Consider the following 144,179-nt stretch of genomic DNA (forward strand, 5'->3'; position numbering starts at 1 on the left):
CCAGTAATTGTACCACTGCTGTGAAACCATTTTCAACTAAATACTTAGTTGGAAACGTTACAAGTAATTTAGCTCGTTCCAAGAAGTGAGTATGCAAGTCCTGAGTCCCCAGCTTTTCATAATTAGATTAATTAAACTGTGTTTTGGCTTCAAAATCTTTCATTTATTTATTTACACTCAAGGAATTTTCCTGCAAATGTTGCCTAGTGGCCCACTGGTTTCCAATGTATTAATCAACCTTACCTTTAAATCTAGTCAACTAATTAAACATTTAAAAAGCAAATTTTAAAAACCAATCCTTTAAAGACAACTCTTCCTCTAGGGAGGAGAACGGAGAATTCTCTGAAGCAAGCGCCCAGGTTCCGACTTTTGACAGCCCCTCGAAGCTCCGCCTCTCGAAACCCCGCCCCTCACGCACTCCACGCCCCTCTTCCGTACAGACTGCCTCCAGAGCGGGCGTCGGACGTCGAGCGGAAGTGACGTACGGGGGCCGCCGGCGGTGTCGCTGGTGCGTTGCGCTACCGGGCCTGAGAGTGGAGTGGCCCTTGCGCCAGGGAAGATAGCGCTATGTCGATCGAAATCGAGTCCTCGGAGTGAGTCCCGTGGTGGTGGATGTTCGCGAGGTTGCGGGGGCCGGGAGGCGAAGGGTGGGGGCGTAGAAGCTGCTCGGGGAAGGCGTTGGTGAGGCTGGGGAGCGGAGGGGCATTTCCTTTCCCACAAAGAAGCTTCTTGTATCTGGCTACCTCGGAGGCGGGCCCACAAGAAAGTAGCGGACGGGAAGCCCAAAGCCCGGTGGGAGGCGGCGCGGGGTTGGCGGTAAGACATGCCTGGAAGATCCTCGCCGACTCCTGGTGCGCTCTGTGACTGAGCAAATTAGCCACCCAATCTGGACTCCGGTCTTATCTGCACAAGGGGGCCGGACTCGCAGCCTTCTTTCTCTTCCCGCCCCCAGTGAGCAGTGTGGTTTGTTTCCTCCCCTGTGCTTACAGGGCCCTCTGCTTTTTTCTGCCCAGCACTTAATCCAGTATTGTCACCGTTTGCCCACCCTACTAGCCTGTGTAGGCTTCTAGGGGCTCCTTTTCATTACAGTCCCAGTTCCTAGCACATCGTCGAGGCTCAATGATTGTCTTTGGAATGAATGAGTGATTGTCTTTGGAATGAATGAGCGACTGGCTATTTTATGAAGTTCCACGTGGCGCTGAATTTTGGTTAGTCTGTGAGCTCTGTGTGGCCCAAAGGAGGGACAGAATGTGGAAATTGGGCCAGGAGAATGATAGACTTGGGGGAGAGGGGCGCTAATGAGTGACTGAAGAAGGTCTTTAGTGAACTTTTCCAGGATTCCATCCTCTTCCTTGCTCTTGCCAACACTTATTAAATCAGCAGACGTATCATTTGTGTCCTGAGTGTAAGGGAGAGAGGACTTGTCCTCAAGATCTGCCATAGGAAGAAGGGAGGTTTATTCATTCAACAAATATTGAAGTCTACTGTGTACTTGTTTTAGACCCTGGGAATATAGTAGTGAACGAAGCAAACAAAAATCCGTGCCCTTATAGAAAGTACATTGTTATTGAGGAAGGCAAACAGCAGGCAAAAGCAGTAAGTAAAATAGGCTTAGCAAATGGTGGTAAGTGTTTTGGAGAAAAAGTAAAGCAAAGGAGGGTGATGGAGAGTGCTGGCGATGAAGACAGCTAAGTCAGGGCAGGAGTTGGAAAGGATTCCATGCTTTGAGCCTGAATCAAAGTGGGAACTGACCATTCTCCCAGCTGCATGTTTTCATTATCAATAATTGCTGCTTTTTACTAAGTATTTTCCATGCTAGTCACACTATAAGCACTGTAGTCAACCCTTTGACCAACCCCTACAGAGTAGGTATTTTTAACAGATGAGGAAACAGGCAAAGAGATGTTAACTGACTTGTCCAAAGTCACAGTAAGTGACAGAACTCTGATTTAAATTCCAGCCTATCTCCAAAGCTTTTAGCTCTTTATGTATTACACTGTGTTTGAAGGACGTGAATTTGATTTTGGCTATGTCAAATATGAGTTCTTTGCAAGCGTGGTGTTTCATTTGGGGAGTGTAAATGGAAATGTGCTATGGAAGACAGTGTGATACTGGAACAGCAGGTATCTCTTAAAGGGGCCATGAGAGAAAAGACTACTGTGAGTAGCAGTAATCAGTTCCCTTCTGCAGAAAGGGAACCCTTTTTAAGAAGAGGGTGTTTGCTTTTCTGTCCAGGGTGTATGTTCACGTGCCACGCTGCCAGTTTGAATCTTCATTTTTCCACTTATCTCTGTTACCTGGTCAAATTCTCATCTGTAAAATGGACATAAGAGTAATGCCATCCTCATAGGGTTGTTTTGAGGAGTAAATGAATCCAAAACGCTTAGAACAGTACCTGATATATAGTGAACACATAGTAAACATTGGTTATTATTTTTTGGTTATTATTTCTCTCCTGGGAAAGAGAATTGACTAAATTCCAGTCTGAAATCCCTTCCAACCAGGACAGTGTGACCCCCGATACTAGTGCTGTCCAGTAGAAATACCTTGTATGCCACATATTTACTTTTTTTTTTTTTTCAAATTAAGACATTACCTCCATTTTTTTTTTAAACGTCTCTTTTTAAATTTATTTATTTATTTATTTTTGGCTGTGTTGAGTCTTAGTTTCTGTGTGAGGGCCCTCTCCAGTTGCGGCGAGCGGGGGCCACTCTTCATCGCGGTGTGCGGGCCTCTCACTATCGCGGCCTCTCTTGTTGCGGGGCACAAGCTCCAGACGCGCAGGCTCAGTGGTTGTGGCTCACGGGCCTAGTTGCTCCGCGGCATGTGGGATCTTCCCGGACCAGGGCTCGAACCCGTGTCCCCTGCATTGGCAGGCAGATTCTCAACCACTGAGCCACCAGGGAAGCCCCACATATTTACTTTTAAGGCAAGAGAAGAACAGTGTAGTACAGCACTGTAAAGTGAACTTTTACTGTCTATATGAACAACATTCTTCACTAGACTCCTTAACACTAAGCCGAAGATCAAGAAGTTTTAATTATATATATTTAACTCGAAATGACTTGTCACATGCTGAAAACTGTTGCTTGTTCTCTGAGTATTTGGAGATTGTCTGGGTCCTCTTTTCCTTGGGAAACTGAATCCACATGTTTTTATTTCACTTGTCCTGAACATTTGGTAATAAAGGCAGTGGGTAGGTGTTATTTTTGCAAGTGAGGACACATAGCTTTGTTTTGCTTTTACATACAGTATTGCTCTACTTATTTGTGTTCAACAAATCCCTTTTAAGAAGGTCTCAATTCATATTTTCTGTTGTCATTTGAAAAATGGACCAAATCCTCCAATCATTTAGAGTATTTTGTGTCAGTGACTAGACTTGGTTTAAAGTATTTTACTATAGTGTGCAACAGTGTAATCATATGAATTAATAAGAAACTTGGCATAATAAGAAGATCTCTGACCTTGGAAGTAAGAGAGTCTTCTTGATACTAACTTGCTTCCTAGCTGACTGTGAGATATTGGGCAAATTATTTCCCTTCACTGAACCCCAGTTCTCCTATTTCTTTTTTTTTTAATTTAATTTGATTAATTAATTAATTTATTTATTGTTGGCTGTGTTGGGTCTTCGTTTCTGTGTGAGGGCTTTCTCTAGTTGCGGCAAGCGGGGGCCACTCTTCATCGCGGTGCACGGGCCTCTCACTATCGTGGCCTCTCTTGTTGCGGAGCACAGGCTCCAGACGCGCAGGCTCAGCAGTTGTGGCTCAGGGGCCCAGTTGCTCCGCGGCATGTGGAATCTTCCCAGACCAAGGCTCGAACCCGTGTCCCCTGCATTGGCAGGCAGATTCTCAACCACTGCAGCACCAGGGAAGCCCCCAGTTCTCCTATTTCTGAGTTGGAAGTAGGACTGGATGATATCTTGTAACTTAGGTTCTGTGATTTTTTTGGAAACTTTTACTCACATGATAAAGAAATGGAAAGTAGGTAGTGAAAGGAGGATGGTTGTGTAGAAAAATAAACTGAGGTGGGCTTTATTTTGTGGCCTCTTTGGTGAGTGAGGATCCATGAGCTGAATGACTTGCTTTCTTCTTTCAGTGTGATCCGTCTCATCATGCAGTACCTGAAGGAGAACAGTTTACATCGGGCATTAGCCACCTTGCAGGAAGAGACTACTGTGTCTCTGAATACTGTGGACAGCATTGAGAGTTTTGTGGCTGACATTAATAGCGGCCATTGGGACACTGTTTTACAGGCTATACAGTCTCTGAAATTGCCAGACAAAACCCTCATTGACCTCTATGAACAGGTAAGAGTGGGGGTGATGCTGATCCCCGTAGGTTGGTTTATTGTGGGCCCCCTGACTGGAAAGCATCCGTGAACATTTCTTCAAGCATTATGGGGCTGTAACAGCCCTAAAATTTACACTGTCAAAGCTTGAGTGCTACTCTGTATTTTTATCTCTCTTCTTGGAAAAGCCAAGACTTTCCCAAATTGAAATTCTTTCTTAAGTGACCATTAAATGATCTATTCTTACACCAACTGTTCTGACACCAAATAGTGTACTGCAGTTTAGTTCTGACACTAACCACCCAGAGTTAGTGCAGACCCCACTAGTTAAGGGCTCGGTCCTCTACAAGACTGTCTTTACTTCACACACCAGCCACACTTTTGGGTCTTGGGCCACCTATACTTCTGACCAACTGGCTACAAATTTGAGGGTCCCCACGACCCCCTCAGAATTGATAATTCACTAGAATGACACAGACCTCAGGAAAGTGACATACTGATGATTGCAGTTTTATTATCAGGGGGACAGATCAGTACCAGCTGAATGAAGAGACATATAGGGTGAGGTTTGGGAGGGTACTGAACCAGAGTTTCCAGTGCCTTCCCCCCATGGAGTTAGAGTTTGTCTCTTACCTGGCACATTAAAGTATTCACCAACCAGGAAGCTCCGTTGAGATTTTTCATTCAAATTCTAGTTCCTTGACCCTCTGCAGGGTTGGGCTGGCTCAGAGCATCAACCCTCTAATCATATGGTTGTTCCTTTTGATAACCAGCCCCTATCCTGAGCCATCGCCTTAGCACTAACTCAGGTGTGATGCAGAGGACTTATGAATAACAAAGATATTCCTATCACTGGGGAAGTGCCAAGGTTTTTAGAAGATGTGTGCCAGGAAACCAGGACATAGATCGTAAAATTATTATACACAGAACAGAGTGGATTTTCTGGAAATAAGAATGTCGTGTGGTTTGAAGTAAAAATAGGGAAATGGGTTTGCTTCTTTACAATCCACGTGAGTTTGGTTAATTCCCTAAAGAAAATTTTGGTAATTGGAGAAAGGTTTCTCTGGAGCCTATAGAGATATTTCCATCTTTAGTTTTCTTTAGCCTCTACATTCTGAGTAAGAGACCTAAGAGGAGAGGAGATTGGTAGATAAAAATGAAGGATGGAAGTTAAAGGATTGAAGTTATTACTTTATAATTACTGTTGTTGTCTGCCTGAAATTGCTTGTGAAAAGGAGAAGGGGCATTTCCTGATTTGTGATTTGGAAATCATTTTGGTAGGCCATTTCTATGTCAGAAATTGTACTGAAAAAGAAAAATTAATACACGAATGCATTGAAACAGCCATTTTCTTTCAATTAATACAGGTTGTTTTGGAATTAATAGAGCTCCGTGAATTGGGTGCTGCCAGATCTCTTCTGAGACAGACTGATCCCATGATTATGTTAAAACAAACACAGCCAGAACGGTATATTCATCTGGAAAACCTCTTGGCCAGGTCTTATTTCGATCCTCGAGAGGTATGACTGTGGTAATGAAAAGAAACTGTTGTTAACTTTGAGCAATAATGTGATCTTTTTAAAACCATTTTATTGGATACTTTTTGTATTTTTGATTTAATTTTTGAAAATGATACTTTTTTGTTTATTTACATTGGTTGAAATTTGCATATGTTAAAGAGAATAATCTAGTTTAGTATTTGAGGACCTTCCCTCCCTCACACACCTCATCATACAGGATTGTGTGTTGATTAGTAAAAAAGTAGACAGTTTATTCTGGTATCATTTCCCCATTAGCCCAAGTATTTAACTGGCCCAGAAGTGCTGCTCTACTGCTGGTATGTTCACTGTGCATTTGTGTCCCTTTGGAAGCGCAGAGTCTTAACCACTGGACCACCAGGGAAGTCCCGGTTCTTTTAGTTCTTAAAAGCTTGTGTTTTTGCTGCTCAGCTGATTATGCTTACTGGTAGAGCATGATGATTGATATTCTTTTATTCTTCCAAAACCATATATATATAGTTTCATTCTTTTTCACCCAGCCTTTTACTAGAAGCTTGTCTAAGTAGGAGGAAGAAGAATTTAATAGGCACTGCATAATGGGAAGTTGTTAGAGTAAACTCACAGAAACCGTGAGGATAAAGGAAGGAGTTTGGATTGCCAGGACAGGATTTAAGTTAGAGGTGGTGAAGAACTTCTGGGCTGGGAGTCATTTGACTGAACAAAATTATTAAAGAATAAAAGAATCCTTGGCTCTGCAGCTTTTTCAAAAATTGGAAAAACAACTCTGGCTTTGACATAGTTTACTTAGGCTCTTTTCAGAAATAATGGTGTGGATTGGCTGACCTCAGTTCTATCTCAGCTCATGCTTTTGAAATGCAAGTGGGTAGAATTGAGAAGTTGTTTTTAAAAACTAAATAGTTTGATTAATCCTCTGTTTAACTTTTTATGTTTTCCTTTTTGAATGTTTCTGCTTGATTACTGTTACTTTTTAAAAAATAAGCACATTTATGTCTTTTGCCATTTCTTGGAAGTGATGCTACTGCCGCTCCTTTTTCAGGCATACCCCGATGGAAGTAGCAAAGAGAAGAGAAGAGCAGCGATTGCCCAGGCCTTAGCTGGGGAAGTCAGCGTGGTGCCTCCATCTCGTCTCATGGCATTGCTGGGTCAGGTAATTAAAGCCTGTGGAACTGAAATGACTCTGAACTCCTGGTAGTGTTTCCTGTACCATATAAAGTCTATGTATGAGCTAAAGAAATCAGACATCCTAAGAACTGGGAGATACCTGTAGAGCTGCTTGTACCAACAGCTGTGCCATGCCACATTCATCTTTCCTGGGAGTGACAGTATAGATTAGTGGTTAAGGGCGTACACTCTAGAGACAGAATTAGGGTAACAATAGAACTTATCATCCACTCTTGAGGGCATTGTTGATCATCGTGCCAGAACACTGTCTGAAACAAATTGGAACAAATGTTCACCATAGTTAGAATCTGAGCTCTCTCACTTACCAGCTATGCGGTCTTGGGCATATTACCTAACTTTTTGATCCCAGTTACTCATCTAGGTGTTGTAGTAAGGATTAAATGAGATAAAAGGTACTTAAAACAATTGTATTTTGCCTGGCACCTTGTAAACACACAGTAACTGGTAGCTGCTGGTGGTGTTTGTTTTTTCTTTTTCTTTTCTTTTTTTTTTTTAGTAGTAGTAGTATTACTAGCATTGTTGTTATTATTTTTAATGCGACCTAGAGTACAGACTCCTTTCTGACCTCATCTTCCCCGTGCTCTTGGTTGCTCTCAACCATGATAACCACTCGTCTTCATGAAACTCCTCTCTTGGTTTTTCTAACCCTATTCTTCTTGGCTTCCCTTTTCATCTCTCCAGTTGTTCCTTTCTTGGTTGTTAGAGGAAGGAGATAGGGGTGATGTAGAGAGGGGTTTTCGTTTTTGTTTTTTCCTTTTAAAGTTGGGAGTGATTTGAAACTGCTGCAGACTAAGGGTAAAGAGCGTGTAGAGAGTACCCATTGATTGGAGACAGGTCAAGTTCTCCAGTCATTAAAGTAAAATATGAAAAATAAGCAACATATGAATTTTGGAAAGAAATAAAATTAGTAGTATTTATAAACATTAATATTTCAAATATAATCATAGTATTAATTTAAAAGTTTGGTAAAGTTGTGAGATATAAAATATACCAAAGTTGATTACATTTCTACATATCATCACTGGCCAGTTCGAATATTCAGTGAAAAAAAGAGCTTTTGTTTATAGCAACAGCATATAATATAAGAATTCTAGCATTAACTTTTGTGGGTAATACATGATTTATTTCCATTTTTAAAAAAGGCAAAAGCCTTTCAGAGCTTTCAAGAGAAATAGAAGATTTGAGTAGATGGTGAAACATTGATTTTCCTGGATAAGACTGACATTGATGCCAGTTCTTCTTAGATTTAAGGCAGTTTATAATAAAGATCACAATAGGATTAGAACTGTTTCACAGAAGAATTCTAGTGTTCACTTGAAAAAATAAACTTGGAAGTATATTCATCAAAGAAATTTTGGAAAGGAAGAATGTTGAGAGCATACTAGCCCTAGAAATAGTGAAGCTTTTAACAGGTTTATAGTTTGAATCATTTTGGTACTTGGCATCCAGTGCAACAGCAGTGCAAGAAATTGATCCTGTTATTTATAAGAATTCAATAGATGATAATGGGAATGTCACAGAACCTAGGAACAGGGAAGAATTATTAAGTGTATGGTGTTGGGGCACGTACTTTAGAATGGGGGAGAAATGTCAGATCAGAGCCTTCTCTCATATTTTATAAGCATAATTTCAGATAGAGTGAAAGTTATGTATTTTAAGAATATAGAAAAACTTAGGTGGTGGTATAATGTATCAAACCTCCTGTTAGGGAAGGACTTCCTGTGAGTAGGGAGTAAACACCAAGGTAGTAAAGGTCAACAAATTTCATTACTTGAGAGTTTAACTTAAGATGAAAAGAAACCTTTAAAGCTATAATAAAAAAAATGGGTAGATTGGGAAAAAAATTCTTTTTGGCAAACATAAACAAATACAATGTGTTGATCACATTAAAAGCTCACAAATTGATAAGAAAAATAGTAAGACCACAATAGATGAGTGAGCAAAGAACACGAATAAACAGCTAACAGAAGAAATATATGTAGTTAATAAACATGCAGAAAAGCTCAAACTCTAATCAGAGAATTGACTAAAGTAGGGCGTAACTTTCCACTCATTAGAGTTTTTAAATGACATCCAAAATTATTGTTTTCTTGATATAGTAAAGGGAAAAAGGAATCAACATTGATCATGTCCCTGTGTTATATAGACTTTACATATATTATTTTATTTTATCCTTTCATCAGCTCTAGGAATTAGGCTTTTCCCCTGAATTTAGTTGGTGAAATTGGGAGTCAGAATAGTTGACAAACTAGGACCATTTGTCTTCAAAGTCCATGGTTTTTCCACTCCCCGTAATGCAGTCGTGAATGCTATTGAAGTTGTGTCTTTGGGGGAAAACACTTTGGCAGTATATATAAAGAGCCTTAACCGTTTGTGTTCTTTTCTTGATTCAGTAAGTCCTCTTCTAGGAATCTATTCCAAGTGGGGAATATCCTCATAATAGAAAAAGCCTTATGTCCAAAGGTGTTCACTGCAGCATTATTTAGATGAGTGCAAAAATTAGAAGCAGTATAAATGTCCATTAATATATTAAATAAACTGTGAAACATCCACTGCATAGGATATATTGTACAGCCATCGAAATGTTAGTCATGTCATAGCATGATCTAATGATAGGTGAAAACAGAATATAAAATTTTACATATGGTATAATTACAGCTATATAAATTAAACATATATGTCAGGGGAAAAATACTACAAGGTAACATATGAAATGCTAGCAGTAGCTGTGTTTGGATGTTGGAACTATGGGAGATTTCTGTTTTTCAAATTTTATTTATAATAAGAGACACCTATAAGAAAATAGGTGTAAAAACATGGCCCTGTTGGCTCTCAGAGTCCCCTTCTACCCTGAGATCAGCCTGTGTTCCTAGGACACAGAGTAGCCGAGCTTATGTTGTGTTTGGATGGCCAAAGATGGTTGGGTCTGGATGGCTCACAGTTTCCTGTGAACCTCACCCTTTCAGGCTTTGAGCAATCAGGACCAGATCTTAAAAGCACCCAAGTGGATTTCTTTTCTCATAGGCACTGAAGTGGCAGCAGCACCAGGGATTGCTTCCTCCTGGTATGACCATAGATTTGTTCCGAGGCAAAGCAGCTGTCAAAGATGTGGAAGAAGAAAAGTTTCCTACACAGCTGAGCAGGCATATTAAGGTAGGATCCTTGGACACTCAGCCAGTCGGTAGTCATTTGTTGGGGACTCAATGTATGCTTGCTCAGCCAGGCCCTGTGCCAGGAGCTTGGGCTGGGGAGCAGAACTCATTCTCCAGCTCTGACAACATTCATGGTTGCTGCTGGTGACCCAGGCAGTGGCACACCTCAACTGTATTACCGAGTGGACATACATTGGACATCTGGCCCATCATCTGCCCTTGGACTTCCTCCAAGGAATCCTGCATTTGGAAGACTGCTTAGCTCTTTGGTTAAGCCTGGGACTAAGAACCATGAAATTTCTATATATTTGTCCTGTTCAACATTTGTGTTTTTGCTTGCTACGTGTTAGGCAAAGTACCAGGCATGGATTATAAACTGGGCTTGAGTGGTGTTTGAGGAAAATAATTTTATCACCTTGATGGCTGGTTCTTGGTGTTTTTTGTTTTTGTTTTTTGACTTTTCTAAGAAAAAGCATAATGAAACAATTGTTGCAGTCCTCAGAATTACAACCATATTTGCTACTTTAGCATCTCCTTTTTATTAGTTTCTTTCTGGGTTTGTGCTCTGAATTTATAGATTGAAAAATAATTCATATTCCTCAAATCTTTGACTTTGGCTTAGTGTTTTGAATTTGTCTTTTCTGGATTATATGTTTTGATTTGCATGTAAAGGTATTTTGGGGCAGCACTTTTATTTACCCTGGTTAAAACCTTGCGACAAATAGAAATCCATTATAATTATGCTGCCAGACTAAGATTTTCTGTTATAAACACTTCCTTTTTTGGCATTTAAAATGAAACTTATAATAGAACTTTTCTCTGTTCCCATCTGTCTAATGTTCTGTAGTTTTTATCTGTTAATGGAAGCATCTTTGCTGGTAAATGCTCAGGATACATTTCCCAGGCAGACAATCTGTCAGCTCTAATCAGTTCTCCTAGAGTTAGTCAGCCACACGTTATCACTTGATCAAATGAAGGTCATGAAAAGAAGCAGTGATGGAAAATTTGTTTAAAATATAGTGGAGGAAAATAGCCATTTATTTTGAAAAATGAATTTTTTCCCCCAGATGAAAAAAAAAAAGGAACATATGCCATATTAAGTTGAGTGTGAAAGTCATGCCAACAGTGGCTGATTCTGGTAAAAATTTATTGCTTGAGTTAACAGGATTATTTGTTCTAAGTCCCTTGTTAAAATATTATTTTGCTTTTCTTTGGAAATACCAACTTCATTTAAAAAAAAAACAACAAAAACAAGAACAAAAACTAGTTTCAGTGGAGAGCCTAGACGCTCAACTGGTTGGAGAAAATATATCTAGCATCTCTTGGTGTCTGGGTACAGAAACACCCCTCCCAAACTCCATGATACAGGAGCTTTATGGCTTTATGCTAGGGCAGAGCTCTCAAAAGTTTAAAATGGGAATTGTTTTAAGGCCACTACATAAAAGTGCATCTGTTTCATTGTTTCATTTGAAACAGTTTGGTCAGAAATCACATGTGGAGTGTGCTCGATTTTCTCCAGATGGTCAGTATCTGGTTACTGGGTCTGTTGATGGATTCATTGAAGTATGGAACTTTACGACTGGAAAAATCAGGAAGGTAAAGTATTTTAAATACATTAATATTTCTAGTGGGAGAATTATCTGTTACTGTTTTTAAATTATCTGTTATTTTTGCAATTTAAATTTACTTTTTGAATGGGTAATATGTACATCTGATAAAACATTTTATAAAGTAGAACGGTTATTCAGTAAAGAGTCTTGTTCCCCCCTCTTGTCCCTCAGCCAGTCAGTTCCCTTCCTTGGTCCACTCAGGGTTACCAGTTTCTTATGTAACTTTTCTGGAATATTCTATGTGTATATGTAAGCAGTTGCTTATTGTTTCCTATCTAACCTTATTGTAGGACTAATTGTGTTTCATTCTGAATGAAGTGGAATATCTTTTTATATGTGAAAAGCCACCAGTATTTCCTGTTCTGTGAAGTCTTTTCATATCCTTTGCCCGTTTCTCTTTTGGATTGCTTCTGATTCAATACTTGTGTATATTGCAAAATGATCACCACAGAAAGTCTAGTTAACATCCTTCATCACACATAGAAGCTTTTTTTTCTTGTGATGAGAACTTTTAAGATCTACTCTTTTAGCAACTTTCAAATATACATACAGTATTACTAACTGTAATCACCATACTGTATATTACATCCCCATGGCGCTTATTTTACAACTGGAAGTTTGTACCTTTGGACTTCCTTCATTATGTTTCTTTTTATGTTTAATTGTTGATCCATCTGGCATTTGTTTAGGGTGATAAAATTGGTGTAGATCCAACTTAACTTTTTCCCAAATAGCTACTTGTTGACTAACCCCTGATTTAAAACGTAATCTTGATCATAGAGTACTAAATTCCACTCCATGCTTAGTGGATTTATGAGTGACTTTCACTTTCTACATTGTCTATTTCTTTATAATTTACCTTTTTTTTTTTAACCATGAAGCAGTCTCTTTCTATACTTTAGAAAAAATATATTTCAATATGAACAGTAATGGATGATAAAAGAAAAGTAACAAATAAATAGATTAATCAATACATGGTTTTAGGAAAGGTAGCTGACAGTATGGACAAAACATTAATTTCTCATGTCATACCCTAAAAACAAATAAATTCAGATATATTAAAGATGTACAATATGTACTGTAGGGAAATTTTGCTTAGAAAGGATCATAAGCAAAAGATGTAGGCTAATATGTTTGCATTTTTTATAATAGTTATTTGAATTGTGTAAAAAAGTTATTCCCAGTATTATCAGTTGTTCATCAGGATAGTGTGCATGACACTATTTGCTTTGGAGATTTAGCGTCGGCATAGTCCATTATCCTGCTTTTAGTGAGTTTGCAGAGACCTGGGGTAACTGGTGTTTTTGTGTTATTTTGATAACTGCTTATCATTGTTTCCTTTAGGATCTTAAGTACCAGGCCCAGGATAACTTCATGATGATGGATGATGCTGTCCTCTGCATGTGCTTCAGCAGAGATACAGAAATGTTAGCAACTGGTGCCCAAGATGGAAAAATCAAGGTATGAATCAGTGGCATGAACTCTTGTATGTAGACATTTTGAGAGTTCTGTAATGAGTTAGTGTCCTGCATAGGTTTTTTGCTTAATAACAGCTACTCTTTATGGAGCATCAGCTTTATGCCAGTGACTTTAGTTTTTCTTCTTTAATCCTAATAATAACTCTGTCTAGGGAGGTCCAGTAATTTAAGGTCACACAGTTGGTAAGTGACAGATCTGGGACTTCAGTCCAGATCTGCTTGTGCCCTTTCTGGTGTGCCACTGTGGCTCACCTTATATGGTGTGTTGTGCTTAGGGGATGGGGTGGTCTGCAGGTGATTAGCAGTTGATTAGCTGTGGCTTGTATGTAATTGCTGTTAAAATCCCCTGGGCTAGATAAAATACAGAAATGGTCTCTGCTAAGTGAACTTAGAGTCTGAATTTTTGTTTTAATAATTTAAAAGGAAAGAGGCTTAAGTTTCAAAGGATTCAAGTTATCATTGTATTGTGTGAACCAGACATATCATATTCAGCTATTAGCATGCATTTTTAATGCTGTTTTTAGCATATTAGTGAGCACTGCATCTTGCTTGGCTCTGCAGAGTAGAGTGGGACAGTATTTACAGGTTTTTACTATTCTTTTTTTTTAATAAAGGTATGGAAGATTCAGAGTGGACAGTGTTTAAGGAGATTTGAAAGAGCACACAGTAAAGGTGTCACCTGTCTAAGCTTTTCTAAGGATAGCAGTCAGATCCTTAGTGCCTCTTTTGACCAGACAATTAGGTAAGTAAGAATCCCCAAACTGCCCTCACTTGGGTTTAATATGGTGAAGCCTTAGAGGGCGGTACTAGTGATTCCTTATGTTTTCACCAGGATGCTTTTATATGGAGAGTGAGGGTGTGTGAGACCTTATTTCCCCAAAGTACAGCTGACACAGTGCTATTGTGTTGTCCATTTGGGTCTTTACCTAGAAGAGAGATTAGAAAGGGATTATAGCAGTACTTCATATTTCTCAAAGTGTGGTCTGTGGACCCACCTGCATCAGAGTCACCTTAGAGGACATGTGACAAATACAGATTCCTGGGACCCGGCAGAGACCTAGAAGTCTGTTGCTGAACAGAAGCTTGTGGTATTATTGGCATATTTTCTTCCAGTCTCTGTGCAAAGCTTTTGTTGTGGTTTTGTTTGATTGTTTGACATAAGGAAAATAATACTGCATACATAATTGCATAGCCCTCATTCTTAATATTTTAACATGAGCTTCTATAATTCATCTAAAATGCTTTCAACAGTTGGTCCCAACCATAATATGTAGAATATTAATTGTTCTTTTCATTTGCTTTTATTTGTGATAGAATTCATGGTTTAAAATCTGGAAAAACCCTGAAGGAATTTCGTGGCCATTCCTCCTTCGTTAATGAAGCAACATTTACACAGGATGGGCATTATATTATTAGTGCATCCTCTGATGGCACTGTAAAGGTTAAGTATTTGCTACTGGTTTGTTTTGGGGTGTCTATTCCATTTTTGCCCTTTGAGGAGTTTTCAGTGGTGATAATGGTGATAATTGTGGTGGTTAAACCTCTTTACTAAGTATTTTAGCCATAATTGAGGTGAGTCTGTGACAATAGTAATATTCTGTGGTAATTCCTATTGGCCTAGGGACCTCAAATCTCAGCCCTACAGACGCTATCGTGTGTAGGAAACGAGGAAAGATGTGGAGTTCTAAACTTAAGTCCACCCCCGTTTACAGTGGTGAAATTCCATCTTGCCATAGGTATGGTCCACCGCAACAAGTTCACGAAGAGCTCAGTGGCTAAATAAATAGGTCTCATCCCACTCCGAGCCCCCACATTCGGGCCTTTCTAATAGCATTTCAAGAGGAGCAGGAGGGGCGTAGAGTAGAACCAAGTCCTCTCTCAGATACTTATTTATTGCCTTCAGCTCTCATCTGAAAGTAGTGGCTCTTCGGTACCTTAAGAGATTTAGTTATTTCAACAGAGGGCCTCATTTCCTAGAGAAGATGGGAAATCCGAATAGAAAATCGCTAGAGATCTTTGAGACACTCCATTTACATTCTAGATCTGCTTTTAAATTGCCTTATGTGAGTGTTACGTGGCAGAAGACCTAAACATTCTAACACAAATCCCTAACAGTCAGACCACCTTCTGCAGTGGCTTGTTCTGGCTTGGGAATTGAACCAGAAACCTGAAGGTAGGAGATGTACTCTTCCTCAGGATGGGTGCGGAAATACAGAGCTCTTAGTGCTTTAGTCATGCGGTTTGCCCTCTTTGTGCTATGTATCAATATATGGGCCTCACAACTTGTAAAAATACCATTGGGAGGTGGCTTGTGTAGGTCTCTTTGTTTTGTGGTCTTTTCCTTTAGTTCTGCAGTAAGTGGGGGAAAGCATCTCACTGACCTTTTGGACAGAAAACTCTAGAAGTCTTAGAACTCTTGATCCCTGAAATGTTCATTGCTTTTCTAGGCTGCTGGGCTTTGGAGAGGAGATTGGGGTAGATGATACAGTATTTATTAAGAAAATAAATACTGGGACAACTAGTGGGGCAACTATTTCCTCCTGTTTATAGGTATTCATTCAACATCTGTTTTGTGCTGGGTTCCATTGAAGGCACAGAAGAAACACAACATAGTCCATGCCTTTGAGGTTTTTATACCTCATGAAGTGAGTGCTGTCCAGACAATGCCAGGCAATAGTTGGTCCATCCCTTCTCTAAGCACATTTCAGATTTCAATAACTGTGATGTCTGATTTAACCACTTCAGTTCATAGTAGCTCAGAAGGGCCAGGTGAAAAGCATTAGGGTGGAGAACTATTAGCAGAAGAAATGTTGGACTGGGAGAGGTCACACAAGTGGCCAAGAGTAGCTTCCACGTCATGGATCCTCATGTGTGTCTGTTAACATTGTAACTTCTGTGCAGTGGTTCTCAGTACAAGCTGAGAATCATTTGTGGAGCTTTTAAAAAATGCACAGGAACTTCCCTGGTGGTGCAGTGGTTAAGAATCCGCCTGATGATGCAGGAGACATGGGTTCGATCCTTGGTCCGGGAAGATCCCACATGCTCGCTCTAGAGCCCACGAGCCACAACTACTGAGCTCTCCCACCACAACTACTGAAGCCCGCGCGCACTAGGGTCCGCCTGCCACAGCTCTACTGAAGCCTGCGTGCCTAGAGCCCGTGCTCTGCAACAAGAGAAGCCACCGCAATAAGCCCTCACACTGCGATGAAGAGCAGCCCCTGCTCACCACAACCAGAGAAAGCCCGCACAGCAACGAAGACCCAACACAGCCAAATAATTAACTAATTAATTAAAAAAAAAGATTAAAAAAAATGCAGAAACCTACATCCCACTCCAGACCTACCAAATCTGAATCTCAGGGTCCTGAGCATATAAATCTAAAAAACCCTCATTTCATTTTGGTGTCCAGAGAAGGGTAGCTTTCTGGTTGTTTATGACAGTAGCAGTGTTGACACATAGCTGATGTTAAAGGTAGGTAGCTTGTTAGCCAAGGAAAATTTTGTAGGAACAGATAATAAATTTTAAAAGGATTTTATTATTTCGCTTTCTGGTTTTTATTTTGTTTATACCAGTTAATCAGCAAATGGGGAGTTCTTATGTATATGGCAATGCTAGGTATTTGGACTGTAAGCAGCTTTTTTTTCTGAGTCAATTTTTTTCTTTTTTAGTAATATAATTTTCAACTGCAAAACATTAGAAATTGTTAACCTTCCTCCCCCGCCCCCCAAATGTTTATGCCTTATATTTTTGTGTTGTAGATCTGGAACATGAAGACCACAGAATGTTCAAATACCTTTAAATCCTTGGGCAGCACTGCAGGGACAGACATCACTGTCAACAGTGTGATCCTGCTTCCTAAAAACCCAGAGCACTTTGTGGTTTGCAACAGATCAAACACAGTGGTCATCATGAACATGCAGGGACAGGTGAGTGCTCAGAAAGTGCCTTTGCTCAAGCCCTGTGGGCCGTTCCCAAATCAGCGTGTCTTGGTCCTGGCACTTTCAGTAACCAAATGTGGGTTCACCACTTGGAAAACCATATACACTGTATTTGTTTTTCAGACACTTACTTAAAATTTTAAATTCTGTGTCTACAAAACATCTTTTTGGCATCTCAATAGTTAATCTACTTTCCCCAGGATGTTTGTATACTATTCTCTTTCTTTTGCATCCTTTGGATAAATGAGACCCTGATCTGTCTTTAAGCCTCCTGCAGAACCTCACTGAAAATTTTGATATAACAATCCCTGTGTGAGTGAGGGAGATAGTGTGTGTGGATTACCAGCTTGGGACATCTGCTAGCTACCATGTGATCTAAGGTGGAACTCCAATAGGAGAAGGGCAACAGTGTCTTTGTGATGTGTATTTGTAATCAGAACACCTGCTGGTTCCCAAGGAACCTCACTTTTATAGCACCAGGGACATTAGGAGTATCAAGGTTGAGGTCTCAAGCCCTGGGACTGTGTTGTGATGCTACTGAAATGTTGGGCTGGGCATTTGGGGATCCTGCTGAGCATGGGGAAGACCCAGGGGCTGGTGTATGGAACTCTCTCTCCATTGCTTGAGTCCCTATAAATGATAAATTGGTAGTGACGAACGTATGGTTGAGATGGCTGGTCTGCAGTACCTGTTGGGACACTGCATAATAGCCATAGTTGCCCACTTCCTAGTTTTCTGCTTGGCTTTTTAAAAACTTAAAAAAATTTTTTTTAGATTCACAAAGAAGTTACAAAAACAGGTCAGAGAGTTCTTATACACCCTTGACCTGCATCCCCCAATGATAACATCTTACATAAACATTGTACAGTTATCAAAACCAGGAAATTGACATCAGTACAACACTGTTAACTCACATACAAACCTTATGTAGATTTTACGCCTTTACATGCATTCATTTTGAGGTGGGACATGAATAGGTCTGTGAAATTTCATCTCGTGTTGATTTATGTAACCACCACGATTAAGATACAGAACTGTTTCATCACTCCCAAAGAAACTCCCTTGTGCTACACTTTTATAGTTAAATCCTTCCCCCACAGCTCTAGCCCCTGGCAGCCACTGATCTGTTTTCCATTATTACAGTTTTTCATTTTGAGAATAGTAATTAAATGGAATCATACAATATGTAGCCTTTTAACCTTTTGAGATTGGTTTCTCTCCATTGATTTATGGTGATCTTAATGGTATGTAAAATAGAGCAAGCAAGGTCTAGGAGACAGAGTTCCATCATGAATGGAGAGGGCATCTCATTCTGTTAGAAAGAGGAAACTGGGGAGCATGGGCCCACAGAGCATTGAGAACCAGTAGTATGTTGATTTAGGAAACTGTGTATGCTAACGAATTTGCTTCTGGGTAAGATGGCTCAGTAGGCTAAAGAGTAGGATTGGTGACTTGGGACAAGTGAATTGTAAATGTCTGTCTGCCACTGACTTAAGATAACTTATCCTTTGAGTATTTCAGGACATGGTGAATGGAACTGGTAACCTAATTATAAATGACAGTAAACCAAAGTACAAAATAACATAAAGATGTCAGTTTAAACTGCTGCAGTAGAACTGTTGCTAATCCAGGTGTTTTATTTTTACCTTGGGCTGTGTTAATGATCTAGATTGTCAGAAGCTTCAGTTCTGGTAAGAGAGAAGGTGGTGACTTTGTTTGCTGTGCCCTGTCTCCCCGTGGTGAATGGATATACTGTGTAGGGGAGGACTTTGTGCTCTACTGTTTCAGCACAGTCACTGGCAAACTGGAGAGAACTTTGACAGTAAGTATTACTGACTTACGGCCATCTACAGAAATTGTTAATGCTTATGTCTTTCTGAACTCTGACGTAAACCTTTTCCAGACTGCTATCTGTGTGAACCTTGGTATAAAAAAATGTAAAAATGTTATCACTAAATAAAAAAAAAGGCCCGTAAGTAATTGTATGGAATTACCTCCTGTATCAGGAAAAGTCATCCTTTCGTGAGCCTTCAGCTTCAGGTGGATAGGATGGGTGTACATAAAGCAGAGAAGAAGGAAGGGAACATGGCTGTCCAGCCAGCTAGATTGGTTAGACCTTCTCCAGGGCGATTGGAGAGTGGCAGATGTAGCTAGTCCTCTCCGTGTCCTTTCAAAGGCAAGTTCCTTGCATATTATCCTATCAAACTGATTATGATGTTTTTAAGCAGCTTTGTGTTGTAAGAGGGCTCAATCAGTAACAAGGAATAATTAATGCTAGCTGCTGTAACAAACAATCTTTAAATCTCAGTGGCCTAACACAATGAAAGTTTATTTCTTATTATGTCACAGTGTGATATAAATTGCATTGTCCTCCTCTTTTAGCTGTGCCATTTGGAATATGTGGCCCCTAAGATCTTAGAAGGAGAAAAGATAGTTGAAGGGGTATACTGGATGTTTTAAAGATCCACATCTGGAAGTGGTTTGTTTATATTACTTTGTTCGTCATTCTTTTTTGATTAGAATTGGTCCCATGCCACCCACAGCCCAAATGCAGAGGGGTGGTTGGGCAGGGAAAATGTAGTCGTCTGCAGTCCAGGAAAAAGAAATGGTCTGGTGAATGTATAAAAAATTATACACATACCTGTTAAGAGAATAATCTCATCTCAAACTGTTCTTGAGTGAACTGTTGGTACATCTGCCTTGTGAAGCCTCCAGTATAGATCCAAGATGTGAACAAAACAAGATGAGGTGGAAGGTGTCCTCTAGTTGAGGAAAATACTAAGTTCACTGAGTTGAAGGAATTGTTTGGTCTCAGCCACCGTCTTGGCTTAATATTTATAAAATGGTGATGATGACTAGGACCGGCTGTAGTGCAGGAGTGCTTTGGCCCAAAGTGTTATTTATACATTATGAAGAAAAGTACAGAAAATGTCATCAGTCCTGTGATAGCCTTGTTTGAGTTTTTGGTTTGTGTGTTTGGTTAGCACTCTTTGAGGCTGCCTTGGGCTTGATTCCTTTGGTGAGAAGTAGGAGCTTCACTCTTCTTCCCTCCCACTCAGCTCTGGAAGCGTCTTCAGAGTGATTTGTTAGAGACCTGTATACCCTAATCCTGTGCTTTACCTATTCCAGGTTCATGAGAAGGATGTGATTGGTATCGCACATCACCCTCATCAGAACCTGATTGCTACTTACAGTGAAGATGGACTCCTAAAACTCTGGAAACCCTAATTCAACTTTTCTTTTTAAACTAGCTTGAGAGCATGTACTTAAAATGAAGACATATTCATGTGTTGCTTTTTTTTTTTAGGCCAGCTTTTCTAAGTAAATTGTCTGAATTAGGCACAAGAATAATTTTGTGAAAATTCATGTTTAAGTAGCAGTTACTCTTTTTTATATATTTTCAAGGTATTCGCTTATCTAACTGGGGCAGTCACGTAATGTTTTCAATAGTCTTTTACCTGGAGAGTGAAATACCGATATTTCTAGGGAAAAACTGTACTCCTTTGATTATCTGAAATGCTGATTAAAACAGGCCTCCTGCAGTAAAACTTGTAAATAAGGAACTATCCCAAATTCAGTAGCTGTTTACTGTTCCATCTTTTTTTTTTTAAAAGATGTTAATAAACTTTACACCTTTCTGGAGGCTTTGTTTTTAAATGTAAATAAGTGCTCATCTAGTTAACATATTTACTTGGAATCAAATGAAGAGGGTGGGACACTATATTATTATTCCTGAATCTCAAGTACAGCCAGAAGTCAATTCCTGGGTAGGACAGACTGAATGTAAAGTCAGGTGTCACATAGGATGTCATTTCACTGCCCTCCCCCAGGCATTCATTTTTCTTAGCTGTGCCTTTTCCAGGGAATATCGTCTTCATTTTATGGATAGAACTAGTTGCAGGATACATTATATGAGAATTCAGTTTTGGCATATTTGGAAATGCATGTGGGTGTCTCTTTTCTGTTTCAACCAGAGATGTATATGGAATGCCTGTGTTGATGTGTGAAGGTACTATGCTAGGTACCATTTCAAGAGAGTGAGCTTGTTTGCTTGTGCAGGCCTTTTATGCCCCCTTTTAATTTTCCCAATTAGTAGGTACAAACAAGTGGGGAAAGTTTTGTATAGTCTTACAAACCTTTGTCACTTGAAATATAGCCTGATCTTGTATTTGGGATCAGCTAGCTGTGCCTAGCACATAAAAATGGTTAATATTGGCTGAATAATTCTTAGCAGCACTATGAAATCCATCTTTCCCAGTTATATTCCCCAAACTGACACAAAACCTGCAGCTTTTTCACAGAATGTCATTTGCTGCCAATTTGAGAGTTGAATAGCTGTGAGTCTATATTAATGTAGTCTGCCATTCCTCCCAGTGAAGAGGCTTTCACTTAAGAAAGTTTAAGGTGGAAAGAGCTTATACTAAAATTCCTTAGAAAAATCTTCAAGAAACTGGAGTTTTGATTTAGCCCATGACCTCGTGAACTGGCAGTTGTGAGATGCACACTTTGTGCCAAGGCTCATGGAGAGCAAGAATCTTTTCAGCACATGTACACTTATTCTTTTTTGGGAATTTTTAGCAAACACCTTCTGCTCCTGCACCTAGTGCTCAGGATGGTTAAAAATACTAGTTTCTGTCACAGGATGGGGGAGAAAAACAAGTTAACAGGATTAATTAGAATAGTTAGATAATAGAAAATCTGGAGTGAGTTAGTTGTTTTTTTGATGATCCGGACCTAATGGGTTAGGAAAGGCTTTCTGGAGTTGACCATAAAAGGACCAACAGGACCTGAAGGTAAAGGGCTTTGGTGATCTTAGGAGCACTGCAGTGTGCCATAGCTGCAAGGCATGTGCTAGACATATGGTAGGGTCTGGGGAGACCAGGCAAAGAGGAGAGGACTGGACTGAGAGCCATTAAGTATATCTTCTTTTTTAACGAAGTAATGCATTGGTGTTAACAAAGAAAAAATGGGGGAAAAAAATGAATTTTGTTTTTCCCAGGTCATCTGTGTTTGTGTATCTGTCCACAACTTCATTTTGCACAAACCTAAAAGGTGTTTTTTTTTTTTAATTTTAATTTTTTATTTTTTAAATTTATTTATTTATTTATTTATGGCTGTGCTGGGTCTTCGTTTCTGTGCGAGGGCCCTCTCCAGTTGCGGCAAGCGGGGGCCACTCTTCATCACAGTGCGCGGGCCTCTCACCATCGCGGCCTCCCCTGCTGCGGAGCACAGGCTCCAGACGCTTAGGCTCAGTAATTGTGGCCCACGGGCCCAGCCGCTCCGCGGCATGTGGGATCCTCCCAGACCAGGGCTCGAACCCATGTCCCCCGCACTGGCAGGCAGACTCTCAACCACTGCGCCACCAGGGAAATCCAAAAGTGTTGTTTTGTTTAAAAGTGGAAATGAGCTTCCCTTACTCTGCGCCTCGTTTTTTTTCCTTTTAGCCCCCATGGCCATCTCCAGTACAAAAGGCAGGCGGAGCCCCGGGGTAAGAGGCAGAGGTGGGAGAAGGGCTGTCTGGCTCCTGGACACCATGGCAACTGCCCAACACTTCCTCTGCGGGAGGAGAGGTGGTGGAGGGTGTGCTGCCCAAACTCGGGGGTGGGGTGTGCCAGGTTGGGTGTGGCTGTGCAGCAGGGGAACGTGGCAGGCATCCTGGGCCCTTGCCCCCCGCCCCGCCTTGGTTCTTAAGACAGCTGCTCTGTTGCTGCAGCCCACCTATTTAACTGATACTCCTCTAGCCGTTAAAACTCAAAAAACATGGCATTAAAGTTAACTCCGTGAGTTGTCCCTTCCACTGAGCTGCTGAATGACTCTGGAAAACATTGAATGACCTGGTATTCCACACCAAAAAAAAATTTTTTTAAGTACAAGTCTCAGGTACAACTCAGTGTGTTCTCCACTAGTTATTTTTTAGCTTGTATTACTACCATTAATAGCATTTATTGAGCCCTTCCTTACTATGTAAGCAGCGTTATTTAATTCTCAGAACTGCTTTATGAGCTCCAGCCTATTCTGAGTCCTATCACATGAAACAGATTTCAAGATTCCATACCTTGCTCCTGGAGCGCAATTGACTGAGGTGGGGTTCTAAAACTCAATTTCTTTACTCTTTGAAAGAGTCAGTTTTTCCACCTTCTGTTAAGACTTATCAAAACCCCACAAAGGCAGACATGAGTAGAAAGAGCACCGAATTACAAGAATCTGGATTCCAGTCTTTGCTGTCATTTCTTTTACTTGGGCCAAGTCACCTGGTAACTTGTTTGAATGGCAAGTCTCTCAGGTCCTACCCTAGGCCTACAGAATCCAAGTCCAGTGGGGCTCAGCAAGCATGCTCAGATTTGAGAACCAGTAAGTAGACTAGAGGTCATTTTCATCAACTGTAAGGTAGGTGTTTCAATTCTTGTTCTGTTGGTCTCAGAAGGTTGCAGCGATAACCAAATTAAGTGATAAAGGTACAAGACTTCAGAAACCCTTGAAAGAGCATCTTTACTGCTATAACTTGCTAGCATTTTTCATTCACTGTGCTTTTAGAGCCTATGCTTCATTTTCCCACAGTACTTCAAAAGAGAGGAAATTACCACAGTGTATGTCTAAGATGGGAAGCAGCCTTGGTCTGAAACAAACTTGCAGTAGTTAAGGGCTGCCATTGTTTGACCCTCCACAGCAATTCTAACAATGGCGTTACTGTTCTGGTGATTAATATAACTATGTCCCCATGGTGCTGGTGTAGAGCCTTGGCTATATGTAACCATCCTTTTGCTTAGGCTACACCCAGTTCAACTACACCAAAATACCCAGAGAGTGAGACTCAAATCATGTTTTAAAGCTTCCCAGGTAACCTCCAATTGTAGCCAAGGTTGAGAGGCAGTACTATATGGAGAAAAAATGTGACGCTAATTTCACAAGGGAAGGTCTGCCACCATGTTCCACTAGGACCCTCATGGGACATAATCAGCTTCTATTTTTATTCCCTGCAAGTATGAATAGACAGAGGAGCATCACAAAGAAAGCATTAGTGCTGGGGCGATGGAACTACACACTTCCACGGATGCACTTGTATTTCTGTGATGACCTTTGCCAGAGTTCTAACAAGAATTTTTTTTTTTTTTTAATACAGAATACAAACTTGTGATTTTCTGCCTCTGCAGGCTGTAACTATTTTCTTCTTCTATCTTAAGGATTTTTTTTTTTTTTACTGTGGTGAAACAAAAGTAAAGCTTATTCTCAACCATTTAAGTATACAATTCAGTAGCATTAATTATATTAACTATTGTGCAACCATCACTTTTCAAAACTTTCATCACCCCAAACAGAAACAATTAAGCACCCACTAACTTACCGTTCCTCTTCCTCCCAGCCCTTGGTAATCTGTGCCTCTATGAATTTGCCTATATATTTCATATAAATGAAGTCCTTTTCTGTCATACATACATGTAACACATTTTGTTTATCCATCTGTTAAGACACATGGCTTGTTTCCTCTTCTGCTATTGTGAATAATGATACGATAAACATTGGCACACAATGTTTCTGAGTCAAGGAATGGAACTACTGGGTCATATGGTGAATTCCACGTTTGGCTTTTTTAGAAGCTGCTTACAGAAACTGCACCGTTTTACATTTTCACCAACAAGGTACAGAGTCCTAGTTCCTCCATATTCTCACTTGTTTCCATTTTGGATTAGATTTTGGACTACTAGGTGTGAAGTTTTGTATCTCACTGTGATTTTCATTTTATTTCCCTCATGACTAATAATATTGAAAACCTCACGTAAGGATTTTTGTAATTTTTAAAATGTCTGAAAGTATTCTTAAATGTGTTACAATGTAAGTTTATTGTAGAATTTAGACTCTCAATATAAATCCAGTGAAAACTAAAATTTGTTGAACCATTACGTTTAGTATTTTGATTTGTTTTCCTTTCCTGGACACCTGCTTCACTATCCAAATATGAGGGTAGCTGTCTGGCCACAAATGAAAAAAGAACCCAAGAATGATATGGAGAGGCTATCAATTAAAACTGTCACTACGACAAGAAACCTGAAGGTTTGGGAAATGATGCACTCTTTACACCAAGTTTCAGTCTCTTCTTTTTAACTCAAGTGTTCTGAGGGGAACTTAAGCTGTGGGTTACTTCCAGGTTAGAAATGTTTTAAGCCTCCTGATTACAATGAGATACAGAATCTGAGCAGAATAAACAGTAAGCTCTCACATTCTCATTTCAGCGTTTGCAAAGATTTTAAAGCCCCCTTCTTTTGCTCATTACTCACCCCTCCACTTTCATTCCCCACCCCTGTTTAATATTAAACATTTAACTATGGTTAAATAGTATTTTTTGGTATTACTCACTTTAGTTAAATGAAAAATTATGTATCTTAATTAGTGAAAAGCCAATACTTCAACCTGGGAAAAAAAAGCCTGTGGTGACACATTGGACATGCTTTGAATCAGTATATTAAGGAGACATTCATACATTTCAAGAATTGCTTAAATTCTGATATCCAGATTTAAGCTTGTGAACATATGACTTTAAACATACAATTAAAGCTATTCATAATTTGCTATTCTACCAACATTAAATTACAGTTACTTTGGAGCATAAGTTAAATGGTTTAAAGTAAGCCTGTAACATACCTGCAAAACACCTTCCTAACTCATACATGCAAATTACTTCTCCATGTAAGGGTCTCATCACTCTAACCTCTAAGTTACCTTGCTCCAGAAGTGACTACTCTAAGGCTTACTGTGGTCCAAAGAGAAGGAAGAAAAAAAAAAAAAGTAACCAGGACCAATAGCTAGATATATTAAAAAAAGATGGCACAGCAGAAGGGAATGCAATTCTACAAGTGCAAGCCCTCAAGAAGCAGCATGTTATATGATAAACCCCTTCTTTAGAAAGGTATCATTTCTATCACTGATACCACAGGCTAAATTAAATTATATAGCATGCCATCTTCAAGTAACAGTTGAGGCAATAGAGTAAATGCAGAGGCATCACAATGAATCCCACTTAACACCACTATACAGACCAACACTTCTCTACAAATTCTTTGACTGCCAGTTAAATACAGTTTTAACTCATAGCTTAACAATTAAGGGTCATACACTGAAGCCAATACATATACCTGGCATTTCAGTCTAAGCTAGTCCATGTACATATAGCTGAAATCAATCACAAAGTATGGCCTAACAAATGCTAGGGGAAATTTTTTAAAGTAGTTTTTACAAGTATTAAACTTATCTTGCACACTGAAGTCATCATACATACAGGGCAAAGTCAGAGCTTTTATATTTGAGTTTATTCTTCATTTAACTTTTAAAACACTACTATAGTTGAATATTAAAACAAACAATAGCAAGTAGTGAGCATATTATGATTATAGTCCTTCACTCAATCACTACTGCAAATAAAATGCCAGCAGTGAGTGTTATTCACTGGCCCCATTAGGAGGTCTGACACTGAACACCACCCCGAGGATGATGTTCATCATCCTCATATGCTTCTCCATTGTAATGGCGCCGTCTTTCCTGATTTGGATCAAAGTCCACTAGTTCTACCTGGTCCATTTCATCAGTCTCTTCTACTTCCTTCCTCTCAGGTAGGAGTTTTTCCAGCAAAGAGAGTTTATCCGGGGAGAGAAAGCCATTCTCAGGAAAGTTTACCTATAGTAAGAAATTTCTACTGTAAGTTTAAATCACACTTCATCCTTAGCTCCTTCGACAAATTTCCATTGACCCATTTTCCCCAGGAAAAAAACATGAAACCACACAATCTTCTGGTAGATCTGCCAATCCCAGGTTAGATCACATGTTCTATAAAAGCATATATCATCTACTATTCTGAACTAGAGTTCAAGCTAAGGTCTTAAAAAAAAAAGATCCTAATAAAACTACACTGTAATGATCACTTCTATTCAGCAAATACATTTTAATAGGAGAACCCATCCTAAAACACATTCTCATTCCTTCTAATGGATAATTTAAACAAAGCTATTGTTACTTAAAGATAGTCCCACCCAAAGATGTTTTCAATAAATGTTAAATCTGTGGGTCTGAGGCCACTCAAATTTAAGACTGAGGAAAATGGTTGGGTTACTTTAAGAACCAGAGCATTGCAGTATTTTGCCAAAAATCCACACCACCTAACATGCTTCTGTTGAACTTTAAGATTCCAGTCATAGCCTTTCATTAGTAAAATACCCACTTGCCACCCCCCCATCTTTAAATAGCCAATAATGATGCAAACAAACCAATAGCAACTTGTTAACAAAAAATGTTCAACATAACAAGAGTAACATTATATCTAGATAAGGGAGAATATAAACTTGGTTTCTAGCCATTCAGAAACTAATTGCTACTGAATTTTAATAAACTAATCATTCTCAAACATTCCTACAGTACTGTATAGCTTACCTTAAATTCAATGATTAGGCGACCCTTTTCATATGGTCTACGATAAATTGGCATGCCTTCATTTAGCACACACTTGATATCTCCATGCTTGACAATCTGACCTAAAAACATTGAAGCCAAATTCCTTAAATACAGTCACACTTTTACAAGGCAGGGAAAATAAAGAACAGAGCAATGTCCTAGCTAACTGCTGGGGGTAAATTTATGTGAAATGATGCTGATACCTTTCATTTATAGGTTTTCTAGGGGCTTACAAAAGAGCCAGGAATGCACGATTTCAGCTCAGCTCAAGGACAGACATGTACCGAGCAACTTAAATGCCACTTTCCTCCGTGCCTGTACTAGCTACGAGCAGACAACGAAAACACTAGAATAGAAACAGACGCTCATCTAGTTACTGTACCTGGATGAGAAGTGATGACTATGGTTCGGTTGTCAAGAGTAGATATTGGCTTTTGGAAGCCACACAATGCCTCAACCAGCTGTATGTCCATACACATGAAAAGGTCTTCTCCTCGTCTGTACAATGTAAGTACGGCATATACTTAGATCTTCAAACCAGCAATGATTACAACTACCAAAGTAGGCAATTCTGTTCTCTTAAAAACAAATGGTATCTTTCAAAAGATGCCCTTTCTTCCCCATTGTTTTTTGTTTCTTTTTGATAGGTACGAAGTGGATTTATTTAGAGAGAAACATACTCCACAGAATGTGGGCCATCTCAGAAGGTGAGGAAGGCCTCTTCCCCATTCTTAAGAGCTGAGAACTGGGAACAGCAAACATATGGAAACTGCCAGCACAGTTTCCTGGACAAGGCTTCAGAATCCCTCCACACACTGTAGGCAGTGGAACAAACCTGAGGCTGGGTCCTGGATAAGTTAGGGTCTATGAAATTAAATAAAGGGGATATGGCCCATTTCAAGGGGTAGTAATTTATTGATGTACATGAATTAAGTAATACAGTGCCTGGCACAGTATGAACACTTTTTTATATTTAATAACAACCCACTTCTTCCTCCTCATGCTTACTTTCTTTTCCAATTCATATTAATGAAATCTTTTCATCAGGCAGAATACTCTACAGAAATACTCTTGTTGAGGATTTACCTCAAATGATAGCATCAAAATTCTGAGCTCGATAGCATTTCCCATTATTCTTGAGACACTACTAATCTAAAACCTGTTGCTTCAGATGTCATTCCCAACAGACTTACTGGAACCCTACTCCAGTCTTATGTTTTATAATTAGCCATTGATACATTATTTAACACTGTTAAATTTATAGTGACGCACAAGAAAGTTATCATAAACACAAAATTATTTCCTAACAATAGACGTGAATTAATATATTACAGCTTCTTACACAGACGATTCTAGACATTTATTTAAAATTAAAAGCACCCCAACTTAGCATGAACTCAGGACTGAAGAAACTGGTGAAAGCTTCAGGGTACTTACTTCAAAACTAACTGCTTATAAAAAAAAATTGGGGGCAAAGTTTTGTCTAGGGATGTTTCTCCTACTCTATCTATTTATACTTATACAACACATCTCCTAACTGAAGAGGAGAAATCCAAAATTAGGCAACAAAATTCAAATTAGGCAACAATTTACCTAAATTTAGACAAAAAAAATAAATGATTTTTGTCTTTAGCTTCTTCTAAGATTGAAACATTAATGATTAACAATCATTTATAAAAGACATATATAGTCTAACTTTTCTGCTATACTTTTCTAGGTTATTTCTAGGAAATGTATTCTAAAAGTAATGAAAAAGCCCATTTATATCTGAGGAAAAAAAAAACAAACCCAAATATGCAAGATGTCGGTTTGAGTATTTGATAAAAGTTTTTACCGAGTAAAAACAGCATGGTCCTTCTGATCTAAAACGATGATAATATCTCCTGGCTCCAGTCCTGGTTCTTGGTCTCCTTCACCATGGAATGTTATCTTCTGGCCATCTTTCATGCCTAAATACAAAAGGCTAATTTTACACTCTTAACATCTAAGCAAGGTCAGAATCTCTACTGAAACACAAATGCACGTTTGTGCATGAAAAAAATGTTCAAGTCTTTGCAGATGCTGAAGTTTTACAGAATTTACCAAAAACGCCCACATGCTTATTGGATCAGTCCAATTTCTTACTGAAGAAAGCTATCATAGTGGAGAACACAAATTCTAGAGGCAAACAAGTCAGGCTTCAAATCTCAGATCTGCTATTTACTACTAGGCCAGATTACCCTGGGGAAGCAAACTGCATAACCTTCCTAAGCATCAACTTTCCCACAGAGACCTATGTCCTCCATCTGGGCTCTTGTGAGGACTAAAGAAAAAGGTCTATGCTGGCACCAAATCAGTGACTGAGAAACATAACCATAAATGTTTTTAACTATTTCATCACTTTAAAAAAACTTAGGGCTTCCCTGGTGGCGCAGTGGTTGAGAGTCTGCCTGCCAATGCAGGGGACACGGGTTCGAGCCTTGTCTGGGAAGATCCCACATGCCGCGGAGCGACCGGGCCCGTGAGCCACAACTACTGAGCCTGCGCGTCTGGAGCCTGTGCTCCGCAGCAAGAGAGGCCGCAATAGTGAGAGGCCCGCGCACCGCGATGAAGAGTGGCCCCCGCTTGCCGCAACTAGAGAAAGCCCTTGCACAGAAACGAAGACCCAACACAGCCAAAAAAATAAATTACTAAAAAAAAGTCCCCACAATCACATTAAAAAAAAGTCAAATCATTTCTATTAAGTCTAACAGAAGCATAAATCAGACTTTCTTCCTTCTATTGTATTAGCAGTAATATAAAATCTAAAAATTTAAAAAATATGTAATATTTATATTGAATGATTTTTAGTCCTCTTTTTTGTTTAAAAAAGAGGATAATTAATTATGGTTGGGTACTTTCAGACCACGTGGTTATTAGTGTCAAAAATAAGGAAGTTTTTCCAATAGGCAAACACTTAAAAAAAAATTAATTAATTAAATTTATTTTTGGCCGCATTGGGTCTTTGTTGCTGCGCGGGCTTTTTCTCTAGTTGTAGCAAGCAGGGTCCACTATTCGTTGCGGTGCGCAGGCTTCTCTTGTTGCAGAACATGGGCTCTAGGCGCGCGGGCTTCAGTAGTTGCAGCATGCAGGCTCAGTAGTTGTGGCTCGTGGGCTCTAGAGTGCAGGCTCAGTAGTTGTGGTGCACGGGCCTAGTTACTCTGCGGCATGTGGGATCTCCCCGGACCAGGGCTTGAACCCGTGTCCCCTGCATTGGCAGGCGGATTCTTAACCACTGCGCCACCAGGGAAGTCCATCCAACAGGTAAACGCTTCTTAAAGGCCAACACATTTACTGAGATTTCTTCCCTCTGGCCCATACACCTTAGTTCAGTAAGGGCTTACTTAGCCAACTAACACCTCTTTAAACAGAACTCATGTGTTTGCAGATGATTTCACTACAGCAGTAGTGCCAGATTTCCTGAACCAATGATCACTGAGGTCACCCAACAAGAGCAACTTTGTTTCACTTTCTATTATGGAAAGTATTAAACTTACATAAAGTAGCCAACAGTACAAGAAGTCCCTATATATCCATCAATATAGATCCAGTAATTACCAGCTCATGACTACTATTTCATGTATTACACACCTCCATCCACATTCCCTACATACATTTCAGTTAAAATCCATACATACCAATTAACCCAAATACTTCAATATATACCTCTAAAAAGAGAAGGACTTAAACCAAAATATCAGTATTACACACTGACAAAAGTAAACATTTAAAAAATTTTTATTTATTTATTTTTGGCTACACTGGGTCTTCGTTGCTGTGCGCAAGTTTTCTCTAGTTGTGGCGCAAGGGCCTCTCATTGCCGTGGCTTCTCTTGTTGCGGAGCACGGGCTCAAGGCAATTGGGCTTCAGTAGTTGTGGCTTGAAGGCTGTAGAGCGCAGTCTCAGTAGTTGTGGCGCACGGGCTTAGCTGCTCCGCGGCATGTGGGATCTTCCGGGACCAGGGCTCAAACCTGTGCCCCCTGCATTGGCAGGCTGATTCTTAACCACTGTGCCACCAGGGAAGCCCAACAATCTGTCTTTAGTCACTCACAAGGCAAAGTAACTGTCTCACTACACCAGTGAAGCAGTTAAACTCAGCTAAGTTTTGCTGGTTGTTCCATTAATGTTAAGAGTATGGGCAGGGACTTCCCTGGAGGTCCAGTGGTTAAAACCCCATGCTTCCACTGCATGGGGCACGGGTTCAATCCCTGGTTGGGGAACTAAGATCCTATAGGCTGCAGTGTGGCCAAAAAAACGGGCAAGTGCAGCATTCATAAATGGCTTCACTTACTACTAATGACCTCCTGAGTACATACTGTTGGTAGCAAGGGGGGAATCTTACCAGAGAGAAATTCAAACCCTACTAAACAGGGACCAATTAAGGGGAAAAAATGGAGGGAGGGGAGTACCATGATTCACATGGGTGAATACTATTTCAGGAGCTTACGTTAATGTAGATGTATATTTTCTAATAATAGTTTCATTTTAAAATAGCAAAGTCTGAAGGAGCCAACCATGCTGATTATTTCAGAGTAAGCAGCACCATTTATTCTGGGGCTATACACATTTCTAAAATTTCTACAATGAGTTTGTACTGCTGTAATACATTTTAAAGCATTTTTAAATAAACTGACAAAATTAAGGAATTGGCAAAATAAAGTAAATCCTAATAATACTTAAAGAAAATTTTAAGTTATAACCCAAGAGGCAGAAACTGACGTATGTTTACATAATCTGTAAAAACCATTAGAAAGTAACATTCATAGTCTAAGTTCTTACAAATAAGTTAATAAATCAAAATATACCTAATTCCTTACTCCAACAGTAGTTTTAAACAACTATAAAATGTAACGTTAATATAATTTGCAATAGCACTCAAGAATTGAAAATAGAAAGTGGCTCAGAACTCACCTTTGTCAATATGAACTTCTAGAATTTTCTTCTCTCGAACTATCTTCCTTCCATTGCAGCTTTTACATCTATCTTTAGGACTGATCCGCTCCCCATGGCCCTGGCACTCCATGCAGACAGACTGAATTTGCTGAACCATTCCAGGTCCTATCTGATGAATTCTTATTTGCATTCCAGTACCTCGGCAATTGGGACAGCACTCTACTGCTCCTTTCTTACCACCTCGGCCTAAATAGTTCAAAAAGAAATTATGTTTGAATTTAGTACTGGACATGGTGACAAATGTTTTAATGAGACAGTTCCTAAACACTCCACTTCATTAATATTTTCAAGGTCTCATGGAATGCCGCTATAAGAATCTACAATTCAGCCTTTTTATTTGATAAAATATCGCCACAATCAGCTTCAGTTATCTATAAACATCTTGATTGCTATTTTCACAAGGAACCATTTCAGAATTCTGGATTTTAAACATGTGCCCCCAAAGCACAATTCTTAAAAGACTACTTTAACTGTGAGACGAGAACATTTTAGAGTTTATTTTCTTTAGAAAATACCATATTTCCAACAAATAACTTGTATTTATTAGAAAAACACCTTAGAGGTTCACAGCCAATAATTTGACAGCTGATACACCAAAAGAGGATACTGTCAAATCATATTACAGATTATGAAGCCATTGGAATGCCTCTGAAGTTCTAGAGGATAGGAAAGACTCATCTCTGAACAGTGCTGAGAAAAACAGACACCAAATTAGATCTGTCCCACCTGCATTCAAAATACACATATAAAAATGCTGATAATTTGCTAATATTTCTCTAGGAGGTGGATTCAGGTGGTTTTCGTACTTGCACTATGTGCAATATGTCAGTTTTATATATCCAGAATGGCTTCAGTTCCATTTTCAATTATATTATGAATGTTAAGACATACCTTCACATTTGTCACAAATCACATTCTTTTGCAGAGCTAGTTTTCTTGTTGCACCATTATATAAATCTTCTAAGGTTACTGTGAGTTGATGCACAACATTTTTACCTACAACAAAACACTGCACATTAAAAATCTAAGATGCTGAATCTTGTGTTCTGCACTATAAAAACGGTAAAGGATAATGAAAGATGAGCCCTACAAGGGTACACTCTAACTGTGGTGTAATTTCAAATAAGAAACATCCGGTGAGATTAAGTAATTTGTATAAGGACGTAGTTACGGCCATCCTACATTTTACGGCAATCAAAAATGTTAACTGCAAAAATCACTTGAGAAAACTCATGTTATTTAAATAGACATATTTCACAGTAAATTAACCCAAATTGTTTTTCTGTCCTAATATATTCTTTGAGTCGTTCACTTATTATATTGAGTAACATGACCAATTACATCGTCCAAAAATTCTTCAGCACACTAAGTTCCAAAAACTAATCAAGTTTGCCCAGGAAAGCTGACATATTTTTTCAGCACTAACTGTTTAAAGGCTAGATTTCTCGGGCTTCCCTGGTGGCACAGTGGTTAAGAATCCATCCACCAATGCAGCGGACACAGGTTCGAGCCCTGGTCCGGGAAGATCCCACATGCCGCGGAGCAACTAAGCCCGTGCACCACAACTACTGAGCCTGCGCTCTAGAGCCCATGAGCCACAACTACTGAGCCCGCACGCCACAACAAGAGAAGCCACCACAATGATGAGGAGCCCCCGCTCACTGCAACTAGAGAAAGTCCACGCACACAGCAACAAAGACCCAACGCAGCCCCCCCAAAAAAAGGCTAGATTTCTCATCCTTTACCATAGTGCTGTGCAATAGAACTTTCTGCAGTGATGGAGATGTTTTGTATCTTGTGCTAGCCAACACAACAGCCAGGAGTCACACGTGGCTATCGAGCACATAATTATGGCTACTGCAGACTAAGTAACTAAATTTTCATTTTTCTTTGCAGTAATCTAAATTTGATGTGGCCAGTGGCTACAAGAGTGACATATCTCATCTAGGAATGGGAAGTGGAAGGTGGAGATCATCTAAGAACAGAGGCTACAGAAATGTAGTCACCTGCCAGATAGGTAGTAAGTTCCCAGCCAGTGATTCTCCCGCAAGGACTTTATCTACCATGAAATACTGCCTTACGCTTAAGTGAAAGAAGCTCTTGAACTTCCTATCTGCAGAACATGTCTAATGAACATTTCTAGTTACCAATCAAGAGTGAAGTGCCATCAACTATAACTTGTTCCTAGATCCACTTTTCTGTTCTGTATCACAAATACTATTCCATGTAATTGGTTCCGGCACGCTGAAAAGCCCTTCTTACTTTAGCCTTACAGAGTATAAAGCTTCTTAAATTTAAGCAAATATTTTCCAATATCACACTAAAAAAATGACCTTGCATTGATCTAAGCCACACAGTAGAGTTTGCCAATCAACTGACCTTGACTGAAAATTGTTTTAAGGTAAATTTCTTAAAAATAAAATACACCCCTCTCCTTTTAAGAGAATCTGAATAAACAATTTCCAGTCCTTCTGAATCCAAAAAGGCTCAGAGAAAATTTAATGGTTTGCCCATTCCTTCTAGAATGGGCTCTACCCATTAGTCCTTGTTTGTATGAACTACACTGGGAACAAAGTAAGATTAACTCTGACCAGAACACTGTACTTCTATAAGCAGTATCTCCACACCCCAGAAACCACATTTCTATTAAATGTTAAGGGCACATATTTTGATATAATAAAACTGAAGCAAGATTAAACAGATAGCATGCTATTTGAAGGCAACGAACCTGTGTTCCAATCAAGACTCTGATGCATAGCTATATATGACCTTGACAAAAATTTAGCATTCTGAACCGTAATTCACTTTCGACTGAGTAAGGCCACTGTACCTCCCATTGAGGCTGAGGGGTGGGGGTGTGCGGATTGAGAATAAAATAAAATCTGTGAAAAGGGTTTTGAAAATTATGCTCCTATACTTCATTCCTTTAATGCTTGATAACAGCACAGAAATCCTATGTACCCCAAGAGCTTTACAAGCACTCACTTGTTAGCACTCGATTGGCTTAGCTATTTTTAGTCTCATCAAATCTCATTTTTAAAAACTCTGACATTATGCTAACAAGTAAACAAGCATTTAATAGGTGAATTCTCAAGAATTTACTTTAACCAACGGCTAATTTTAATTTGCCACACGTGAACTGTCATTCTTACCTCTCCTTTCTCTCTGCATTCTGCCTCCTCCTCCAAAAAACATATCAAAGATGTCCATGGGGGAGCCAAAACCGCCACCTGCTCCACCTTCTTTAATTGCCTGCTCTCCTCCTTTGTCATATAATTCCCTCTTCTTTGCATCAGAGAGCACTTCGTAAGCTTGAGAAATCTGTTTAAACTGTTTCAGAAAAGGGGGGATAAATTTCACTCAAAAAACTCAACTGTTACAAAGCACAGCCACTACATTAGACATACTCAATTTCATGTTGTAATGAAAATACCGTACACCTGGCAAGAACTATTCAGCTACGTTATGAGTGTACTACTTGCCTTCTCTCCTTCATTTGGATTCTTATCAGGGTGGTACTTCAAGGCCAGTTTCCTGTAAGCCTTTTTCAATTCCTCTTGGGTGGCATTGGGTTTGACCCCCAAAACATCATAATAAGTGGTTTCTTTCACCATTTCCTACAGCCTAAAATAAGAAAGTTTAATTTTAGCCGACTTTCAACTGGTAGTTTTAATGAATAAAATTTAGGCATAGAAATCTGTTCTCTGAGAAACCTGATTGTAAAAACGCCGCCTTCCCTAAATTTCACAGAGAAGGTAACAATTCCTTTGGTAATTTAGCCATAAGTTCTAAGACTAAATATAAGTTAATAATTATCGGGATAATTCAAAAGCCTCCTATAGCAGCTGGTTCCCACTCTCCCACCTGAAAGCTCCCATACTAACGCGACTATTGTCTGGATTTTTCCTGTTTCCCTTCCCAACCAGCGACAGAGGGCAGTAAAGGAGAGGAGCACTAAGAGGTTCAATCCACTATCATTATTCTTGATAAATCATACACTTCCTAGAAAAGACATCTGGGCACAAGGCAGGGAGGCAGTGTTTTATGAAACTAAGAACACCAGCCCCAGAAAGCAAGCTCCCCTCCCCCTCAATCCTGAGGCCGTTTCTCAATCACAGGACGTATAGCTCCTCCGCTTCGACCGCCGAACCTCTCTCGCCCCCACAAGCCAGCGTAGTTTACACGTTGTTAGGTTTTCCCCTGCACTCAATGCCGACCGTTAGGGGTTCCTTCCTTTCCCCTCCCACCCAGGATGAAAGGGGTGGGAAAAGCCCAGCACTCAACAAAGCGGAGGAGAGACCGGAGAAGCGAACGCCGCAGCCTCCGCCCGGCTCCTCCCGCGGCCCCTCGCCCCCTAGCTCCTTCTGCGCGTGCGCACAGGATCGCCCACCGTCCCCCCCACCCCCCACCCCAGCCCGCCCGCCAGCGAGCGCGGGCGGAGGGAAAGACGGAGGCGGCAGGTCCTTGGAGACCCCTGGCTAGATAGATAGGGCGTGGAGAAAGCTCCAGAAAGGGTCTCGGGCCCACTCGCTGCGCGCCGCCGAGGGTTGCCGGGGTACCCCCACCAGCCCTCCAGAAGGAGAATCGTGGGTACAGGAATCGACAACCCTCCCGCCCACGCGGAGCCAACCGCCTCCCGACCGCGGTTCCATCCGGCTTCCCGGCGCAGCCAACGGCACCGGCCTTGGTACGAGGTGAAGCCCGAAGGCTGAAGCTCACCGGTGAGGGGGCCGATGCCGGTGTGGGGGAGCGGGAAGGAGCGCGTTGCCTTGCGCAGCTCGGGCAGCCGCCGCTCCTCAGCCTTTCCACCGAGCGTTCTGGAAAGTTCCGCCTGAAGCGCCGCAGCCGTCGTCTTTTGTAGCCGAGCGCAGGCGCGTCACCCGCCGGAAGTCCCGCCCTTCCCGCCGCTGTCACCGCCCCGCGGTTGCCTGGGCAACGGCGCGGGGGCGCTCGGGCTGGGAGGGGCTGTGCGCAAGCCTGGGTCTCCGGCGTTTGTGGAACTTTCTGGAGCCCTTTCCTCCACCCACCGAGTGCGGGAGTGCGGAAGTCTCGAGCGGGAGCGGGGATTACCTAAGAGCGCTGCAGTTTTGGGTCAGCAAGGGATTCCCAAATCTGGGGGGCCGCCGCCGCTTGCGAGAGCGCGGAAGATTCGGGAACTGGGCCCCGGGCAGGGGCTGTGCGCTGAACAGGAACCTCTCAGAACAAAGCCTTTTGCCGCACCTCTTCCCCGCCGGCGCCTTGTTCACCTCTTTCGGCGTCTCTAACAGGCTTAGTTTTTTAGCCTTGAGATTCTGGGAAGCCGCCGAGCACGAAATGCTGAGCAAGGTGGGCCGGGGCCCCAGAGCAATCACCCACGCAGTCCAAGGCCTCGTAATTCACCAAACTGCGAAGTTGGAAGAGCTCTTAGTGCAAGTTCAGACCCGTATACACACGTTATTTGCTTTGGGCCTTGCCATACATCGGGCTCAGGCAGCGCTCAATGGGGAAGCGTTTGCATTACCTTGGTGCAAACCGTGGGCCTTGGAGTCTCTCTGGCCGGGCGTTCACCGGGTTTGGCTTGCGGGGGACACAGTAACACCAAGAGTGGCTAACTGGCAAATAGTTTTAATTATTTGACCTAACGTTTAAGTCCTACTAGTCTGTGAATCTGGATCTAGAGTCTGCAGAGTGAGTCCTTCAGGCTTTCAAATGTTGAGTTCGGGACATAATGGAAGATGGGGTCTGTCTTCCTTGTTCAATAACAAAACAAACACAGGAGGACCTAGCACCAAGGAAGATGGAGATGCAAAGCTGAAAAAGCCCGGTTCACTCAGACTTTAGTAGGGAGACAGACAAGTCATAGAACTGTAGGGGAACCCTGTTAATCTGATGGAACAGGGAAAGCTTCTCTGGGAAAGTGGCAGTTGAGCTGAGTTGTGAAGAAAGAAGAGTATTCCCAGCAAGGACAAAGTGCAAGGGAAGGCTAAGATTAAGGTGTGAAAGAATATGATGTTTTTAGGAAATTGCAGGTACTTGAATATAGCCAGAGCTGAGAGCTGGAGTGATGGAAGGTGAGGCTTCAGAGCTAGTTGGCAAACACCTGTTGGTGTATGTTACTGAACTAAGAATTTTGAACTTTACCCTGGAGGCATCCCCATACTTATCAGTTCAGCCTTATCTCTTTAAATTGTAGCTTTGTGCATTTTCCCAAATGCACTTTTTCACCTGTTTGTGCTTGTGGTATGGCTGAGAAACACCTAACGTTTCTTTCTTTTTTTTTTTTTTAATTTTATTTATGTATTTTTGCTGCGTCGGGTCTTCGTTGCTGCACGCAGGCTTTCTCTAGTTGTGGCTAGCAGGGGCTGCTCACTGCGGTGGTTTCTCTTGTTGTGGAGCCCGGGCTCTAGGCGTGCAGGCTTCAGTAGTTGTGGCTTGTGGGCTTCAGTAGTTGTGGCTCGTGGGCTCTAGAGCGCAGGCTCAGTAGTTGTGGTGCATGGGCTTAGTTGATCTGTGGCATGTGGGGTCTTCCCGGACTCGGGGCTTGAAACTGTGTCTCCTGAGTTGGCAGGTGAATTCTTAACCACTGCGCCACTAGGGAAGTCCACACCTAACGTTTCTGATCTTAGATGTTACCTTCTCAATTATCACCTCAGGTATAAAGGGTTTTGTTTTGTTTTCTTAATCTTCAGTCACTAAAACTCCAGTGCTGCCAGGCAGCGAGCTAGGGCTTGATAATATAAAAATCACGTTAAGTCGTTTTCCCTGCCCTCAAGGATAAATGTTGACAAAAGAAGAGTATTGGGGTGCCAAGTAGGGGGAACCTTGCACCATCCAGATGAGTATCCCAGGCAGAGAGACCAACAGTTGTGAAAACATGAACAATTAATAGAGAACAGTAAACAAACAGCTAATAAATATCGTCCATGTGTTATGTAGGCTTTGAAGTCCTCAAGTCCCTACTTTAGTGTAATGTGAACTGTGTGTTTGTGAGTCTAACATTGGTTAAGCATATGAAGTAAGCATCAGTATGGTGTATATCAAATCACTTCAACGGAGAGTTTCCAGAATAAATATTACCATGGCTAGTGTTTCTCAAGTATTACCATGTTTAGTGTTTCTTTTTGCCTGAGGAACCCAACTGAAATTCCCACACGTTTTAGAAAGATGAAAGTGTGATACAAACATGATACCGTCTTGAGACTGAAACATTAAGACTATGAAATATGATATTGAAAATACTTTTAAAATCTGCAAGCTCTTTAAGCTTAATTCCTTTTTTCCAGTTATATATATATATTTCAGATTATTTTCGAGTATAGATTATTACAAGTTAATTCTTTATTAAGAATAAAATAAAGGGCATAAAATTTGGTTAAAAAAGAAAACTATGTACTCATTTGCTTGTATGTGCGTAGAATATTTCAGAAAGATACCCCAAAACTAGTAATATGGTTGCCTGTGGAGAGAGCTAGCTACTGGGGGGAGGCAGATGGGAGGAAGAAATTTCACAATATACCTGTTTGTAATTTTGGAGTATTTAATCCATTTGAATGCAGTACTTATTTAAAAAATTAAACTTAAAAATGTATAAAATTCCCTCCTCCCAATTCAAGCTTTGAACTAGTAACTCATCACTCCAGAAGCAAGTTAGGTGATTTTTAGTTGCCTTAAAAAACATCATTACGTATGTTCTGTTTGACGGTTTTTCCTTCATAGAAGCTTATGTCAGTGGTGCTGAAAATATGTGCTGCTAAATATCCTGGTTTTTCAGTAATAGAAGTTAACACTTTTAAGAAGCATTATTTACATAAAATACAAAAAGATAAGCAGTAATTTAGAATGTGATCTTTTTTGGTGCAGAAATAAGATCATATTATACATGCTGTTTGCAATTTGCCCTTTTGGCTTAATTTATTGTCATCTTACCATGTTAGGATAAATAGTCTAGCTTGTTATTTTTAACGAATTTATAGTGTATGGCATGCAGGCACTATATTTAACCATTCCTCTATTGAGCATTTTGGTAGTTTCCACTGTTTCATGAACACTGCTGCTGAGATATTCTCAAATAACAGCTTTGGGCACTCATGAAAGTATTTCTGTAAGACAGACATCTGGAACTGAAATTGCTGTGTCAATGTGAATGCAAATTTAAAATTGAATAAATAACTTTCCATATCAGTTTGTACCCCTGTCAGCAGTGTATGAGTGGACCTTGCCAATGTGAGTTCTGTCTTCTTTTTTTTTTTTGTCTTACCTTAAAGGTTAAAAAGTGATATCTGTTGTTTTAATTTGACTTTCTTGAATTGTGTGGTTAGCATCTTTTAAATGTTTACTGACTCTTCTTCTGTCACCCTGTCTATTCCTCTCATTTGACCATTTTTATGTGGTGTCCCTCCACTGTTTTAATGCTATATAATAGCACCTTTATCTGTGATAGATAGTAGGTGTTAATGTGTCGTGTGTTGCAGTTATTTTCTCTAGTGTTTCGTAGCTTTTGACTATATATGTGTATATATTTGGACCATATAAAGTTTTAAATTTTTATGTAGATAAGTTTCAACTTTTTCTTTTTGGCTTCTTATTTCTTTTCTTCTCTCTTCTTTTCCCCTCCTACTTCTCCTTCATTTGCTATGTTTAAAAGACTTCACCAATCCAACATTATAAATATATTCTCCCAGGTGTTCTTCTAGCACTTTCATCGTTTCATTTTTCATATTTAAATCTTTGTTCCACCTAGAAGTTCTTTTGGTGAAAGGACTGAGGGTTATTTGTAATTAACTGAGCTTTATCTTTCTCCAGATGGTGAGCTAGTTTGTCTAAATATTTTAATACTCTTTCTCCTAACTCATGTGAGATGCCACTTTTATTGTGTACTGAATTTACTTAAATTTAATGTCTGGTAGGCCTCTTTCTCCTCATTGCTCCTTCTTTTTACAATTTTCCTGGCATTTTCTAGTATTTTTCTTCTTTTAGATGAGCTTAAGAATGTTTCTGGCAGATTACCCAAAATCCCAACGTGATTTTGATTGTCATTACAGTGCTTTTATATATCAGTTTGGGAAGAACTAGCATGTTTATAATGTTGAATCTTCCTCTCTGTAAACAAGTTATATTGTGCATATAACTGTATATTCATTTTCTTTATTGTGTTTTATGCTTTTTTTAAAATTGAAGTACAGTTGATTTACAATGCTGTGCCAGTTGCTGCTGTACAGCAAAGTGCCTCAGTTATATACATACAGACCTTCTTTTTATAATTTTCTTTTCTATTACAGTTTATCGCAGGAGATTGGATATAGTTCCCTGTGCTATACAGTAGGACCTTGTTGTTTACCCGTTCTACACGTAATATTTTGCATTTACCAACCCAAATTCGCCGTCCATCACCCTCCCTCCCCCCTCTTGGCAACCACAAGTCTGATCTCTATGTCTGTGAGTCTGTTTCTGTTTTGTAGATAAGTTTGTGTCATATTTTAGATGCCACATATAAGTGATACCATATGCTATTTGTCTTTCTCTTTCTAACTTCACTTAGTATGATAATCTCTAGTTGTGTCCATGTTGCTGCAAATGGCATTATTTTGTTCTTTTTTAAGGCTGATTAGTATTCCATTGTATATTATGTACCACGACTTCTTTATCCATTCATGTGTTGATGGACATTTAGGTTGTTTCCATGTTTTGGCTATTGTGAATAGTGCTGCTATGAACATAGGGGTGCATGTATCTTTTTTAATTATAGTTTTGTCTGGGTATATGCCCAGGAGTGGGATTGCTGGATCATATGGTAATTCTATTTTGAGTTTTCTAAGGAACCTCCATAATGTTTTCCATAGTGACTGCACCAACTTACATTCCCACCAACAGTGTAAGAGTGTTCCCTTTTCTCCTCACCCTCTCCAGCATTTGTTATTTGTAGACTTTTTAATGATGGCCGTTCTGACCGATGTTGAGCATCTTTTCATGTGCCTACGAGCCATATGTATGTCTTCTTTGGAGAAATGTCTATTAAGGTCTTCTGCCCATTTTTCAATTGGGTTGTTTGTTTTTTGGCTGTTGAGTTGTATGAGCTGTTTGTATATTTTGGAGATTAAGCCCTTGTCTGTCTCATCATTTACAAACAGTTTCTCCCATTCTGTAGGTCGTCTTTTTTTTTTTTATGGTTTCCTTTGCTGTGCAAAAGCTAGTAAGTTTGATTAGGTCCCATTTGTTTATTTTTGTTTTTATTTCTATTGCCTTGGGAGACTGACCTAAGAAAACGTTTGTAAGATTTATGTCGGAGGATGTTTTACCTATGCTCTCTTCTAGGAGTTTTCTGGTGTCATGTCTTATGTTTAAGTCTTTAAGCCATTTTGAGTTTATTTTTTGTGCATGGTGTGAGGGTGCATTCTAACTTCATTGATTTGCATGCAGCTGTCCAACTTTCCCAGCACCACTTGCTGAAGAGACTTTTTCCCACTTTATATTCTTGCCTCCTTTGTTGAAGATTAATTGACTGTAGGTGTGTGGATTTATTTCTGGGCTCCCTATTCTGTTCCATTGATCCATATGTGTGTTTTTGTACCAATACCACACTGTTTTGATTACTGTATGCTTTTTGTTTTAAACCAGGTCCTGATCATTTCTTCTTAAAGATGTTATTAGACATTGTCTTCTTGTTTCTATCATGAATGGTCTCTTTTCTTACCATTATATTTTATTTCAGTGGTGTGCTTTGTAACTCTTACCAGATCACAAGTATCCATGGAGATAGCTGGAGATGACTGTAGGCATGGTAGGAGCCAGTTTCTTAAGGGCTTGAGAATTATGCTAGAAGCTTGAATTTTATCTTGAAAGCTCTTGAGAGATCCTGGAAGATTTTAGGGATGGGGTGATATAACCTCTAACAGCTGACTTTCTTTGGGGGAGTGCCTGTCAGGCACTCTCTATAAATGTTGTCATATTTTAACCATATCAACCTTGTTTTACAGATGACTTGATCATATTTACATTTTAGAACAACCATTTGGGTGCTAATGTGGAGGATGGATTCATAGGAGGCTTTTATGATGAGAGATTAGATTAGAATTGGTAAGGCCAGGACTTCCCTGGCAGTCCAGTGGTTAGGACTCCATGCTTCCATTGCAGGGGGCACAGGTTTGATCCCTGGTCGGGGAACTAGGATCCTGCAAGCCGCACAGTGTGGCCAAAAACACAAAAACAAAAACAGAAACAAAAAATCCCCAAAACAAAACAAAAAAATTGGTAAGGCCTACATAGTAGAAATGGAGAGGGAGGGAAATATAAATATAGAGGTAGAATCTGCAGGTCGCGTTGACTGGATGCACAGTTGATGGAGAAGGAGTCATGGCTGACTTCCAGCTTTCTGTCCTGAGCAAGAGGTTGGAGATGCCCTCCCGGAGATGGGGAGACCTGAAAGAGGAGGAAGAGGAAGCTGTGGTGGGGACAGAGTTGGAGGGGAGGAAAGATGAGTTGAGTTTTGGGTGTGTAGAATTACTGCTATGCTTTTTTTCTTTAAAAAGGAAAGAAAAATTTTATTAGAAAGTACAAAATGGAAAGTAAATTCTAGCTAAAATGCTAGTTTAAATGCTTGTATGAATTAATTTAAATTTCTTGCAACATTTAGTTTTTAATTGACTGTGGGGGCCTAGTGGGGCTGGAATTTTTTTTTTTTGAGTGTCAGCAGTTTGTTCTGGTTCTCCTCTTATCTCTGTGACTACACATTGTCTCAGTCTTCTTTATGAGCTATTCTCCCTTTCAACCCCCAACCCTCAGTTATTTTTTATTTTATTTTATTTTTTAAAATTTATTTATTTATTTATTTTTGGCTGCGTTGGGTCTTTGTTGCTGCGTGCGGGCTTTCTCTAGTTGCGGTGAGCAGGGGCTACTCTTCGCTGCGGTGTGCGGGCTTCCCATTGTGGTGGCTTCTTTTCTTGCGGAGCACGGGCTCTAGGCGCCCCCGGGCTTCAGTAGTTGTGGCTTGTGGGCTCAGTAGTTGTGGCTCATGGGCTCTGGAGCACAGGGTCAGTAGTTGTGGTGCACAGGCTTAGTTGCTCCGCGGCATGTGGGATTTTCCTGGACCAGGGCTCGAACCTGTGTCCCCTGCATTGGCAGGTGGATTCTTAACCACTGTGCCACCAGGGAAGCCCTGTTATTTTTTAAATAAACTTTTAATTTTAGAATAGTTTTACATTTATGGAAATGTTGCAAGGATAGTACAGAGAGTTCCTGTATACCTGGCACCCCGTTTTCCCTGTTGTCAGCTTCTTAGTTAAAATGGTACAGTTGTCACAACTAGTGAACTAGAATTGTTACATTATTATTAACAAAAGCCCATTCTTTTTTTAAATTGAGTATAGTTGACATATTATATTAGTTTCAGGTGTACAACAGAATGATTTGATATTTGTATACGCTGAAAAATGATCACCACAGTAAGTATAGTTACCATTCATCACCATACAAAGTTACAATTTTTTTTCCTTTTTAAAGTCCATTCTTTATTCTGATTTCCTTAGTTTTTACTTAATGTCCCTTTTCTGTTCCAGGACCCCATCCAGAATACCACATTACTTTTAGTCATCATGTCTCTTTAGGCTTCTCTTGACTGTGACAGCTTCTCAGATTTTCCTTATTTTGGATAATCTTGACAGTTTTAAGGAGTACTGGCCAGGTGTTTTGTAGACTGTCCTTCAATATGGGTTTGTCTCATGTTTTTTTCATGGATAGGCTGGGTTTATGGGTTTGGGGGAGAAAGACCGCAGAGGTAAAGTGCTAGTTTCATCATATATCCAAGGTACATACTGTGAACATGACTCATCACCGTTGATGTTGACCTGGATCACCTGGCTGAGGTAGCATTTGCCAGATTTCTCCATATTGTGAAGTTACTCTCCCCCCACCCCCGCCACCTTTTTCCATCCTGTACGCTTCAGAAGGAAGTCGTATTCATCTTGATATCGTCAGCATGAAGGCATGGTCTGGCACAGAGTAGTGTTTGTTGAACTTAATTGGTTCCCTGTTATTTTGTGAGTCTCACTAAAGTCCTGACAGATAATTTTCTCCGTTTTATCAATATGAAATAAAAATGAGTGAATTTGAGTAACTTCCCGAAAGTCACACAGTAAGTGGTCAAATTGGAATTTGAACCCAGTCTTTCTGAATGCAAAGCCTGTGGTCTTTACCATTCTGGCTTCACAGAGACTTGTATTTACTTTGGCCATCTTCCCTAAGTACTTGTAATACAAAAGTGTCTATAGATAATGTGGTTAGATCCTTGGTTATATGGAAATTTCATTCTTCTATAATTCATCTTTTCAATTTAAAGTTGTACTTTAGACTTTTTAGCCTCGAAAAGGGGAGACGTCTGTGCCCTGTATTGCTTGATCCAATTCCAATGGAATGTCTTCTTTTTAATTCCCTACAGAATTGTGGAGGGTGGGTTGCAGCAGGGCCATACTGGGAAAATGGATACCAGTTAAGATGCTATTACAGTAGTATAGGACTGGCTATATAATTTGTAAGACTCAGTGCAAAATGAAAACATAGGGTCCCTTGTCAAAAATTATTGAGATGGGAATTCCCTGGCAGTCCAGTGGTTAGGTCTTGGTGCTCTCACTGCCAGGGCCCGGGTTCAGTCCCTGGTTGGGGAACTAAGATCCTGGAAGCTGTGTGGCACAGCCAAAAAAAAGATTGTTGAGAATTTCGAGACAGTGACAGCAGAGCATTAAACCTAGCATGGGGCTCTTCTAAGCATGAGACCTTTGTGACTGCACATCACACAGCCATGAATCTGGCCTTGCAGTAGAAGCAGTAGGCAAAGAGGGCCAATATTAAAGCTGTGGGAGTAGGATTGGAGAAGAGTGGTAACGCAAGATATTAAAGAGGTAAACCTACAGGGATTGATTGATGATTAGATGTGATAGGTGAGTGGGCGGATAATATATGGAATGTAAAGTTTCTGATGGTTTAATCCTATTCACTGACACAGGAAATCAGTGAACCAGGTTAGCTTTGAGGGGAAAATAATGAGTTCAGTTTTAAACATATTAACAACGGAGTGTGGATATTTAGTCAACACTTGGATATACAAGTATTCATAGAAAAAGAGCAGGAGGATACAATCAGAACTGAAAGTACTTACTTATCTCTGATGTTGAGGACCAGGGTGGAGGGTGGCCATTGGGTGGGGACTTTAACCTTTTAAAGAAAGTATCCATGTATTTCTTGTATAATTGAGAAATAATATTTTTATTCATGAAAATCAAGTCACAAAGTATTATTGTGTTTGTAAGAGAAATGGATTGAATCTGAAAGCAAAAGTTTGCAAAAGTTTATACTAGTAAAAAGAGAGGCATTTATGAAAGAAATAGATTTTCTGTTGCCAGTAATACCATACACATGATTCAAAATAGGCTGTTAGTTTACTATTCTTTAATTTTTTTGTTGAGCACTTACAATCTATTGGTTGCTCTACAGGGTGTATAATTTTAAAAACTTACATAAAATTTTACTCTTAAGTTGTATCTCTGTGTGATCTTGGGAAAATTACCAAGCTTCTCTGAGTATAGTTTCTTTATTGGTAAGGTAGAGACGAAACTAACTTTACTGGGAATGTGAGAATTAAATAGGATTATAAGTGAAAGTTCTTTGTAAACTCTAAATTTTGTAAATTCATACCCTTTAGCTCTGCACCCTTCTTAGTGAGCCTCCCATCTCCTTCCCAGTTTCATCTCCAACAGCCTACCTTCTCAACTCGTTTTCTCATCACCTCCTGAACATCCCTTGTACTTTTCTGCTTCCTTAACTTTGGTCTCATTCATTTGTTTAATCAACAAGTGTGTATTGAGCATCTCACCCCCCTCGAGGCTTTGTTTAAATATCACCTTCTCAATGAAGCCTACAATGTCTACCCTATTCAAAATCACAATCTGCTCTTCCTCTTTAGCACTCCCAATCCCCCTTAACTTTTTTATATAACTTCACACTCATGACATAACAAATTACTTACCTATTGTCTCTTCCCGCTATACCGTCTTCCCAATAGAAGTAAAATTTCATTTAGATAGAGATCTTTGTCTGTTTTGTTTTATGATGTATCCCAGGCATATAGAACACTGCCTGGTACAGGGTAGGTACTCAATACAAGTTTATGGAATGAATGAATGAATGAATATGCATTGTGCCAGACTTTAAGCCAGGCACCAGGTAGATAGTTGTGAAGAAGCAGAGATGGTTCCTGCCCTCATGGACCATCCAGCCTAGCACTATAGTGGTTTTTCTGCCTGCTTGGGCTGCCCTCCTGCAGGAAATGTCAGTGACTAATTGCTGAGTTCAGAGTAGGCTTTCTGCTCAGCAGTGAGCAGTTTTCAGATAATTTTGCTTTTAAGTTTTAAAAAAAAATTCTGATAGAAAGGAAGAGGGGGGAAAATAGCAATGCATTCTCTCTAGTCATTCTAAGTTAAAAGTCAACAATTTTCCCCAATGCAAGGCAGAACAGTATCCTCTTTAAAGCGCCGGGCCTTATAGATTGTTGAAAGAGGTCATGGAGTATAGCTAGTTTACTTTTTCGTTCTTTCTTTTTAACCTGAAGAAAGATGGTTGTAATTTTTCATGCCACTGACGAATGAAAAGATGTGCAGTAAACATGTCTATTGCTGTCTTTTTGTAAATTGTAAAATGCTTCATCCATGAGATCTTGACCTATTTCTTCAGGTCCTCTATATGCAGTTGGTCAATATGAGTTTTTATATTGCTAGAACTCTTTTTTAAGAAAAGAGGGGAAAAAAGAGCTCAAATTGAGTGTATTTAAAAATAAGCTGCTGACCCAGCACACTTAAAACAATGTGTCAGCAGCTATTCTTTCTCTCACTCTGTTCTCATACAGGCAACCGCACAATCTGTGGACCATCCAAGGCTGGGGTGCCTACCTGCAAGATGGAATAAAGAATTAAGGAAGAACACTGCTGCACAGGTATGCAACTGAACTAAATGATTTTTAATATCCCTTCCAAATGGAGACTATTGATCTTGATAATTTAAACTCCCAAATCCTGTTTGTCCTCATTTATTTGAATAATCCAGTTGATAACATTTTGTGTATATATGTCTTCTAAATAACTATTTTAATTCTTCACCTCACTTTGCTATCAAATATCTTCTAACTTAAGTTTGATATTCCACCTTAATTTCTTTCTCTGCATGTAAATTCTTATGTAAATATGGATTATTTTTGCCCATGATCTTTTTGTCAGAAAAAAATTGATGAAATGAAACTCTTGTGGAAGTAGCCTCAATCTATTGTAAAAAATTTCTGTGGTGTCCCATGAACCCATGATATGATGTAAAAAAATTTACTCTGCAAGATTTTTATTATTATCTTCCACTAGGTAACAACTTAACTTTGTTTAACAATTGTTGTATTGTGAATAAGCTCTACAAGATCCTCAACAAAACAAAGAACAATACAAAATAATAATTCAACTCAAGCAATGACCCCTATGCAAGGTCTCCTCTAATGCTTTTGACTGATTTATAAGCCCTCTTGTGTGCTAACATCACCCTGTAGATACACTTCTATCATAGCATTTATGTAAATGTATATAATGTATTATAAACATTGATGCCAATGTCTTCTTTTAGAAAGTGTTCATAGACATTTCCAAGGATACAAGAAAAATCTCCGAAACAAAAAAATCACACACACATACACACAGGATGCCATAAATTAAAAGTGCAGAGAATGAAGAAATAAAAACATGGCTAGAGACAAAATAGAGCCAGGGACAAAGCTAAAAATGCAGATAGGAATGACCTTCACATTTGCTACAGCTGGACCATGAATTTGTCTCTAAGCTGACAGCCTCATTGGTCCTACAATTCGTGGTGTCCATAGGTAAAAAACAAACCTGTTACTCTGGAGAAGTAGAACTATTCCCAGAATTGAGGTCAGATTGGACTGTCTCCCAGAGATGCTCATGAAGAGAACATTGTGTTATATGAGGAGCAGTGTCCTTGACAGCATCCCTGACAGGGTGTCTGGTTCACAAGGATGCCTCTTACAGCCTGATGGCAGCACACCAAAAAGGGATTCAATGGGTTAAAGCACTGTTTCTGAGGTGGAGCACTGTCAGTGATCATGGCTTCACAGCATTTTATTTCTCACACCCACTACAGTTACTGGCATATAGCAGGTGTCAAAAAGTATTTGTTGAGTGAATGTCAAATGGAGAAGACATAGTTCAAAGGCTCCTTCTAAAAGGCCCCACTGATTACCAAGACCTAACATCCTGCTCCCCAACTCTGCACCCCTTTTTAGCTATCAAGCGATACAGTTATGAAATATTTCTTCTACTGTTGGGGTAAATTGCCATTTCAGTTTTAATATTAAACTTATCATGTCTTCTCCAAATATGGGAGTGAGGCTGGGCCATTTGTGTGTGAGTGTACACACTTGCTGGTGGTGGTAGTGGTAGTTTTGGGTCAAGAAAGTACTCATCAAACTGGGAGGTCAGTTTGCTGGTGACCTTCACAGTGCTACTGGCTTAGACCCAGACTCCCACATCCAGGCTGTTCTTCAGAGCAGAGGCAGAGTTGGTGATGGTGCCACATTGGGCCTTCGTCATTGGTCTGTGTTTTGAGCATAAGGAAGACCCAGTAACAAGTCACAGTGGCACTGGCATTAAAAGAGACTCAGCGCTGAGCTAGCAGCTCCTGACTCAGGGCTCGTTATAGTCCTGTAGGGTGATGGGGGTTGAGCTGAGTTCACGGGTTGGGGTTCAGTCATTTTAGCTGGTAGAGTTAGAGGCTTGGGTTAGAGCCTGGTATAAGGGTTTTTCTTCCTGGTGTGTGTCACCATCTCTCATTCCTGTCTGTCATCTTTTTGTTGTCATTGACGTTGTAAAGGTGTTTTAGAGCAGGAACGTGGTCCCTCTGTGCAGCTTCCACCTGCATAATCACAGGGGTGTCTTCATCATGATGAGGGAACTCTTCATCTTCTGGTGTGAAACCTTTCCTTGTTCTTGCTTCAACAGCAATGGCACTGCCAGGCCTAGAACAGGAAACTGGGGGGGGGGCAGTGTAGTGGCAAAGAATATGGACTCTAGAAGCTGACTCCCTGGGTTTGAATCCTGGCCCCTTGACAAACAAGTTACTTATTCTTTCTGTGCCTCAGTTTCCTCATCTGTAAAAAAGGATAATAATGGTACCAAGCTCATAGGGTTATTGTGAGGACTAAATTTGTTGATGCATGTAAATTGCTTAGAACAGTATCTACATGTAGTAAACATTATATAATAGTGTTTGCTCATAATAATAATAAAATAACAAGTATTACTGTCCTATTCGAACAGAAGAACTAATATAGCTAGTAAATCAACATAATATTGACTCACTAAAATATTGATTGAGTGCCTACTATGTGCTAGGGTCTTTTCTAGGTCATTGAAACAATGTTGACGATGATAGACATAACCCTCATGGAGCTTACAGATGAATGGGGCCACGGACGTTAAACTAACAATTACACCAGTATAATTGTACACCGGCATCTCTCTTATTAGGGAAGTTGAACCTTGACCCAGGGTTCGGGCATTTTAGTCTTAAGAATTCCAACATATAGTAGAAACAGCACCTCTTTTTTTTAAAAAAAGAGTGTTCTTGTTATCTTATGCTGTATGACAAAATGCCCCCAACATGGGTGGCTTAAAATAACAGTAATTTATTTGCTCAAAATTCTGCAATTAGAGCAAGGTTTATCAGAGATAGCTGATGTTTGTTCTGTGTGGTGACTACTGAGATTGCTCAACTAGGGCTGGAGGGTCCATCCAAGCTGGATCACTCACGTACTGTCTGTTGGCTGGGCGCTTATCTGGGACTGTTGACCAGGACCCCAGTACTCCTTCATAGTATCTCTTCATGTGGCTAAGTTGGGCTTCTCACAGCCTGGCAGCTGGGTTCTGAAGAGAAGCACCCCGAAAAGATAGGCCACAATGTGCAAGCACTTATCAAGGCTCTGCTCACATCCTACTTCTTAATGTCCCTTTGGCCAAAGCCAGTTCCTTGGCCAAGAACAGAGTCAGTGTGGGAGGGGACTATACAAGGGCAAGAATTCTGAGAGGGGAGAATCAATAGGGTCTAGAAAAGTAATAGACTGCCATAGAGAGAAAGACTAAATCTATATTTTCTAAAAAATTTTTTGTCCTTTTTTCTCCTTAATCACATATGCCATATCCCCTATTTCTGAGACATCAGGGAGAAGTCACATATGTGGGAAGTGAGGTCTCTTCTGTATCGAAAGTCCTTTGGAGAGTGGTTAAAAACTTCTGTTACAGGCCATATAATTTAGGCCAATATTATTCTATGTTAAGTAGATGTTTTACTCTCATTGAAAGTATGGTGAAGAAAGAAAGAGTAAATTTAATTAAACTGAGTTATTTTGATATGCAGAGCTGGATCTTTGCTAGTGAAAAGAGTGACAAAGTAGGAGGGTCCCAGGGTTGTCTGAATAGTGTAAAAATATAGACATACAAATTTGTTGTCAAGAGGAGCCAAACCATGGTCAGGAAAATGCCTCTGGGCATCCAGTTTGAAGTATAGTGAGAAAGACAAATGGGAGAAATCGCAGGTAGGTCAGTATCTGAAGGACACTGACAAGTTCAGGAGAGTAGAAGAGCTCAAAAGTGAGTCTGTGAAAGCTGTGTGTGCTGGAACTGAGCTCCCTGCACTGAAAGTTCCTTAAAGGGAGGGGCTGGGTCTTGCTTGTTGCCTTCTCTGTCCTCAACACCTAGCTCACTGCCAAATACAGAGGAGGCACTCCATGCGGTTGTTGAATGGATATAGACATTGAGGTTTGAAGAAACTGCAGGTTGTAAACCATTCCCTCTTTTTAAGATCCTGGTGCCATAAAATAATTAGAATGACTCTTTAAAAAATATGTACCCTTTAAAAAATCTGTCACTCTGCGGTGGTTGGAGGTGGCGGGGCTCAAAAAGTCACTCCTCTGATTAAAATCCTTTGATGGCTTCCCTTCCCACTTAGATATCTACATGGCTTCCTTCCTTCTTTTAGGTCTGTACTCAAAAAAAGGCCTTCCACAATAAACAAAATATCCTCATCACTTTCTATCCTGCTTTTTCTTTATAACATTTATCCCCACATGACCCGTATATTTCTTCTTTTTAAAAAAAATTTATTTAATTTATTTATTTTTGGCTGCGTTGGGTCTTCGTTGCTGCACGTGGGCTTTCTCTAGTTGCGGCAAGCGGGGGCTACTCTCGTTGCGGTGCACGGGCTTCTCATTGCGGTGGCTTCTCTTGTTGCGGAACACAGGCTCTAGGTGTGCGGGCTTCAGTAGTTGTGGCACGTGGGCTCAGTAGTTGTGGCTTATGGGTTCTAGAGGGCAGGCTCAGTAGTTGTGCCACATGGGCTTAGTTACTCTGTGCATTTGGGATCTTCCCGGACCAGGGATTGAACCGTGTCCCCTGCATTGGCAGGCGGATTCTTAACTACTGCGCTACCAGGGAAGTCCCTATCCATATATTTCTTTTTTATGGTCTGCCTCTCCCCACTAGATTGTAAGCTCCTTGAAAGCAGGAGCTTTGTTTTGTTCACTGTGGTATAGGCCCTGGCTCCTAAAACAATACCTGACATGTAGAAGCTACTCAGAAATACTTGTTGAATGAATGAATAAATGTACCAAGCAATGGAAAGCTAGAGCTAATCTGATTTCATCTGGCTAGAGGCCAAGACCCTGGAGAATGTGGGATGCAAGTGTCCATGTGGGCTCCTAAATCCATGTCCCTCCTACTTGACCAGAGGGAAGAACTGATCTTGACAATACCAGGAGCCCAGGCCCTCCTGTTCTGGAGTTACTGTTAACTCTCTGTAATTGTGAGGTTGAGGGCCTGGATAGTACAGGATTCATATGGTTTGGGAATGTTACCAAGGGCAGCCTCATCAATCTTTAAGTTAGCTAGAGTACTTTTCCAGCTTCCAACCAGAGAACCTTGACTGAATGGGTTCAAAAAATTGAAAGAAACCCCCTGTGTTGGGTATGTGGATAGGCAAGGAAAAAGTGGTAGATAGGATTATGAGAGATAGATAACATCTCGTTTAAAAGTAAGACTAAAAGTTACTGAGTTTAGTCAGATTTGTGTTTTGAAATATTTTCTCTAGTTGCATGTAAATGGATTGGAGGGGGCTGGAGTGAATTAGGGAGAAAATAAGGAAGAACATTCCAGAGGAAATAGCATGAACATCAAGGAATGCAATAGAGTATTACAGCTGGGCCAGGGCTTAGCAGGGATAGCTCATCTCTCTCTCTAGAGTACTGAGGAGGAGGGGGTGGAGGGGTAAGAAGTTCAGCATTGCTCGTACAAGGCTGGCAATGAAGAGATGGTAGAAGGTAAGCAGGATAAGTTAGAATTAGTATGTTTATAAGAAATTTCAGAAGAGACCACCACAACATCTGCAATTTACACAAATAAGAATTGATGAATTGAAATGGAAGTTCTAACAGGAACCATCAATGGTATGAATGTTAGTACTTGGGATTACAGTGACGATCCCCTAAACTCTTGCAAAGTTAGATTCTTGAGAGAGTTAAGCTATGAAATCAACACATAGTGGGAGAGGTTAACTAGTATTGAAAGTAGGAGTTGAAAACAATGAAGTGTAAATTATAGGTGGAAAATTTTAAAGTAAATTGCAGGGTATAGTTTATGGATACATTAGCATGTTTACTCTGTGATGTATAGAACAGAACTTCTCTACTGGTGTGCCAATTATAGGTGTGACTCTAAGAATTTAAAACGATTATCATTAAAAACTTAATCAGAAATGACATAGCTATTTCACCATGAAACCTAATGTCAAAAAGGTAATATTCACAGAAACATGGTCAAGTTTCTCATGAAAAATTTTAAAATATTTTATTTGGATATTTAGCCAGAATCAATGTTATTTTCTCAAATGGTCTATTTTAAATTTTTATCACATATAATTATAAAGAAAATATAATGATTTTTTTTCACCAAGTTCCTCATAGACCTTAAGGTGACCCCAGTATGATCTGCATATATAATTTTATCTTTGTGCCATGACATCAAAAAGTTGGGAAGCAGTAGGAGTTACTAACCTACCTAAAAAAGAGAAATAAAATATCATTAGAAAATATTCAGAGACTTCCCTGGTGGCACAGTGGTTAAGAATCCACCTGCCAATGCAGGGGACACGGGTTCGAGCCCTGGTCTGGGAAGATCCCACATGCCGCGGAGCAACTAAGCCCGTGCCCACAACTACTGAGCCTGCGCTCTAGAGCCTGTGAGTCATAACTACTGAACCTGTGTGCCACAACTACTGAAGCCCGCGCGCCTAGAGCCTGTGCTCCGCAACAAGAGAAGCCACCGCAATGAGAAGCCCACGCACCGCAACAGAGAGTAGCCCCTGCTCGCTGCAACTAGAGAAAAGCCCGCACCCAGCAACGAAGACCCAATGCGGCCAAAAATAAATAAATAAATAAATAAATAAATTTAAAAAAAAAAGAAAATATTCAGCAGGAGTGTGTAGGTTGTATTCCCCCAGAAGCATACACAAGGCAAGGATTTGAGTGCAATTAGTTTGTTTAGGAGATGATAGCAGGAAGCATCAGTAGGCGAGTGGAGAAGTGAGACAGGGATGGGAGGGAAGCAGTACCGGTGGGTTAATGCACAGGTTACCCCTCTAGACAACTGGGGCTGGAGAGCCTCCGGGAGACAGAGTAGTTTATGCTTCAAAGTTGTTTCGCCCCAGGGTTGTGGAAACAAGTTTACCCATCTACTTCTTTACATCATTTTCACTACTGCTCCCAGGAGTGTAAATCCCATCCCTTCTGGCCTGTATGCAGTCAGAGAAGGCTCTTGGGGCCAGAGGAAGCCTTCAGGCAGAGTCGTAGGTACTTGCAGTGAGAAGTTTTTGGATATGTGAAAGATGCAACTACATGTATGCTCACTAGGTTTTGGTCCTATCCCCACTAAGTGACTTATTATTTGCCATCTGACCTAGGTTGGCCTACAGAGAAGAATATGTGTTGTCTTATCCAGTTGCTGCTGCCTCCAAAATAGCTCTTAAATCAGTCCACTTCTGTATTCTTGTCCAGGCTGCCAACATCCTTTGTGCTACATCAGTAAACTCCTAACTGCTCTCAGCCTTTCTGTTCTCATCCTCTGCTCCAATCCATTTTTCTTCACAGCAGCCACAGTGATCTTCATAAAATGAGAATCAAATAATGTCACTCCCTGGCTAACTCTTTAGGGTTTTTTCATTGACTATAGGATGAGCCTACATACAGTTCCTGAATGGTTTACTATCTGACCCTTGCTCATATATCACCGTTTTCCTCTTACAATCTACTCTTGAGCTCCATTGGATTTCTGTCATACCTGAAAGAATATGTTAAAAGCCCTACTGTAGGGCTTTTGTACATGCACTTTCCTCAGTCTAGATCATAGACCTAGAATATTCTTCTACCAAGTCTTGTCTGTTTCATTTTCATCTTTCTGGACTCAGTTTAATTGTCCTTTCCTTAGATAGGTCTTTCCTGACACCCCTCCCTAACCCCTCCCACTCTACCCTCTGTCCTGCAACAAACAAACAAACAAAATTTCCTAGCTATATTTTCTCTCAGAACTCTGTATTTTTCCTTTTTTTTTTTTTTTTTTTGTATTTTTCCTTTTGAGAAAATCTCTGAACCAGACCACTGCAGCCTCCCCAGGCTGGTCCTCTGGCTCCAACTGCCTTTCCCTTAGACCAGGAGTCTCAAAGTATCAAAGAAAGAAGGGCCTTTAAGGGACGGGACAGGTTACATAAATGAGTGGGTGGAGACAATGGCAACTAGAGAGCACTTGGCAGCCACTCCAATTCCAGCTATTTGTTGCCAGAATTTGCTGGATTTCTTGATTTTTTTTCCAAGAGACCAAGAATCCTGCAAGATTTTCTAATTTCTAACTGTTGTAATTAAAAAAAAATTACCCCCCCTGAGCAAAATAGCCAAAACAATCTTGGAAAAAGGGAAAAAAAACCCAAACAACAAAGTTGGAGGTCTCACACCTCCTGATTTAAAAAGTTATTACAAAGCTACAGTAATCAAAACAGGGTGGTACTGGACCAATGGAATAGAATAGAAAGCCCAGAAATAAACCCTTGCATATGTAGTCAAATGATGTTTAACAAGTATTCCAAGACGATTCAATGGAGAAAAGACAGTGTTTTCAACAAATTGTGTTGGGAAAACTGGATATCCACATGCAAAAGGATGATGTTGGATGCTTACTTTATACCATATATATAAAAAAAAAACCTCAAAGTGGATCAAAGACCTAAATGTGAGACCTAAAACTGTAACACATAGGGGAAAAGTGTCCAATGATTTCTTGGATATGATACCAAAAGCATAGGCAGCAAGAGTAAAAATAGATAAATTGGACTACGTCAAAATTAAAAACTTCTGGGGCTTCCCTGGTGGTGCAGTGGTTAAGAATCCACCTGCCAATGCAGGGGACATGGGTTCGAGCCCTGGTCCGGGAAGATCCCACATGCCGCGGAGCAACTAAGCCTGTGCGCCAGAACTACTGAGCCTGCCCTCTAGAGCCCGTGCTGCACAGCAAGAGAAGCCACCGCAATGAGAAGCCTGCGCACCACAACGAAGAGTGGCTCCTGCTCACCGCAACTAGAGAAAGCCCATGCGTAACAACAAAGACCCAACGCAGCCAAAAAAAAAAAAGAAAAAAAAAAAAATTAAAAACTTCTGTACAGGGCACAGTTGACAGAGTGAAAAGGCAACCTATGAAATGGGAAAAAATATTTGCAAGTCATATATCTGATAAGGGGTTAATATCCAGAAGATTAAAATAACTTCTACAATGCAACAACAATAAAATAACATGATTAAAAAATGGGTAAAGGACTTGAATAGATACTTCTCTGAAGAAGATATACAAATGGCCAAAAAACATATGGAAAGATGCTCAACATCGCTAATCGTTAGAGAAATGCAAATCAAAGCCACAATGAGATATCACCTTACCTCACACCCATTAGGATGACTGCTATTAAAAGAAAAAAAACCGAAATCAGAAAATAACAAGTGTTGGCAAGAATGTGGAGAAATTGGAACCCTTGTGCACTGCTGGTGGGAATGTAAAATGGTGCAGCCGCTATGGAAAACAGTAGGTGGTCCCTTAAAATATAAAAAACAGAATTATGAATCAGCAATCCCAATTTTGGGTATATATACAAAATAATTGAAGGCAGGATCTCAAAGAGATACTTGTACAATGATGTTCACAGCAGCATTAGTCATAATAGCCAAAAGGTTTGGAAGCAGAGGAATAGTGTGGTGTATACATGCAATGGAATGTTTTTGTTTTTGTTTTTTTAATTATTTATTTATTTTTGGCTGCGTTGGGTCTTCATTGCTAGGCGCGGGCTTTCTCTAGCTGCGGAGTGGGGGCTGCTATTCCTCATTGCGGTGCGCGGGCTTCTCATTGCGGTGGCTTCTCTTGTTGCGGGAGCATGGGCTCCAGGCGCGCAGGCTTCAGAAGTTTTTGCACCCGGGCTCACAGGCTCTAGAGCACAGGCTCAGTAGTTGTGGCACACAGGCTTAGTTGCTCCGCGGCATGTGGGATCTTCCCGGACCAAGGCTCGAACCCGTGTCCCCTGCATTGCCAGGTGGATTCTTAATCACTGTGCCACCAGGGAAGTCCCAATGGAATGTTTTTTAGCCTTGAAAAGGAGAGAGGTTTTGACACTTACAAGTGAATTAACCTTGAGGACATTATGCTAAGTGAAATAAGCCAGTCACAAAAAAACAAATACTGTATGATTTCACTTACATGAGGTATCTGGAGTGGTTAAACTCACTGTAACTTGAAGTAGAATGGTGGCTGCCGGGGGCTGGGGGCAGAGGAAATGGAGAGTTGTTTGAATTTTGGTTTTGCAAGATTAAAAAGTTCTGGGGGGCTTTCCTGGTGGTGCAGTGGTTAAGAATCTGCCTGCCAGTGCAGGGGACACGGGTTCGAGCCCTGGTCTGGGAAGATCCCACATGCCGCGGAGCAACTAAGCCCGTGCGCCACAACTACTGAAGCCTGCGTGCCTAGAGCCCATGCTCCGCAACAAGAGAAGCCACCGCAATGAGAAGCCCGCGCACCGCAACGAAGAGTAGCCCCCACTTGCGGCAACTAGAGAAAGCTCACGCGCAACAACGAAGACCCAACGCAGCCAAAAAAAAAAAAAAAAAAGTTCTGGAGATAGATTTCACTACAGTGTGAATATTCTTAACACTACTGAACTGTACACTTAAAAACAGTTAAGAGGGTAAGTTTTATGTTATTTGTATTTTGCCACAATTAAAAATTGAAAAAAAAGTTTTTATTTGAAAAAAAGAAAAAACCAAACCAAACAAAAAAACCCCCAAACTCTGAGTATACTAACAAAACACATTTATCACGGTGTGTGGTTTGAAGCCTTTGCCTTCCATCAGTGAATTTCAAATCTAAGCATGTACAATATTAGGATAACCTGGTGGGCTTGTTAAACATATTGCTGGGCCCCACCCCCCAGAGTTTCTGAATCAGTAAGCCTGGGGTGAGGACTGAGAATTTGCATTTCTAACAAGTTCCCAAGTGTTCTGAGGCTACTGCCACTGATCCAAGGATTATACTTTGAGGGCTACTGCATTAGATAATACCACAGGCTTATTCTCTATTAATCTCTATATATGTATTTGTGATAAATCTTTGGTTTTGGAGTCCTTGAAAATTTTGTGCCTGCCTGAAGCCGTGCATTATGCCATGTGACCCTGCTTCTTGGGCCGGTAGTATGCTATAAAGAAAGGGCTAGACCTAATAGGCTGGGCATTTTTGCACAGTATATGTTGAATAATCCAACTAGACCTAATAGGCTGCCCAATTTTGCACAATATATGTTGAATAATCCAATTAGAATAATCCAATCTAGTTTTGAATGCAAGACACAACATAGGCAGGTCAGGTTGAAGAAGAGGCTAAGAGAAGCTTAATTCTGAGGGAATAACTGGTCAGGTCACCAGAATAGCCTCTCTTTACCTCGAGCAATGTGAACCACATTCCACTGCCATGAGGCCTGTGTGGCCGCTGAGAAGCTTCCTGTGCTCCTCCACTTACTGGTGTGACCCTAATATAAACCTGCATCTTCTCTGCTAACAACTGCAAGTCTCCCTTCCTTGTTTCCTGGAAGATCCTCCCACTCTGTTTTGATAGCTCTGATATCGCCATCATACCATTGAGTCTCTACTTTCCTTTGGAAGGAAACAGTATTCCAAATGAGAGAGGAATTTTTCCATCTGCCAGAATGCCTTCGAATAGTTGCAATATATGACTCTTAGGGAACATCCTGGAATTGCCGTAAAAATCGGTAAACACATCTTATTCCAACATCCTGCTTCTCTCCTCCCTGACTGCCCCTCAGCCAGTTCATTTAGTGAAGACAGCATTAAAAAATCTTAGCAGGTTTCTCCGCTAAGGTTTCTCCCCTCCAGTCCTTTCTCCCCCAGAATAGGAGAAAGCAGATTGTAGCTTTGAAGGGGGGCGGCCACAAGCAGCTACTGTCTACAGCGCAAAAGGTGGCCTTAAAAGTAGTGAGCTTTTCCTTATGAAGGGAATGTCAGAGGCTGGACGGCTGCCTAGAAACGGCCACCGAGAGGAGAGCTGCCTTAAGTCTCTCCCATTTCAGAAACTAAGAGGTGGTGACGGGGTAGCAGCTCTTGCATAGAGAGATGCTGAGAAAGCTCGTCCTCTTTGGGATAACTGCCAAGATCCAAACTTGGACCGTGGTCCAATACGGGTCCAAGTGGAGCTGGCACTTCCCGATCCGGGCATCGGGCGAGACCCTGTCAGCAGGTAATCACTGGTTGCTCTCCAGTCTGTCTCGCGACGTCATCCCACAGCGCCGGAAGTGGAGGAGTAACGTGAGCTTGTCAGCCTCCGCCGTCTCTAGGTAAGGCGGTTATCGGCCTGCCTCTTCTGCCTGCCGGGTTGAGAGCCGTGGGAGTGGGCCTCAGGCCGGGTCCGCTACTGCCTCTGAGTGATGTGCCCTGAATAACGCTCTCACGGCTTCTTTCCTGGCAGGCGTTGCAGCATCCTCGGGCTCTAGGGCTCTAGGGCTCTGGGCTTCTCATTTCCCGCCTGCCGTGTTTTGGCGGCGCTCACGTTGGCCTCCGTCCCACTTCGCGTTCGTTCACCTGTGCCCCTGACACCTGACCTAGCTTGGTCGGAACACAAGCAGAGGAAAGATTAGTGAATGGGCACTGTCCAACCCAAGGAGGCGGCGCAGCCTGTCAGGAAGGACATTGTTTTCTCCAGAAACGCTCCATGAGAGGAACTTGAGGGCACTTGACAGCGTCCTCAGCAGGCCTTACAGCAAGGCCAGAAGAAGCAAGCCTTTTCTCTTGCAGACCAGTGATCGCGGTTCAACAAAGCAAGGATATAATTTCTCTGTGGAATTAATGTGGTCCAGGTTTGGAGCCTTTTGAGAATTTGATTTATATTGGGCGTCATTAGAACACTTGAGACAGGGCTCTTCAGGTGGGGAGACACAACAGATTTGTGCCCTTTCACCTTAGTTGCACAGTCAGTGCTGTCGGATGATCTTTTTACATTTCCTTAGCTCCTGCTTTCATCCTATCTTCACTACTAACAAGAGTGATAGTAGTGTTGAATGCTTGTTTTTTGCCAGATACTGAACTTTTTACTTCTTAATTTAGCCCTTGTGACAACGCTGTGGTGTAGAGCAGTAATTAATATTGTTTTACAGCTGAAGAAATAAAGACTTAGCTTAAATAACTGGCCACAAGTCGCACAGTCTGTAGGTGGTGGAGGCAAGATTTGAACTTGAGCAGTTGGATTTCAGAGGCTTGGATGTTATCCACTATTTTATATTGATTTTCCTCAACTGTTTATCAAGCTCCCAAACATCTTACTCTGTTGTTATCTACTATTTTAGGGAGAAAATTGAGGTCATCAGATGTGCTCTCCCTCAGATTTCTGCCCCTGCCTTCCCTTCATACAGTCATCTAGATTTACACTTATCTTTACCTTTCCTTCAGTATCAGAGGATGAGCTGTCTCCTGATCAAAGCAATTTCCTTTATCTTTGCTTCTGACCTTTCTTTTATACTTTCACCTATGAGACCTTGTTTTCATTTGTCTTTTCTGCCCTTGTCTATGTCCCAGTCATGTATAAACAAGGTCAGGTTTCTCATATCCATTTGTGTCCCCCCCCCACCCCCCCTCCGCTCCCAAGCCAGAAAGAAAGAAAAAGTTCCTGGTGATCCATCTTCCTTTGACTCTCATCCAGTAACTCTCTTCCCCTCTCATCCAAACTTTTAAAAGAGTATTCTAAATTCTGTCTCCAACTCCTCACCTCCCGTTCCTTTCTGCAGTCTAGCTTTCAGATCTGTCATTCCCCTGAAATTTTACCCTGTAGTCACTAGTGATTGATTATCAAACCAGATTGACATTCTGCAGTCATTACTGGATTCCTTTGCTGCTTTTGAAACTTGATGATACCTTTCTCTCCCTACTTCTTTGCTTCTCAGGACAATACACTCAGCTGATTTATTCAGCAAACATGTACTGTGATATAGAGATGAACAAGTCAAAGTGCCCCCTTCCTTTAAAGAGCTTACATTCTAGCTGTTTTTCCATGTGCCTCTCTCACCAGTCATTTCTCCTGTGGATAGTCTTCTTCCTCCTCTCCTAAAATGTTGGGTGTTTCCAAGGCTTGTGACTTTGGCCCATTGTTCTTTTCATTCTGTACACACTGCCTAGGTGAGCACATCAACTAGCTTGGTTTTAACTCCCTCCTGCATGCTCCCAAATCGAAGTGTCACCTTAGATCTCCTCTGAGTTTCGTGCCCACCTCTGACTACCCTGCTGGACAGCTCTGCCTGCGAGTCCCACAGACTGTTCAAATTCTATCTTCTCTGAACTTATTCTTAGCACATCCATCACTAAGTCTTGTTGATTTTGCCCCCTAAATATTTCTCAAATCTGTGCTCTTTTTTCCATCTCTATTATTGTCTTACTTTGGACCTCATCTTCTTTGATCTGAAATATGATGGCCTTCTAACTGGTATCCCCTCCTCTAGTCCTATATCCCACGTTATCTGTTCTCCACACTACCTACCCTCCTCCCCCAAATGATCTTTGAAAACAAATCTGACTGAGTCAAAGTCCTGCTAATAATATTTAAGGGGATCTGTCCGTTCATTCATCCAATCTTTTCTCTCATTTATTCAGCAAATATTTATTGTTTACTAAACTGCAAAATCCATTAGAGCTTCTAACGTTTGAGCTTTGCAGCTGGTCACCCAGGGCTCTGCTTCATCTGGACCAGCCTGCATCTCCATCCTCTTTTTTTGCCTCATACTTTAGGTTGCAGCAGCCCTGAACTGCTTCTTCATGTGCACTGTGCTGTTTCTTTGTGCACTGCCCTTGCTGTTCCCTTTGACTGGAATCTTCTCTCTGATTCCTTTCTCCACTTCCTGCTCCTCACCTAATTAGGCTGCCCACTTTCACCTAGTTAACCCAGTTAATGTATAGGTCTCATTTTAGGCCCACCTCTTACCGGAAACCTTCCTTGACACCTCCTTTCTCCAAGTCTAGGTTGGATACTCCAGCTTTGTTAAATTTAAAAAAAGCTAAGTAAGAAATTTAGTTCCTCTGTTGCACCAGCTACATTTCAGGTGCTTGATTGTCACATGGTGGCTACGTTAGTGTTTAGAACACTTCTATCATTGCAGAATATTCTTCTGGACAGCGTGTTCCAGGTTACCAGATTTCTGGCCTTGTGCGGACCATCAGATCACTTGGGTCCCTTAAGAAATAATCAGAGTTTCTTTCTGACCAGTCCCTACAACTCTGGAATGAAAAGTGTGGGGCTGAAAAATAGAGAATTAGGATTTACCCACATAGATGTGGAGATGGGGTTGCTCAGAGAGAGTAGCAAAGCACCCCACATAAGAGGAGCTAGAGGAGGGGAGAGAGAAGGAAGGGAGGAGAACCTGGATAGGATTATTATCTGGTCATTCACTTGCAAATATTTATTATATTCTTGCTGTATGCTAGGTATTAAGTGCTAGGGGTATAGTGGAAGGAAAAATGGCCTTGACTTCTGCTGTCATAGAGCTTGCAGTTGATGGAGTTTTACTGGATGAGTTATATTGAAGATTCAGGAACATCCATCCTTTTGTGCTCCCCATATTCTAAAATGCTTCATTCCTAGAAGTTGGAATTGGAGGCTGAAATGGGCGAAGATATTGCTTAAGTTTAGTTACATAAGCATCGTGTAGTCACTGCTTCAGTTTCTCAAGGTGTAGTAAATAAGAACATTATAACTTCAGAACTTTAGAGGGAATGAAGCACGTGAATATGTGTTTGTGTGGGGCGGGAGGGGTAGGTCCTGTTATCCTGCAAAAGTCAGCCATGCTCCCAGCTGTCCACTGGATTCCCTCCTGTCCCTGCTATCCAGCTGTTCTCTCTTCAGGCTTCTTTTATTATTACTGTGAGTAGTCAGTCACCAGATGACTTATTTCCCAATGCTTAATGAAGACATACTTCACTTCTCAGTCCATTACCTGCTCATTCATTAGTTTCCAGCAAGAGCAAACAGATGCCCCTCTGAACACGTAGCATTTAGAAGTGGGACTTGCCTGTAGCACCATCATCATTTGAGGCTCTGGGTTTAGGATTTTAGATTTACAGCTGACTCTTCATGCTCTTGCATCAGCTCCCTCACAAAGGAGCTGCCTTTTAGACCTAACTCTGGCCCACATTTAAGTTATTAAATGACTCATCTCTGACTCTAGATTTCTCCACTCCAGCCTGCCTACACACAGCGTCATTTCACCTCACTCTGCAGCTCAGACCCTGGCAGTTGTCTCCTATGGATTGTTAAATCTCAACTTTTCGGCCTAGTGTTCTTTCAACACCTTTGCCTTCTTTGGGTGACTCTCTGGGGCAGCTTCTCTGGGTTGGCCAACTAAGGTCTGCTTCTCACCCCTCACCCATGGCTTGTCATTGCTGAAATCTGTACCGTCACTTGTGCTTTTTGAAGTGGAATGTCCACTCCCACTCCTTTTCTTTTTTTTTTTTTTTAATTAATTTATTTATTTTTTCCTTTTCTTTCTTATCAGTCCCCTTGGCTCTTGGCTTTTTCTACTGGGCAGTTTCCAAAGCCTTTCCTGACTGATCCTATTTCTGTGACTGCACGTCTTCAGCACTCATTTGCTCACTCTGCTTTGCATTAATCTGTCTTTGCAGATGGTAGTGAAACTCTGATTTTGAAAAATCTGGTTTCTTTTCTCTCGCCTTTGGATACAAAGCTTGTGCAGAGCGGCTGATAGAGTGTTGCCTTGCCTGCAAGGGGCGTTTCTCAAAGAGAGGGTATTAGAGGCTTGAGCATTAGTAGGCTTCTGGAGTCTAGGGAGGTGTCCCAAAGATCTAGTCTGTCCCTCCCACAGTTCCCTGTTCTGCCCCTAGGTGATCTCATCCTCTCTTTTTACCCTAACTTCTATGACATGTTGATGCCTCTCATATATATACATTCAGTTAAGGACAAATATTTCCTTTTTGTGTCAGAGCTGGTCATAATTCTTACAACTTTAACAACCTTGTGGCATTTACCTTTATAAGCCCCTGATTCTTTCTCTTCCCTGAAACACTTTCAGTTTTACTCGAAACTGTGTCTCCTGAATTGCAATTCCCAAGACTCCAAATAAAGCACTTTATAGTCTCAAAAAATACACACACACACACACACACACATATATATATATATATATATATATATATATATATATATATATATATATATATACACCTTCAGTCCCTTCCCCTCCCTGAGCTTCATACCCGTATATCCTAGTGTGACTCTAGGATCTTCCGCAGGCAACTTAATCTAATTGTGTTTCGATCTGAAATCATCCCTTCTTCACTTATCATTTATCCCTAAATTATGTCTCCAGTGTATTCCTCATTTTGGGTAATGAGTATTTCCAAATTAGAAATCTTGGTTGGTGTCTCCCTTCACTCCCTTGTCATTCCCCAAATGTAGTCAGCACTAAGTCTACCTTCGCAATTTCTCCTGGCTCTTTTTCCTCTTCATCCTCTTTGTTCAGGCCTCATCCCTCTCCCGAATTTCTTCTCTTTCTCTTCTACTGATATCCTACATGACCATAAAAGTTGTTTTACAAAAGAATATCAGACCCTCCAGTAGTGTTGTGCAGGTTGTGTATTGCACAAAAGTGCTGCATTCACACTTTAGAAATTGTAGGTTTGTATATTTATTATGACTATCTTCTGGCAGATGGCAGTAAAATATATTGTTCTAACATCAGTATGTTTTGACAGTTAAGGAATGGAAACCTTGATGCCTATGGAGAACATCCTCTGTTCTTATGTCCTTAGTTCTTTGCCAGGCAAGCTTCTCACCCTTTAAAACTGAGCATGAATATCCCTTCCTCGTGAAGCCTTTTTTGATGCTCCCTACAAGAGTCAGTCATTACTTTCCCTGGGCTAAGGCCATATTTGGCTACTCCCTTCCTATAGTAGATATTACATTATGTTGTAATAATTGGTACATGAGTCTGCCCCATTGTACTCCAGACCCCTGAAGGCTAGGGACAATGTTTCATCATTCTTTGATCCTCAGCAGGTAGCTTAATGTCCAGCACATAGAGTATATCAATAAACATAACAAATATTTGATTGCATAGCATGACTGAGGCACAGAAGTAAATACTTTACCCATATTGTTTTATTTAATCCTCACAACACCTTCATGAGTCCTGTCATTATCACATTTTACAGGTGAGGAAATTGAGACTAGGGAGGTGAAGTCACTTGCCTCAAGATGAACAGCTGGTAAATGGCATGTGTGGTGGTGCTGGGGTGTGGCCCTGGAGGACCTGTGCTAGTTTTTCCAGTGATTCTCTTGTGTTTTGTCTCTCAGAGTAATGATGCGGGTGTGCTGGTTGGTGAGACTGGACAATCGGCACCAGCGAATCAAACTTCCACATTTGGAAGCAGTCATGGTTGGGCGCAGCCCCGAGACCAAGATCACTGACAAGAAATGTTCTCGACAGCAAGGTAACTGGTCATAGGATTGTGGAGATTACCATGTTTGGTTCCCTCAGATAGTGATAATCAAAGATGTACATTTCCTGGATGCTACTGATGGAAAACCTTTTGTGTGCCATAAACAAAACTCAGGAACTGAGCTCTTTTAGCCAGTGCTAGGGCCCCATGCACTCCTGACTCCACCCTCTGAAAGTGGTTAATATTCAGTGTTGGGAGCAGGCAGGTTCTATCCTGTACTATGGAGTGGTGGAACTGAGTTCTGCACTCTGCTTTGCCCAGGGAGATTCCTCTTTGGGCAGTGAGACAATTGAATTCTGGGATTTCCAGGTTGGAACCATGTCTGAGAAGTGATGGGATGGTTTCGTCCTTTACATTTTGCGACCCACAGAGGGTGTTATCTTTAAAAGACTATGACATCTAGCTCTTGAAATGTCTTTCATGGGATTTAAAGAAATGAATGTCCTTAGGAAAAATCTTTACCATGTACCTCATTTTTTACCTGTAAACTCCAGACATGTTCACTGCTACCAGGCCTCCCCCTGCAATGTGTTTGCCATAGTAGGGGTTCCTAAGGCTTGGAGTCTGCAGCACTGATTATGATTTTTCCCACATGAGTTAATCTAAATGGGAAAAAGAAAAAAGCCATGCTTGAGCTGGCTAAGCCAAACATACAGAAGTAGACACTGCTTCTTGCTCTCTGTCTGCCTTGTCACAGCAGCAGCTGTAGGGATGTGTATGTCAGCCTGTCCAGAAGCTTTTTGTTCACGTATCTGAACACCAGTATTTAGTGTTACTTCTTCCCACACATGCTCAGACTGTTCTGTCCCTGCAATCCTTTTTCTAGAATATTCTTTCTACTCCTCCTACCCAAGGCCAGCTGAACTTCAGTTTTCTAGGAACGTATCTTTTACCTTTTTCTCTGTTGAAGGCATCTGATGGTTTCATACAATAGTGGAAGTCTTGATTTAATCCTGAGATATAAGAGCTTGTGAGAGAAATGGGTCCCCTTTCCTGAGTCTGTGATCCTGAGTGGGCCAAGGGCTCTGGAATAGGGAGACTTGTGGGGATTCAGTGAAGCTGCCTTATAAAGATATTAGCAGTAGCTAAAGGAGTATGTACACTGTTGGGCATTTTATGGAAGGACCTGGAGCCCTAGCCACCTGAATAATGGATGATTTTGCTCTTAGGCCTTTGAGGAAACCCTTGTCACATTGCCTCCTGGAGTGAGGCTTCACTGTCTTGTAGGGAGAACAGGAGCAAGTGCCTGGTTCTTCATGGCATTTGGGTTTAACTTTTTTCAATCTCTTTCAGTACAGTTGAAAGCAGAGTGTAACAAAGGATATGTCAAGGTAAAGCAGGTATGTCTATTTGTAACTTGGATTTCCATGTTATACTTGATGATTTTCTTACACTGTTGACTTTAGAATGTTTGTGCCAGCCAATAAAGGCTTCTCTGTCACGTGTGGAAGTGGCAGAGTAACAGAAGTGAATATTAAGCACAATGCCTGGCACATAGTAAGTGGTGAACATAGGAGTAGCTATATTGCTAATGGTGTTATTGCTATTATTGTAATTATTTTCTGATTATTCCATAGGTAGGGGTCAATCCCACCAGCATTGACTCACTCATAATTGGGAAAGACCAAGAGGTGAAGCTGCAGCCTGGCCAGGTCCTCCACCTGGTGAATGAACTTTATCCATATATCATAGAGTTTGAGGAAGAGACAAAGAACCCTGGCCTGGAAACACACAGGAAGAGAAAGAGGTCAGGCAACAGTGATTCTGTAGAAAGGGATGCTGCCCAGGAAGCTGAGCCCAGTACAGGACTAGAACCTGGGAGCAACCCTAGCCAGTGCTCTGTGCCCCCAAAGAAGGAGAAAGATGCATCCACCAAAAAGGTGAGGGTAGCGTGCTTGATAGATGATGTGGAGATTAAATGAGGTGTAATGACTACTTAATTGTTTTGTACACAGTAAAGCCCAGACATGCCTAAGGGGTTATTAACCATGATGAAAAAGTCACTTGTTTGTGTCACCAGTCAGTTGGATGAATATCCCTTTATGTACTTTTCTCTTGAATTCCTGAGGTAAGCCCCTTGAAGGTAGGGTGGTAATGGCAGTGTGCTTAACACTGAGCTGCTAAAATGGGTCAGTGTATATCTATAGAAGGTTAAGATTGGAGCATTCTTCATAGATCATGTGATTCACATCCTGATGTCAAAGTGGAAACTTAGGCTGTAGATGGAGTGGGAGAGGGCAAAGAAGATGCAATTCACACTCTGGTGTTTCCAACCTCTGTCTAGACATGCAGCTCTGAATATGGGAAGAAAATGGGAATGGCTTATGGTTTATAAAGGAAAAGATTGAGGTAAAGAGATATAGTTTAATTCTTAAAGACTGACCTTATTTCCAAGTTTGGTTGGACTTTGCTGATGTCCAGTATTAAATACTGCCAAATATAACTATCGCATTTGCGATTTACATTGCCCCTTTTTGCTCTAGGAATCATTGGGCCACTGGAGTCAAGCCTTGAAGATTTCGATGGAGGACCCCAAAATGCAGGTCAGAATAAAATTTTGGCATTGAAATACATTTCACGTATTAAATGATCCCTCCACAGAGTTCATAACTACAAATGAAATCAAAGGAGATCAGTCCTTCTGAGTGAGATTCATTTTATTGGACTATTTTGTGAGATCAAGTGGCTTTTCTCATTGTCAGTAAGTTAGCAACTGGAATTCTTTGGAGAGAAGCCAAGTTTTTCAAATGAATATCCCTTCTGCTTTGTTCCTCCTAAACTTCTGGGTACTATTATAAGGGAAGTTGTGTTAACCTTAGTGTGGTCTCTTTCAACAGAGTGTCGGATAATGTATAGTGACTGTAATTACTGGGCTACCCTGGGATTAATAGTCAGGCATCATCCTGGGAGGAGTCTTTGTTCTTAAATTACATCCTGGGGTGACAAGGGGCAAGATCTGATAGGGCTTCTTGGAGCACACTTGCATGTGTCATGTGGTCTGCTGTGTTAGAGTGAGAAGGGTGCATTTGAATTCATGCCTGCAGGGGTTTTACGTCAGATCCTCAGGAACTATTTTGTACTGTGCCTCTTCTGTGTGTTCTGTGTAGTGTGGTGACTGAAAACACAGACTGGAGTCAACTAGATCTGTGTTGGAATCCTAGACTTCCCACTCAGTACTGATAACTATGTGACCTGGTGCAAGACACTCAACTTCTCTGAGTCTCTGTGCTTTCATCGGTCAAAATTGGGATACTAAGACCTTCTGCACAAGATTGTGGTGGGAATTAAGTGAGTTAATGAATGTGACAGTATCTGGCCCACACAAGATGAGCTGTAGATGTCCGTTTCCTTCTCTTGTGCCCCTCTGCTAGGTTTACAAAGATGAGCAGGTGGTGGTGATTAAGGATAAATACCCCAAGGCTCGTCACCACTGGCTGGTCTTACCATGGGCCTCCATTTCCAGTCTGAAGGCTGTGACCGGAGAACACCTTGAGCTCCTCAGACACATGCACACTGTGGGGGAAAAAGTGATTGCAGACTTTGCTGGGTCTAGCAAACTCCGCTTCCGATTGGGCTACCATGCCATTCCCAGCATGAGGTAAGCCTTGTGGGGAGTGCTGGTGCGTCCTGGTTCTATCTAGGTGGACAGATGGATTCAGCCTGGGTCTGCTGACTGTGCTCATAGCCCTGAGGTCCAGGGGAGTAGGGTGGGGTGTTTCCAAGGCAGGTGGGCTGAAACTTCAGCCCTCCTGCCTGACTTGCTTGTAAGCCTTGAGTTCCTACTTCTGCTTATAATTCGATAGCATACAGTTCTCTGTTCTTCTCAAAGTGTAAACTCTGAGAGCCTAACTTATGAACTAGATGAAGCAGCTTCATTGCCATCGGGTGAAGAGCTGTGGTCAGTGGCTTTTATCAGATTTTTCGGAAACATCTATAACCCCTAAATGATTAGGGACCATTGCTTTGAAGGAGGCAAGCACCACTGAATTCTTTCATGACAGCCTAGTAGATCTAAGATTTAAAATAAAATGAGAAAAAAGTGTAGAGCCTGTTTTCCTTTGGCTCATACCCAGAAGGATTCAGAAAGGAATGATTGATTCTTTTCAAGGAATGCAAGCAAAGCAGATCTCCAATTCTTTTGAGCTAAGCAACAAGATAAGCAGAGTGATTGGGTTTCTGAGTCTTTATCTTAGGCTGGTTTTTTTTTTTTGGGTGGTTAAATATACATAACATAAAATTTACTATTTTAACTATTTTCAAGTGTACAGTTCAATGGCATTAAGTATATTCACATTGTTGTGCAGCCATCACCACCATCTATTTCTAGAACTTTTTTCATCTTCCTGAACTACCTCTCATTCCTTCCTCCCCCCAGCCCTTGGCAACCACCATTCTACTTTCTGTTTCTATGAATTTGACTTCCCTAGGTACCTCATATAAGTGGAATTATACAGTATCTGTTGTTTTGTGGCTGGATTATTTCATTTAGGATAATGTCTTCGGGGTTCATCCATATTGTAGCATGTGTCAGAATTTCTTTTGGTTATTTTATTTAACCACCTAACAGTCTTCACATTTTATTAGGTGGGTAATTATGACCTAGATTACTGGTCACTTCAACAAGTAAAATTTTTGTGCCACATTTTTTCCCCATCAATACTCTTTATTTTAAATTGAGGCATGACTTACATATAATAAAATGCACAATAAGATCTATAGTTTGATCAGTCTTGATGTATATGCCATGTAACTATCACTGTGATCAAGATACAGAACGTTTCTATCATATCCCAGGAAGTTCCCTTGTGCTCCTTTCTTGCAATCCTCCCCTCAATCCCCAAGTGTTGTTCTGCTTTCTTTCAGCATAGATTAGTTTTGTCTGTTCTAGAACTTCATATAAATGGAATCATACAATGTATACTCTTTTTCTGTCTTTTTTTGGTCAGCATAATGGATTTTGAGATTCATGCATGTTGTTGTGTATATCAGATATACTTCATTTTTTTGCTCTTGTATAAATACCCAGAAGTGGAATTGCTAGGTCACCGAGTGGAAGTTATGTTGTATCTCATTAAAAAAATATTTTTTAATTGTTAAAACCTTATTAAAAAATTTAGGGCAAAAAGTCACCCATAATCCTATTTCCGTAATGCTACAGAGCTCATGACTAACAGTCCTTGATCACAAAGCCCTTTTCACGTAGTAATCATGGTGTACATACCTTTTTTTTTTTTAATTTTTAATTGAGGTATAGTTGCTTTACAATGCTGTGTCAGTTTCCTCTGTACAACGAAGTGAATCGATTATATGTATACATATATCCCCTCCCTCTTGGACCTCCCTTCCCCCACCCCCATCCCACCCATTGAGGTCACCACAGAGCACCGAGCTAAGCTCCCTGTGCTATACAGCAGGTTCCCACTAGTTATCTATTTTACACATGGTAGTGTATATATGTCAATCCTAATCTCCCAATTCATCCCACCCCCTGCTTCCCACCCTGTTCCCACATCTGCTGTTGTGCTAAGGAGAATGCTAAAGGCAAGAGCTGTGACTGGTGTGGGTGGGAAGCAAAATGACCAGTAAGTAAAGTTTCTTGTTACATATCCTTTTATGATCACTCTTTATGATATCATTTTGAATAAATTAAAGATAGGAAGGAAAAGGTAATAAATTAAATAATTTTTCTATTGTAAAAGTAATATATTTTCAATTTAGAAAATATAAAACTGGAAGTATGAAGTAGAACAAAGATCTTCCATAATATCGCCACTAATTAAACTCTAGACCTTATTCGAATTTCAGCCATTGTTCTTTCCATTTTTTTCTGCTCCAGGATCCCACGTTGCATTTATTTGTTGTCTCTCCTTAGTCTCCCTGATCTGTGACAGTTCCTCCTCCTTTTCTGGTTTTCATGACCTTGACACTTCTGATGAGTACTGACTAGTTGTTTTACGGGATGTCTCTCAATTTGAGTTTGTCTGATGTTTTTTCATGACTAGATTGAGGTTATGCTTTTTTTTTTTTTTTTGCCAATATACCACAGAAATGATGTGTGTCCTTCTCAGTGCATCATATCAAGGAGTGTATGATGTCGAGATGGTTTGTTGCTCATGATATTCACCTTGATCACTCTGTTGAGGTGGTGTCTGCCCGGTTTCTCTACTCAAAGTTACTATTTTTCCCTTGTAATTGATGAATATCTTGGGGAGAGATGTTTAAGACTATGCTACTATATATTTTCTCCTCGAACTTTTGCCCAGTGATTTTAGCATCTATTGGTGGATCTTGCCTGCAACAGTTATTATTATGGTGTTTACCTAATGGTAATTTTGTTTCCCTCATTCCTTCTAATTTATTAATTGGAATTCCTCCATGTGGAAGAGCTGTCCCTTCTCCCCCATTATGTATTTATTCAATACATGTATGGACTCATGGATATTTATTTTAGTCTATAGGATTTAATTTAATCTATCTCTGTTTATTGCTCAAATTGTTCCAGCTTTGGTCATTGGAAATTCCTTTAGATTGACTCCTGTATCACTTTGACATGCCCCAAACATTTTTTGAGCTCTTCCTTATTTTCTGGCTCCTTATTTTTTGGAACAAGATGTTCCAGGCTTATCTTATATTTTTCCTGTTCTAGCCCTGGAATGAACCACTTTTCCAAAGAACCCTAGTTCCTTTTAGTGGATAATGACATTTATAAGCCAAGACCAGGGCACGAGGTTTCTGCAGAGAGAAGTGGTTGGTTCCAGAGTGTCTTTGCTTCTAGGTCCTCTTAGCAGATGGAGCCAGGAAATACATGCATGAATCCTAACCCACACAGATACATACACCTCTCTGTTTACCTGCCTGTACATGTATATGGAAAGCCATGAGCTCACGCTGATGCTTCTGATTCCAGTCTTTGTATAACGTTCTTTTTATCTTTACAGAATCCAGTCAAAATACTGTTTTCCAAACTTAATTAGGTAGTTATTTTCTTCCTGACCCCCTTCAGTGTGGTTCCCTTTTCATTTGTAATACAGTTAGGTTTATTTGTTACTGCTTATATTCCATTTTAAATTCCCACACGGCACTGGTTGGTTTTGATGATTTATTGGGGGAACGTGAAATATTACTGATTCTAAGAGTCAAAGCTATACAAAAAGTCATCCTACTTGGTTTAGCAAGTCCAAAAGCAAACTCTTGGTTTTCTTCCTCAAACCTGCTTTTCCTGAAGCTTCTTCATCTCAGCAAGTGGCACCTCCCCAAACCCACATCCAATCCATTAGTTGGTCCCGTTGGTTCTATTCCGGAATATATTCAGAATTGGATTGCTTCTTGTCATCTCGACTGCTAGCTCCTGTCTAAAACATGATTATTTCTGGCCTGGACTGCTGCAGCAGCCTCCTAACTAGTCTCTCTGTATCCATCCTTACCCTTTCTACAGTCCTTTCTCCACACAGTAGCCAGAGTGATCTTTTAAAGTGTCAATCAGATAACAGGACTCCCCTGCTTAAAATCCTTCAGTGGTTCCCCAGTGTAATCAGAATAAAATGCAAACCCTCTGCCAACCTATAAGACCCTTTATGATCTGGCTTCTACCTAGTCCCTGCTCCTTGTTTCCAGCCATTCCAGTCATATTTCCTTTCTGCTCCTTGGTTGCACCAAGCCCTTTTTCAGGGCCTTCACACTTGGTCTCCCCACTCCCTGAAACACTCTTTCAGGTCTTTGCTTTCATGACTGCTTTCTCAGCTCAAATCACTGCCTGGGAGAGGCCTTCCCTGGACACCCTAGCTACTTAAAGAGGCAGCCTCTACCCTCCGGTACTCTCTATCCCATTTCCCTGTTTTATTTTTTTCTTAGCAATGTTAACATTTTGAATTTTCCTTGTTTATCTGTTTACTTATTTATTATTTCTCTCCCCTCATTAGAATATAATTTCTGTGAGGGCATAGGCCTTTCCCATTTTGTTCACTGCTAAATTCCCAGTGCTAGTACAGTGCTTGGCCCGAGTAGGTACTTAATGAGCAGTAAATAGTCTTTTTTTTTTTTTTTAAATTAGGGTATAGTTGCTTCACAATGTTGTGCTAGTTTCTGCTGTACAGTGAAGTGAATCAGCCATATGTATACACATATCCCCTCCCTTCTGGTTTTCCCTCCCCTCTAGGTCACCTCAGAGCATCGAGTAGAGTTCCCTGCGCTATACAGCAGGCTCTCACTGGTTATCTATTCCATACATAGCAGTGTATACATGTCAATCCCAATCTCCCAATTCATCCCATCCCCTTTCCCCTCTCGGTGTCCATGCGTTTGTTCTGTACGTCTGTGTCTCTATTTCTGCTTTGCAAATAAGATCATCTATGCCATTTTTTTAGATTCCTCATATATGCATTAATATATATTGGTTCTTCTCCTTCTGACTTACTTCACTCTGTATGACAGTCTCTAGGTCCATCCATGTCTCTACAAATGACCCCATTTCGTTCCTTTTAATGGCTGAGTAATATTCCATTTTGTATATGTACCACATCTTCTTTATCCATTCATCTGTCGATGGACATTTAGGTTGCTTTAAATAGTCTTAAGTGAATGAATGAATGAGTGGAGTTAAATGGAAACACTATCAATATTTTACATACCCATACTTTTTGTCATTTTGATTAAGCTGGGTTTAATGGTCAATCTTTGTTTCCTCTCAACTAGCCATGTACACCTTCATGTGATCAGCCAGGATTTTGATTCTCCTTGCCTTAAAAACAAAAAACACTGGAATTCTTTCAATACCGAATACTTCCTCGAATCACAAGGTAAACAGTGTTCTTTGGTTTTTACATTTGTTTCATTTTCTCAGTTGTTCTTTTTTTTTTAAAATTAATTAATTAATTAATTTTTGGCTGCATTGGGTCTTTGTTGCTGTGCACGGGCTTTCTCTAGTTGGGGCGAGAGGGGACTACTCTTTGTTGCAGTGCGCAGGCTTCTCATTGCGGTGGCTTCTCTTGTCGCAGAGCACTGGCTCTAGGTGCGTGGGCTTCCGTAGTTGTGGCACGCGGGCTCAGTAGTTGTGGCTTGCAGGCTCTAGAGTGCAGGCTCTGTAGTTGTGGTGCACGGGCTTAGTTGCTTGGCGGCATGTGGGATCTTCCCAGATCGGGGATCGAACCCATGACCCCTGCATTGGCAGGTGGATTCTTAACCACTGCCCCACCAGGGCCCTTCTCAGTTGTTCTTATACTTGATTCATTTGTTTCCCAAAATAACTTGGCTTCAAAAACCCATGTACAACTTTGTGTTGCCTGTACAGAGAGCCCCATTAAAAGAAACGGGGTTATTTGGATTGTAGTAGGATTGCCACTTTGCTGTGAGCAGCCTTCTTGGGGGACTTAGAATGCTGTTATGTCAGGGTCTAAAAAAGATTGTTTATTTTAACAATGGGGGACTTCAGAGGTTGTCCTGAGAATTATTGGAGTTCATGGATCTGAAAGCTGTAAACAGTTATTTCTTCCTTCTGCCAGCAGCTAGGAGGAACTTGGGGGCTGCCTTCCGTCAAGAGTGGTTACTTAACAGGGGAAGGCTGTGTATACAGAAGGAAGCATTTCCCAGTGTGTATACTATGGAACTTCATCATGCTGGGATGTTAATGATGACAGCTACCATTGACCAAGGGCTAACTAGGGGTAAAGCCCTGTGATAATAAGCCTTTGACATAGTAACATGGATTGCTTAGAGTGTATCCTGAAGGAATGTAATCATCTCAGAAATAAGTTGCTCACATTTAGAACCTGACTGAGCCCATTTTCCCAATAGTGAATGTAACCTCAAGTTTACTAGCTTTAAGGATACCTGGCATATTTGGGAGTCAGATGTGTCTGCCTCCGATAACAGGACGTGATAGGCGTGCATAAGGAAGCAAAAAGTATAGGCATGACTTACGCAAAAGCCCAAACTAACCCCCTGCTCAAAGCAACAGAACCTCTGAGTTCTGGCTTTCTTTCTGCCTCCTCCAGTCAGGTCCTTCCTTCATTCTCCCTTCCTTCCTTCCTCCCTTCCTTCCTTCCTTCCTCCCTCCCTTCCTCCCTCCCTCCTTCCCTCCCCCTCCATCTTTCTTTCTTTCTTTCTTTCTTTCTTCCTTCCTTCCTTCCTTCCTTCCTTCCTCTTTCTTTCTTTCTTTCTTTCTCCTTCTTCCTTCCCTCCTTCCTTCCTTCCTTCCTTCCTTCCTTCCTTCCTTCCTTCCTTTCTTTCTTTCTTTCTTTCTTTTTTTGTATCTGGGCTCTAAACTCTATTTCCTTGCTTGCAGCTGTGATTGAGATGGTACAAGAGGCTGGCAGAGTGTCTGTCCAAGATGGGATGTGTGAGCTCTTGAAGCTGCCCCTCCGTTGTCATGAGTGCCAGCAGCTGCTGCCTTCCATTCCCCAACTGAAAGTGCATCTCAGGAAGCACTGGCCAAAGTGATTCTGTGGAGCCTGAACTTCTGCAGCAGGTGTGGCTGATTGTTTAGAGCAAATTCCTGACACCTGTTCTGGATTGTGTGTGAACTTTTATTTCTTGAATTAAAACATGCAATTATTTTTTTTTCCAAAGCTTGTTCTATTCCTGAGTGGCCACAATATGGGGCGACTTGAATAGTTCAGGAATTAGGGTTTGTCATGGATGTGTTCTCTGGTGAGGGTGGTTGGGATAGGCCTGGCCCACCATCTCCAGGAGCCACATCAGATCTGACTAATGGGAGCAAAGCCATGTTCAAACTGATCAAACACAGGATATAGAGGCAGAGGGCTGCTTATATATTTCTGTTTCTTACATTTATCCTCCCTCCTCAGAGGCAGGTGGTACCCTTTCATCAGAGCAGCCAGAATGATCTCTTATTTATCCCAAAGGCACTGATTGGTCTTGTTCTCTGATGTTAATCTGGTCTGTAATATTCTCTCTCTTTCCCTCCTTCATAGGGAGACTTAGTTTCTTCTGTCCCCTTCATTGCTTTCTATCCCAAACCACCCAAATGCTCCTTTCCCCAGGAAGTCTGTCTCATCAGTTCTCCTTCACTCTGAGCAAACAGGCTAGGTGAGCGGGTAGAAGGATGGAGTTTTCTTCTAATATCAGGAGTTCCTGGATGGTATGGAAATACTCAGCCATATGTTCATCACAGTTCAGCTGTCAAGTCTTCTCGGTGTCTTGCTTAGATCTGTTTTCTGAAAATAAAGTTCATTTGTTTGGGGTATCTCTCTTAGGTAATTGAAAACTATCAGGAGTTCAGCTAATAGTCACAGAGTCAGCTCTGATGCACAAAAAGATAGTTGTTGAATGAAAAGTTGCACAGAACCCCATTGCTTCACTTTTCCCTCAGAACAAATTTGGATGGAACAGTTGGATTAAGTTACTTTTTGGATAACATCAAAACTAAAGGTGAAGGGAAGTCTGAAACATTATTTTTGATCAGTTGTTGATCTATTTGACGGTGTGACATTTTTTGCTCTTGTTTGTAAAAAAAAAAAAAAAGAACATCTTAACAATAACTTCTCTCTGAGGAGAGAAAAACCTCAATCCACAGAGACCATATTTGACCTGTGTCTTTCACAAATAAACAAGATGCCACAGTGGTTTTTTGGTGAGCATGGGTATAGTCATAATTAGTAGTAATTAGTGATTATAGCAGCTAACACTTGTCCAGCTCCTTTGTTTCTGGTATTATGTTAAGTACGCTATCCAAATGATCTCTTTTACTTCTTACTGTATGTAACTCTGGGGTAAGTACTATTTTATTTTATTTTATTTTATTTTATTTTATTGATTGATTGATTGATTGATTGATTGATTGCTGTGTTGTGTCTTCGTTCCTGTGCGAGGGCTTTCTCTAGTTGCGGCAAGCGGGGGCCACTCTTCATCGCGGTGCGCGGGCCTCTCACTATCGTGGCCTCTCTTGTTGCGGAGCACAGGCTCCAGACGCGCAGGCTCAGCAGTTGTGGCTCAGGGGCCCAGTTGCTCCGTGGCATGTGGAATCTTCCCAGACCAGAGCTCGAACCTGTGTCCCCTGCATTGGCAGGCAGACTCTCAACCACTGCGCCACCAGGGAAGCCCCATGGGGTAAGTGCTATTGTTATGCCCCTTTAAAGGATGAAGATCTAAGAATCTGTAAAAGATCCTGGGCTCCAAAGTTGGTCTTGGTTCTGGTGCATTGAACTCATTATTTTCCCTCTCAGCTGAACAGTAAAATGCAGTACTAACCAGCAGAGGTCATAGACCCGCAGGGACCTTGGGCCGGTGCTGACCAAAAGTTTCCATGGCTTTCGTTGATTTCTCTGAGGCTGGTCATTTCCTTTAAAGCCCTTTTGTCCAACATTTTTCGTCTCTGTCCTCTGTTCCTTCTGCATTCCAGGAATGTAGTCCTTATCTTATCAGCCCAGCTTATCCATAAATAGTTCCTTATCCAATAAATAGTTCCTTCTGTCTGGTTCAACTCTGGACCTTTGAGCCTGCCCAGTTGTCTGCTTCCTCTCCTGCAGTGGTTGCCTCCTTACCCTGTGGCCCATGGCGTTCTCCCTCGACCCTGTGGAGGGGATGTGGCTTCATAGCTTTTCCTTTGATGTCAGGATGTCAGACTCTGGATTCAGATCTGGGTTCCAATCCTGGCTCAGGTACTCAGAGCTGAGGGATCTTAGGCAAATTACTTATTTTCCCTGAACTTCAGGGTTATAAGCATTAAATAGAATAATCCATGTAAAAGATTTAGCATAGTATCTGGCACAGAGAAGGGCTCGATAAATGGTAACTGGAAGCCTCTGCTTTTATTTTGGTGGGGGCAATGGTGGGGATTGGGAAAGAGGGTTCACTTGATCTATCCCCTTCTCCACATCTGATGCCTTAGAACCCAGAGAAACTCTGTTTCTAAAGGTATACTCCATGGACTCCTGAGACCAGAATTACTAGTTTCCTTTTAAAAAATATAAATACCTGGGTTCTACCCCAGAACTATTGAATCACAATCCCCTGGGTCTAGGAATCAACACTATATAACAAACATTCAGGATGATCTTTATTCATACTAAATTTTGAGAACCAGAGTATAAATCAGCCCTTGGCTTCAAAACAGCTTGCATTTCTGAAGCTTCCAGATTAGGCTGTGTCCTGCCAGGGCACAGACTGTATTTTCTGGTTGGCTTTCTGGGCCAGTTATGGGTCTTCCTTCCCTCTGCAGGGTCAATGTTATTTCAGGATCCAGGAAGACCTTGGGCATTAGATGAGGGAGAGTGACTGGCTGTAGCCACCAGCCCTTCCTCTCTGCAGGGGTTGGAGGGAGCCCCTCTGGCCCCAGGCTCTTAGGAGCCAAGTTGAGCTGATGACTACTCCTCTTCAATGGCTCCCATTCCCCTCTTCCTGCCCAGGTCAGTTTCAGAGGCTTGGCTTGGGACCCTGATGAATGTAGCTAGCCGTAGACTCAGAGCATATATGTTTTTTCCTCTCCTGGGTTTGTCTCTTTGATATCCAGGGATGAATAGTCCCTTCAGGGACCAGGCCATACTTGGGATGGTCATTAAGAGTCTCTGCAGGTTCAGTGACATTTCCTGGAGTTTCATCACATACATTGGATATGGCTAGATATCAGAGATTCAGGACTCGTCTGACAGAATTGGCCTAACTGCCTCTCTCTGTCCCAGTAATGCCAACTTGGAAACTTCCACAGAGCTCTTCCATAGACTAGATTAAAAAAAAATATATGATAGGGAAGTCCCTGGTGGTCCAGTGGTTAGGACTTGGTGCTTTCACAGTGGTGGCCCGGGTTCAATCCCTGGTTGGGGAACTATGATCTTGCAACCTGTGCGGTGCGGCTGAAAAAAAAAAATGATGAAAGCTATCAAGCCTACTCCCCAGGATAATGTATATATACACATTTTATATACATTAATAGGGAGTTTATAAAGTCCCTGAAGTGCTTCTATAGACTCCCTAGTGGTCTGTGGACCTCAACTTACGAACCTCTGCTCTGGTGAAAAGGTTCATCATGTGTCTGGGATTTCAGGAGGTGTCTGCGATCACTGTGGAAGACAAGGGGCCAGATCCCATCTCCAGGATGTTTCTGGGATGCTCTCCTTTGGTCTCAGTGCTCCTTCCTCAGCCCTTTAGTACATACACATCCTGGGGGCCTCTGGCTGGAGTTGGAATCTGGACCCTGGAACTGCTGGCTGCAGTTTAGCCACCACACTCAGGCAGGAGTCTTGGGAAACAGGGAAATCCTCAGTGGGTCTGAGGGCTTTGGGGACCTTGGCTGACACTCATCATAAGCTATCTAAAAGGCATTGAATTGGGACTTCCCTGCTGGTCCAGTGGTTAAGACTCCACACTTCCAATGCAGGGGGTGCGGGTTCGATCCCTGGTTGGGGAACTAAGATCCCACATGCAGCACGGCTAAATGAATGAATGAATGAATGAATAAATGGCATTGAATCTACTTTACCAAAATGAATGTCTAGGGGAAAACTGTACTGATCATCTGCACAAATAGATCAGCTGCACCATGATTGTATCTCAAGACTGAAGACCCAGTACAGCTTGTAGCAGCTTGTACTGTTAAACTAAGGCAGAGATTTTACTGAGGCCCCAGCCAGTGTACTTGAGAATTACAGAACATTTAACTAAATTTCAGGTAAAGTGCCTAGTGAACTTTAAGAAATAGATATTGCAGAAGGATTCAACTTAATTTTCCACCTAATCAATAATGTTATATAGTTTAGCATATCAATATTAAAATCAAGATGAGAATATTTGATAAACTGCAACCAAGGAGAGACTATATCACAGACAGTATAATATGTGAGAGATAATGAAGGAAAATTTGGAAATGAGGTGGCCACCTCTAAATTCTTTGTTCAGCCAGGCTACTCAGTGAGCTTGAATAATAGCTCTTTTAGAAGAACAAACGTAAATAATGACTTGGAGGGGCCAGAAAAAGGATGCAAAATATTGAGGTGTATAGGCCCCATGTCATCCCCTCCCCCAGGTGGGCTATTGTTGACATTATCACTAGAAAAAATTACCTTTCTTTGCCTGTTTAACCCAGATTTATCACTGCATTGCAATTGGGTGGAGTCTTCTCAAGGTACAGGGCATACTGGCATGAAAAAATAGACCAAAAGCATGTAAATCACATTTGTGATGCCAGGTCGTAGTATTTTCTCCATTAGGACTATCCTCTTTTATCTTGGCCCTATCATAGCCAGGCAAGACAGTAGTTTTATTAAAATAAAGCAGTTGAATATGGATGGATACTTTAAACTCTAGTCAAGAAGGCACATTTACAATTGAGTTCTTCTCTTGCTGAAAGAGAAGGTAGGTAAGATGTGACAGAGCTGAACTGGAACCTGAAACTGGTCAAGTGAATGTCTTACATGGTAGCATGAAGAATAGCCTTTGAACAAATCATAAGTTGGAGCTGGAGGAAAGGGCTCTCAAAGTCCATTAGCTTCTCTGAAATGGAGTAATCTATTATTTATATCTTAATCTGTTAACTTTTTTTTTTTTTTTAGCAAACAAGCTACCACCAAGGAATGAGCTTTGGGTCTTAGAGTCTCCTAATGAGTAGGGTTCTGATGCTTCCGACTCAGGGAGGGGCTGGTACGTGAGCGGTATGTAAGCAATTGTCAAATGACTCATCAAATCAGTGACATCCTCAAATGCCTGAGAGTTCCTCTCTTGGCAGTTGCTCTCTACCCAGACCTCGGGGAAGGAAACAGCCTGGGCATGGGGCAGTGGGAAAGGAGTTCTAGGATTCTGGGCCACTCACTACTCAATTCCTTTTGCCTGTTCCATTTTGCAAATTTATTTTGAGACCATCTATTTCAACTTTGTCATTTTTTAGAAGGCTACTGGGACTTGGAGGTTTAAAGGGTTCATTTAGCAATTTAAACCAGATCTTGGCCTGTATTGGAAGTCTTCTTGACTCTTCCCAGATGCGCTCAGGGTACTGACATCTTATTTAAGAATAAGGAATGGCGTCAGTGCTAAATCCCACTTGTTTCTTGTCCTGCATATTTTCTTTATCTAAAGGTAGAGTAGGAATAAAAGGACTTAGGCCTTGCGCTCTAGAGCCCGCAAGCCACAACTAATGAAGCCCGTGTGCCTAGAGCCTGTGCTCCGCAACAAGAGAAGCCACCGCAATGAGAAGCCCGTGCACTGCAACGAAGTGAAGCTCCCGCTCGCCGCAACTAGAGAAAGCCTGCTCACAGCAATGAAGACCCAACGCAGCCAAAAAAAAAAAAAAAAAAAGGCTTAGGCTTGTATTTGAAGCTCAGCTCTGTCACATGTTAGCTGTGTGACACTGGAGTAGTCATTTAACCTCTCTGGCCTCAATTTTATCATCTGTGAAATTGAGCTAAAATGTGTAATCCCTGATTGACTGTGAGGATTAAACAAGTGTGAACGTGAAAGGCCCAGGTACAGCACTCATCAATCCTAGTCTCCTCTGCTAAACTAACCCCATCTGACCTGTGAGGCCTCAGTGAGTATTCTCTCCAGCAAGTTCTTTTTCCCTTCCAGTCTTGGTTTCTCATATTTAAAACCAGGGCTTTGGACTAGATAATACTTAAAGTCCCTCCCAGTAGTAAGAGGGACTTATAACTTGCTTCAGGCTCCAGCTGGTTAGCTTCTATTGCTGTGTCCCTAAGGTCTCCTTTTATTCTAAGATCAAAATTGGCAGATGAGCTTTCTAAAATACAGAGATTCTTTACATCCATGCCCTTAACTGTTAAGTAAGTTTTAAAAGAAGTCTTCATCTGCCCCAGTTTATGCTGATTCTGGACCCATGGTGGGGAGCAAAGGGCATAGCTGAATCTAGGGGTTTAAGTGACATCATTAGAACTTTCCCTTTCCATCTCTTCTGCTTTCCTGTGTTGACTCTCTCCAGGGGGCAACAAAAATAGCCGTGGGCCTCAGAGAGAGAGAGGACCGTCCTTTTCCTTGACATTCCTGCCCAAGTATAGAAAGGACCCTGAGTCTCCTGCTTAGGTCACATACTCTTCTCTGGACTAATCACTGTATCTCTTAGGAGGAGACGTACCCTGGCCATTTTGAGGAACAGGACCGCCTTGAGGCGAGAGGGGTGGAGGGCCACAGGACTGATGGCCCCGCTAGAATTACACAGAACAGGGGAGAGCAGTTTGCAAAACAACAGATATTTACCACTCACATGGACTTCACACATCATTCCAAAATGCTGGTAGCTCCCTTAGCCCTATGCCATTGACATGGGATCTAAGACTAAAATGGAGGCAGACAAGCCTGGGCTTCTGGTAGCTACAGGTTGAAAGTTGACACAACCCACTGCCCCGACCCCCAGCCTGTACTGTTTGCCTTGATTGGAGGAAAAACTATCTATTCAAATTGAATAGTTTCTCGCTAAGGACCTTTTGCAGAAACTTCTCCAGAAGCTGTAGGATGCACTCTTACAACACTGGCTAGAGTTGCCAGGGTCCTGAGGCACCTCCATGTCCTGGCTCACTAGTAGACCACCAGCTCTGCTGCTCTTTCATTGGCTGCTCTTTCATTGGCTGCTCTTCCGGGGGTAGGAGGCCAGGGCCAGGGCAGAGGAAGGGGCTTTGGGAGTTGCCTGAAAAGCCAGTTGAGCAGGTGGATTCTTTTGTGTGTGTGTGTATGTTGCTTCCTTCCTTCTTTTCTCCCTTCCTTCCTTCCTTCCTTCCTTCCATATTTTAACATCTCTATTGGAGTATAACTGCTTTACAATGTTGTGTTAGTTTCTGCTGCATAACAAAGTGAATCAGCCATAAAATGTTCCTGACAGAGCAAGGGGAGGAAATAGGTAAAATACTAAAATGTGATCCCTCCAGCTTGTCAGGCATTAGGGAAGAGACCCAAGATTTTGGAGAAAGGCCCCAATAGGCACCCCTATCTGAATACCCCGCCTGAGAAGCTGTTAGTGTATGTCTCACGTGAATGAGAAAAAGGCACCCTCTGCAGGTGGAAGCTTTTAGCCCACACTCACCCCTGAGTCTGGGGCTCATGTAGGTCACAAATGTGCAACCTTACAGGGTGGGGACCCTGTTTCTCACCAGACCATGAGGTTCTCTAGAACAGATGCTATTTCTTTGGTTCTCTGACATGTACCCAATAAAATTCAGTGTACCTGGAACATAATAGGATCCCAATAAAATTTTGTTGAATGAGAAACCTTGTGTCATACTTTGAAAGCCTATAGGAAACAACTCTTCCTGTTGCAGCTGGATTTAACTGTCAAGCATGTGGTCTGTGGAGGCTGCATCTGGCTTTTGGAAACATTCTGATAAATATCCTGCTGCCATTGTCTATGAGCATAGTAGCTCTCTCTTTTTTTTTTTAAACATCTTAATTGGAGTATAATCGCTTTACAATGTTGTGTTAGTTTCTGCTGTATAAAAAAGTGAGTCAGCTATACGTATACTTATATCCCCACATCCCCTCCCTCTTGCATCTCCCTCCCACCCTCCCTATCCCACCCCTCTAGGTGGTCACAAAGCACGAGCTGATCTCCCTGTGCTATGCGGCTGCTTCCCACTAGCTATCTATTTTACATTTGGTAGTGTATATATGTCCATGCCACTCTCTCACTTCGTCCCAGCTTACCCTTCCCCCTCCCCATGTCCTCAAGTCCATTCTCTATGTCTGCGTCTTTATTCCTGTCCTACCCCTATGTTCATCAGAACCATTTATTTTTTTTAGGTTCCATATATATGTGTTAGCATTCGATATTTGTTTTTCTCTTTCTGACTTACTTCAGTCTGTATGACAGACTCTAGGTCCATCCACCTCACTACAAATAACTCAATTTCGTTTCTTTTTATGGCTGAGAAATATTCCATTGTATATATGTACCACATCTTCTTTATCCATTCATCTGTCGATGGACACTGAGGTTGCTTCCATGTCCTGGCTATTGTAAATAGTGCTGCAGTGAACATTGGGGTGCATGTGTCTTTTTGGATTACGGTTTTCTCAGGGTATATGCCCAGTAGTGGGATTGCTGGGTCATATGGTAGTTCTATTTTTAGTTTTTTAAGGAACCTCCATAATGTTCTCCATAGTGGCTGTATCAATTTACATTCCCACCAACAGTGCAAGAGGGTTCCCTTTTCTCCACACCCTCTCCAGCATTTATTGTTTGTAGATTTTTTGATCATGGCCATTCTGACTGGTGTGAGGTGATACCTCATTGTAGTTTTGATTTGCATTTCTATGAGCATAGTATCTGTTATGGATCGGAATTAGTGGAACATAAAAATGTTCATGTCTTCCCACATAACGTTCCAGATTATCAATCTTTGCTAACAAACAAGGTGATAAAGGCTATTGGGGTTTTCCATACCTTTTCTATGAAGGATCTATTTTTAGGGGGATTATTATCTTTGGCCACCAGATGGCAGCGTTTGAACAATAAAGTCTTAATTTGTCCTTTTTTTTTTGCAGGGGGGAAGAAGTTTTATGTAACTTTTATATTTTAGAATCAGTGTTTTAAAATAAAATATAGAGGGGTTTTAAAAATAAGGTTTATGTGTGTTTAACTGATCTCCTAATTAAGATAGAAGTTTGACAGAAAACGAGGGTGTAGGTAAGAATATAAAACATACATGATTGATAGAGGAGGCCATTTGGCTTGGAGGTTAAATAGACTCTAAAATTGGCTAGAGCCATGGTTGAGGTCTGATTCTGGCACTTAACAGTGGAGGGTCTTGGACATGTCAAGTGCATGGTAGGCATTGAAAAATATGCTATCTCGTTTCCTCCCATTTCTTAAGTTGACCCCAAGGTTAGTAACTCTTGTTCTCATCACAAGTATACCTGGAAGCAGCACTGGGAACAGACATTTCTGCTGGGCATAGCTTTGAAAAGTGGCATCATTTTTACACTGACTTAATTCTCTGATGGTTCGATATTAGAGGAAGCACTGTCAAAGCGAGATGGTGATCCACAGAGAAGGTAAAGGGCTGTGTGTACATTTTTCATGGGCCAGTTTCCCCCAAAGCCTCTTTCTGATAAAAGAACCTAGCTTCACCTCTGTCCTCCAGCTCTTTCAATGCTTCTCTCTTCTAAACAGGCAGAATAAGTGCCCCAATCTCAGATAGTACCAGAATATTAGAGCTGGAAAGAACTTTACAAACCAGGGCTCCTGACATTTTGAAGGAGTCACAGGTTCTGAGAGGTGAAAGCTATGGAGTCTCTCACCATACATACATTTTCATACAAATCAATTATCTATCGATTTCGTAGGGCAGAGGTTCTCAGCTGGTGTGTTTGTGTGTGTATGTGTACGTACATCCCTTTGACCCTGATTATTTTGAACCATCTGGTAGGGCATTTTTCCAAACCACATACAGAAATTCACTCTGCTACCAATGGGAGAACATCTAATACTGTGTTTTGCGGGCAGACAAATGTTTAAACTCTTGCCTCAAGAGTCTGTTAAAATTCTTTAGTCTAGTAGCCTCTGATATCCCATTGAGTCATTTGGGACACAGAAGTGATTGTTTTAACACCAGTGACAAACTTAAGTCTTTATTAAACACCAAGAACGCTTATATTCCCAAACTCATGGTGGGAGAATATATACTAAAATGTTAATTAGTGGTCTTTTCTGGATGGTGAGAATGTGGGTAACATAAATTTCATTATGTTGTGAATATTTCTAATTAGCTACAGTGAATATGTTTCTGGGAATGTGAGAAAAACCAAGTTTTATTTAAAAAAAGTAATAGTTCACAAGGGAATGCAATCAACATTCAGTTAATTTATATTAATAACTGGTAAAGCCAAAAATGGCTAATAATTTTAACAAGTCATATCACTTCTCCAGTCCTCTATAGATGGAAAGACATCCTGCAAGGCCAAATTCCAAGCCTTTAACAGGTTCAGTTGGGCCTGAGAATGACACAGATGAAGGTAATTCATGTTCTGGATCTGATTTCCCTATCACTAGATTTAGAAGACTAGATTTTCTCTGTTTGCCCACAACCTCAATCTCTGTTTCTTTCACAGAGATATCAACTACATTTTGTTCAAAATTGTTGTACACAGCAACTTCCTATTTGTATTTACAAATGTCTTTCAGCAGCCATTGAAGTCCCATGATTCCCCTTGTGTTATGTTGATGTGGCATGTTATATTAGGTTTCCAAATATTGAACCATCCTTGAGTTCTGGGAATGAACCCTCTTGGTTCCTGAGGGCTACTTTTTCAGTGTTGACTTGGACTCCAGGAAACATTTTTGATGGGGTGGGAATGGGAGATAATGTTTATAGGTTAGTTCATGTGTGAGTGCTTTGTGGCCTGGAAGCCAGACTTCAGACATAAAGATCAGGATAAGTGGAGGAGCAAATAGGACCTGAAAATCAGGAGGAGAATGGTCAGGACTTTGGCTTCAGATATCCTTTGTGATAGAGAATTCAAGTAATGAGAGAAGTGGAGCGGCAACAAAAAGAAGTCAGAGAAGCTAAACCAAACTACATAATGAAAAGGGAGGAAGAGAAAGAAGATACAGGAGGTGAACATTTGGAGAAGACCTTGAGTCATTTGGGAAGTGGGAGCTTTTTTGAGTGGTCGGGAGAACTAGGGAAGGGAGGAGGAGATTTTGGAGAAGGGTTAATCTCCCTGATGTGACCTGGATCCCCTTTAATAATTTTTGAGAGTTGAAAGCAAAGATTATATACGTCATCTTTTTTGGGGGGGGGGGAAATTTTGATTTCTGTTGTTTTCTTTCCATTTCTCATATCTTACATTTTGTGTTTCTTCCTTTTTTCTTGATTGCATTTGCTGAATGTTTGCTTATATTATAAAGTGATATTTTTCAGAAAAGTAGTTCTTGCATTTGTTAGTTACTTTCATGATTGAACTTTTTAAATAATGAAAATATTTACTGCTGTGAATTGATTGCTGGATTGGATCTGAGACTTACGGAGACTGCCTTGGCTGTTGATAACAAGGAAATATTTAATCTAATTTTAAGACCTGAACCATCAGATTTCCTTGTGTCCATTGAGAAGGCATATGTTCAAGATGCTAAAGTGGAAGTGGTATGTTTATCCCTAGAATAAGACTTTGTTCCTTGTACATGTCACATGTACTTTTTCTTTGTATTTTCTTATAAATGAGTAGTTGTATTCAGGTGCTCTCATCTCCTTTCTCCTTACCTGTATCACAGCAACAAAACAATATGACCTAGGCAAGGATCTGCCATTAGTCTTTTATACTTTACTGTGATTTTAAACCCCAGTATTCTCTCCTTCAGATAGGAATTTGCATTTCAATTCTATTTGTACAACAAAAAATTTTGTCCCCAGTTAAAGGATTTTTAATTTTAATGAAGTGCAACTTATTATTCATTCCCCCCCCCCAACTCCCCCTGCCCCAAGTCATGTTGTAAAGTCATCACCAAACCCATTGTCACCTAGATTTTCTCCCATGTTATCTTCCTGGAGTTTTAGTTTTGTATCTTATGTTTAGGTCTATGATCCAGTTTGATTTAATTTTTGTGACAGGTGTAAGGTCTGTATCTAGATTCATTTTTTTTTTTTTTTTTAGTGAATGTCCTGTTACAAGATTTTTTTAAATTAATTAATTATTTATTTTTTGGCTGCATTGGGTCTTTGTTGCTGCGTGCGGCTTTCTCTAGTTGCAGTGAGCGGGGGCTACTCTTCGTGGCGGTGCGTGGGCTTCTCATTGTGATGGCTTCTCTTGTGTGGAGCTCGGGCTCTAGGCGTGTGGGCTTCAGTAGTTGTGGCATGCAGGCTCAGTAGTTGTGGCACGTGGGCTCAGTAGTTGTGGCTTGCGGGCTCTAGAGTGCAGGCTCAGTAGTTGTGGTGCACGGGCTTAGTTGCTTCGTGGCATGTGGGATCTTCCCGGACCAGGGCTCAAACCCTTGTCCCCTGCATTGGCAGGCGGATTCTTAACCACTGTGCCACCAGGGAAGCCCCTGTTACAAGGTTTAAAGCATTATCTGATGGGGAAATTTTTTGATATGAAGTAAGCATCTCTTTTCTCCCCTCCCAATGTCCCACTTCTCTGATAATGAGAATCTATGATTAGAGAGAAGAAATTTCAAGGGAAAAGAATACAGCTGCTAGCAGCAAGCCATGTAAATTAGGGAGACTAGAGTGAGAGACCTCCACTCCCCCTCCAGCTGTTTGTTTTTCTTCCTCTGACAGTTGGCGGGGGTGGGGTTTGGAAGCCACTGCCTTCCTGGGCTCAATGTGCACAAACATTTCTAACTCCAGCATAGCCGTCAGCAGAGGCCCCTCACCACTTGCCTGTGCCTGGCTGCCAGTTCACAGGTGCCACAGAACAGAAGCAGGGTTCAGAAAACCCCGCATTTGCCTCCGTATTGCTGTCCCAAGCTCACTTCAAGATCCTGGGGAAAATGAGCAAGGGCAGCTACCACCCATGTTAAGTGTAAAAAGTCAGTCCTTTGTAGAAGGCATGATAGAATTGTCACAGTTTGGAAAGAACTTGTCACAGTGTGTGATCTGCCCAGAGGCACTCTCCAAAACACCGCAAAATCCTCCAGGAACCCTTTCATCTTTTTGAAACCCCAGTTTGCCAGGCTGACCTGCCGAGCATACTGTTCTGTAAAGGCAGAGCTTGTCTTCCAGTTGCTGGTGGCGGGAGGAATACCAGAGGGGAGTCTGCTTTTTGAGAAAGAGATGACCACTCATTTGTGAAAGGGAGATGGGCATAGGGAGCGTTAGGCTGCCCAGGTGTGTGGGAGAGCAGTGAGGACAGGCATGTCTTTGGGGACAAAAGGAATTCTCAAGCTGGGTTTGCCCTGAGAAATAGAAACTGGTCTCTTCAAGATAAGATTTTTCCCCTCCTCTGGGGCCTGGAAATATGGTCTGCTGGGTATAGAGGGAGACACTAAATAAACAGCACTGAGGCTCCCTTTGTGACAGTCACCAACCTTGGCAGCAATGCCATAAGGTAGGTGGGTTCAGTTTCACTTTGCTTGAGGAATTTAGTTTCAATTTGCTTGAGTGGTTCTGGGAATTCCCTGGCGGTCCAGTGGTTAGGACTCTGTGCTTTCACTGCCGTAGCTTGCATTTAATCTCTGGTCGGGAGGAACTAAGATCTCGCAAGCTGTGCAGCGCAGCCAAAAAACAAAACAAAAAAACAAAACCAAAACTCAGAGTGGTTCTGTTCCAGACCAAGGTAGTGGGTGGAGAATAGGGAATTAGAAGCTAGAACTCTTCTCTTATGTCCAGGTGCCTCCTCACATATTCACACAGAACATCTCCCTTAAACCGGTTACTGAGCCTTAACTTTCAGTCAAAGTATGTTAGAAGGCAAGTTGAGAATGACCAAGCCTGGCTGAGCTGAATGCAATGAGTCTGAAGGCTGGGGCATCTTATTTGAACAACCTGACTTCTTCCCTCAGTCCCCTTCATAAAAGCATGTGCTTCCCATCTCCAGCCTTCCCTTCTAACCATGTGAACAGAGAAAGGTGAAAGTATAGCTGAAAAATGACTTACTCCAGTAAAACCTCTGCTGCTACTGAGCAAGGGGAGGTGGAAAGGGCAGAGTAGAGAGACCCAGCATGTTTGGCTGTTTGGATCCTCCCTGCTCTGGCTGGCTTTTCGGAGTCTCAGTTTCCTTTATGGTAAAATCAGGTGTTAAAACAGTGAGAAGTAAGTGAAATAAAGTATCTAAAGTGTCCAGTACAGGGCCTGGCCCCCTGGATTTAAATTTCCTTTTCTTCCCCCCCAGCGACGAGGTGGAATGGACGGGCCTGCCTGGAAGTAGGTACCAGGCAGGTGTGGAGTAAGCCCTCCAGGAGGGGGCAGAGGAGAGTGGGCGGGGTAGGGGCCTGGGGCTGCGCCTCAGCCCATGTGAAGCTCTTGCCCACTTCCTCCCTCCCCTCTCCTCCCATGGAGATGGGCTGAGATAGCAGAGCCACGTCTCTGCATTGAGTGGGGGGAAGGAGCCGAGCCAGGATCCTCACCGTGAGAATGCCCCTGGGGCTCTGAGGCATCCTTGGCTTGTTGGTGTAGGCCAGAGGCTGCCCATAGGGGCTCAAGCCAGAGGAGGTGGGTAACAGAGGAGACCGTGACCAGGAGGGAGTCCTGGGTCCCAGAAGGCTGGGGTTAGAGGAAGGTAAGCCCCAAGCCCTCCCCCAGGCTCCTGCTGGAGACTTTGAGGCCCTCGCTCCCTCACCAGGGTTTTGTGTTGGGGACTACCTGGGGCAGGAGTTGCCGGGGTGGTGGTAGTGGTGGTGGTGTGGGGACCTCCCTGGGGTTTGGAGTCATGGAGGGCTCAGAGAGGCCTTCTGAGAGAGCAGGAGCTGCTTGCTCATCGCAGGGACCCGGGCTTTGCAAGATCTGGACAATGAAGACTACACCTGCTGGCTGTTGCTCCGCCTGGATGGACCAGGGCATCATGCTGGACTGCGGGGGGTGAGTGCAGCTTGCTGGGCAACTCACCAGGGCTGGACTCGGATGACCAGACGCTGGGCAGTGAGGAAGGGGCCCCATAATATCCTCGGAGCTCTAGGGCCGCCAGTCTAAAAGTGATTTTAACATCACCTCTTGGCAAAATACCTGTGCCTTTTCTATCCTCAATGACCAGTACTGATTTTTCTTAGTCTCTCATGTTAACCAAAACAACCCACATCCTAGTCACTGGGTTCAAATGCCAGATCTGCCACTTAGCAGCTGTGTGACACTGGCAAGTTGTTTAACTTCTCTGATCCTCAGATTTCTCACCTGTAAAACAGAGACAAAGTAGGTCTACTTTGTAGGATTGCTGTAAGGTAATGACAGTTAAACACTTGGTATATGGTCACTAAATAACTATGATGATTATGGCAAATAGTTGTCTTCTGAGGAAACTTTCTTGTAGATTTGGTCTAATCTATTCATTGGAATTCTTGGTTTCTTTTCTGATGTAAGGAACTGTACAACATGCAGGTTCTCTCTGCTCTCCTGCCCTTTCCACCTCCCTTGCTCAGTGGCAGCCGGCTTAGGTGAGCAGGTTAAGAAAAGATTCATTTTGGTAGATGCCAAATATATCTTAGGACCAAATAAAACATTCTTGACAAAAGAAGTCACTTTTAATTCAAAAGAATTTTGAGAAAGGAAATAATTTAGCCCCTCCTCCAAAGATAGGAGCTAGCAGGGTAGTTTCTATATTAATTAATAAACTGTTATGTTTTTAAAGTGGAAAAATAATCTGGCAGGTGACAATTTTAGGTGAATTCACTTCACAATTGTTTGGAGCAACAGTCAACTTCAAGATTAAACTTTCAGTCACTTGGCCAGGTACGGATTAACACTCCAAGTCATTTGTGGTGACTAAGGAAAGTAAACATTTTATATAATTGTAAACACTTATCATTATCATGGTATCCACCTTCTGGGTCCTTTCCTCCTGTTTTCCGTGTATTCTATCCCTACAAAACCTGTGAGGTTTTAAACCAATGTGACCAATAGCAAGGACAGTCAACAGGGCATCCTCTCTCCTTCTGTGGCTCATTTTTTCCTGGATGGGGCTACTCTATACACATAATATAATTGTGTTTTATATTTCACCTTATCTACTCCTTTAAAATCTGAGGAGGAGTTATCAAAACGAAAAGCAAAAGACCTTTGGAGATGAATGATGCAGGCAGATACTTAGGACTTTGTACTGTATTTAAAATTGTTTCTGAATTGCTTTTTAGTTTCTCATCACTGTATTCATATGGCTTCTGTTTCTTGAGAGAAAAACCTAATTTTTGTCTTTTTAACAGAATTACCTAATTGCACAGTCATTTTCAACTGTACAAAAGCCCACATTAACAGTGAGCCAAGGGAAATAATTATGACTCACAGACTGGGAAGAGGTAAATGATCTGATATGTAGTTCTTGTGCTTGAGGAATTTAATTTGACATCAACAGAAAGAGCATTTTTCTGAAGAAAAAGATCTTGTAACTTAATTCACAGTGTGCTTAGCTATAGACAATTCTATTGACAGAATTCGTTTAATGTTTTTCTGATTCATTTGGTGCTTAACAAAGGACTTTAGCTCTTGCCTCTCAATTCATTGTTGTATGGTTGTTTAATCTTAATTTTTATTGACTGGTGAGATATATAAAATAATTATAGTGAGAGATTTTAGTATGTATATATCAAAATTGAACATCTCCAGGAGACAAAGAATAAGTAAGGACATAAAGGAATTGAATACTACAATAAGTAAGCGTGTGTGTGTGTGTGCATGCATGTACACATGAGCACCCAGATGTGCACTCATGTATAGAGGAGAAAGACTCACATCCTTTGAATAGAGAAGATATACTCCCCCCATATGTTCATGGAACATTTAAAATAGTTGATCCCATATTTGACAACAAAGAAAATTTTGATACATCTTTGTGTTGTTTCACTTTGTGCAACAATCGTGTATTACATTTATGATGCAAAAAAACACCAAAATAAAAACAAAATTTAAAAAATGTGTTTCTTCTATTTCTAATGTCTAGAACAATGTTTGGCACATATTAGGTACTCAATAAATGTTGGCTGCATAAATAAGCAAATGGCTTTTAACATTGGTTGAATACCTACTATGTACTAGGCACTGGACATCAGGCATTGCCTTTTGGCTGTGTGGCCTAAAGCCATTTGAGTTAAAAGGATTTGGGTATATCACAGAGCAAACCATGTGCACTCAAACATAACTAACAGATCACAAGTCTGCAGTTATTCCTTTAGCCCATACCAGGGGCTATATCTGTTCTCCAACTGCATCTGCTGAGGTGGTTTACTTCATATCTTTGATATACAGGTATACGTTTTGCACCCTTCACGTAATAATTTACAGAGTGAGGGAGGTGTGATAAGGGCATATGGAGTAGGGAAAGCTCTCTGATACTGAAGATGCTGACTGCATTAGGTAACTCTGACATCCTCTCCAGCTTTACCAAGAATAGTTCTTCCATCTCCAGTCACACTGGCTCTGTTATCTGTTTACTTATGATCATTTTTTACTTGTTATCTGGAAATAGGTTCTTTTTTCTTTCATTTAAAAATGCTTCTTTTCAAAATATTGGCTTAGTTGAAGGGGCTTAGTTGAAGGGGCTGAGTTTCTGCTGTAATTGCTGACTTAATTAATTGTAATAGGCACACCCTACTGAAGTACTGCTCACCATAACAAGCACTTATTTTTAAAGACATTTTCAATCAAGGAAAATGAAGAGCCCATAACTGGATTAGGCTATTCACTGTTTTTTTATTAGACATTTGCTTACAGTTTGGAAATGTTTGCTGCCCATAGGCAAAATTAGCATCAGTATTAAAGGTAGTACATTTTTCTACCCAATAATGTGTTGTGCATCTTCTTTAATAGTAGGCAGAATAGTAGGGTATCTGTGTGTTTTTTCTCTTTTTTGCTTTTTTAAAAATGATCAGTTATTGAGAGCTTGGTATGTGTTGGGCCCTGAACAAAGCTCTTTAAGTAAATTATTTTAATCCTCACAACAATCTTATTAATTAGGTGTGATGAAGAAACCAAGGCAAAGTGAAGATAAATAATAAAACTAATAAGAGAAATTCTCTCTGGCTTCAAAGCCCATGCTTTTAACCACTGTGCTATACTTCTCCTGTCTATTGCATGGTCATATTCTGGAACTTGCCTTCTTCTAGAACACCTCCATTTGAGAAGACTCAAGTAAAACTCAAGTATCCTGATCCCAGCCCTCAGTTTTTTCATAGTTTCATTTCTACTATCTCTGTTTTTCAGCATCAAGATTTCCAGTCCCTTGCTCTTTCCACTTCCTCCCAGTTTATCGGTTCCATCTTGGGCTTTCTTTCTTCTCCATGAACCCTCATGTTTGATCACCTAAAATCTTCTCCCACAAATACCCCTTTTATTTTTATCCTACTGCTCATCCCACTCTACTGTATCCCAACCCTGGATCAGTGCCACAATTTGCTTCCTTTACTCTTATCTTCAGATTAGTTAATCAATGTTAGAAAAAAATATCAGTAGATCTTGCAATAAACCTTGCAGATTGGCACCCCCGCCCCCCCACATCTATGGCCTTGAACCCTTGTTGGGCTCTCAGCACTCTCCTTTCATTCTGTTGATTGGCTGTTGTCAGGTTCCTCCTTCATTGTCTTCAATAAATATTCGATGTCACTACCACTGTCCTTAAGTTCTCACTTACCTTACTCTTAGCTGACTATGTTTTCTCCTACTTGATCAAAAAACTGAGGCCAGTAAGAATTATCTTGCTCACTTTCCATCCCCCTCACTGCCGCTCATCTACATGCATACAATTCCTGACTCCCTTCCACAGGATAAGGGGGTCCCTCTTCCTGTTCAAATCCAACTCCTCACCTTGACCTCAGGTCTAAGATGGAAGCATCTGCACTCTGGGCAGTAGGATGTAGAGTCAAGGACCCACACATACTGTTTCTTAAGAAAATTCCTGGACCCTCCTTCATGACCCTTCTCTATAACTCCATGGCCAGCATTCATTCACATGCCACAGGTGACTAAGCTCTAAGGGAGGTTGTGAAATATAATCTTTATTTTGTGTAACTACACGCCCAATTGAATAATAAAATTTTATTATTATAGAAGCAGCACAGAATGAGAATTGGAGATATTGAACAGTCTCTGTCAATGTTCCTTGCACATGAAAAAAATTGGGTTACCTCTCTTTTTGTTCTTGACATATTTGTTACTTATTTTGCAAATACTTAACAAATTTAGACCTTTTAACTTTGTTTATGGTGTCTCTCATCATACAGAGGTTTAAAATTAGGTAGCCAAATCAGGCATTCTTTCTTTTTTCTTCATTGTTTCTAAATTTTATATTTTGCTTAAGTAGGCCTTCCTCATCCATATGTTCTCATATTTTCTTTTGGTACTTTTATACTTTTGTTTTTGACTTTAGGTCTTTATTACATTGGCATTTATTTTGTGGTATAGTGTGGGTAGGGATCTGTGTTTATTTTTTCAATTTTTAGCTAAATACTCCAACTCATTTATTAAACAAGCCTTCATTTCTTATTCACTTGAAATGCCACACTTCTGGTGAGCTAAATTTTAATGCATACGTGAGTCTATTATGGACTCCCTATTCCACTACTATTGAGCTGTTTGTTACTAAACTCATACCACAATTTTCATTAATATTATTTTGTAGAATTTCTTTATTCTTCCTTCTTTTTCTTCTCCTCTTCCTCCCCACTTCTCCTCCGTTCTCTTCCCTACCACCATTTCATCTAGCCAAGCTTGTATGAGGCTTCTGTGAAGCTGAGGCAAACTGACACAGTATCCAGCTTTATTTCCTTAACCATGGAATCTTTGTCCCTTCCCTACTCATCACTGCCCCATTCTTTGTTGCCCATCATTACCCCTTCTAGGTCTTGCTGAGGTTGGAAGGATTGTGACTTGTAGTTAAGGCTTGTTCTTTGCACTTCCTCGTTCTGATCCTTTGGACCCAGTGTCTGTGTAGAATCTATTTCTCTTTACTGCTGGATTTAAAAACTTTCTCTAAGTTCTCTGAAGATGTGAAAACATCACTGACCCCAGTATATGTGGATTCACCTTTTCCTTTATTTCCTCTTTTATTTATTTTCTTTGACTGAAGCTCTTCTCTGAATTAGTGAGACGTTGAATCTCAGAGTCATGTAGCACATGAATGAGTTACATGATGCTCAGTGGTCCCATATGGCCATACAGCCTTGGACACAGTTTGGTGCTCAAAGTTTGTCTGAACTTGTTCTGGGTGCAGATAATATGGAAGTGCTGGTGTTTGTCTCAGAGTGATGAGAAATAGGCATGCCTCTCCCTAGGGCTCTCCCTCCTGGGGCTCTATGCACTACTTTGCTGCCACCTACCTTGACTTTCTCTATGGTCATGGCTTGTTTGACCAGTGTTCTTCTTCAACATTTTATTGACTCTTTAAAAAAACCCCAAAAAACCCCAAAACAAAACAAAACAAACCCCAAAAACAAAAGGGACTCCCCTGGCGGTCCAGTTGTTAAGACTCCATACTTCCAATGCAGGGGGCGCAAGTTCAATCCCTGGTTGGGGAACTAAGATCCCACGTGCTGGGTGGCACAGCCAAAAATACCCAACATTTTATTGACTCTTATACAGTTACTATTCCAGATGAACTTTCTCTCCAACTAGTCAGATTTTATTAAAAAATCTCATTAGGCTTTTGACTTTGATGGTTTTTAATTTATCATTTAATGGGAGGCATACTAACCATGTTAACCATATTGGATCATCAGAACAGATTCTGATGACAGGAGCTGGGGCTCTAGTGGATATTATGAGTGTGTGTGTATGTTTATAGAATGATGGTGGTGGTGGGAGATAAAACATGGAAGGCTTTCCTTTATAGTGTGATTTCAATAGGAATTTTAGAGGAAAAAGTAAATTTACTGTTAGTCAGCTCTGATGAATATTATGAGATAAAACAATCTACATGTAAAAAGGAGTCAAGGCCGAATAAGCCAATACAGTTTGATTTACATCTAAGTGCTAATATATTATAAAATCACTGAATGCACATTGAAGAGTTGCAATAGTAATAGTGATTTTCATGAAATGATTTTGGATACTAGATTCTTGAGTGATGGCATTCCTTGTTATTTGCTTCAAGGCATCTTTAGCTCTCTGTCCTTCTCTCTCTTGTCTGCTTGGAGGATAAACACAGGAAAGGGACAAGTACCTGGTACAATTCTTTGATTTCAATTATTTGATTTAAAATTTGAAATCAATTTAAAACTCATCTAAGCAAAAAATATATTTATTGATAGGATTAAAGGACGGTTCACAGAGTTGAAGGAAATGTGGAAGAGGGGACCTTCAGAGGGGTCAGGAATATGGAGCAACTCTAAGAACCTGGGAAGCAGTAGTCGTGACATAGCCTCCTCAGGGCAACCAGAATGATGAGTGAGCTCGTACTGTTTTCAGTCTTGTATCCTTATATTCAAGGCTCAAATTCTAGGAAGTTTCTGATCTGCTTTGTTTAAAAAAACCTGTACATCTTGCCACTTAGAGATTGGTTCAAGATGACAGAGTAGAAGGACATGTGCTCACTCCCCCTTGTGAGAGCACTGGAATCACAGCTAACTGCTGAACAGTCACCAACAGGAAGACACTGGAACTCACCAAAAAAGATACCCCGCATCCAAAGACAAAGGAGAAGCCGCAATGAGATGGTAAGAGGGGTGCAATCACAATAAAATCAAATCCCATAACCACTGGGTGGGTGACTCACAAACTGGAGAACAATTATACCACAGAAGTCTACCCTCTGGAGTGAAGGTTCTGAGCCCCACATCAGGCTTCCCAACCTGGGGGTCTGGCAACGGGAGGAGGAATTCCCAGAGAATCAGACTTTGAAGGCTAGTGGGATTTGATTGCAGGACTTCGACAGGACTGGGGGAAATAGAGACTCCACTCTTGGAGGGCACACACAAAGTAGTGTGTTCAGTCTCCCATAGGAGACTGAACCAGACCTACTTGCTAGTGTTGGAGGGTCTCTTGCAGAGGCGGGGCATGGCTGTGGCTCACTGTGGGGACAAGGACACCAGCAGGAGAAGTTCTGGGAAGTACTCCTTGGCATGAGCCCTCCTGGAGTCTGCCATTAGCCCCACTAAAGAGCCTGTAGCCTCCAGTGCTGGGTCACCTCAGGCAAAACAACCAACAGGGAGGAAACTCAGCCCCACCCATCAGCAGACAAGCGGATTAAAGTTTTACTGATCGCTGCCAAACAGAGCAACACCCAGCTCTACCCACCACCAGTCCCTCCCATCAGGAAGCTTGCACAAGCCTCTTAGATAGCCTCATCCACTAGAGGGCAGAAAGCAGAAGCAAGAATAACTACAATCCTGCAGCCTGTGGAATGAAAATCACATTCACAGAAAGATAGACAAAATGAAAAGGCAGAAGACTATGTACCAGGTCAAGGAACAAGATAAACCCCAGAGAAACAATTAAATGAAGTGGAGATAGGCAACCTTCCAGAAAAAGAATTCTGAATAATGATAGTGAAGATGATCCAGGACCTCAGAAAAAGAATGGAGGCAAAGATCGAGAAGATGCAAGAAATGTTTAACAAAGACCTAGAAGAATTAAAGAACAAACACCTAGAAGAATTAAAGAACAGAGATGAACAATACAATAACTGAAATGAAAACTACACTAGAAGGAATCAATAGCAGAATAACTGAGGCAGAAGAACGGATAAGTGACCTGGAAGACAGAATGGTGGAATTCACTGCTGCAGAACAGAATAAAGAAAAAAGAATGGAAAGAAATGAAAACAGCCAAAGAGACCTCTGGGACAACATTAAACGCACCATCATTCGCATTATAGGGGTCCCAGAAGGAGAAGAGAGAGAGAAAGGACCCGAGAAAATATTTGAAGAGATTATAGTCGAAAATTTCCCTAACATGGGAAAGGAAATAGCCACCCAAGTCCAGGAAGCGCAGAGAGTCCCAGGCAGGATAAACCCAAGGAGAAACATGCCGAGACACATAGTAATCAAATTAACAAAAATTAAAGGCAAAAATTACTAAGAGCAACAAGGGAAAAATGACAAATAACATACAAGGGAACTCCAATAATGTTAACAGCTGATTTCTCAGCAGAAACTCTACAAGCCAGAAGGGAGTGGCATGATATATTTAAAGTGATGAAAGGGAAGAACCTACAACCAAGATACTCTATCCAGCAAGGATCTCATTCAGATTCGATGGAGAAATCAAAAGCTTTATAGACAAGCAAAAGCTAAGAGAATTCAGCACCACCAAACCAGCTCTACAACAAATGCTAAAGGAACTTCTCTAAGTGGGAAACACAAGAGAAGAAAACGACCTACAAAAACAAACCCAAAACAGTTAAGAAAATGGTAATAAGAACATACATATTGATAATTACCTTAAATCTGAATGGATTAAATGCTCCAACCAAAAGACACAGGCTCACTGAACGGATACAAAAACAAGACCCATATATATGCTGTCTACCAGAGATCCACTTCAGACCTAGGGACACATACAGACTGAAAGTGAGGGGATGGAAAAAGATATTCCATGCAAATGGAAATCAAAAGTAAGCTGGAGTAGCAACTCATATCAGATAAAATAGACTTTAAAATAAAGAATGTTAAAAGAGACAAGGAAGGACACTACATAATGATGAGGAAGAAGATATAACAATTGTAAATATATATGCACCCAACATAGGAGCACTTCAATACATAAGGCAAATGCTAACAGCTATAAAAGAGGAAATTGATAGTAACACAATAATGGTGGGGGGTTTTAACACCTCCCTTACACCAATGGACAGATCATCCAGGCAGAAAATTAATAAGGAAACAGAAGCTTTAAATGACACAATAGACCAGATAGCTTTAATTGATATTTATAGGACATTCCATCTGAAAACAGCAGATTACACTTTCTTCTCAAGTGCACATGGAACATTCTCTAGGATAGATCACATCTTGGGTCACAAATCAAGCCTCCGTAAATTTAAGAAAATTGAAATCATATCAAACATCTTTTCCGACAACAATGCTATAGGATTAGAAGTCAATTACAGGGAAAAAAATGTAAAAAACACAAACACATGGAGGCTAAACAATACGTTACTAAACAACCAAGAGATCACTGAAGAAATCAAAGAGGAAATCAAAAAATACCTAGAGACAAATGACAACAAAAACACTACGATCCAAAACCTATGGGATACAGCAAAAGCAGTTCAAGAGGGAAATTTATAGCAATACAATCCTACCTCAAGAAACAAGAAAAATCTCAAATAAAGAATCTAACTTTACATTTAAAGGAACTACAGAAAGAAGAGCAAAGAAAACCCGAAGTTAGTAGAAGGAAAGAAATCATAAAGATCAGAGCAGAAATAAATGAAATAGAAACAAAGAAAACAATAGCAAAGATCAATAAACCTAAAAGCTGGTTCTTTGAGAAGATAAACAAAATTGATAAACCTTTAGCCAGACTCATCAAGAAAAAGAGGGAGAGGAATCAAATCAATAAAATTAGGAATGAAAAAGGAGAAGTTACAATGGACACCGCAGAAATACAAAGCATCATAAGAGACTACTACAAGCAACGCTATGCCAATAAAATGGACAACCTAGAAGGAATGGACAAATTCTTAAGAAGGTATAACCTTCTAAGACTGAACCAGGAAGAAATAGAAAACATGAACAGACCAATCACAAGTAATGAAATTGAACCTGTGATTAAAAATCTTCCAACAAACAAAAGTCCAGGACCAGATAGTTTCACAGGCGAATTCTATCAAACATTTAGAGAAGAGCTAACATCCACCCTTCTCAAACTCTTCCAAAAAATTGCAGAAGAAGGAACACTCCCAAACTCATTCTACGAGGCCACCATCACCCTGATACCAAAGCCAGACAAAGATACTACAAAAAAAGAAAATTACAGATCGATATCACTGATGAATATAGATGCAAAAATCCTCAACAAAATACTAGCAAACAGAATCCAACAACACATTAAAAGGACCATACACCATGATCTAGTGGGATTTCGCCCAGGATGCAAGGATTCTTCAATATAGGCAAATCAATCAGTGTGATACACCATATTAACAAATTGAAGAATAAAAACCATATGATCATCCCAATAGATGCAGAAAAAGCTTTTGACAAAATTCAACACCAATTTATGATAAAAACTTTCCAGAACGTGGGCGTAGAGGGAACTTACTTCAACATAATAAAGGCCATATTCGACAAGCCCACAACAAACATCACTCTTAATGGTGAAAAACTGAAAGCATTTCCTCTAAACTCAGAAACATAACAAGGATGTCCACCCCGCCACTATTATTCAACATAGTTTTGGAAGCCCTAGCCATGGCAATCAGAGAAGAAAAAGAAATAAAAGGAATACAAATTGGAAAAGAAGAAGTAAAACAGTCACTGTTTGCAGATGACATAGTACTATACATAGATAATCCTAAAGATGCCACCAGAAAACTACCAGAGCTCATCAGTGTATTTGGTAAAGTTGCAGGATACAAAATTAATGCACAGAAATATCTTGCATTCCTATCCACTAACAACGAAAGATCAGAAAGTGAAATTAAGGAAACAATCCCATTCACCACTGCAACAAAAAGAATAAAATACCTAGGAATAAACCTACCTAAGGAGGTAAAAGACCTGTACTCAGAAAACTATAAGACACTGATGAAAGAAATCAAAGATGACAGAAACAGATGTAGAGATATACCATGTTCTTGGATTGGAAGAATCAATATTGTGATAATGACTATACTACACAAAGCAATCTACAGTTTCAATGCAATCCCTATCAAATTACCAATGGCATTTTTTACAGAACTAGAACAAAAAATCTTAAAATTTGTATGGAGACACAAAAGACTCCGAATAGCCAAAGTAATCTTGAGGGAAAAAAACGGAGCTGGAGGAATCAGACTTCCTGACTTCAGACTATACTACAAAGCTACAGTAATCAAGACAATATGGTACTGGCACAAAAACAGAAATATAGATCAATGGAACAGGATAGAAAGCCCAGAGATAAACCCACGCACCTATGGTCAACTAATCTATGACAAAGGAGGCAAGGATATACAATGGAGAAAAGAGAGTCTCTTCAATAAGTGGTGCTGGGAAAACTGGACAGCTACATGTAAAAGAATGAAATTAGAACACTCCCTAACACCATACACAAAAATATACTAAAAATGGATTAAAGACCTAAATGTATGGCCAGACACTATAAAACTCTTAGAGGAAAACATAGGCAGAACACTCTATGACATAAGTCACAGCAAGGTCGTTTTTGACCCACCTCCTAGAGGAATGGAAATAAAAACAAAAATAAACAAATGGGACCTAATGAAACTTAAAAGCTTTTGCACAGCAAAGGAAAACATAAACAAGACAAAAAGACAACCCTCAGAATGGGAGAAAATATTTGCAAATGAAACAACTGACAAAGGATTAATCTCCAAAATTTACAAGCAGCTCATGCAACTCAATATCAAGAACACAAACAACCCAATCCAAAAATGGGCAGAAGATGTAAAACAGACATTTCTCTAAAGAAGATATACAGATTGCCAACAAACACATGAAAGGATGCTCAACATCACTAATAATTAGAGAAATGCAAATCAAAACTACAATGAGGTATCAGCTCACAGCAGTCAGAATGGCCATCAACAAAAAATCTACAAACAATAAATGCTGGAGAGGGTGTGGAGAAAAGGGAACCCTCTTGTACTGTTGGTGGGAATGTAAATTGATACAGCCACTATGGAGAACAGTATGGAGGTTCCTCAGAAAACTAAAAATAGAACTACCATATAACCCAGCAATCCCACTACTGAGCATATACCCTGAGAAAACCATAATTCAAAAAGAGTCATGTACCACAATGTTCATTACAGCTCTATTTACAATAGCCAGGACATGGAAGTGTCCATCGACAGATGAATGGATAAAGATGTGGCACATATATACAATGGAACATTACTCAGCCATAGAAAGAAACGAAATTGAGTTATTTGTAGTGAGGTGGATGGACCTAGAGTCAGTCATACAGAGTGAAGTAAGTTAGAAAGAGAAAAACAAACACCGTATGCTAACATATGTATATAAAAAAAAATTGGTTCTGAAGAACCTAGGGGCAGGACAGGAATAAAGATGCAGACATAGAGAATGGACTTGAGGACACAGGGAGCAGGAAGGGTAAGCTGGGACGAAGTGAGAGAGTGGCATGGCCTTATATATACTACCAATGTAAAATAGGTAGCTAGTGGGAAACAGCCGCATAGCACAGGGAGATCAGCTCGGTGCTTTGTGACCATCTAGAGGGGTGGGATAGGGAGGATGGGAGGGAGATGCAAGAGGGAGGAAATATGGGGTTATATGTATATGCATAGCTGATTCACTTCATTATAAAGCAGAAACTAACACACCATTGTAAAGCAATTATACTCCAATAAAGATGATAAAAAAGATTAATCTCCAAAATATATAAACAGCTCATGCAGCTCAATATTAAAAAAACAAGCAACTCAATGAAAAAATGGGCAGAAGACCTAAATAGACATTTCTGCAAAGAAGACATACAGATGGCCAAGAGGCACATGAAAAGCTGCTCAACATCACTAATTATTAGAGAAATGCAAATCAAAACTACAATCAAAACTCACACCAGTTAGAATGGGCATCATCAGAAAACTACAAACAACAAATGCTTTAGAGGGTGTGGAGAAAAGGGAACCTTGCACTGTTGGTGGGAATGTAAATTGATACAGCCACTATGGAGAACAGTATGGAGGGTCCTTAAAAAACTAAAAATAGAATTACCGTATCACCCAGCAATCCCACTACTAGGCATATACCCAGAGAAAACCATAATTCAAAAAGACACATGCACCCCAATGTTCATTGCAGCACTATTTACAATAGCCAGGTCATGGAAGCAACCTAAATGCCCATCAACAGACGAATGGATAAAGATGTGTTACATATATACAATGGAATATTATTCAGTCATAAAAAGGAATGAAATTGGGTTATTTGTAGAGACGTGGGTGGACCTAGAGACTGTCATACAGAGTGAAGTAAGTCAGAAAGAGAAAAACAAATATCGTATATTAACGCATGTATGTGGAATCTAGAAAAATGGTACAGATGAACCCATTTGCAAGGCAGAAATAGAGACACAGATGTAGAGAACAAACATGGACACTGATGTGGTAAGCGGGGGTGTGGTGGTGTTGGTGGGATGAATTGGGAGATTGGGATTGACATGTATACACTAATATGTATAAAATAGATAACTAATGAGAACCTGCTGTATAAAAAATAATAAAATTATATTAAAAAAAACCTGTACACACACACACATACACACACACTCACACACTTGTTTTTCTTGTAGATAGGTTTCTTACAGAGAGATTCTCATAGCGGTTTGCAACCTCTTTCAGATTATGAATCAGGGATGGCCATACAAGTAATGCTAGTTTCAAATGGAGAAACACATTGTGCTTGAACAGTTTTACTTCTATGTACAGGTTTCTTAAAACTTGTCTTTCTCTGTGATTTTCTTTTACACTCATGTATCTATGTCTTCCTGCTGTCTTATCTTGTTTTTCTTCATTTCTGAATTTTCATCAGTGAATTTCATCCATGAGGATGTTCTGTTTTATTATGTTCTCTTCCAGAAACCTCTCCTGTGGCACCTCCCTCAGCCTTTCCTCCCTCATAGGCAATGTCCAGAGTGCTACGTATTTTTAGACCCCATTTCCCCCCTTCCTCCTGTCCTATTTCCTTAATGTCCTCCTTTTAAGACTGGCTAAGTATGAAAACTATTTCCAGAAGAATCATGGCATGTGGAGCATAGCTACCCCAACCAACACGCACACCCACGGCATGCGGCTGAGCTGTCCCATCACACCTGAAGATTTATGAACATGAGAATAAATGCTTCTTGGTGCATGCCCCTTGGTTCGGGGTCAATCTGTTAAGCAGCATTTTTGGGGCAATAGCTTACTGATACATTACTTTCCTAGCAAATGTATTTTCATTTAAACTGGAGTATTCTGGAGTTCATGCCTTAATTCTTGTGCATGTCTTATAGAGTAATCCCACTACTTAAAATTTGTATGGAGAGAAAAGAGGGTGGAGAGAAAAGAGGGTAGAGGGAAAATGCTGGGCAGAAGGTGTCTTGTGGGATCCCCTCAGTATACACCAAGAGGCAAAAGCCTACTATGTGCATGTTGGTTTCACGCACTAAATGATCAATGTTTTGTGAAGTAGATTCTGGAAAACCTTTATAACACAGTATAGTTATCCAGAGTTTTTTTCCCAGCTGAGTACATTTTCATCATGATTCTAGTATAGGTTAGAGTGTGGCTCTGGTTAGCATAAGCTCCTTTGATGGGCTCTTGACACTCTGCTTAATATGGTCTCCAGCAGGTTTCCAGGCAGAAGTATTCCAAGGGGAATGTCATCAGCACTTTCCTGGAACTTGCCTGGTCTATGAGATCGACTCTGAGCTCAAGACTCTAGTTTGTATTTTTAGTCTATAAAGATCAGTGTTTATATTAGTGTTTATTAAGAATCCCCTTATTTGTGGCAGTAGGCAGTATATAGAGGAGTGCTCAGCTGTCATCCATGTCTTCCAGGAGCTTATACTCTGAGAAGACAGTGTGAATTTTATTTTAACATCTTTACTGTTTTTTATGCTTACAAAAAATCTGCTTCTTATAAAATAGTCAAACACATAAATAAATGGCATTGTAAGTTAAAATTTGTCAGCAATCCTGCACCTTAGAGAAAATGACTCCCCATTCCTTAAGGTTTTTCTATGCATGTACAAAAATATGCTTTTTTTTTTTTTTTACAAGAATGAGGTTACACTATAAATGCTGTTTTGCAGCTTGGTTTTTTTTTCTACCTAACAATATATTGCAGACCTCTTTCCTTGTTAGTTATTATTCTAGTTTTGTTGTTTTTTATTATTTAATTTTCTTCACAGTTAGAACTATTTGTAAAGTGATTCTCTTTGAGGCATAATTTTGTTTTCTTTTCTAGGATCATATCCTAAACCAACATACTTGTTTTTTTGTAACTGCTGAAAGCAGTAAAAACTTGGAAGAAAAAATTTCAAAAAGATATTGGATAACCAAAGTCAAGGCTAGCAGGTCCGGGTGATAGAAATTCAGTCTTTACTCAGGAGTGGGCCTCAGTCTGAGCCAACTTTTTGCTTTTACTTCACACTCAATTTTTTTACCTTAGTGTAAATCCTTGGTAGAAGTAGGACATTAGAGGGGAAATGAACTGCTAGAAACCTGTGTGATGACAGCAGCAAGAAGTGACAGGTGCCATCCTGTTCGGAGGAAGGATTCAGAAAAGACATTTCAAAAGACCCAAGGGTTTAAAAAAAAAAGATAGTGATCTAGAGCATTTTAGTATAGAGGGAAAGTTTCAGTAATTCCTCAAGAGTTCCTGACCACAGTCCCAGGAAGAGAGCTGACATACATCATCAAGCTCCTGAGCCATAGGAAAAGTTTCATTATTGCCCCCTCTGTTGAAACAGAAAAACTGTTATGCATCAATATGTTTAAAATTAAAAAATGAAATGTTTAAAGGGGAAGCTCCAGTTATATGAAGAAGATATCAACAATTGGGCAGCTCTTACTTTGCCTATTGAATAAACGCAATTGTCCATTCTTTTAGTTGGGGTAGGGAAGCAGTGTGAGCCCCCTTTCTGGGCTCCCTTGCAGTTAGGTTGGCCATGAGACTGAGTTGTAGTTACGGAATGTGAGCAGAAGTGAAGGGCACCTCATTCAGAGCTGGCTCATAAACAATATTCGTCTCCATTTTCTCCCATCTGCTGGTGGGACTTTGATGTTCAGGGCAACCCGAAAAGCCATGTGTTGAAGATGGCAAGGGCCTTCATCAACCTGGCTTCTCTCCTTTTTCCTTATCCCAGGCTCATTGGACTTCTAAATAAGCAAGAAAGTAGTTTTCATTTTGTTTGGCTATTGAGAAAATGGGTTTATCTTTCTTTACAGTGGCAAGCATTACTTTTGCTAATATAGAGTAACACAGTCCAACCCCAGGAAACCTGGCAATCCGTGGAGATAGTCCAACTCCACTTGATTGTATTTTTGTGTGTGTGAAATCTCATTACCACTAAAACATGGTGACATGGTGATGCCTTTGACATAGTGTCTTCCCCATTGTCCAATGACTGATGACTAGAATCCTGCAGGAAGCCTAGTTTTCTAGGTTTGGATGTCACTAAGTCACTGGTTTTGGTCTTGAATGGGGTCTCAGTGGGCCTGGGTGGACTTTGGTCTTACAGCTCTTGCACTTCCCTGGAAACAATTTGATTCAAATCTTCCTTTATGACTTACAGCATAGTTTTGTAATTTTCTTTCAATCTATGTCCTCCACATTTCTTCTTAAGTGTATTCCTAGTGGTTATTCTTTATGTATAATGAGATCCTGTTGCACTTGGAGTGCAATTTATATTTTTCATCACATTTTTGGTCTATTGCTAATATAAAGGAAAGTTAGTAATTTGTTTCATAACTAGCCCCTTAGTGAATAGTCTGATTAGTTCTAATTAGTTCTGATTGATTTCCCAGAGTTTCTAGATAGAGTATCATGTGATAATTCTTTCTTCTTTCTGATAGTTATACTTGTTGCTTTTTATTTCCTTCTTCCCACTCCTATTTGCCAAAATATTCAAGGCAATATTAAATAATAGTTGTAATATTGGATATCCCTGTCTTCATCCTAAAACATATCTATATTTGTAAGAGGCTTGATTTCTCATTTTCTGTTTTTCTATTCAGGGATATGTGAATTTTGTTAAATGAAGCAAATTGTTCTCTAAGTTTAATGCTCTGTAATGGATTACGGAGCATGGAAATTATCTGTACCTTGAAAATGTGTTATTTTCAAATTATGTTAACTGGGTTGTTAGAAAAACACATAAATCTTTAGAAAGAAAGAAAATTATGATGACAGAAATACGTTTTTCCCACTTAATAACAGAAGTCAACTTAACAGTAAAGTGCATGTTAGCTAGATTTTGAAGGTTCAAGAAAAGTCTCCAAGACAGATGCATTTGCCTTGATTGAACTATTCTCCAGCTCCTAACACCCAGGGAGAAGATAAGAACTTTTTTAGTCCTAAAAAAATCCTGTTAATTCCTTTCCTGTAGCACACAATAAACCCTTTGTTTAATTGTTGTCTCTGGCACTTATGAACTATTGTTTAGATAAATTATATTGTTTATATAAATTATATTATTTTAAAGTGGTTTTTAGGAAGAGAAATAATGAATTGTTCAGTGTAGTAATGATTCACAGTAAACTTCCAAGACCTTCCTTAAAGGCGAATTGTAACCAACGTTTATATAAAAATGTATTCCTCATTTCTTCTACAATAGTAAATTAAAGAAAAAGTTCTCTGGGACTTCCCTGGCGATACAGTGGTTATTTAAGACTGTGCTTCCACTGCATGGGGCATGGTTCGATCCCTGGTAGGGAACTAAGATTCCACAAGCTGCTCGGTGTGACCAAAAAAAAAAAAGTTCTCAATGGTTTTGCTCCCTGAAACCTGAAACTTAAACACAATGCAATAAATAATAGGGTGAGATAATTACATGATCATAGATAACCCCAAATTGCAAAGTAAACCAAACTCATTAAGTCAATGTACAAAATGTATTTAGTGTAAGCTTATTTGGCACATGTTACATTGAGAATTAGGCACACACTTCTGAGTTATGTGCATCACCCACTTTCCTCAGCCCTGTGCTCTTCCCACCTCCTTCACTCCCACCCCTCCTCTGAGAAACCCACTCACAGAGGAACCCACTCAGCCTCATCTCCCATTAATTAACTTCCTTGACTTCTTTCTTCTTCTTAAATTTTATTTTATATTGGAGTATAGGTTTTTTTTAAAGACTTTTTTTTAAAGAATTAAAAAAACCATTTTATTTATTTATTTTATTTTATTTTTTGTCTGTGCTGTGTATGTTAGTTGCAGCACATGGGATCTTCACTGAGGCATGTGGGATCTCTCGTTGTGGCGTGCGGCCTTCTCTCTAGTTGTGGTGTGCAGGTTTTCTCTCTCTAGTTGAGGCATGCGAGCTCAGTAGTTGTGGCCTGTGGGCTTAGTTGCCCTGCGACTTGTGGGATCTTAGTTCCCTGACCAGGGATCGAACCCGTGTCCCCTGCATTGGAAGGCAGATTCTTTACCACTGGACCACCAGGGAAGTACCTGGAGTATAGCTGATTAACAATAGTGTGTTAGTTGCAGGTGTACGGCAAAGTGATTCAGTTATATATGTATAGGTATCTATTCTTTTTCAAATTCTTTTCCCATTTAAGTTATTACAGAATACTGAGCAGAGTTCCCTGTGCTATACAGTAGGTCCTTGTTGGTTATCTACTTTAAATATAACAGTGCGTACATGGCTTGACTTCCTTCTTTTCTCTCTCCACCATTCGCACACCCACCCCTCACCCCAGGGCTATGCTTGAAGGCAGTTGAGGCCACTTGCATTTAGCCATAAGGTTTTTAATTAGGAGAATAAAAGAAATAGAGGATAGTCTGTTAGGTTTAAGAGAGTGTTCTTCAGTGGACAAAGGGAGTAGTGTAGGTCAGGGCAAGTTGAAAAATCCTCTCTTTTGTTCTGCTGGTGTGCTATGAAGTTCTTCTCAACTCTGTGAGATTATTTTAGCCTGATGTGGGCACTCTGAGGAGCTCCAAGTCAGTGAAGGGTGGGAAAGGCTTGATTCACCCCAACAGCCTCTCTCCCATCATTGAAATTCTTCTCACATATTAATCTGGTTATTTTCTTTTACATTTGCACAGGGCACCTATGGCATGAGTCACAGTAAGAGACTCATCATAAGAATGTGCCAGATTACAAAATAGATTTCCTTTCTCCCACTAATGGCAGATTCAAAATTTTAAAATTACAGTGACTCAGTAGGCTTAAGAGCATAATTTTTGAAGCCCCATACTTTTTTTTCTGCTAGTGTAAACTGCATTTTTTTTTCCGGTTGCAACGCGTGGCATGCGGGATCTTAGTTCCCAGACCAGGGATCGAACCCGTGACCCCTGCAGTGGAAGCATGGAGTCTTAACCACTGGACCGCCAGGGAAGTCCCTGAACTGCATTTTTGACTATAAAATTAATTAAAATTGTTATTTAATTCAGGCATTCTCAAATTTAGAACAATTGTCCCTACAGAGCTGTACACTTCAAATTGAAAATGAAAGGTGCAGTTACACCATAAATGGATGCAAAAAGGGGATCACAAACACAAGTAGCACATGCCACTTTACTGCTAGTGTGTGGATTGTGTGTGTGTGATTTCTGTGGCATGGGTGTCTTGCAGTGTAGGTGTATATATGTGGTGGATGTGTGGTTTGTGTGTTGGGTATATATGTATTATATATATGTGTGTGGTGTATGTGTGTGTATTTATGGTGTATTTTTTGGTGATAAGTGTGTGTGTCATGTGGTGTGTGTATATGTTTGCTTGTGGTGTAAGTGCATTGTTTGTGTAGTAGATGTGTGTGATGAATATGGCGTGTGTGTGTGTTTGTGTGTTCTGCAGGGAGCTGAGACCCAGGGCTTAGAGTTTTTGTTTTTAAAAGTATCTCTGCATTGAGATCAATTGGTAAAGTCTTTTCAAATGTTTCATTTCCCCAGAAATCATTTGGAAGGTGTTTTCTTAAGCCCAAATATTTGTTTTTTAGGAGGAAACTTCAAATGTTATAAACTGCTTTAAGTGAAAACGATTGATGCAATACTTTATCAGCTGATACTGTAGTTTAATTTAACAAACAAAGCCACTTGTATTCAGAGTTATTGTACTCAGAGCTTTAAGAGGTCCCATCTCCTCTGCGTCTGACGTGAACTCCATTTCTCCTGTTCAGTTGCAACCGTTTCTTTCTCTTTAGAGGCAGTTGTGAGGAATGGGAGCTCTTGAGTGAGAACACATGGGTCCAAATGCCAGCTCCACCAACTGGGTGAGGGCTTAATCTTGATGATTTCCTCCTCTGTGAAATGGGGTGATAGTGGTACTTACCTTGCAGGGTTCTTGGAAGGCTTACATGAGATGATAATGTAAACATAGTGCTTGGAAGATAGTAAGTGTTCAGTGAACACACGCATTGATGATGGAGTGGATCTTGTATGGGTCTGGCTGTGCCGCTATAGATATGGGGGGAGTGGAAGCTGCTAGTGGACCATTTCTCCTAAGATTTATTGTGAATTTATTCCATTTGGCCTGTATATACCAATTAGATTTATGAGTGACCTCTCAGCTTTTGCATCAGGGTAGCCTGATTTCTTGGTGGGGTTAATAATGCATCATTTAATGAATGCTCACAAGGGATTTTGAATATGCCAGTGGTTCTAGGTCTGGTCCAATGTTAGGGCAAAAAGTCCCCTGAGCAAAAGTGCTCTCCCTCACATGTTGAAACTAGCTGCCATCTGTTTCCTGCTCTGGAATAGGTAAGTGTCTCAGCATCGGATAACTGTATTTTGAGAGCATTAAAACCCCCACAAAACTCTAGCATATTATATAAGTTACTCTGACTAACATGCAGTTATTTGGCACAATTTTCAGATGAAACTTCACATTTTGTCCCTGCTATTTCTGGGCCTCGATGTAGACATTAAAGTTTGAGCAGAGTATCCAGTAGAAGGCTCTGGATGCTGAAACAGAGGCTGTGGATGTGGGGTGTCTGCTTTTCATTTTTGTTTTTCTGTCCTATTTAATGGGGAGGGTCTTGGGCCCTCTCCTGGTGTGAGGAATGCAAGTTGTAGATTCTGGAGGCATGTTGGGGGGTGGGGAAATACCTAGAAACTTAAAACCTTGTCTAGCACTGCAGCTGCTCCCAAAGAGTTTTGTGAAGATGTGGAGTGCCCAGGGGCTGGAAAGATGCCAGTGGGGACAGTTGCTGCATCCACCATGCCAGCATCTACTCCTGCCTGCTGGCCTTCATGTTTAGTGCTGGGCTTTTTGCTGAACGTCAAGAATTAATGGTGAAGGGGCAGTCCTGCCAGATTTCTATCAGAACTTTACATCTCCCTCTCTCTCTTTTTCCTGTCTTGTCTCTCTAACCTCAGTCTAGACATCAGACATCCCACAGGGATGTCTCTAGGGTTCCCACCTCCAGGTAGTTCTCAAGCAGTGCTAATGACAAAGCCTTCACTGTTCCCATCCCTTTAATCCCAAATTTATCCCACCTCCCCTCAACCCCATCCACTCTGCCAAGGGGTCTTCATTATTTCTCCAGCAAGATTTGGATCAATACCTTCACCTTTCTTCAAGGCCCACCTCTAGGCATCCTCAAATTTCTTTCCTTCCCTTATTTCACTTCCCCTCCACCAGGTTTACCAGGGCATTTTCTTGGAGAACCTTTCACCTCTTCTAGGTTTTCTGCCACTAAACTTTGTGTCAGGCTTAGCTGCGCCTGTGATGTCCTCCCAGTCCAGCTTACCAAATCAAGTTTTCTTTTACATAACATACCTCCTGCTCTCTCACTTCTAACAAATTTTTGTCCACTTTCTGAAAGGGAAATGACAATTTTCTCTAGACCCTAGCTTATTCACTTGTAACCAAAGTGTGGTTGTGCTGTTGATCAATCAATGAGTGAAGAAGTCAGTACATTATGAATGTTCTTGAAACAGATTCACTTTGCTGTACACAAATCAACTATACTCCAATAAAAATAATAAAAAAAAAGAGTCTTTGGACCTAAAAGGAAAAAAAAAAGAATGTTATTGAGCAAATATAAGTTCTACCCCTTGATATGTGCTTGAGGGCATATGAAGGGCAGTTATATATAGGTCGGCTTTCAAGAAACTTAGTCATGTTAGAGAGATAGTATTAACACACATGAATCAAAAAAACAACAGAGGACAAGTATGTATTGATTTTTATGGTCTGCCTACACAAAGGAATCGAGATGGTTTATAATAAAAGATAGCTCGATAAAATGTTGCAATAATGATAAAAGATCAAGATTCATGTAATGGAGAGATAATTAAAAAGGAAACCCAATTTTAGGTAAGTTGTTGGGCTTGAGTACAAAGTTAAGAATTGGGCTTCCTGGAAGTTAAGAAAAAGGGAAACATGATGAATTATATGATCTCTGTGTTTCATAAGAGGATACATATCAGTTTGCAAATACTGAATGTTTTTTGGTACTACATACTAAGAAGAATCCACCCATTTATTTATGTATTTATTGTGTACATATGCGTTCCAGACATCATGGATATGAAGATATACAAGAAAAACAAATTCTCTGACCTTATGAGGTTTATAGTTTATTGAAGAGGGAGAGTCAACAAACAAGTTAGTAAAGTACCATCAGGTAGTGGGTGAATGCTCCGAAGGCAAATAAAGTGAATTAATGTGGTAGATCATGCTAGGAAGGCAGGGGAAGAAAGGTCCGTCTGAGGAGGTGACATCTGAACAGATACCTGAATGAGGAGAGGGAGTGAGCTCTGCAAAGAACATTTCAGGAGAGGGAACAGCAGGCTCCAAGGCCCACAGGTAGGAAAAAACTTGATATATTTGAGAAACGACCAGTGATACTGGAGAAGACTTGCACATAGTGGGGTGGGGGAAATAGCAGTGGTGGGGCAAGTGGCAGGGGACTGGTAGGAGATGAAGCTAGAGAAAGTAGCCATGTATGGCTTCGTAGAGATTTGGATTTTTTCCTCAAGTGTGATTGGGGAACTGTTGGGAAGTTTTGAGCAGGGAGTTATGTCATCTTTTAAAGTGTCTAATTCTAGTTCCCACTGGCTACTATATGGAGAATAGAACATTGCAGGAGGCAAGAGTGGAAGCAGAGACCAGTTGGGAGGCTGTGGGAAAAGTCTGGGTGAGGGATGATGGTGGCTGGTCCAGGAGGAAGCTGGTGGAAGTGGTGTTAAGTGTTCAGATTCAAGTAGAATCAACAAGACTTGCTGATGAGCTGCACGAAGGAAATGAGAGAAAGAGAGGATTGAGATTGCTTTAAGTTTTTGGCCTGAGCAAATGGATCAATGAGGGTCCATCTTTTGAGATAATGAAGACTGGGCATAAGCTGGTTTGGGGAGCAAAAATAGGAGTTCTGTTTTGGACATGTTCAATTTGAGTTATTTATGAGACAACTCAGTTGAGATGTGATGTGGACAGTGGGATACATGAGTGTGGAGCTCAGGGAAGTGATATACATTTGGGCATCAGCAGCACACTCACGTTGTGTTTAACTGTTTCAGTGGAGCACTTAACATAATAGACAAGGTTTTCAATGGGGGAGAATATAGAAACATTTTTCAAAATGGCCACTTGGTGACTGTATTAGGGCTCTTCAGAAAAACAGAACCAATAGGATGTGTATATAAACAAACAAACATTTAGTATAAGGAATTTGTTCATGTGATTATGGAGGCTGAGAGGTCTCAAGATCTGCGTGTGGCAAGCTGGAGACCCAGGAAAGCCAACATGTAGTTTCAGCCTGAGTACAAAGGCCTGAGAATCAAGAAAGCTGATGGTGTAAATTCCAGTCTGAAAGCAGGCAGGCTCTAGACCCAAGAAGAGCTGGTGTTTCAGTCTGAGTCCGAAGGCAGGAAAAGGCAAGTGTCCCAACTTAAATACTCAGGCAGGAGGAATTCCCTCTTACTCAGCCTTCTTGTGCTAAGTTCTTCAGTTGATTGGATGAGACCCACCCACATTGAGGAGGGCAATCTGCTTTACTCAGTCTTCCAATTCAAACGTTAATCTCATCCAGAAACACCCTCACAGACACGCCCAGAATAATGTTTGTCCAAATGTCTGGGCACCCCCAAGGCCCAGTCAAGTTGACCCAGAAAATTAACCATCACAGTGACAGTAGAGCATTACATCAAATTATAATTCTATGAGGAATGTGGGTGGCTAAAATAGGGAGTTTTCTGGTGATCTAACTTGTTATAGGGTTAGAACCTTTAAATTCCAGAGGCATGCCTGGTTTACATGGTAATGGTGGTTTTTCCCGATCACGAAAAAACTTTAGTTTTTTTCTAATAGTACCGTAGATTGCAGGCAGAGCTGAATCCCGTGAGCCTGACATAATGAATACCAGGCAAAATAAACTAATGGACCTAGTGCATGAAGTTAATTAATTAATCAATCAGTCCATTAGGCATTTATAAAGATTTTAAAATTTGCCAGATAATACCATTAGGTCATAGGCTATTTGGGAGACCACCACATAAACAGATAAATTATGATTCAGCAGGGCTAGTGCCTGGCCACGATAAAGGTGTGAGGAAAAGGCTAGGAAGAAGAAATGAGGAAGAGACAATTCTGATGGAACAGAGAGTGGTGGCCAGGGAAGGATTCACAGAGAAAGATAAACCAGGCTTCGCTAGGTGAAGGAGGCAGAAGAGTGGCATATAGAGAAAGGCGTGGACGTCTGGGAGAGCCTGAAGTGTCTAGGCAAGAGCAACAATTTCAGTGTGACTGATGTGTAGGGTGCACAGTATAGAGAGGAAGGAACTCAGATCAGCTGGGCCCAGAGGGTGGAGGACCTTGTACTGCTGCCTAAGGAACTTGTCTCCACCTTTAGCGGGCACAAGAATCACCTGGGGAGCTCGTTAAAAATGGGGATCCTTAGGCCTCCTCTCCAAGGAGATGGATGCAGTCACTCTGGGGCTCAGAAAGCAACAGCTTAATGAGCTCCCCAGCTGATTCCAATGCATCTAGTCCACAGACCCCATTGCTATGGGCTATGAAGGCTTTTAAGAACAGGGAGTGGCATGACCTGATTTTTTTTTTTTTTAGGAATATAATTCTGCCAACTGTGTGGAAAATGGACCGACTTCACCAGCAGGGAAAACATATAGGAGGTTGCTGCAGGCATCCTGGTAAGAGATGAGGAGGACTGGGGCTAAAGTGTTGGTGGAGATGAAGAAAAGGGCTAAATCTAAGAGACCTATCTGAGTTAGAATACGTGGTTGACCTGAGCAGGAGAAGGGCTGAGAATAATGAAGGTTGATTCTCAAGTGTCTAGCTTGGAAAAATGAGTGGTCAATAATCACTGACACTTGGTAACTATTTGTTGGATCAATGAATGAATGAATAAATATAGGATAAAAAGTAGGCGAGGTGGAATAAGAAAGGAAAATTCCATTTTAGATGTGTATATTTGAAGGCAATACAAGAACTATAGATCTAGTAGTTTGTGAGGAAAGTTTATGCAGGTTTGGAGATATGGATTTGGAAGTTGTTGGGATAGAGATAGTTCTTGAAGCAATAGTAGAATCTGAGACCACTCAGCAAGAAGGTGTAAACCTTAAAGAGAAGAAAGGCAAGGATACGAACCTTTGGGGGTATTTAAGGGGCAGACAGAGGAAAACTAGCTGGCAGAGAGGGGAAAGTGGCCGAAAAGAAGTTAGAGGATTGAGGGAATCCCCAGGCGGTCCAGTGGTTAGGACTCTGGGCGCTTTCACTGCGGTGGCCCGGGTTTAATCCCTGGTCGAGGAACAAAGATCCCACACAAAAAAAGAAGTTAGAGGATTGAGAGGAGGTATGTTTTGAAAATAAAGGGAAGAAACAGTTTCAGAAACTATGTGTGCATGTAATATGTGAGTATGAGTGAATGTGTGTGTGAGTGTGAATGTGTGTGTGTGTGTGTGTGTATGTGTGCGTGTGTGGTAGAGAGGTATACTGAGAGTACGTTGTCAATCTGAATGCTGAAATATGTTCTACCAAACTCTCTTTTCTAACATAGTTTTCCAGTAGATTTGCTCTCTTTTAAGGTCATTCCTTGATTCATGATTGAACAGCCAGGTCAACAGCATAAAGGAAGATAGTAGTCTTCCTATTTGCTATAGCTGGAGGGCAGTACTTATTTCAAGTAAGAGCTATTTCAACTTACTTAGACATGAGGTGGGCTAGGACATATCAACCCCCATCCCCACAGCATTTGTTTCTTTATAGCATTTAGATTAGAATTAGCTTTGTTTGGATTTCTTTTTTACTGTTAGGCTTCCACAGTTTTGAAGACATATTAACATACCAACCAGTAGATACGAGGGTGCCCATCTCTCTTTTTGTGTGTAAAAATTATTATTTAAAAAAATCTCTGCTAATATGTTTGGCAAGACGGATAACTCATTTTAATTTTAATTTTGATTTCTACCTCAGGTAAACACTTTTCAGATGGTTATTGAACATTTGTATTAATATTTTTTTCTGTAAACTCTGTTCAGGATTGTTGCCCACTTGTATTTTGGGTCTTAGAGGACTTTTGGATTGATATTTGTATGTTCATTACCTATTAAGGGCATTAATAACCCTTTGTTATACTTGTTATAATCATTTTTCCAAACAGTCACTGATGCAGTGGTGGGAGGGGAGGGTTAACAGTCTTGAGAGCAGGCTCTCCATCAAATTCAGAGGCTCACCAGCCAGGCTTCTTGACCTCTGGCCCTTACCCTTTTGTCTACATTTCTTAGAGGTTCTCCAACCAGGCCCAAGAAGGTCTCCTTACAGAATCAGTGTCCCTTGGAAACAAGGGTTCTCCTTGAAAATAAACTGAAGGTGAGCTTGTGGATTGTACCAGCTGTATGATTTAGCTTCCTTTCTTCTCTCCCAGAACTCAGGCAGATATACCTGGAACTATTGTGGCACCTGGAATGTTGGGTTTCCTTGAAGGCCTGTCTAAAAGGAAGACATGCATGTATTCATGTATGTTGGATAAACAGGAGTCCAGTTATTTAAATATAGACTTTATGACTTCCTCCAAGGTGTTAAATTTATCATCAGATAATTATTTAAAGAAATTAAATCTGAGCTATATTGGGGAGGGGGGAGATGAGAGTTACTATTATATCATTTTTCAAATCTCATTTTCTTATGGTTTATTTTTGGTATTTTATTTTTGTTATATATTAACCTTGTTTACTGGTAAATTTGATAAATTCATTAATTTGTAGATTGTCTTCTCTGAGAGAGGTTTTCTTAGTATTGCTGTTTCTTCTTCCTTAAATGGAAGAATTCATCAGTGAAACCAACTAGATATGGAGATTCCTCTGTGGAAAGATTTTAAAATGATAGATTGTTTCTTTAATGGTTAAAGCATTATTCAGATTTTATGTTTTTTCCTATATCAGTTTTGATAAGTTTTATTTTTCTAAGAGTTTATCCATTTTATCTAAACCGTCAAATTTATTGGCCTAAAGTTGTTCTATAATTCCATTGGCGTCTCTGATGTTTGCAAACTCTGTAGTGAGGTTTCCATTTTTATTTCTGTTATTGGTAAGCTGTACCTTTCCTCTTTTTTCTTTTTTGGTCTTGCTTAAAAGGATGGCCAGTTTTATTAGCCTTGAGGGGAAATCAGTGAAGGCGAGGCTGTCTTCCCTAGGCCTCCCTTCTTCAGGAATCTTGGCAATTTAAGTCCTGGCTGTGTTGGCAGGCCCCGATTTTATTTTCCCTCCCCAAGTCCGTGAGATTACTGGCATCACTGCCTCTAGCGTCCATTCTCTGCCTGGCTTCTCACCACTCTCACCCTCCCTCCTGCCCTCCCACCCTCACCCCCTACAGCCTCTACCACCCTAAGAACCATCATTTCCCTGAGGAAAAAAAGAGGTAAACAGAATATTGGACTCACTTTAGCGAGCTTCCCTTTTCTTTGGAATCTTGGCCCTTCAAATCCTGGTTATTTTGACAGCTCTCTGATATCTTTAAACAGATGGCTAAAACCCCATAACCTGTAGCTATCACCCTCCCATTCCACCTTCCCCCCATCCCTAAGCAAACATTAATCTACTTTGTGTACTTATAGAGTTACCTATTCTGGAGAGTTCATGTTAATGGAATTATATAATATGTATTGAGTAGTCTTCTGTGACTGGCTTCTTTCACTTATTTCAAGTTTCATCCATGTTGTAGCATGTGTCGGTTCTTTATGCCTTGGCAAATTGTTGTAATCCTTTCTAAGCCTGAATCAGCTTTCAACACTTTATCCTTTGCACTTTCAATGTCATGAAATATCTGAGAGTTCTCTTAACCTGAGTTTTTCTTTACCAGTGTCACTTCCTCTGGGACATCTTCATGCTTTTGTCACAGTCACTTTCATATTGAAGAGCATCATAACTACCTGCTTTAACTAATCCTTACAACCTGGGTTCAAATTTCACAGCAGCATCCTTATTTGTGCTAACCACTTCATCAGATAGCTTAACATTAATCAATTCATGCCAACATCTGAAATGATGGAACCTTTTACTGGCAGTAAAAGGTTCTTTTTTGGTCTCCCTGTAATTAATGTTTTCTTTCAATATGGCAGCTAACTTTAACGCTTTGGCCTGAATGCTAGCTGACCTGATTTAGATTATTTTTTTATTGCAGCCTTCAATCCATAGTAGAAGTAAGTGCTCCATTTCAGCCATAATTGGTTTTCTGTTGCTGCTACAATTTAAACTAAAATATTTGGAAGCAACTTTACCTTGTTTTTTATATTCATTGAATTTTGTCAACACAGTTTAGACCATAGTTTCATGAAAGCCTAGATCTCATCCTACTTTGCTTTTCTTTTGCCATTTTTCAGATCCTCTAGTTGCGTCCAGTTTCACTTCCAGTGTTACCGCTTTTTGTTTCTTTGCTGCACTTTAATGTTTTTTGTAAAATATTTCATGAGTTTATCTCTGGGAGACAAGGAGCTAACACAACTGTACTCTTTACTCTCTGTGAAAGAAATAACAAATGCGCAGTGGCCAATTGCTGACGGCCTTGGAAAGAAGTGATGTGAGCAGTCACTGATCGTGATGCCCATCTGTTACTTATGTCATGATTTGTGGACTGAAGGTTAGCAGCAAAGTTTGTATCTTATGTGATTACTCAGGTTAATATATGGTGGTAACTGAAATTTGAATTGTTTTATTGAACAACTGGTGTTATTTAACTAAACCATAGTAACTGAAATTTGTACATCTTGGGACTGTGCAAAGCAAGGGATGCCTGTGTTCTATTTCAGTGCGTCACTTACCTTTAAACCTCATCTACTTAATACTCTTGGGTCTCGAACTAACTCTGAATGTTTTATTTGTGTCAGAGCCTTGAGGTGGTATCATTCTGACCTTTGGATTTAAAAATTATAGTAGAGAAGACGATTCCTGTGATTATCTTCTCAAAATGAGGGCTCCCCTGGCCTCCTACCTCCACTAATGAGGCCTTGAGTACCTCTGCCTCTGACATATGTCATTTTCTTCTGTGGACAAGACAGCAAAGCCTTCTCTATCTCTGATGTCTGCTGTCCTCTGTCTGTTTCTCTACGTTCTTGCGATTTAGAACTGCCCTCTAGAAACACATGGCAGCCCTCACTTGGCTTTATAGCTCTTGCCTTCCAGCCAGGATGAAAGTTTTGCCTGAACACCCACGGTGGCAGCCAGCTAGATGCTGCCTTTCTCATGAATAACTCATAAACACCGGGAGCACTGTTTTCCCTGAAGAATGCCCCATAGTGGCTGTTACAACCTCTCTTTCAAACCTCAGGCCAATCTGTTTTTTCCCCCTTTAAGAATCTAGGTTTCAAAAACTCTTCTGTAGTATTAAACATGAGCTTCAAAGGCTCACAAAGGAAAACGTTCCTGAAGTTCTGTCTCTCTTTTTCCTTTGGCACCTTTGAGACATTTTCAATGTGACAAAATAGGTTTTAAATGGATCCAGAGAGATTCCTGTGCTTCTTTTGTGCCTCCAAACACTTAGAACATAGGAAACATTTAACAAATGCTTGTTACTTTATTGGTTGAAATGACAAGCTACAGGCATACTTTGATTTACGCCTAAATTTATTTCTGAAAATTGATTTTTTTGAGGATGGGGAAGGAGACATGATACTGGATTGGCAGGAGGGGAAGAAAACTTGCCCTGAGAAGATTCATAATGTGGATCCTCCTAACAGTGGCAAAATATCTTTTGTTTAAATCCATGTTTTAAATATTTGCTTTAAATGTGATATCTATCTATTAGTGAAAAACCGTTGCAGTCAGAATAAAAAGATCAAGGCATGAGACTTGGGAAAAGGTATTGTGACTTGTTCCCTGGAGGGGAAAAGCGTGAAACCCAATGGGAATTTCTCCTGGAGACATGCTTATGGCCAGGCCGTCAAGCCCTCTAACTTGTTAGACGTCTGGGTATTTTCCTTTTCATTTTGTCTCTGTTATGATCTCTATGAATTCAGCAGACACCTAAGTGTGCATGTAGTGAGAGTAGCCTCCTCCCTTCTGCTGTTACTTCTGAGCAGCCCAAGGGCTATTTGCAGGTAGGGACAAATCCACTAGGTGGTCTTGGCTTTGTTTTCTCTAGCCCCTAGCAGAGAAGGGGACTATGCACACAGTGGGTGCCTAGAAGTGTTCAAGGAGTGATTAAATCATGCTTTCTTTAACAGTTTGTAAGATCCACTCTGGGAGAATCAGAGGTCAGTTACAAGATCAGTTCAGGGCCCAACAAGGAGGATCTGAGAGCTCATGGTGCCATGTCATGAGACTGGATTCAGGAACAGCAAGACTCTAGGAACTCCTTTGTGACATGGTTCATTACATGATTCAGATGGTCTAAGGGTAAACTGGCAGCTGCACACAGTGAAAGTCACACATAATACCAGGACTAATTCCACCCCAAAACAGCAGAGTTCAGGGGTTCCTTAGTGCTTACTTAATTTGGTTTTTGCTCATTCATGTTAGTTTATGTTTTAGAGGAAGAGTTTCTAGAAAGTAGGGTTCAGAGCTGTATGGGTTGAACTGTGACCCCACCCCCCAAATTCATATGTTGAAATTCTAACTCTCAGTACCTCGGAATGTGACTGTATTTGGACATAGGGCCTTTTAAAGATGTACTTAAGGTAAAATGAAGTCATGTGGATGGGCCCTAATCTAAATATGACTGGTGTCCTTAAGAAGAGATTTGGACTCGGAAATGCATGGGGGAAGATCATGTGAAAACACCAGAAAAAGAAGGCCATCTGTAAGCCAAGGAAAGAGACTTCGGAATAAACTAACCCAGTTGACACTTTGATCTTGAATTTCTAGCCTCTAGAACTGTGAAGAATTAAATTTCTGTTGTTTAAGCCACCCAGTCAGTGAGATCTGTTATGACAGCCCTAGAAAATAAATACAAGGTCTATTTAAATTTCTATGAATAGTATCAAGTCTCAAGACCATATGTAAAATAGATGCATTTAATGGAGCAAGCAGAAATACAACAGATGGACAGAATTTTTTTTTTCCCCCTTTTAATGGCAGGTATGGCATTTAAAGGCTAGGAATTGAATCAGGCAGGGTCAGACAGGATCATAGATTTATTATCTTTTATTTTATATCTGAAGATCTTTCAACTCTCCCAGAAACAAGTCTTTGGTGGGATGTGGGGAGCAAGAGGGACTTCTGGGCCACTCTGATGCCATTAAGGGTTTAGTAGAAGTTATTTTGAGAAATCACTTTGGAGAGAGGTTTAGAAATGATGATATCTACTATTGTTTAGCTAAGCAGTGGTTTTAAATGGCACGGTCTATTGCTACACCTTGATTTTATCAATATCCCGAGAAAAATAAGGTTGTAATAACAGAACACACATTATGTATCTATTTTTAGCCCCCATTCACTATTGTGGGACCTTTACCTTGCTATCAGTCTCCTTACCCCTCCTCTTTGTTTCAAGTGATTCCCAGGGAGAGATTCTCTCTCTCTCTCTTTTTTTTGTCTGCATCAGGTCTTAGTTGTGGCATGTGGGATCTTCGTTGAGGCATGCAGGATCTTTCGCTGCAGCGCGCGGTCTCTTTGTTGTGGCACACAGGCTTCTCTCTAGTTGTAGCATGTGGGTTTTCTCTCTCTAGTTGTGGTGCACAGGCTCCAGGGCACGTGGGCTCTGTAGTTTGTGGCACACAGGCTCTCTAGTTGAGGCACGCGGGCTCAGTAGTTGTGGCACGCGGGCTTAGTTGCACTGCGGCATGTGGGATCTTAGTTCCCCAACCAGGGATTGAACCCACGTCCCCTGCATTGGAAGGCAGGTTCTTTACCACTGGACCACCAGGGAGGTCCTGGGAGAGATTCTCTTATATCCTCTTGAACACAGACCTCTCATGATCTCTATTACTATCTAATTATCTATCTATAACAATTTAAAGACTTGTTTGATATATTTCATAATTTTTAAGTTAGTTTAGATGTTTTTGTTTATTTATACATATTTTATGACAAGACTAATATAACCACAATAAAAGAAAGTTTGGAAAGCAGATAAAAGAAAAAAATCACCCATAGTCCTATCATTCTAAGGCAATTTTTAGCATTTGATTGATTTTCCTTTCAACCTTTTAATCCTATGCACAGGAACTTTTCTCCAAAAGTTGGAATTCTAATATATATACATGAGTTTCTATGCACCTTAAAAAAGACTTCAATTGTTATCATGAGCCTTTGTCAATGGTGCAACAGAATTTTCTTAAGCATCATTTTAGCAATATATAATATAGCATTGAGTTGACACAACAGTTTACTTATCAGTTTCCCAATTCTTGGACATTTAGGTTGTTTCAAATTCTTTAAAAATGAAGAACAATAAACAACACAGACATCTTTGACAATGGATATGTTTGAACATACTTGTTTTTCCTTTCCTGTTTTGCATTTCTTCCTTAGAACACTTTCCCATTTGCTGATTTACAGTGGGAAGAGGCATGCTCTTTTTTGTGCAGAAGCTTAGAGTGTGTCCTACTGTTGGCGGTAGGATCCCTTATAGAGAATTTGTATCTGGGGCAACTCTTTTTAGTTTAACTGGTGCCAAGATCCCCGATGGCTTAGAAGCTCTGCTGCTGCTTTTGGGGAATCACCTGTCTAGTTCACAGCTAGTGCATTTTGCCTAATAAGCTGCAGACTGAATTTCATCAGTCTGATGAAATTCAAGGATAAATGAATAGATGGAACCAGACAGAGTGTGTTTAAGACTCACACGAGGAGTTGGTTTGTGTCCTTAGATACCTCATATCCTCGGTGACCCTTCATATGTCAGTGAAGAGGAGTGTGAGCACCAGAAATCAGACACAGAGAAGCACCTCTGTCGCACTGACCAGGGAGGAGAACAGGAGACTGTAGGGACTTAGTAACCGTGTCACTGGGCTGTGGGTCTTGCCTGGGGAACAAGATATCACGTTTTCCTAGAGTTAGGGGAAATGTGTCTCCCCAACCTGTTATTTTTCCTTTGTTCTGAATAATGTTCTGATTGTTGTTTGGCTTCTTTGGTATCTTGATACCAGGATGGTGGCAGCACACCATGTAACTCACTGTGTTTGCCTCTTTATTCTGGCTACGAGGAGGCTACTCAAGAAAGAATATCGCACCTCCTGCTATGCTTTGTGGGCTGACTTTACTCCCAAAGCCATCTTGCTTTCTTAATTTTATTTGCTCTTTGCCTCATCTTTTTATTTTGGGTTTATTTTCTCTTGTAACATATTTGCGTATTTCTAAGTAGCCTTAAATTTGTTTTGGAATAAGTCATGGTTTGAAGGAAGACCTTAAGATTGGCTTTCTGGGTTAGGAATTGGTCTGGTCCATTTAGTATGAGCTTGCCACTGAGAGATTGCCCATCTTGGGTCCAGTGTCTGGATCTGACTGATCCACGATCAGACAATAGGTCCTGATGATTCAACCTCAGTGCTGTCCTTGAGGGCCTGTCATTAAAAATCCAGCCCCTCTTAGCCTCTACCTTCCTCCACTTTGTGCCTCTTTAAAATGGCAAGAGATAGACCATATTTATTCAAGAGTTAAAAGCCTAGTTAACAGTTAAGTATTCTTACCCCATTTGTCTTTTCTGCTTCCTTATACATTTTACTTCTATATTTTCAACCTACAGAAACTTTAATTTTGATTGAAGGAGAAAAGTGGATTTAGCTTTTAACCTGGATTATTCTGCTAACAAAATGTTATAATTTAGAACTTTGGAATTTTGGAACTGAGCCCTTTTAATACTTAGTAGCTCTTATACATTGACTTTCCCAGCATTAAAAAAATAATGAATTTACCTCTTCTTCCCTGAGGAAGCTCTTGAAGGTAGGGACCTCTTCATTTTTGAAGTCCTCACAAAACTGCAACCAAGTCTTTGCACAAAGCTGGAGCTCAGCATAAGTCTGTTGAACTGAATACTCTCACCTTCAGACAGCCTTGAGAAATAAAGATGTCTGGACACTCTATCCGAAGAAACAGAAAACAATCCTGCTAATAAATATGTGTAGGATTGATAACCTTTACCAAAGACTCCTCTCAGCGATTTCAAAGAAAGTCCCACCCACCAGAGGTGTCACACTAGGTTTTGGTTTAAATTCCATTTGCAGTCAGAGGAGCTTTGTTAATTTTAAGATTGAAAGGTATTTGTATGAAGAGACCATGAAGATTGTGTTTACTTTTAAAAAAATATTTTATTTATTTATTTATTTATTTATTTGGCTGCATTGGGTCTTAGTTGTGGCATGTGGGATCTTTCGTAGAGGCACGTAGGCTTGTCTCTAGTTGTGGTGCGCAGGCTTCTCTCTAGTTGTGGCATGCAGGCTCCAGGCGCGTGGGCTCCGTAGTTTGCGGCACGCGGCCTCTCTCGCAAGCTCAGTAGTTGTGGTGCGCAGGCTTAGTTGCCCCAAGGCATGTAGGGTCTTAATTCCCCAACGAGGGATCGAACCCGCATTCCCTGCATTGGAAGGCGGATTCTTTTTTCTTTTTTCTTAACATCTTTATTGGAGTCTAATTGCTTTACAATGGTGTGTTAGTTTCTGCTTTATAACGAACTGAATCAGCTATACATATACATATATCCCCATATCTCCTCCCTCTTGCATCTCCCTCCCTCCCTCCCTATCCCACCCCTCTAGGTGGTCACAAAGCACCGAGCTGATCTCCCTGTGCTATGTGGCTGCTTCCCATTAGCTATCTGTTTTACTTTTAGTGGTGTATATATGTCCATGTCACTCTCTCACTTCATCCCAGCTTACTCTTCCCCCTCCCTGTGTCCTCAAGTCCATTCTCTACGTCTGCATCTTTATTCCTGTCCTGCCCCTAGGTCCTTCAGAACCATTTTTTTTTTTTAGATTCCATATATATATATATGTTAGCATACTGTATTTGTTTTTCTCTTTCTGACTTCACTCTGTATGACAGACTCTAGGTCCATCCACCTCACTACAAATAGCTCAATTTCGTTTCTCTTTATGGCTGAGTAATATTCCATTGCATATATGTGCCACATCTTCTTTATCTATTCATCTGTCGATGGACACTTAGGTTGCTTCCATGTCCTACCTATTGTAAATAGAGCTACAGTGAACACTGTGGTACATGACTGTTTTTGAATTATGGTTTTCTCAGGGTATATGCCCAGTAGTGGGATTGCTGGGTCATATGGTAGTTCGATTTTTAGTTTTTTGAGGAACCTCCATACTGTTCCATAGTGGCTGTATCAAATTACATTCCCACCAGCAGGGCAAGAGGGTTCCCTTTTCTCCACACCCTCTCCAGCATTTATTGTTTGTAGATTTTTTTTTTTAAGTTTAATTTTTATTTATTTATTTATTTATTTATTTATGGCTGTGTTGGGTCCTCGCCTCTTTGCGAGGGCTCTCTCCAGTTGCGGCAAGCGGGGGCTATTCTTCATCACGGTGCGCGGGCCTCTCAGTATCACGGCCTCTCTTGTTGCGGAGCACAGGCTCCAGACGCGCAGGCTCAGTAGTTGTGGCTCACAGGCCTAGTCGCTCCACGGCATGTGGGATCTTCCCAGACCAGGGCTCGAACCCGTGTCCCCTGCATTGGCAGGCAGATTCTCAACCACTGCGCCACCAGGGAAGCCCTGTAGATTTTTTGATGATGGCCATTCTGACTGGTGTGAGGTGATACCTCATTGTAGTTTTGATTTGCATTTCTCGAATGATTAGTGATGTTGAGCATCCTTTCATGTGTTTGTTGGCAATCTGTATATCTTCTTTGGAGAAATGTCTATTTAGGTCTTCTGCCCATTTTTGGATTGGGTTATTTGTTTTTTTGTTATTGAGCTGCATGAGCTGCTTGTAAATCTTGGAGATTAATCCTTTGTCAGTTGCTTCATTTGCAAATATTTTCTCCCATTGTGAGGGTTGTCTTTTCATCTTGTTTATGTTTTCCTTTGCTGTGCAAAAGCTTTTAAGTTTCATTAGGTCCCATTTGTTTATTTTTGTTTTTATTTCCATTCCTCTAGGAGGTGGGTCAAAAAGGATCTTGCTGTGATTTATGTCATAGAGTGTTCTGCCTATGTTTTCCTCTAAGAATTTTATAGTGTCTGGTCTGGAAGGCAGATTCTTTACTACTGGACCACCAGGGAAATCCCTGTGTTTACTTTTAATTTGGTAAATGTCATTTCTATTTAGTTGTTTGAAATTAAATTTCAAATCTTTATAATAGTGAGAAACAGCCAAAATATTTCACATCTGGTGAGAATAAGAGCCAAAGCTTGTAGTTATGGCAGGCCAAGAGTCTATGATTTGAGGTGAAAATGTGATTGCTTTGGAAATCCCTCCTAACCTTCCAGTACCTTTTAATTTCCTCCAGTGACTCAAATATTCTGAGACCATATGTAGACCTAGCCATTTGAGCATTTAAAAATAATAACTATATTTTGGGTATCCAGCTCATTACTGTGTTAGTCCATGAGAACAAAAGACACAGAAAAGGAATTTTTTTAAAAGGTGAATTCCATTCAGTGGCGTTAGATTCTGACTAGGGAGCTAAAATAACCCATTTTCAGAGCTCTTCAGAATGATTAGGCTCTGCATTTGCTGCAGAGTAGCCCTGATCAGGAGAAAGGGTTTAAATAATCCCACTCATGACCATTCTTTTCTCTCTTGCTTTTTGTTCTGTACTCTCTTGTCATTATAACTGATGCTTTCTCGCCTCTATCTATTGTTAAAAAAAAGAAAAAGCTTCTTTTCTTTTGGTGAAGGGGAAAGGTGGGATATGTGGCCCCTGGATTCCTGATGATGGACAAATATTCACTCACACTGTGTCTCTGGCAAAATGACCCAGTGAAACTGGACGTCCAAGGTATGAGGCATCTGTGAACACACAGCACAGGACATGCAACTGTCAGCCACAGTCACACTGGGAAATGCATTCTTTAAGAAAATAAAATTTTATGCCTATGTGTAACCACTAATGGGGCAGTTTCTGTGATTGGAATAGAAAATAATTCTGGGGTGAGACTAGAACGTTAGCTCCACACGTGAAATTCATTCACTGTTAACCTAGTATAGGAGAGAATTGAAATCAGAAGGGTGCAAAGTGCCACAGGAGGTCATTGGTGTGGTTAATTTGATAAAACACGGACTTTAATAGTAGAATCATCTCAAACTTTGTAAAAAAGAGAGTGACCATGAGAATCTTTTATATCACAAGAAGTTCTCTGGTCATCTTGTGGCAAAAGAATGGTCCTTCTTAAAGATGAGTTATACATTTTTCTTTTTCAACAACTATTCCAAATTCACTGAACTTTTCTGTGACACAAGCAGCTATTTTTTTTTAAGTTTATTTTCCTTCAAGGCAAAGGTGACATTTTATCAATGAGAGAAAATATCTGCCTTTCAAAAGAATTCTTGCTATGGAGAGAACATCTTGAAAATGGATGTTTGGAAATGTTTCTAACATTATATGATTTTGTTGTGGAAAATGATGTGCCTCAACCACAAAAATCTTGATAGTTTGCACTTCAAAAAACAGAATTTTCTAGCTGGCATAAAAATTTCCATCACATAAAAAAGAAGAAAATACCTAGGAATAAATTTAACCAGGGAGGTGAAGGACCTATACTCTGAAAACTGTAAAACATTGATGAAGGAAATTGAAGGTGATACAAAGAAATGGAAATATAGCCCATGCTTTTAGATTAGAAGAATTAATATTGTTAACATGGCCCTACTACCCAAAGCAATCTACAGATTTAATGTGACTCCTGTCAAAATACCTATGACATTTTTCACAGAACAAGAACAAATAAACCTAACATTTATTTGGAACCATAGAGGACCCCGAATTGCCAAAGCAACCTTGAGAAAAAAGAACGAAGCTGGAGATATTACCCTCCCAGACATCATACTATACTACAAAGCTACAGTAATCAAAACAGCATGGTACTGGCATAAAAACACACATAGATCAATGGAACAGGACAGAGAGCCCAGAAATAAACCCATGCACACATGGTCAATTAATCTATGACAAAGGAGGCAAGAATATACAATGGAGAAAAGACAGTCTCTTTGCTAAGTGGTTCTGGGAACACTGGACAGCTACATGTAAATCAATGAAATTAGAACATTCTCTAGCACCATATACAAAAAAAAAAACAACAAACCCTCAAAATGGGTTAAAGACCTAAATGAAATGGATTAAAGACCTAAATGTAAGACCTGAAACTCTAAAACTCCTAGAAGAGAACATAGGCAGAACACTCTTTTACATAAATCATAGCAATATTTTTTGGGTCTGTCTCCTAAGGCAAAAGAAATAAAAAGCAAAACCAAACAAATAGTATCTAATTAAATTTAAAGCTTTTGTACAACAAAGGAAACCACTGGCAAAATTCAAAGACGGGCTTCCCTGGTGGTGCAGTGGTTGAGAATCTGCCTGCCAATGCAGGGGACACGGGTTCGAGCCCTGGTCTGGGAAGATCCCACATGCTGCGGAGCGACTAGGTCTGTGAGCCACAATTGCTGAGCCTGCGCGTCTGGAGCCTGTGCTCTGCAACAAGAGAGGACGCGATAGGGAGAGGCCCGCGCACCGTGATGAAGAGCGGCCCCTGCTTGCCACAACTGGAGAAAGCCCTCGTACAGAAATGAAGACCCAACACAGTCATAAATAAATAAATAAATAAATAAAATAAATAAATAAAAATTAAAAAAAAAAGCCTTTGGAGAACCAAAGTGCTTTCCTATAAAAAAAAAAATTTAAAGACAACCTATGGAATGGGAGAAAATATTTGCAAATGATATGACTGACAAGAGGTTAATATTGAAACTATACAAATAGCCCATACAACTCAATATCAAAAAAACAACCCAATCGAAAATGGGCAGAAGACCTGAATAGACATTTTTCCAAAGAAGACATACAGATAGCCAACAGGCACCTGAAAAGATGCTCAACATTGCTAATTATTTGAGAAATGCAAATCAAAACAACAATGAGATATCACCTGTCAGAATGGTTATCATCAAAAAGTCTATAAATAACAAATATTGGCAAGGATATGAAGAAAAGGGCACCACTGTACACTGTTGGTGGGAATGTAAATTGGTGCAGTCACCATGGAAAACAGTATGGAGATTCCTCAAAAAACTAAATTTGGAACTACCATATGATCTAGCAATTCCACTCCTGGGTATATATCCAGAAAAAATGAAAACATTATTTCAAAATGATACATGCACCCCAATGTTCATAGCAGCACTATTTACAATAGCCAAGATATGAAAGCAACCCAAGTGTCCATCAACACATGAATGGATAAAGAAGACGTGATATATATATATATATATATATATATATATATATATATATATATATAAATGGCATATTACTCAGCCATAAAAAGAATGAAATTCTTCCATTTTCCGCAATGTGGATAGACCTGGAGAATATTATGCTTAGTGAAATAAGTTAGACAAAGAAAGACAAATACTGTATGATATCACTTACATGTAGACTCTAAAAAATAAAACAAACAACTGTATATAGCAAAACAGAAACAGACTCACAGACATAGAATACAAGTTAGTGGTTACCAGTGAGAAGAGGGAAGGGGGATGGGCAAGATTAGGCATATGGGATTAAGAGATACAAACTATTATGTATAAAATAGATAAGCAGCAAGGATATATTGTATGGCACAGGGAATTATAGGCATTATTTTGTAATAACTTTTAATGGAGTATAATCTGTAAAAATACTGAATCACTATGCCATACACCTAAAACTAGTATAATATTGTAAATCAACTATACTTCAGTTGAAAAAAAAACTTCCAGAAGAGAAAGTCAGTGGGTTTGATTAGCTTTGTAAGAACTGATTGATATCAGAGAACATAGGAATTTTTTTTATATATCTTTATTGGAGTATAATTGCTTTACAATGTTGTATTAGTTTCTGCTGTACAACAGAGTGAATCAGCTGTATGTATACATATATCCCCATATCCCCTCCATCTTGAGCCTCCCTCCCACCTTCCCTATCCCACCCCTCTAGGTTGTCACAAAGCATTGAGCTGATCTCCCTGTGCTATGCAGCAGCTTCCCACTTGCCATCCATTTTACATTCGGTAGTGTATATATGTTAATGCTACTTTCTCACTTCTTCCCAGCTTATCCTTCCCCCTCTGTGTCCTCAAGCCCTTTCTCTACGTCTGTGTCTTTATTCCTGCCCTGCCACTAGGTTCATCAGTACCGTTTTTCTAGATTCCATATATGTGCGTTAGAATACAGTATTTGTTTTTCTCTTTCTAATTTACTTCACTCGTATGACAGACTCTAGGTCCATCCACCTCATTAGAAATAACCCAATTTCGTTCTTTTTATGGCTGAGTAATTTTCCATTGCATATATGTGCCACATCTTCTTTATCCATTCATCTGTCGATGGACACTTAGGTTGCTTCCATGTCCTGGCTATTGTAAATAGAGCTGCAATGAACATTGTGGTACATGACTCTTTTTGAATTATGGTTTTCTCAGGGTATGCCCAGTAGTGGGATTGCTGGGTCGTATGGTAGTTCTATTTTTAGTTTTTTAAGAAATCTCCATACTGTTCTCCATAGTGGCTGTATCAATTTACATTCCCACCAACAATGCAAGAGGGTTCCCTTTTCTCCACACCCTCTCCAGCATTTATTGTTTGTAGATTTTTTTTTAACATCTTTATTGGAGTATAATTGCTTTACAATGGTGTATTACTTTCTACTTTGTAACAAAGTGAATCAGTTATACATATACATATGTTCCCATATCTCTTCCCTCTTGCATCTCCCTCCCTCCCACCCTCCTTATCCCACCCCTCTAGGTGGTCCCAAAGCACCGAGCTGATCTCCCTGTGCTATGCGGTTGCTTCCCACTAGCTCTCTATTTTACATTTGATAGTGTATATATGTCCATGCCACTCTCTCACTTTGTCACATCTTACCCTTCCCTCTCCCCATATCCTCAAGTCCGTTCCTACTAGAGTAGGTCTGTGTCTTTATTCCTGTCTTGCCAGTAGGTTCTTCATGACCTTTTTTTTTTTTTCTTAGATTCCATATATATGTGTTAGCATACTGTACTTGTTTTTCTCTTTCTGACTTACTTCAGTCTGTATGACAGACTCTAACTCCATCCACCTCACTACAAATAACTCCATTTCGTTTCTTTTTATGGCAGAGTAATATTCCATTGTATATATGTGCCACATCTTCTTTATCCATTCCTCCGATGATGGACACTTAGGTTGCTTCCATGTCCTGGCTATTGTAAATAGAGCTACAATGAACATTTTGGTACATGACTCTTTTTGAATTTTGTTTTTCTCAGGGTATATGCCCAGTAGTGGGATTGCTGGGTCGTATGGTAGTTCTATTTTTAGTTTTTTAAGGAAACTCCATACTGTTCTCCATAGTGGCTGTATCAATTTACATTCCGACCAACAGTGCAAGAGTGTTCTCTTTTCTCTACACCCTCTCCAGCGTTTATTGTTTCTAGATTTTTTGATGATGGCCATTCTGACTGGTGTGAGATGATATCTCATTGTAGTTTTGATTTGCATTTCTCGAATGATTAGTGATGTTGAGCATTCTTTCATGTGTTTGTTGGCAATCTGTGTATCTTCTTTGGAGAAATGTCTATTTAGGTCTTCTGCCCATTTTTGGATTGGGTAGTTCGTTTTTTTGTTATTGAGCTGCATGAGCTGCTTGTAAATCTTGGAGATTAATCCTTTGTCAGTTGTTTCACTTGCAAATATTTTCTCCCATTCTGAGGGTTGTCTTTTGGTCTTGTTTATGGTTTCCTTTGCTGTGCAAAAGCTTTTAAGTTTCATTAGGTCCCATTTGTTTATTTTTGTTTTTATTTCCATATCTCTAGGAGCTGGGTCAAAAAGGATCTTGCTTTGATTTATGTCATAGAGTGTTCTGCCTATGTTTTCCTCTAAGAGTTTGATAGTGTCTGGCCTTACATTTAGGTCTTTAATCCATTTTGAGTTTATTTTTGTGTATGGTGTTAGGGAGTGTTCTAATTTCATACTTTTACATGTATCTGTCCAATTTTCCCAGCAGCACTTACTGAAGAGTCTGTCTTTTCTCCACTGTATATGCTTGCCTCCTTTATCAAAGATAAGGTGACCATAGGTGCGTGGGTTTATCTCTGTGCTTTCTATCCTGTTCCATTGATCTATGTTTCTGTTTTTGTGCCAGTACCATACTGTCTTGATTACTGTAGCTTTGTAGTATAGTCTGAAGTCAGGGAGCCTGATTTCTCCAGCTCCATTTTTCGTTCTCAAGATTGCTTTGGCTATTCGGGGTCTTTTGTGTTTCCATACAAATTGTGAAATTTTTTGTTCTAGTTCTGTGAAAAATGCCAGTGGTAGTTTGATAGGGATTGCATTGAATCTGTAAATTTCTTTGGGTAGTAGAGTCATTTTTACAATGTTGATTCTTCCAATGCAAGAACATGGTATATCTCTCCATCTGTTTGTATCATCTTTAATTTCTTTCATCAGTGTCTTATAATTTTCTGCATACAGTTCTTTTGTCTCCTTAGGTAGGTTTATTCCTAGGTATTTTATTCTTTTTGTTGCAATGGTAAATGGGAGTGTTTTTTTAATTTCACTTTCAGATTTTTCATCATTAGTGTATAGGAATGCAAGAGATTTCTGTGCATTAATTTTGTATCCTGCTACTTTACCAAATTCATTGATTAGCTCTAGTAGTTTTCTGGTAGCATCCTTAGGATTCTCTATGTATAGTATCATGTCATCTGCAAACAGTGACAGCTTTACTTCTTCTTTTCCGATTTGGAGTCTTTTTATTTCTTTTTCTTCTCTGATTGCTGTGGCTAAAACTTCCAAAACTATGTTGAATAATAGTGGTGAGAGTGGGCAACCTTGTCTTGTTCCTGATCTTAGTGGAAATGATTTCAGTTTTTCACCATTGAGGACGATGTTGGCTGTGGGTTTGTCATATATGGCCTTTATTATGTTGAGGAAAGTTCCCCCTATGCCTACTTTCTGCAGGGCTTTTATCATAAATGGGTGTGGAATTTTGTCGAAAGCTTTCTCTGCATCTATTGAGATGTTCATATGTTTTTTCTCCTTCAATTTGTTAATATGGTGTATCACATTGATTGATTTGCGTATATTGAAGAATCCTTGCATTCCTGGGATAAACCCCACTTGATCATGGTGTATGATCCTTTCAATGTGCTGTTGGATTCTGTTTGCTAGTATTTTGTTGAGGATTTTTGCATCTATGTTCATCAGTGATATTTGCCTGTAGTTTTCTTTCTTTGTGACATCTTTGCCTGGTTTTGGTATCAGGGTGATGGTGGCCTCATAGAATGAGTTGGGGAGTGTTCCTCCCTCTGCAATATTTTGGAAGAGTTTGAGAAGGATAAGTGTTAGCTCTTCTCTAAATGTTTGATAGAATTCGCCTGTGAAGCCATCTGGTCCTGGGCTTTTGTTTGTTGGAATATTTTTAATGACAGTTTCAATTTCAGTGCTTGTGATTGGTCTGTTCATATTTTCTATTTCTTCCTGGTTCAGTCTCGGCAGGTTGTGCATTTCTAAGAATTTGTCCATTTCTTCCAGGTTGTCCATTTTATTGGCATACAGTTGCTTGTAGTAATCTCTCATGATGCTTTGTATTTCTGCAGTGTCATTTGTTACTTCTCCTTTTTCATTTCTAATTCTATTGATTTGAGTCTTCTCCCTTTTTCTCTTGATGAGTCTGGCTAATGGTTTATCAATTTTGTTTATCTTCTCAATGAATCAGCTTTTAGTTTTATTAATCTTTGCTATCGTTTCGTTCATTTCTTTTTCATTTATTTCTGATCTGATCTTTATGATTTCTTTCCTTCTGCTAACTTTGGGGCTTTTTGTTCTTCTTTCTCCAATTGCTTTAGGTGCAAGGTTAGGTTTTTTATTTGAGATGTTTCCTGTTTCTTAATGTAGGATTGTATTGCTAGAAGCTTCCCTCTTAGAACTGCTTTTGCTGCATCGCATAGGTTTTGGGTCGTCATGTGTCCATTGTCATTTATATCTAGGTATTTTTTGATTTCCCCTTTGATTTCTTCAGTGATCACTTCGTTATTAAGTAGTGTATTGTTTATCCTCCATGTGTTTGTATTTTTTACAGATCTTTTCCTGTAATTGATATCTAGTCTCATAGCGTGTGGTCGGAAGAGATACTTGATACGATTTCAATTTTCTTAAATTTACCAAGGCTTGATTTGTGACCTAAGATATGATCTATCTTGGAGAATGTTCCATGAGCACTTGAGAAAAATGTGTATTCTGTTGTTTTTGGGTGGAATGTCCTATAAATATCAATTAAGTCCATCTTGTTTAATGTATCATTTAAAGCTTGTGTTTCCTTATTTATTTTCATTTTGAATGATCTGTCCATTGGTGAAAGTGGGGTGTTAAAGTCCCCTACTATGATTGTGTTACTGTCGATTTCCCCTTTTATTGCTGTTAGTATTTGCCTTATGTATTGAAGTGCTCCTATGTTGGGTGCATAAATATTTACAATTGTTATATCTTCTTCTTGGTTCGATCCCTTGATCATTATGTAGTGTCCTTCTTTGTCTCTTGCAATAGTCTTTATTTTAAAGTCTATTTTGTCTGATATGAGACTTGCTACTCCAGTTTTCTTTTGATTTCCATTTGCATGGAATATCTTTTTCCATCCCCTCACTTTCAGTCTGTATGTGTCCCTAGGTCTGAAGTGGGTCTCTTGTAGACAGCATATATATGGGTCTTGTTTTTGTATCCATTCAGCCAGTCTGTGTCTTTTGGTGGGAGCATTTAATCCATTTACATTTAAGGTAATTATCGATATGTATGTTCCTATTACCATTTTCTTAAATGTTTTGAGTTTGTTATTGTAGGTGTTTTCCTTCTCTTGTGTTTCTTGCCTAGAGAAGTTCCTTTAGCATTTGTTGTAAAGCTGGTTTGGTGGTGCTGAACTCTCTCAGCTTTAGCTTGTCTGTAAGGGTTTTAATTTCTCCATCAAATCTGAATGAGATCCTTGCTGGGTAGAGTAATCTTGGTTGTAGGTTTCTCTCCTTCATCACTTTAAATATGTCCTGCCACTCCCTTCTGGCTTGCAGAGTTTCTGCTGAAAGATCAGCTGTTAACCTTATGGGGATTCCCTTGTGTGTTATTTGTTGTTTTTCCCTTGCTGCTTTTAATATGTTTTCTTTATATTTAATTTTTTTTTTTTTAGTTTTTTCTGAGATATACATTTTAAAGTAATAACTAGAATTATGACTTGTAACATTATACCAGAACATATAAGATTTTTAGAAATTTCACGTTATATTTAATTTTTGATCGTTTGATTAATATGTGTCTTGGCGTGTTCCTCCTTGGATTTATCCTGTATGGGACTCTCTGTGCTTCCAGGACTTGATTAACTATTTTCTTTCCCATATTAGGGAAGTTTTCAACTATAATCTCTTCAAATATTTTCTCAGTCCCTTTCTTTTTCTCTTCTTCTTCTGGGACCCCTATAATTCGAATGTTGGTGCGTTTAATGTTTTCCCAGATGTCTCTGAGACTGTCCTCAGTTCTTTTCATTCTTTTTTCTTTATTCTGCTCTGCAGTAGTTATTTCCACTATTTTACCTTCCAGGTCACTTATCCGTTCTTCTGCCTCTGTTATTCTGCTATTGATCCCATCTAGAGTATTTTAAATTTCATTTATTGTGTTTTTCATCGTTGCTTGGTTCCTCTTTAGTTCTTCTACGTCCTTGTTAAATGTTTCTTGCATTTTGTCTATTCTATTTCCAAGATTTTGGATCATCTTTACTATCATTACTCTGAATTCTTTTTCATGTAGACTGCCTATTTCCTCTTCATTTGTTAGGTCTGGTATGTTTTGACCCTGCTCCTTCATCTGCTGTGTGTTTTTCTGTCTTCTCATTTTGCTTATATTACTGTGTTTGGGGTCTCCTTTTCACAGGCTGCAGGTTCGTAGTTCCCGTTGTTTTTGGTATCTGTCCCCAGTGGCTAAGGTTGGTTCAGTGGGTTGTGTAGGCTTCCTGGTGGAGGGGAGTAGTGCCTGTGTTCTGGTGGATGAGGCTGGATCTTGTCTTTCTGGTGGGCACTTCCACGTCTGAAGTGTTGTGTGGTGGTGGTGTGTTTTGGGGTGTCTGTGGCCTTATTATGATTTTAGGCAGCCTCTCTGCTAATGGATGGGGCTGTGTTCCTGTCTTGCTAGTTGTTTGGCATAGGGTGTCCAGCACTGTAGCTTGCTGGTCGTTGAGTGAAGCTGGGTCTTCATGTTGAGATGGAGATCTCTGAGAGATTTTCGCCGTTTGGTATTACGTGGAGCTGGGAGGTGTCTTGTGGACCAGTGTCCTGAAGTTGGCTCTCCCACCTCAGAGGCACAGCCCTGATGCCTGGCTGGAGCACCAAGAGCCTTTCATCCACATGGCTCAGAATAAAAGGGAGAACAAATTGAAAGAAAGAAAGAGGATAAAATAAAATAAAATAAAGATAGAATAAAATAAAGTTATTAAAATAAAAAAATAGAAAATAATTATTAAGAAAAAAAATTTTTTAAGTAAAAAAAAAAAGAGGGCTTCCCTGGTGGCGCAGTGGTTGGGAGTCTGCCTGCCAATGCGGGGGACATGGGTTCGAGCCCTGGTCTGGGAAGATCCCACGTGCCGCGGAGCAACTAGGCCTGTGAGCCACAACTGCTGAGCCTGCGCGTCTGGAGCCTGTGCTCCGCAACGGGAGAGGCCGTGACTGTGAGAGGCCCGCGCACTGCGATGAAGAGTGGCCCCCACTTGCCACAACTGGAGAGAGCCCTCGCACAGAAACGAAGACCCAACACAGCCATAAATAACTAAATAAAATTTTAAAATAATAATAATAATAATTTAAAAAAAAAAAAAGAAAAGAAACGGACAGACAGAACCCTAGGACAAATGGTGAGAGCAAAGCTATACAGACAAAATCTCACACAGAAGCATACACATACATACTCACAAAAAGAGGAAAAGGGGAAAAAATAATATATCTTGCTCCCAAAGTTCACCTCCTCAATTTGGGATGATTCGTTGCCTATTCAGGCATTCCACAGATGCAGGGTACATCAGTTTGATTGTGGAGCTTTAATCCGCTGCTTCTGAGGCTGCTGGGAGAGATTTCCCTTTCTCTTCTTTGTTTGCACAGCTCCCGGGGTTCAGCTTTGGATTTGGACCCGCCTCTGCGTGTAGGTCGCCTGAGGGTGTCTCTTCTTCGCTCAGACAGGACGGGGTTAAAGGAGCAGCTGATTCGGGGGCTCTGGCTCACTCAGGCCGGGGGGAGGGAGGGGTACAGATGCGGGGCGAGCCTGTGGCGGCAGAGGCCAGCGTGACGTTGCAGCAGCCTGAGGCACGCCATGCGTTCTCACGGGGAAGTTGTCCCTGGATCACAGGACCCTGGCAGTGGTGGGCTGCACAGGCTCCCGGGAGGGGCGGTGTGGAGAGTGACCTGTGCTCGCACACAGGCTTCTTGGTGGCGGCAGCAGCAGCCTTAGCGTCTCATGTCCGTCTCTGGGGTCCGCGCTGATAGCCGCGGCTCGCACCCGTCTCTGGAGCTCGTTTAGGCAGCACTCTGAATCCCCTCTCCTTGCGCACCAGGAAACAAAGAGGCAAGAAAGAGCCTCTTGCCTCTTCGGCAGCTCCAGCCTTTCCCGGACTCCCTCCCGGCTAGCTGTGGTGCACTAACCCCTTCAGGCTGTGTTCACGCAGCCAACCCCAGTCCTCTCCCTGTGATCCGACTGAAGCCGGAGCCTCAGCTCCCAGCCCCCACCTGTCCCGGTGAGTGAGCAGACAAGCCTCTCAGGCTGGTGAGTGCTGGTCAGCACCGATCCTCTGTGCGGGAATCTCTCCGCTTTGCCCTCCGCACCCCTGTGGCTGCGCTCTCCTCCGTGGCTCCGAAGCTTCCCCCCTCTGCCACCCGCAGTCTCTGTCCATGAAGGGGCTTCCTAGTGTGTGGAAACCTTTCCTCCTTCACAGCTCCCTCCCACTGGTGCAGGTCCCATCCCTATTCTTTTGTCTCTGTTTTTTCTTTTTTCTTTTGCCCTACCAAAGTACGTGGGGAGTTTCTTGCCTTTTGGGAGGTCTGAGTTCTTCTGCCAGCGTTCAGTGGGTGTTCTATAGGCGCAGTTCCACGTGTAGACGTATTTCTGATGTATCTATGGGGAGGAAGGTGATCTCCCCATCTTACTCTTCCGCCATCTTCTCCTCTCCTGTAGTTTTTTTGATGATGGCCATTCTGACTGGTGTGAGGTGATACCTCATTGTGTGTGTGTTTTTTTTTAAAGGAACATTTATTTATTTATTTATTGGCTGTGTTGGGTCTTTGTTGCTGCACCCGGGCTTTCTCTAGTTGCGGTGAGCAGGAGCTACTCTTCATAGTGGTTCGTGGTCTTCTCATTGCGGTGGCTTCTCTTGTTGTGGAGCACGGGCTGTAGGCGTGCGGGCTTCAGTAGTTGTGGCACGCGGGCTGTAGAGCGCAGGCTCAGTCGTTGTGGCTCATGGGCTTAGCTGTTCCATGGCATGTGGGATCTTCCCGGACCATGGATCGAACCCATGTCCCCTGCAGTGGCAGGCGGATTCTTAACTGCTGTGCCACCAGGGAAGTCCCTGTGATCAGTGATCTTTGATGTTACTATTGTAGTTGTTTTGGGGTGTCACACAGCATGCCCTTGAAAGATGATTAAGTTAATTGATAAATGTGTGTGTTCTGACTGCTCCACTGATGGGCCATTCCCACATCTCTCTCCTTTTTCTCAGGTCTCCCTATTCCCTGAGACATAACAATATTGAAATTAGGCTAATTAAAACCCTACAATGGCATGTAAGTGTTCAAGTGAAAGGAAGTCGTACTTCAAGTCTCTCATTTTAATCAAAACCTGGAAATGATTAAACTTAGTGAGGAAGGTTGTCAAGAGCCAAGATAGATTGAAAGCTAAGCCTCTTGCACCAATCAGTTAGCCAAGTTGTGGATGCAAAGGAAGAATTCTTGAAGGAAATTAAAATTGATACTCCAGTGGACACATGACTGATAAAGTGAAATAGCTTACTTGCTGATATGGAGAAAGTTTTAGTGATCTGGGTAGAAGATCAAACTAGCCACAACATTCCTAAACCAAAGCCAAATCCAGAGCAAGGCCCTAACTCTCTTCAAGGCTGAGAGAGGTGAGGAAGCTGCAGAAGAAATGTTGGAAACTAGCAGAGGTTGGTTCATGAGGTTTAAGGAAAGAAGCCATCTGCACAATATGACAGTGCAAGGTGAAGCAGCAAGTGCTGATGTGGAAGCTGCAGCAAGGTATCCAGAAGATCTACATAAGAATTAATGAAGGTGGCTACACTAACCAGATTTTCATTGTAGAGGAAGTAGCCTTCTATTGGAAGGAAAATGCCATCTAGGACTTTCATATCTAGAGAGGAGAAGTCAATGCCTGGCTTCAAAGCTTCAAAGGACAGACTGACTCTCTTGTTAGGGGCTAATGTAGCTGGTGACTCTAAGTTGAAGCCAGTGCTCATTTACTATTCCAAAAATCCTAGGACCCTTAAGAATTATGCTCAGTCTACTCCGCCTTTTCTCTATAAGTGAAAAAACAAAACCTGGATGCCAGCACATCTGTTTACAACATGGTTTACTGAATATTTTAAGCCCACTGTTAAGACCTACTACTTAGAAAAAAAGATTTCTTTCAAAATATTACTGCTTGTGTAATGTACCTGGTCACCCAAAGGCTCTGATAGAGATGTACAATGAGATCAATGAGATTCATGTTGTTTTCATGCCTGCTAACACAACATCCATTCTTCATCCTATGGATCAGGAGTAATTTTGACTTTCAAGCCTTATTATTTAAGAAATACATTTCATAAGACTATAGCTGCCATAAACAGTGATTCCTCTTATGGGTCTGGGCAAAGTAAATTGAAAACTTCCTGGAACAGCTTCACTATTCTAGATGCCATTAAGAACAATTGTGATTCATGGGAAGAGGTCAAAAATATCAACATTAACAGGAGCTTGGAAGAAGTTTCCAACTCTCATGGATGACTTTGAGGTGTTCAAGACTGCAGTGGAGGAAGTAACTGCAGATGTGGTAGAAATAGCAAGAGAACTAGAATTAGAAGTGGAGCCTGAAGATGTGACTGAAAAGCTTTAACAGATGAGGACTGCTTCTAATGGATGAGCAAAGAGAGTGGTTTCTTGAGATAGAATCTACTCCTGGTGAAGATGCTGTGAAGATTGTTGAAGTAACAACAAAGAATTTAGAATATTACATAAACTTAGTTGATAAAGTAGCAGCAGGGTTTGAGACGATTGACTCCAATTTTGAAAGAAGTTCTACTGTAGGTAAAATGCTATCAAACAGCATTGCATGCTACAGAGAAATCATTCATGAAAGGAAGAGTCAAGCAATGTGGCAAACTTCATTGTTGTCTTATTTTAAAAAATTGTCAAAGCCACCCCACCCTTTAGCAACTTGCACCCTGATCAGTCAGCAGTCATCAACATCAGGGCAAGACCTTCCACCAGGAGAAAGATTATGACTAAGTGAAGGCTTAGGTGATGATTAGCATTTTTTAGCAATAAAGCATTTTAAAATTAAGATATGTACATTGTTTTTTAAGACATAATGCTATTACCCTCTTAATAGACTGTAGTATAGCGTAAACATAGCTTTTATATGCACTGGAAAACCAAAAAATTCATGTGGCTCACTTTATTGTGATACTTGCTCTATTGCAGTGGTCTGGAACTGAACCCACAATATCTCGGAGGTCTGCCTATAGTTAAACCTTTTTACTGATAGGGATGCACCATCAAAAAAATTGAGATCACTGTCCCATACATATAACTGCGTCTCAATCCCAGAATCCCAAGAAAGAGAAGATAATTGCTTTAGATGGGTCAGTTTTCCATTTCTGATCCAATCAGCTATGGCCCAGGGAGGAGGGTGGCATAATACAGTCATCCTGAATATCTGAGTGTTCATGATTCCAGTCACAACAATTACATGATTTCACGGGGAAGCAACATTTATCATCACGTGAAAATATTCTTCTACTTGTAAATTTGCTTCCTCTCAAATATCTATCCTGCTTCATGCCAGCACCTGCCTCTCCACCTATCAACATGTTTTCCCAGTTTCACTGATGACTATTGTAACCTTTGACAGTATACATGCAAACTCATTTTAAATAGGTTGTGAAGTGAAATTGTCACTCCTGCAAACGTTTTAGGATTTCATAAAATTGAAGAAAATGATGTTGGAATATTGCTCAAATCACACACAAATGAGGTTTGGGAAAATCAGATAAGGTAACAATTGAAGAGAAAACCAATAAGGGTTATAGCATGATAGGTTTTCAAAGCAAATGATGTGAATATAGAAGGATATTGACCCTGGTAAATTAGTATGTCCCTGAGTATTTTTTTTTTTTTTTGCGGAAATGACCCTGTTTATTTTGCAAATAAATCACGGTCTCATATTTTAAGAGCTTTTGTGACAGCAAAACACATCCCCACAATCCGTACACATACACTTAAATGCATGTCCCACCCCCCTACCCCCCAACTGCCGAAGCTTGTCATTCAGTGTTGACAATCCAAACAACATTCT

The 144,179-nt window shown here is 40.6% G+C and overlaps 3 protein-coding genes across 9 annotated transcripts; 2 read left to right on the top strand and 1 right to left on the bottom strand.

Annotated features, from left to right (window-relative positions):
- The first annotated feature begins 465 nt into the window (after window positions 1-465).
- On the top strand, window positions 466-20,809 carry SMU1 (SMU1 DNA replication regulator and spliceosomal factor). Its single transcript, XM_036856014.1, has 12 exons — window positions 466-593; window positions 4,096-4,306; window positions 5,655-5,807; window positions 6,844-6,954; window positions 10,014-10,142; window positions 11,618-11,737; window positions 13,096-13,212; window positions 13,844-13,971; window positions 14,544-14,670; window positions 16,988-17,155; window positions 18,837-18,989; window positions 20,297-20,809. The coding sequence occupies exons 1-12, from the start codon at window positions 568-570 to the stop codon at window positions 20,393-20,395; spliced, it is 1,542 nt and encodes a 513-aa protein (XP_036711909.1). The 5' UTR covers window positions 466-567; the 3' UTR covers window positions 20,396-20,809.
- Window positions 20,810-26,450: 5,641 nt separating this feature from the next.
- Window positions 26,451-37,447, bottom strand: DNAJA1 (DnaJ heat shock protein family (Hsp40) member A1). Its single transcript, XM_036854967.1, has 9 exons — window positions 37,295-37,447; window positions 36,058-36,199; window positions 35,728-35,905; window positions 33,467-33,571; window positions 32,534-32,761; window positions 29,439-29,553; window positions 27,987-28,102; window positions 27,584-27,684; window positions 26,451-26,833 (listed from the first exon to the last, which is right to left on the bottom strand). Exons 2-9 carry the CDS (start codon window positions 36,187-36,189, stop codon window positions 26,615-26,617), a joined length of 1,194 nt encoding a protein of 397 aa, XP_036710862.1. The 5' UTR covers window positions 36,190-36,199; window positions 37,295-37,447; the 3' UTR covers window positions 26,451-26,614.
- A 96-nt stretch (window positions 37,448-37,543) lies between these two features.
- On the top strand, window positions 37,544-77,283 carry APTX (aprataxin). 7 transcript variants are annotated; one of them, XM_036854971.1, is made up of 9 exons: window positions 37,544-37,666; window positions 48,444-48,530; window positions 66,580-66,716; window positions 68,019-68,065; window positions 68,303-68,605; window positions 69,209-69,268; window positions 70,097-70,323; window positions 75,417-75,520; window positions 77,005-77,283. In XM_036854971.1, exons 3-9 carry the CDS (start codon window positions 66,584-66,586, stop codon window positions 77,157-77,159), a joined length of 1,029 nt encoding a protein of 342 aa, XP_036710866.1. In that variant the 5' UTR covers window positions 37,544-37,666; window positions 48,444-48,530; window positions 66,580-66,583; the 3' UTR covers window positions 77,160-77,283. The 7 variants fall into 7 exon arrangements, with proteins under 7 accessions (XP_036710866.1, XP_036710867.1, XP_036710868.1 ...); XM_036854972.1 differs by lacking the exon at window positions 37,544-37,666 and adding an exon at window positions 37,884-37,900; XM_036854973.1 differs by lacking the exon at window positions 37,544-37,666 and adding an exon at window positions 38,609-38,625.
- Window positions 77,284-144,179: the final 66,896 nt, after the last annotated feature.

The sequence above is a fragment of the Balaenoptera musculus genome, chromosome 6 (assembly GCF_009873245.2).
Source record: "Balaenoptera musculus isolate JJ_BM4_2016_0621 chromosome 6, mBalMus1.pri.v3, whole genome shotgun sequence".
In the NCBI taxonomy this organism is placed as follows: Eukaryota; Metazoa; Chordata; class Mammalia; order Artiodactyla; family Balaenopteridae; genus Balaenoptera; species Balaenoptera musculus.

Bases quoted from the DNA above. Each gene is read 5' to 3' on its own strand.
- SMU1 (XM_036856014.1), top strand. From the start codon at position 568: ATGTCGATCGAAATCGAGTCCTCGGA. The intron at 594-4,095 runs GTGAGTCCCGTG...TTCTTCTTTCAG, and splicing joins ATCGAAATCGAGTCCTCGGA to TGTGATCCGTCTCATCATGC. The intron at 18,990-20,296 runs GTAAGTATTACT...TACCTATTCCAG, and splicing joins AACTGGAGAGAACTTTGACA to GTTCATGAGAAGGATGTGAT.
- DNAJA1 (XM_036854967.1), bottom strand. From the start codon at position 36,189: ATGGTGAAAGAAACCACTTATTATGATGTTTTGGGGGTCAAACCCAAT. The intron at 35,906-36,057 runs GCAAGTAGTACA...TTTCTGAAACAG, and splicing joins ATCCAAATGAAGGAGAGAAG to TTTAAACAGATTTCTCAAGC. The intron at 28,103-29,438 runs GTAAAAACTTTT...TACATTGTACAG, and splicing joins GACCATGCTGTTTTTACTCG to ACGAGGAGAAGACCTTTTCA.
- APTX (XM_036854969.1), top strand. The intron at 70,324-75,416 runs GTAAGCCTTGTG...CCTCTCAACTAG, and splicing joins CATGCCATTCCCAGCATGAG to CCATGTACACCTTCATGTGA. The intron at 75,521-77,004 runs GTAAACAGTGTT...CCTTGCTTGCAG, and splicing joins ATACTTCCTCGAATCACAAG to CTGTGATTGAGATGGTACAA.